Consider the following 144,179-nt stretch of genomic DNA (forward strand, 5'->3'; position numbering starts at 1 on the left):
CCACAGCCAACCCTGAGTCCATCCGTCCGAAAACTCCGAGCTTCCGAGCCGCCTCTCTGATACCGCCTCCCGAGTGCCATCCTCTGCCGAGCGCCTTCGACCTCTCCCCAGCCGCTGAAACACACAAAGCCGAGGATTTTGGGGCCTTCAGCTCTGGAGATTCCAGTTACCACACAGTAGCAGCAGCAGATTGGTGAGAAATGGAGTTGATCATGGGCTCATACCCCATCTCCAAGTTTCTTGGCCTCGAGCCGCACACTTCACTTGAATCTTCACCAAACCGTCTCAGTGACAGCAATCAATTGGCCTGAAAACATATGGCCAAAATGCAGAGCCCAGGCCCCGACAGTAGCAGAGCCACATTTGAAAGAAAACAAAGACATAAAAGAAGTGAAAGAGGTAGTTTTGTGAATTGTCTGGAGGACGTTGCCCTTGGTTGCTTTGTTCGCGAGTGCCAACTGAATACAGTGTTTACAAGGCATTTGAACAGGTACTTGGATAAGCATGGAGAAAAGGGACAATGGACAAATGGAATTAGCAAGCTAGGCTTCACGGTGATAATGGACAAATTGGGCCAAAGAGCCAGTTTTTGTGCTGTGCAAATCTGGCTTTTCCTGCAACAATCTCTCTCTCTCTCTCTCTCTCTCTCTCTCTCTTTCTCTCCTGACCAACAGCCTTCACTATTTTTGATTTTATGCTTTAATTAATGCAGCCTCTCACACTCATGCTTTGCTGAGTTACCAAATATACTTAAGACACAGGGTTTTGCGTTGCAGGGGATTTAAGGGCAATGTGGAAAAGGCAGGTGGGTGGAGCTGGGTCCATAGACAGATCAGCCATGATCTTACTGAATGGCGAGCGGGCGAGCAGGCGTGATGGGCCGGATGGCCAACTCCTGCTCCTATATCGTGTTTTTATGTTCCCTGTTCCCTGCTTCTCTCTCTCTGAAATTCTATCAGGATTTCGTATGACTGCTCTTTATTCACATCGGATGGGTGAAGAGATGGTGCTGGTGATCAATAGATGCATTCCATGGGCAGCAGAAAATTGTTCCAAAAACTCTTTTAAATATACATCTTTTGAATTACCCTCACTGCAATCTGCAGCATACAACTTTCCCATTAGGCAATGATTTTTCTCCCAGCAGGAAATTAATCTCGTGGTTGCATAGAGTGACATATACATGTACTTAAATAATAAAATATGCTTTGTACCTTGCTCCAAGACAGCAAGAAGCCAAGTGCAGTTGCATACCTGCTAGGCCACGTCCGTTCAGGTTGCAGAGTCCCCACGCTGGTAGAGAGAGAGCAACAATGACACGATGTAAGTGGAGGTCTTATTTGGGGTTATTTCTAACAGTCGCTGTCTTCCCCATTTGGTAGTCGTATCCTTTCCTCATTATCACTCGTGTATATTAGCTGTGCAGATCCCTTGGCTTGAATTTCTGCTGCCAGACTACAAACACTATCTGAACATTACTACTCCTACATCTGAACCTGGGTGTACATGGGTCAAGGACTTGTGGTGAAAGGAGGCTTAGATGAGGTATAATAATTACACTATGTAATAGTGGTAATCATAAATCTAGATTCTGATTACCACTTACAGAGCTGCAAGAGTAATATTGATATTTTAAAGACATCACTCTGGAGCTTAATAAATATTTTTACTAGTCCACAAATCAGGTTGTCTGCTCATTATTCATGGGAAGCAAAAATAAATGCTGGAAGAACCCAGTCAATCAAAAAGAACCTGTGGAAAGAGAACCCAGTTAACATTTCAAGTCAATGACCCTTCCTCAGAACTTGTTACATACGCTACTTGATTGACAATTCTTCCAACATTTCTGTCTTTATTTCACATCTCAGCACCAGCAATTTTTTTTGTTTTTCATGACTCACGGGATGCTGTAGTGTTCGACCTTAAATATACTTGTAAGAACTGAGAATACCATCAACAGTACTGGGCAAAAGTCTTATGCACCCTAGCTATACAGTACATATGCAGCGGCGGCACTAAGGTGGTGCTAGCTGGTGCTATAGCCCCAGCAGAAATTGCAATAGCACCAGTGAAGCACCACCAAGAAATTAACTGAAATTTTACATACAAATTGCAGCTGTTTTGCTTTCTCTGTATAGTTTTGAATACAGCTTGTTTCTCCAGTTGATCTAGTGAAACAGTGCCCCCAATTACCATAGCACCCACGCAGCAATAAAGTTATAAAGTCTGTCAGATCCACTCTACACTTCGTTCGTTGTCAATGTCTTGCTGTTGCTGTCCTTAGATCAGTTAAGCTGATCTAAGATCACTTAAGGTGGTGATGTCACTCACTGTCACTCAGGCAAGACTAATGGATGCCACACACACACAAACACTGCTTTTACAAGCTAGCATCGGCCTGGCACATGCATTATTTTGGCCGGCGTGAAAAAGGGATCGATTTTTAGTAAGAAAACGACCTCATCCAGAGGAATCAGTGGTGTCTCAGCCTGAGCCTGTCTTAATTGAAAGTGACATGCAGAAAGAAGTAAGTGGGGATGAAGACGACAGCAGTTCATCGAAGAAGTGTGAGGGCGAAGCAGAGGAACAAGAAATGGAGCGGGATTCGGATGAGAATGTGGATGAAGCTGCTCTTAGTGCTAGTGGGAATACTGTTAGCGATGTTAGCCAGCAGCCTGAGGAAGGACCCCATCGGCCAGCATTGAAAAAGTACCCTTCACTGCTCGCAACAGTTTGACAATCAACAAAGGAGTTTTATTCATGGCTGGTTTGACTGACTGGAATATTCAATCACGAAAGATACTACATTCTGCTTTGCATGCAGGCATTTCCTGTGTGGAGGACATGGGTTCCATTCTGAGTCTATCTTCACTGTCACTGGTTACCACAACTGGCGGAAAGCTACAGCAGCTTTCAAAACCCACCATGTAAGTGCAGCTCATAAGTTTGCTACGGGGGCATGGGCCGAATTCAGGCTGAGAAAACAAGACAGTTCAAGATTGGGAAATATGCTTGACAAAGGACATGCAAGGAATGTCCAAGAAAATCGTGAGTATATGAGAGCAGTGGTTGAGTCTCTAGCAAGGACAGACAGTGAATGACACAGTGGAGTTTCTAGCTCCAATGAGACCCTACCGCGATGCATTTATAGATTTATACAAACTAATCTGCATATCACTGATTCTACCTGTGACATCTGCCTCATGCAAACAGAGTTTCTCTTGCCTCAGACGCCTCAAAAACTGCCTAAGGAACAGCAGCGGCGATGCTCGGAACAGCAGCTTGGCCCTGTTGGCCATAAACAGCCGGAGGACCAAAGCACTTGACATCCAGAAAATCATTGATGCTTTCGCCACTCATCACAACAACAGACGGATTGTGCTTCTCTGAAAACATCAATGGTGAGTGCAGTTGATTTTTTTTTAAATTGGGGCCAAGACTAATGCTGATTATTATTATTATTTTGTGGTGGAAACCCCATAGTCCTTATGTTTCCTGCAAATCCTAAAATATTACATTTCCTGCTATTAAGCCTATTGGTTTTGCTTAGACTTCCAAGCGGTGATTCTGTTGATTTTTGCTTTAAATTCAGTAGCCGAATTAATTGAGGTATTGCATGGTCAGAGAACGATTTGTCCAATTCCTGGTAAAGCCTTGCATCTGTTGTTTGCCTCATTTGACTTTAATAACGGTGTATCTTTTGGCATTTTCTGTCTATGTAATGTGAATAGCAGTGGACATTGTGGGTTAGTGTTATGTTTTTCAGTTGAAAAGCACGCATTTGACGCTGATTGCGGGATTTGTGCGTGATTCACGTTGTGCACTGTGGTTCGGATGTTCTGTTGGTTTGTTTGTTTATGCTCCGTGTAGTCCGGGTTGTTTCCAATGCTGTTGACACTGTCACAGTTCACTTCTATATTAGATCTATCAATTGCTGTTGCTTGTGAATCAACAGAGGCATTTATAGTAGGCACATAACACTTGAAACTGACTTTTGAACACCACGCATCTGGCCTTGCAAGTGCATACTACCATAGCCTGCATCCCTCAGCACCATCACTGAATAATTCAGCCCCACTGTAGCACCAGCAAGAAAAAATCTCTGACGCCGCCACTGTATATATGTCCCTAAGACTTTTGCACAGTCCCATATCTGTCAACATGGAGCAGAGAGCGAGTTTCTAAATCTGGCAGGAGGAAAGGATGTTGGGAATGTTGAGGATGGAGCACCATGGGAGAGGGGTGGGACAGGCAGCAGAGAAGGAGTGCCGGGGTGGGAGTGTGACAAACCCATCCCTGAGACACCAAACATAGTCATCTCATTTCAAACAATTGGTTTATCGATCATTACAGAATGTCTCTCTGGTGCTTCCCACTCCCTCCTCTCTCCCTTCCCCTTTCCCCAACCATGATTCCCCTCTCCCTGCCCCCTTCCCACTCTCAGTCCATAATACAGACCCAAATTGGAATCAGCTTTACCATCACTCACATATGTCATGAAATCTGTTTTTTTTGTGAGAGCAGTACAGTGCAAGACATAAAATTACTGCAGTGATCTTATACAGTTCTGCACAGAAGTCTGCGGCACCTAGCATGTGCCTAACACTTTTGCACGGTACAGTATATGACTAGAATATATTATGCTACACGTCTGTGTTATCATGTGAATGCCTGCAGGAAAATGAATCTCAGGGTAGTATTTAGTGACATACACATAGTTTGATAATAAATTTATTCTGTGTTTTGTACTTTGTTTCAGCCTTCAGTAAAGTATAGAACAGCGAACAGTACAGCACAGGAGCCAGGCTCTTTGGCCCACAGTGTTGTACTGAACCAATTAAATTAGTACTGTAATCGAATGCAGGACTAAACTCATCCCTTGCACCTATACACGGCCCATATCCCTCTAATTTGTAATGACAAGTGTGTGCAAAAATTTTGTGCCATGCAATTTTTTGCTCAGTGACAACATGTGCACACTGAATAATTTCTCAATAAAAACACTATAAATAAGCCATTTCTAAAATCTGCAGACAGATCATCACAAACTCCACGTTGTCAGCACCGTGCGCGTCAGAAACCAGAAAAGGAAATATGATCGTGTATGATCGTGAAATATACTTAACGTACCAATGAGGTGCAGGGTGACAACCTTTTGTGCATAGTTTAAATTCCTTTGTGCACTAGTAACAAAAGATGTGTGTATGCACACAAGCGCACACCTTAGAGGGAATGTTGCAACCACCCCTGGCAGTGCATTCCAGCAACCACCACAGTCTGTATAAAAATAACCTGCCCCACACACCTCCCTCTCACCTTAAATGCATGCCCTCTGGTATTAGGCATTTCAACCCTGGGAAAAAAGATAATGATCATTTACTGTCTGTACCTTTCATGATTGTATAAACTTCTACAAAATCTACCAGTCCAGAGAAATCAGTCCAGGTTTGTCCAACCTTTCCTTATAGCGCATGCCCTCCAATCCAGCCACCATCTTGGTAAATCTTTTCTGCATCCCCTCAAAAGCCTTGGCATCCTTCCTATAATGGGGCAACCAGAACTGAATGCAGTACTCCAGATGTGGACTAACTCAAGCTTTATGACGCTGCAACATTACATTATGATTCTTGAACTCAATTCCTCAACTAATAAAGATGTTCTGCTCATATAGAAACATAGAAAACCTACAGCACAATACAGGCCCTTCAGCCCACAATGCTGTGCCAAACATGTAAATTACCTAGGGTTACCCATCACCCTCTATTTTTCTAAGCTCCATGTACCTGTCCAGGAGCCTCTTAAAAGACCCTATTGTATCTGCCCCCACCACAGTCGCCAGCAGCCCATTCCACGCACTCACCACTCTCTATGTAAAAACTTACCCCGACATCTCCTCTGTACCTACTTCCAAGCACGTTAAAACTGTGTCATCTCGTGTTAGCCATTTCAGCCCTGGGAAAAAGCCTCTGACTATCCACATGATCAATGCCTCTCATCATCTTATACACCTCTATCAGGTCACCTCTCATCCTCCGTTGCTCCAAGGAGAAAAGGCCAAGTTCGCTCAATCTATTCTCATAAAGCATACTCCCCAATCCAGGCAACATCCTTGTAAATCTCCTCTGCACCCTTTCTATAGTTTCCACATCCTTCCTGTAGTGAGGTGACCAGAACTGAGCACAGTACTCCAAGTGGGGTCTGACCAGGGTCCAGTATAGCTGCAACAGTACCTCTCGGCTCTTGAACTCAATCCCACGGTTGATGAAGGCCAATACATCGTATGCCTTCTTAACCACACAGTCAACCTGCACAGCAGCTTTGAGTGTCCTATGGACATGGACCCCAAGATCCCTCTGGTCCTTCAAACCGCCAAGAGTCTTACCATTAATACTATATTCTTCCATCATATTTGACCAAAATGAACCACCTCACACTTATCTGAGTTGAACTCTATCCACCACTTCTGTTTTTTTTTCTTTACGCAACCTGCAAACACAGGGACCTCACCAGATCCGTGCAGGTTCCTGAGCTGTTTAATCTCTATCAATTATAGGACAGCTGGTAGACCAGGGGTTGCATGTCAAGCAAGAACTAAACAACACTGACCCATGCACTGATGAGTTACAAGGAACTCCATCCTCAGAATCTCTTTAATACAGTAAAGATACTCCAAGGCACTTCATGTGAGCAACATCACATTAAAAATATTTGATGCCAGACATATGGAGCTATTAGGACCAAGGATCATAGCACTGGCATTCATTGATTGGCTTCAAGCACAAAATGAGAGCAGCAAAATAGAGAGCATGAGGAAATAAGAGCAAGAGAAGGCCACCTGGTCTCTAAAGCCTTCCCTAACACTTGACATAACTGTGGCTGATCTAAAATTCCCTAAGCTCCTCCGCGGGGTCAGGTGTCCAATCTTTTAAAAACATCTGTCTGCACTTAAAATCTCGGACTGAGTGAGCTCTAGCTGAAGGCAGGACCAGCAAGAGAGAAGCAATTTTATTCACTGCTCCTTGAAGACTGTGTGGGAGAGAAGTGATTCAACCTCTCGTTAAATGGGGAAATATGAGAAACTTCAATTCTATTCGGATGCTGATATTGCTCAGATTTATATCCATTTATAGCTTTACATTTCAGTAGAAAAACAACTCTGCACAGATTTTCTAGTTATTCAGTATTATTTGTATTATTCTTATTACATTACCTGTTTAGAAACTGAATTTGTTTTCTTTTCCTTCCAAGCACAGGCTGTTCCTTCAACAGGGAGACAGCCACCAGGTGACGGATTTCTGCTGAATTGTCTAAGTCAGCAAATTTATGCAGTATATGTACACTCGCTGGCCACTTTATTAGGTACACCCGCACACCTGCTTGTTGATGCAAACATCAAATCAGCCAATCATGTGGCACCAACTCAACCTATAAAAGCATGCAGACATGGTCAAGAGCTTCAGTTTCGGTTCAGACCAAGCATCAGAATGGGGGAGGAATGTAACCCAAGTGACTTTGACTCTGGAATGATCATTGGTGGCGGACGAAGTAGTTTGAGTACCTCAGAAACTGCTGATCATGCACAATTGTCTCTAGAGTTTACAGAGAATGGTGCCAAAAAGACAAAAAGGAAACACCCAGAGAGTGGCAGTTCTGTGGGCAAAAACACCTTGCTGATGAGAGAGGTCAGAGGAGAATGACCAGACAGGTTTAAGATGACAGGAAGGCAACAGTAACTCAAATAACCACGCACTACAACAGTGGCGTATCAAGGAGCATCTATTAATGCACAACATGTCGAAGCTTGGAATGTTATTCATTACACATTGGTTGTTGTCCATCCAGTTGGGTGTGTGTCTTTCATTAATTCTATTGTGTTTCTTGTATTTACTGTGAATGCCCACAAGAAAATGAATCTCAGGTGATATATATGTACTTCGATAATGAATTTACTTTGAATTTTGAATTTCAGTTCTACAATTGTTTTTTTTTATTCATCAAAGCTCTTCCAAGTGCCTTGATTGAAACAGACAAAATCAGCAGCCCAGATCCAAAACTGAGTGACATGCTTGTCCTTACTCCTGGACCCAGATCTTAGAAGATATCTTACCTTGGTTCTCATAATGCTGCTGTCTTTATGGATTTTGTTGAAAACCATTGGATGTCATCCAAAGTGCAGCAAGCTCTATCAGAAGATATATAAGATACCTCGGGGCACTGGGAAGCCAGTCTCCGGCATTCTGAGTGAACAGGAGACCCTGAGGAAAATCCAGAGCTGGCATCCCTAAGGCAGTCCTACAATTAGTTCAATGCTGACTGAAAACTCCTGAGACGCCGCTGGTCCCAAACAGTATCACCCTTCGCCTTTGGATTCTTCAGCTGCATGGAGAGTGGGAGCCTGCCCATGGGCAACAGCCTGCTCCCTGTAAAGTCCTGTCCTGGCTTGCATATTACGAAAGGACGCAGTATCCATGGTCAACCGCAACCAAAGGACAGGCTCAATGTGATGATGGTAATGGACATGACTGGCTAAGGGCCAGGGAGCAGCAGATCAGTTGGTATGTGGGAGATGGGCCCTGGTACTTGGGTTATCATGGATCAGGGCAATGCCAAATAGGTGGCAAGACTGATCACAGTTTAAGATTGGCTAGTGAAAGAGTCCAGAATCACCAGTCCTGGGGAGTGAGGAATTAAGGTGTGGGACTAACCCGACTGCAGGGTCAGGTTGGAGTTGAAGGATGAGGGGAGATTCTAGTCATGAAGGGATCAATACCCCCATGAGCATAATGTTTTAAACAGAAGGAGAATGGAATGTAATTACCCTTCCTGACAGCATTTCAAAGCACCTGAACTCATACATGCAGATATAAGATCAGACTTCTGGTGAGTCAACCTGTGGAAAGCATCTGCTTCGGATGGTGTCCCTGGCTGTGTCTTTATAACCTGTACCAATCAGCTAGCAGGGATATTTACAGCCATTTTTAATCTCACCCTGTTCAGTTTGAGGTTCCCACCTCCTTTAAGAAGATGACTATCATCCCAGTATCTAAGAAAAACAAGGTCCCGTGCCTTAATCAGGAGAAAATCTGCAGATGCTGGAAATCCGAGCAACACACACAAAGCGCTGGAGGAGCTCAGCAGGCCAGGCAGCATCTATGGAAAAAGTACAGTCGAAGTTTTGGGCTGAAACCCTTCAGCAGGACACTTTAATGGCTCCTACCCGGTGGCTCTGATATCCAACATCCTGCTGTGCTTCAAGAGGCTGATCATGGCACATGTCAACTCCAGCCTCACAGACAACCTCAACCCTCTGCTATTTGCTTACCACCAAAACATGTCTCTCTGGTGCTACATTCATCTCCGAAACATCTGGACTGCAAAGACACCTATGTTAGACTATTGTTTATTGACTACACTTATGCCTTCAAAACTATAATTCCAAACAATCTCATCTCCAAATTCCAAAACCTAGGACTCAACACCTTCCTTTGCAACTTAATTCGTGACCTCTTGAACAACAGACCACAATCTGTAAGGGTAGGCAGTAACACCTCAAACATGATTATTCTCAATATTGGTGGCACATAAGGCTATATCCTCAACCCCCTATCTAGTCCCTATCTAGTCTACATGGCCAGGTTCTGCCCTAACTCAATCTACAATTTTTCAGGTGGTTATCATTGTAGGCTGCATCTCAGATAATGATGAGTCAGAGATAAGGAACCGGATGTCATGTGAACAACCTTTTCCTCAATGTCAGCAAAACTAAAGAAGTAAAGAGCTAGTCATTGATTTCATGATAGGTGTCAGTTGTTTATATCAATAGTGCTGAAGTTGTGAGGGTTGAGAGATTCAACTTCATCACCAATAGCCTGTCCCTGTCCAACAAAGTCAATGCCACAGCCAAGAAAACTCAACAGCACCTCAGGAGGCTAGAAGAAATGGTCATGAACCCTCTGATACTCATCAATTTTAATCAATGCACCACAGAAAGCATCCTATCTGGGTGCATCATGGCTTAGTATGACAACTACTCTGCAAATAATCTGGAGAAACAGCAGCGTGGTGGAAAGAGCTCAGCACATCACAGAAACCAGCTTCCCCTCCATGGACTCTGTCTGTACATCTCACTGCCTCCATAAAGCAGACAACATCATCAAAGAATCCACCCACCCTGGACACCACAGCCTCTCTTTTTCTTTTTTCCACGGTTTCCACAGATGCTGCCTGACCTGCTTGAGTTCCTCCAGTGTGTTGTGCATGTTGCACTCTTTTCCTCCACTCCCCTTGGGCAGAAGATACAAAAGACTGAAGGCATGTAGTTCTATCCTGCTGTTATAAAACTACTGAATGGTTCACTAGTACAATAAGTAGGAGATCTCAACCTCACAATCTACCTTGTTATGACATTGTACCTTATTGTCTACCTCAGGGGTCCCCAACCTTTTTTGAAGTGCGGACCAGTTTCATGTTGACAATATTCTTGCGGACCGGCGGACCGGGGGGGGGGGGGGGTGGGGGTGGGGGGGGGGTGGAATGGTTGCCAACAGACAAGAGTAGCAGTCAAATACGTTGCGTTTACCCAGAGAAAGACTACAATGACCATGAAGCCTTGCGCGGGCACCAGTGCGCATGCGCGCTCCTGTCGATTATTTTTCTACAAATCGTTTTGGCGATTCTGTTCGGGGAGGGGGGGAGTGTGTTAATCACGACCGGAATATCGGTGATAAGTGGCTAATACACTCAATTTCATTTCTAAAAGGCTTTATCTAACGAATTTAATATTAAACACACAGCGCATTTTCCTCGCATGAATATAGCGATAAGTCAATTATCAGGGGAGGACAGGGGAGCTTGAAGTAAGTGTTGAATGAACTTCCAGTAGAAGTGTCAGAAGCAGGTTCGATATGATCATTTAAAGTTAAATTGGATAGGTATATGGACAGGAAAGTAATGGAGGGTTATGGGCTGAGTACCGGTCGGTGGGACGAGGTGAGAGTAGCGTTCGGCACGGACTAGAAGGGCAGAGATGGCCTGTTTCCGTGCTGTAATTGTTATATGGTTATATAAGTCAATAGCATCATAACATTTTAAGTAACGATTGGATATTAGACACAGCGCATATTTTCCCCGTATGAACTTATCAAATCATTGCAACGCACCAATATCGCTAAATCAGTGGGAGCCCTGGGCTTGCTTTCCTGCAACAAGATGGTCCTATCAAGGGGTGATGGGGCACAGCGATACTCGAATGGGGTTCCTTATGTCCAGTCTAATCCGTAATTTAGTTTTTGTTACATTCATCGCAGATATGTTGGAAATGGAAGCAACGTTTTCGGTGCTTCCGCGGCTATCTCAGGATATTGAGCCTTTACTTTGATCCAGAATGCCGGCAGAGATGTTATGTCAAACAGACTTTTCAGCCCGCCGTCTTTTGCAAGCTGGAGGAGTTGATTTCCTTCCCGCGCTGAAATGGATGACGCGCGGGTAATGGCTCAACAGTGCGTGACAGGGAATGAAGAAAGGTGCAGCTGACTCATATCGCCAAATCATATCGTTTCCTCGCGGCCCGGTAGTGCATGCTCTGCGGCCCGGTGGTTGGGGACCGCTGGTCTACCTGCTCTGAACTTTCTCTATAACTGGAAACTTCATTCTGCACTCTGTTATTGTTTTCCCTTGTACTACCTCAATCATGAATTGATCTGTACACAACCTAAGTTTTTTTCCATTGTATATCAATAAATATGATAATATTAAACCAATTTACTGATTAGGATAGGCTCTAAGGATGAAGATTACCTGGCAGATGACACAACCTTGCACTGGACTGAATGACAAGTTTACCTTTGGAGTTATCAACAATGGTCAGTCTCAGAACATTGACACCTGATAAAAAGAAATGAATTTTCTTGCACAAAACTTGTGTTACAGCACTAGTGAGAAGAGTTTTTCAAACTGCCTCAGTCGAAGGAAATATGGTAGTCTCAACTAAGACAGTTGAGTTAGTACTGAGACCCAATCTTACAGTTAACCAAACAGAAGAAGATGAGTGTGATCTACACAATGTTGTACTTTCTTCTGAATATGGCATACTACTTGAGCAAAGAAATAAACATATCAACATGATTATCTAATGCAGCCCTTTGCCAACCATACTTTCACTTATTTTCCATTTCCTGTGACGATTGAAGTGCTCCTGGTCTGTCTGAGGTGTCGTTCATAGTTTCTGAAAGCTCAGCTGAATCTGCATTTGTTTGGATTCCCTTCTGTTCTTCCGGAGATTTCAGATTCTTTTCTTTCAATGGGGAGCCAGTGTGACTAAGTTTCTCCTTTTCTAAGGCTTTTTCCATTTCAGTGTAGTAATCCAAAGCCTTGCGCACAGGGTCAATGATGTGTTGCTGCAAAAATAATTCCTTTTTAAGCCATTAATACTTAATATCAAATATTCCAGGACACTAAGTAACAGGTTCAGATAACTTTGAGTTAAGCAGTAAATTTAAGTTGCCACAAATCCTGTTTCTCTAATATCATTGCTATACATTATGAGGCACTGCTTAATGAATTTGTAAATGTTAATTCATAAAATATTCAGGTTGAGCACATGGCATTAAATCAGACTTTTGAAGAGATGGAACAAAAACTTTTAGCCAATACATTCTACATTCAAAGTCACTCAATTCCAGCAATCTGTTCACTTTCTAATCCTTCATCATGTTACTTACAAAGGTTGACTAATTCAAAATTTAGTTGCACAGGAAAACATTCCTAGTTATCAGGACTGGGCCCTAGAGGAAAAGACTAAATATAAATATTTGTCAAATAATTATTTCATTATTTTCATTTTTTTTTCTGTATTATTCATTGGTATCCTATATGATTGGGAGTTTTGTTAATTAAGTACTATTTGGTTCTATAATTACTCATGTTAAGTACAACAATGTATTCCCAATAACTTTGTACTATTATTATGTTATGTTTATATTTTATGAAAGATTGAAAAAGAAAGAATTATTTCTGAGGAAAATCCCATCTCAGACTTGCAAGTGGAAATTTAGAAGCTCAGGATTGTTGTTCCTCTCTGTGCCTTGTGGCACATTGGGCAGTAATCTTACCGTTTCCGTAGCATTTGTTTTTTATGAAGCTGAGTTGCTAGCTCAACATTCAACCCAGCACAGATGGAAAGCATGCAAGGTGCCAGCCGGATTCAAATCTGGAACTACTTGCCTCGAAGTCCAATACAGATGCCACTACACCAACAGCCAGCTAAAAGCTCTGGATGACAACCTTTCAAATATATGGTGTCAAATCACTTTACCATCAGAGGTATCATAAATAGCAAAGTATTTAGGGCATTTTCTTGGTAATTACTACATAATCAATACCCCTAGAGATCTTAAACATGAGAAATTCTGTAGGTGCTGGAAATCCAGAGCAGCACACACAAAATGCTGGAGGAACTTGGCAGGGCAGGCAGCATCTATGGAAATGAATAAACAGTTGAAGTTTCGGGCTGAGATCCTTCTTCAGGATTGAAAAGGAAGGGTGAAGACACCAGATTAAAAAGGTGGGGAGAGGGGAAAGGGATACCTTGGAAAGGAGAAGCTCATAGCCAGAAGGTGATAGGTGAAGCCAGGTGGGTGGGAAAGATAAAGGGCTAGTGAGAAAAGAATCTGATAGGAGAGAAGAGTGGATCATAGGAGAAAGGGAAGGAAGATGGGCACCAGGGAGAGGTGATTTGTAGGTGAGAAGAGGTAAGAGGCCAGAGTGGTGAATAGCAGAGGAGAGGGAAGGAAAAAAATTACCAGAAGGAGAAATCAATATTCAGCTTGGAGGATACCCGGACAGAATATGAGGTGTTGCTCCTCCACCCTTAGGGTGGTCTCACCGTGACACGAGAGGAGGCTATGGACCCGCATATTGGAACGGGAATGGGAATCAGAAATTAAATGTTTGGCCACCGGGAAGTTACACTTTTGGTGGATGGAGCAAAGGTGCCCTACAAAGCGGTTCCCTGATGTACGATGAGTCTCACCAATGTGGAAGAGGCCACATCTATACGAAAGATGCATATATAGAGGACTTTGCTGCTTAGAGCATGAGGTAGACCATCCACAATCGTTAAAATTGTGTACATACGGGCAAGTCACATGATATAATCATATGCTGAGAACTACTGAAAAGATTAATGACCTACCTCCAAATTAGGGAATAAGTTTGCAAGTTCAATGAACAAGGGCAACAACACAAAGCGGATGAAACCTGTTTGGGATGATGGTTTTGTCACTTTGTCCCTGTCCATGAATGGGGACACAGGTAGACCTTCTAGCTTCTCCATGTCACTCTACAACACAAAATTGAAAATACTCATGGTCACAAGTTAACGTGGGCTCTACCCAGCCTACATCATGAACTTGTTTGGTTATGGGCAACTCAAAAAGTACGTTGATCATTAGAGTTTCACAGAACACAAACTGCTTCAGTTTTCTTTCTTGTCTTGTGCGAACAATGCTCCCAAAGTTACCTAATTGCCTGTTTCCAATGTAATTCCTTCACTAGGCTTAAGCTGAATATGTTGCAGAGTAAAGCTGGATGAATGTAAATCAGACAGCTGACCTGCTTTTTGTGCCATTCCCACCAGGCAAGTTTTAGATTCTTTTCGTATAGATCAGGGGTTCCCAATGTTTTTTATGCTATGGAGCCTTACCCTTAACTGAGGGGTCTGAGGACGCAAGATTGGGAACCACTAGTTTGGGTAGTTCGTTCACTCAAATTTAAACATTAGCTTTAGGACTTAAGTTCAACCTTTCTGAATTACAAAATAGTGATTCATTCTGCTCAGGGTATGTGTGTCACCCGGGTTTGGAAATGGCCCAGGTGCGGAGTGAGAAACACTGAAGCGGGTCGATGTTTCACAGACTTTAATGCGAACAATGTTAAAGGGAAAAAGAAAACAATAAATGCTAGGCCAAATATGGTCATTGACTAAAACACTCAAATGGAAAACGAAGCCTACACTGCAGCTGAAAAGAACAACTAAGAATAAAATGAATACCGCTAGCCTTCAGAGTCAGTTGACTCGACGGTCCAATTTCTCAGGCAAAGCGGAATGCAGATAACAAAGCGTAGCTATGTCCAAGTCTCAACAAATACCGCGACAGAATGAATGGAGTTAAGTACTATCACAATGAAATAATAATTAGCTGACACGTGCATATTCACGGGCACAATTGCTGAATCTGATGCGCTGCCGAATCTGTGGTTGTGACAATGTGAGTATCAGGACATGCGGTGAAAAACATCAATATCATCTATTGATTGGAGGAAAGTATAAGGGGGGTGTCAAAGGTAAGTTCTTTTCACAGAGCTGGTGGGATGTTTAATGCCCCACCAGGGGTGTGCTAGGGGCTGATACATTAGGGGCATTTAGGAAACTCTTAGATTGTCACATGAATGATTGAAAAATGGAGGGTTATGTAGAACGAAAGGGTTAGTGTAGGTTAAAGGTCAGCACAACATCATGAGCTGAAGGGCTTGTAATGTGCTGTAATGTTCTATGTTCTATCCAAAATGACCAGAATCTCAGACTAGTTTTGAGTTCCAAATTATCATTTTATAAGATTGTGTCACTATAGGTAGATGCCAATTTTCAATGTAATTTCTAATACAATATTGAAATGAGTGGAGCTGAAAGGGCAATAAAATGTTCCGATGGTTGACCTCCTGTTATATCTCAGTACCATTTTCCAAGGAGTGATGATGTTTGAAAGAGCAGCCATAAAAGCAATAACAATTTCTACATCTAACCAGGCCCTAAAACATCTCAAGAGATCACCAAGACTCAGCACAGAACCAAAATCCTCAGTAAAAAAGAGAACATCCAAACAGTTAGCCTTTGACATTAAGTTAAATATAATAAAAGGGTGAGTACAGGACTGGAGGTGTAGTATCTGAATGCACACAGTATACGGATTAAGGGAGATGAACTTGCAGCACAGTTGCAGATTAGCAGGTACAATGTTGTAGGCATCACTGAATCATGGCTGAAAGATCCAATCATAGCTTGGACTTAATGCCCTGGATGTTACAATGTATTGAAAGGACAGGCAGAAAGGCAGAGGCGGGGAGTGTTGCTCTGTTGGTAAAAAAAAAGTAGGTGATATAGGGTCAGAAGGTGTTGAATCATTGTGGATAGGACTAAGGAACATCAGGGTAAAAAGACTCTGATGGGAGTTGTATACAGACCCCCAAACAGTAGTAAGGATGTGGCCTACAAATTACAATGGGAGATAGAAAATGGATGCCAAAAGGGCAATATTACAAAAGTCAGGGGGAACTTCAATATGCAGGTAGATTTGGAAAAGCAGGTCGATGCTGGATTCTGGGAGGGGGAATTTCTAGAATGCATATGAAATAGCTTTTTAGAGCACCTCATGGTTGAGCCCTCCGGGGATAAGCTATTCTGGATTGGGTGTTGTGCAATGAACCAGAATTGATTAGAGAGCTTAAGGTAAAAGAACCCTCAGAGGAAAGTGATCATCATATGATTGAATTCACCCTGAAATGTGAGAAGGAGAATCTAAAGTTAGACATATCAAAACTACTGTGGAATACAGAGGCATGAGAGAGGAATTAGCCAGAATTGATTGGAAAAGAACACTGGCAGGGATGATGGCAGAGCAGCAATGGCTGGAATTTCTGGAAGCAATTCAGAAGGCACAGGATATATACATTGCAAAGAAGAAGTAGTATTCCAAAGGAAAGATGACACAAGCAGTGGTAACAAGAGAAGTCAAAGTCAACATAAAAGCCAATGAGAGAGCAATATGTCTGGGTGTCAATATCTCTGAGGACCTAACCTGGATGCAACATATTGATGCAGCTATAAATGAGGCAAGACAGCAGCTAAGTTGTTGGTCATGGTGGATTTAAAATATGGAAGAAAACATCAAACTCGAATGGATCAAGGACATTGGAAGTAGACAAACCAATGTCTTTTTTCCTGCCTTAAGCTTGGAGATGGAGGCTATCAATTGTGAAACTATTTTATGTCCTCCATTTTGTGAGATGAAGTTGTTTTGCTTTCTGTGTTTTAAAGTAGACTCGATGATGTTTCAGGTAATCTGCTGGACTGAAGATCATTTCCAAACAAGAAGTTATTTGTGAGGTGTTGTTTGATATAACATAACATGCAAGTTTGTGAATGTTGGGGTTGGTGCCTGCCTGAAATGAGCTGATTACTGAAGAGAACAAAGAGTCATAGATAACCGACTGTCACTTGCTGGGAAGAGGGCAATACATGGATGCTGGCCTGGAGCAGAGCCAATAAATGGTGTTAAAGGTCAATCAGATGACCTATAGCCAATGACACTGGTATGGAATATTTGAATTGCTGAGGAATAAGTACAAAAGTGGACACTTTGAGTGTGTTATCAGCAATAACTCTCGCAAGAAACCCACCATGGCAAGGAAGAACTCCCATGCCAGGGGCTAGGTAAAGAAAGGATCAACCATCTGGCCAGTGAAGATCCCCTACTTCAGTGTTATAAATTGGACGGGAGGTCTGAGTGAGTATTGGTACAGACAGAACAGTAGAGTTCATGTTCTAAGCTGTTGGCCCAGAGTCAACATAGTTACGTTGTTGTTTGTACAGAGGTAATAAAGTATGAGCTTCGTAGTGAATTTCCTACCCTAGTTCCATTGACGAATGGTCAACAATATTTCATTAGGAGGTAGAAGACATTTGGTTTGTGGACTAAAACACTCGAAAATTTCTACAAATGCACCATGGAGAACATTCGGAATGGCTGCATCAGCATCTGGTATAGGGGGACTACTGCACAAGATCGAAATAAATTGCAGAAACTTGCAAAATTAGTCAGCTCCATTGTGGGCACCAGCCTTTGTAATATCAAAGATGTCTTAAAGGAACAGTGCCCTAGAAAGACTGCGTCCATCATTAAGGATAACCATCACCCAGGACATGCCCTCTTTGCACTGTTAATGTCAGTAAGGAAGTACAGAAACCTGAAGGAACACATATATGACCTATATATAAAAGAGCAAAAATTAGTGGGAAGTTACAGGATTGGGAAGCTTTTAAAAACCAGCAGAAGGTGACTAAAAAGTCATTAAAATATCCTCAGTTACTTCAGATACATAAAATTTAAAAGAGAAGTGAGAGTAAATATCAAACCACTGGAAAATGAGGCTGGAGAAGTAGTAGTGGTCAGTGAAATGGCAGACAAGCTGAATAAGTTGAAACGGCTCTTCTCGGGTCTCCAGTTGGGTATGATTATAACCAACGTTTCGATGACAAACTCTGCCATATTCTTCAGGGATAATGCCTGGACATGTTTAGTCCAGTGGTATTTATACCCCTATATACTATTCCTCCCGATTGGTTAGTCCTCATCCAATCAAGTTTCCACTCTTCCACCTTGTTTACCATCGAATTCTAGTTCTTACTTAGAGCAAGACATTCATCTTTGTTAAAATTCTTTTCCTCTAGTTTTACTTCAAACTTCAACGGCTTCCTTTACCAGGTGGTCCCAAAAGCTATTGGCGCAGCAAGGTAGTTTTGCGCCATCTAAGTCAATCCTATGGCCATTGCGAATGCAGTGTTCTGCTAGGTAACCCAAACAGATACATGTCCTGTGCTCTTCAATGCGGGTTTCCACTATATGTCCTGTCTGACCATACACGCTGCTCTGCATTCACAGGGAATCCTGTAAATACCAGCCGATTTGAGTCCCAAGTCATATTAGACCTGCATAAGCTGCAACCTGAGCTTCCTTATGGGCTTGTGGATAAAACTATTGAAATAAAACTAGAAGAAAAGAATTTTAACAAAGATGAATGCCTCGCTCTAAGTAAAAACTGGAATTCAATTGTAAACAAAGTGGGAGAGCGGAAACGTGATTGGATGAGGACTAACCAATCAGGAGGGATGGACTACATGGGCATAAATACCACCAGACCAGACATGCCCAGGTAGCATCCCTGAAGAAGATGGCAGAGTTTGCCATCGAAACGTCAGTTATAATCAATACCTGTACCCGGCTGGAAGCCCGAGAAGAGTTTATTTGCCATATACACCACGAAAGCACCAGATCCTTTTGAACTGAATAAGTATTCTGCATCATTCTTCACTGTAGAAGACACTCGTGGTATGATGGAAGTTCCAGGTGTCAGAGGTCATGAAATGTGTGAAGTTACAATAAATAGAGAGAAGGTTCTTGGGAAACTGAAAGGTCTAAGTCTCCTGGACCAGATGGTGTTCACCCCAGGGTTCTGAAAGAGGAGGCTGAAGAGATCATGGAGGCATTAGTAATGATATTTTGAGAATCAATAGATTCTGGAATGCTTCTGGAAGGCTGGAAAATTGCAAATGTCACTCTACTCTTCAAGAATGGAGGGTGGGAGAAAAATAGAAACTCTAGGCCAGTTAGTCTGACCTCAGTGGTTGGGAAGATGTTGGAGTCAATTATTAAGGATGAGGTCTCAGGATACTTGGAGGCACGTGATAAGCTGGGCCAAGGTCAGCATGGTTTCTCTAAGGGAAACCCTTGGCTGACAAATCTGTGAGATTTCTTTGAAGAAATAACAAGCAGGATAGACACAGGAGAAGCGTTTGAAGTTGTGTACTTGGGTTTTCAGAAGGCCTTTGTCAAAGTGCCACACGCGAGGCTGTTTAACAAGTTATGAGCCCATGGTATTACAGGAAAGATTCTCACATGGATAAAGCAGTGGCTGATTGGCAGGAGGCAAAAGGAGGGAATAAAGGGAGCCTTTTCTGGTTGGCTGCCAGTGACTAGTGGTGTTACACAGGGGTCTGTGTTGGGACTGATACTTTTTTCATTATATGTTAATAATTTGGATGATGGAATTGATGGCTTTGTTGCAAAGTTTTCAAACAATATGAAGATAGGTGGAGGGGCAGGTTGTTTTGAGGAAGAAGTGAGGCTACAGGAGGATTTAGACAGATTAGGAGAATGAGCAAAGAAATGATAGATGGAATGCAGTGTCAGGAAGTGTATGGTCATCCACTTTGGTAGAAGAAATGAAAGGGTTGGCTATTTTCTCAATGGAGAGAAAATCTGAGGCATAAGAGAAACTTGGGAGTCCTTATGCAGGATTCCCTAAAGGTTAATTTGCAGGTTGAGCCTGTAGTGAAAAAAGCAAATGTGATGTTAGCATTCATTTCAAGAGGACTAAAATATAAAAACAAGGATGTAACATTGAGACTTTGTAAAGAACTGGTCACTTGGAATATTGTGAGCAGTTTTGGGCCCCTTACCTTGGAGAGGATGTACTGAAACTGGAGAGGGTTCAAAGGAGGTTCATGAAAAAGATTCCAGGATTGAATGGCTTGTCATATGAAGATCATTAGATGGCTCTGAGCTCACCAGAATTTAGATATTTGTATATTAAATTGAGACGGTGAGGGAGTTTTTCTTTAAAAGTTGCTGGATTAAAAACATATTACAATTTCTTAAATATCTGTGAGGCAAACTCATCAAAGATACTCTCAGAAATGTTTGGTTATATCACCACTTTACACCTAATGGAGTAAGCAAGATCACCACCGTGATCACATGTTCAGTTCTTCAGAACACTATTTTTGGAGTGCCTATAATGGATACAAGTCCTTAAGCTTCTTTTCCCTGGTTCCAGGGCAACTTCACAGTTTCAAATTAAAAACTGGAGTGTTATCATGGAGCTTCTTACAATACTGATGATGATCATAGTTACATAACTTCACTGGAAATTTAAAAGAAAAATTCATCTGTGTGTATATCTTTATGACATTTGGAATTTTCCTCAGTCCTTGCCCAGCATTCTAAAGTGCACACCAGTGTCTGTGACAGTCAGACTAATGGAATAACGCCACCTACATCTTAGAGTGGCCCCAGAGAAGTCTGCTTCTCCAGTCTTAGAAAGTCCACTGTCTTGGTGTGAAAACCTTCACACTCAGCCCTAGTACTAAAAATTCCTGAAAAATTCTTCTACTATTTTACTAGTTATGGAATCATTATACTTCTTTCCACGAGAAAATGCTGGAAACATTTTACAGGTCAGGCAGTGGCAGTGGAAAAACAAACAACTATAGGGTCAAGGTAAGATCCCTCCATTGGGCCTGTCATTTATCACATTTCTTCCAAACAAATCGTTGGGAAATGAATGACACAATATGACTAATTCCCATCGGCCTTTGCAACAGACCTTATAAAGCACTGGTGAGGCCTCACTTGGAGTATTGTGAGCAGTTTTGGGCCCTTTATTAAAGAAAGGATATGCTGACATTGGAGAGGGTTCAAAGGAGGTTCACAAAAATGATGCCGGGATTGAATGACTTATCACATGAGGAGAGTTTGGCAGCCTTGGGCCTGTACTCACTGTAATTCAGAAGACTGGAGGGGGGAGGGGGGGTGGTGGGATCTCATTGAAGCCTATTAAATGTTGAAAGGCCTCAGGAGAGTAGATTTAGAGAGAATGTTTCCTAAGGGTGGGGAAGTCTAAGACCAGATGGGACTGCCTCAGAATTGAGTGCCATCCATTTAGAACGGAGATGAAGAGGAATTTTTTTAGCTAAAGAGTAGCAAATCTGTGGAATTTGTTACCACAGGTGGCTGTGGAGGCCAAGTCATTGGGTACATTTAAGGCAGAAGTTGATAGGTTCTTGATTAGTCATGGCATGAAGGGATACGGGAAGAAGGTGGGAGATTGGGGCTGAGAGGGAAATGGCAGAACAGGCTCGATGGACCAAATGGTCTAACTCTGCTCCTATACCTTATGGTCTTACTTAGAATGGTATTGAGTGAATCCTGAATACGCAATGCATATTCCAAAATATTTATTCTGCAAACCTCACTATTTACTCCAGCACTCCAATCTCATTCAAGTCAATTCAGAATTCCCCCATTGGGTAAAATAAAGCACAGTACCTGGTTGAAAAATTCTTGCAGTAAGCAATCCAGCCAAGGTTCAGCCACATCCATGGGACGTGCTTCATTAGAAATGTCACTGACTTTGATTATAATCATTGTAAGCTGGAAAGAAATGGTATTCAAGTCATCACGTGGCTTTAACCAATTCTCAAGTAGAAAATGTTTCGGCAACAAGGAATATTAATCACATTTGTGAGATCCCTGAAAATGAACTCGCCATTCATATGCAATTCTATTTTTAACAAATTCCAATGCACTAATATGGAGGTTCAGCTACCAGTTTGATATAACAAAGGACTACACAAATAATTTAAGGATTTAAATTCAGTTACCTTGCTGAAAACAAAAATTAGTAGCTAGTATTGGTAATGGTCAACACAAACCAAAATGCCCAGTCCATCATGGGCAAAGCCCTCCCCACCATTGAGCTCATCTACATGGAATACTGTCGCAGGAAGGAAGCATCCATCGTCAAGGACTCCCACTACCTAGGCCATGCTCTCTTCTCGCTGCTGCCATCAGGAAGGAGGTACAGGAGCCTCAGGACTCACACCACCAGGTTCAGGAACAGTTATTAGTCATCAGACTCATGAACCAGTGGGGATAATTTCCCAACCTCACTCACCCCATCACTAAACTGTTCCCACAACCTATGACTCACTTTGAAGGACTCTTCATCTCATGTTCTCAATATTAATTGCTTATGTATTTATTACTATTATTTCTTTTCTTGTGTATTTACACACTTTGTTGTCTTTTGCATGTTGGTCATTCATCTGTCCTGTTGAGTGTGGTCTTTCATTGATTCTATTGTATTTCTTGGATTTGGTGTGTATGCCCACAATTTTCAGTGTTGTATATGGTGACATATAGTACATATACTTTGATAATAAATTTACTTGGAACTTGGAACTTCAGGTTGTTGTAAAAGCCCATCCAGTTCACTCATGTCTTTACAGAAGGAAATCGGTTACCCAATCTGTTCTGCTTAATGGAACAAGATTCTCCTTCAGTGGGAGTTGGGCAAGGCACTCATTTGTAGGGCAATCAATGCTGCTCTCTATATTAGTTAATAAAGGTACACAGTGCAGCCTCGATATAATCTGGGTGTAGGCAGACTACTTTACATCCACATTATGAGTTACACATTGTTAGTGAAGCCCATATTTACCTAACTTTCAAATTTTCTGCATTTATTGAAAGATCTGCATTTTGGTTCCATTTCAAAGTCAAATTAAATTTATTACCAAAGGGCATATATATCACCATAGAATACCTTGAGATTCATTTATTGCAGACATTCACAGGAAAATGAAGAAATACAATGGCATTTATTAAAAACTACACATAAATAAGGACTGACAAATAACCAATGTGCAAAAGACAAATCGTGCGAATAATAAATAAATAAATAAAACTGAGAACATGAGTTGTAGAGTCCTTGAAGGTGAGTTGTGGAGTCACTTCGGTGCTGAGCTAAGAAGTTATCCACAATAGGAGCCTGATGTTTGTAGGGTAATAACTGTCCATCCCAATGCCACCACCCAGCGTAAATCTACGTCACTGACACTCAGCACCATTGCACACATTGGATGTGGAGACGTTGTATCCTATAGTGAGGGGGAGGGAAAGAGCCTTAGACCAGAAGGCACAGCCTCGGAGTAGAAGGATGTCCCTTTAGAACTGAGATAAGATAGAATTTCTATAGCCAGAGCTTGGTGCAGCTGTGCAAATCATTGCCACAGATGGATAAGGAGACCAAGTCTTGGGTATATTTAAAGTGGAAATATAATAAGTTCTTGATTAGTAGGATGTCAGACATTACAGGGAGAAGGCAGGAGAGAGGGATAATAAATCAGCCATGATGGACAGGGAGAGCAGACTTGATGGGATGAATGGCCTAATTCTTCTCAAATGTCTTAATGTCTCATACAAGCAGTTTGAATAGACCTCCCAACAGTCTCATCATTTTCTCGCCACTGCTGAACTTCACAGCAACAACTTCCCAGACAGATTCCCAGCAGTAGAAGGACCACCCCTTTCCAAAATCTACTGCTCTTTTCTTGACATATTGTTGATACCAGAGGGACTGTCTCTAAGGTGACTTATACTCCTCTGGGAATATTCCAGTTTAAGATGGTACTACCGAAGATATACGACAGCTGATTGGTAAATCATACGGTGAGCGAGTCAACTAAAAACATTCCTTATCACATCTTTCATGAAGCAAGTGGTGGTGACAGTGAGGAGGTAAGGCTGGTTCGGGGGATGAACCGTGCTGGGGCATTACAAGACGCAGCATGTTTGAGTTGCCTGGTTCATAGATGGAGCTTGTATCGCTCCCGGAGATGGAGTGAGTGATTTGGAGAAGAGGCTCGAAAAGTTTCGATGCCCGTCCACCTTACCGGGGTACAAGGTTGGATCACTCCAAGCACCGAACCAATTTGGTGAGATTGAGTGAAGCTTCAGGTGGGGTAACCCAGGCGTATCGGGGCACCAGGATCCAGGTCCTAGAACATGGCACTACTTGGTGCTTGGACTATTTAAGCACGGGCACAGATAGACTGGAAGCCTGAGAGTCGGATTTGACTGACTTTCCCATGAACGTCTATTCCTTTCTCTGTGGTGCCAAGGCTATAAACTGATTCGGCTGCTATGCGTTTCTGCCCCACTGGTGTGATAACTGGAGTCTGAGGCTTGGCTTGGGCCTACTCTGGCTACTCTGGGAGTGGATCTGAGGCTCAGACTGGCTCGAGATGCTGTGGGCTCGAATCTATTGTTAGCACGATCTGTTTTCTTCCTCTCTCTCTCTTTCTCTGCACAGTGCTTTTTGGTCTTTTTTCAAATTAGATTATTCAAGTTTCTTGCTTTGTTGCTGCCCACAAGCAGACAAATTTCAAGGTGTATAATTATACCTTCTTTGTTAATGAATGTGGTTTTAACCTTTTGAATATTGCTACCTCCCTGTTACATGAGATGCAGATGCCATAACATCCCATGTGCCTGTGCATGGCCAAACAAAGGTGCAACTGCACCAACTCTCTGTAGAGAAAGGGTTCCACCTATACATACTGTTTCTGAGGGGTGGATACCATGCACGGATTTCCCCAGGGGACGTGTCCACACATGCAAGCTCTTCTTTAGGAAGAGCTCCCGCACTCATCTTCTCTCCTAGAAGGTTGTGTCCCACACAAACTGATGGGACACATGACATCAATATCCGCATGGAAAAGCCCCACATACTGACTCTCACATGACATAATTTCTCCTTTGGTGATAGAACCCCACACATAAAATTTGTCTGGATAATGGTATTAGCATGCACTGATTCCCCTTTGGTGATGGACCCCACACGCACAGGCTCTCACGCAGAGACAGCTCCTACACACAGTGACTCTGATTGGGTACAATTACCCATATCCTCATTCTCACTGGGATTTGTGCCTCACAGATGCTGACTAATGGGCAAGACAGTTCTGAGGCAGCAGCTATATTAGCTCTGCCAGTGTGCAGCCCTAATATACCTCAAACTATCATGTAAATTACAGTTCAAATTTCTCCATTCTGAAAAAGTACTTAGATAAGGGGCCCAAAATGGAATTTACTCATTGCTGGAATCCTGCCAGTAAATCTCTTCTCCACCCCCTAGTGTTCAATCTTCCACGTGCAGTTTCAACATAAATTCTGACTTTGCACTCAGTTCTCTATTCAGGAATTCCAGTGTCACATATTTTTCTGCAATCACTCACTCGATATTTTCAATGCTTTGTGTACAGACCATAAGGCGTAGGAGCAGAATTCAGCCATTCAGCTCACCAAGTCCGCTCTGCCATTTCATTGTGGCTAATTTATTATCCATCTCAATCTCACTTTCATGCCTTCTCCCTGTAACCTTTGATGCCCTGTGTAATCAAGAACCTATCAATCTCCGCTTTAAATGTATCCAATAACTTAGCCTTTACAGCCATCTCTGCAATGAATTCCACAGATTCACTACCTTCTAGTTAAACAAGTCCCTCATATCTGTTCTAAATAGATGTCCCTATATTCTGAGGCTGTGCCCTCTGGTTCTAGATTCCATCACTATAGGAAACATCATCTCCACATCCACTCCATCTAAGATTCAATGAGATCCCCCTTCATTCTTCTGAACTCCATGAGTACAGGCCCAAAGCCATCAAATGTTCATCTGTTAACCCTTTCATTCCTGGATTAGTTGTCGTGAACTACCTCTGGATCCTCTCCAATGCCAGCACATTTTTTCTTAGATAAGGGGCTCAAAACTGTTCACAATACTCCAAGTGCAGTCTGACCAATGCCTTGTAAAGCCTCAGCAATACATCTTTGATTTTATATTATAATCCTCTCAAAATGAATGCCAACATAGCATTTGCCTTCCTTACTACCAACTCAACCTGTAGGTTAACCTTTAGGGAATCCTGAACCACTGATTTTTGAATTTTTCTCCCCATTTAGAAAATCATCAATGGCTTTATTCCTTCTACCAAAGTGCATGACCATACACATCACTGCGCTATATTCCATCAGCCACTTCATTGCCCACTCTCCTAATTTGTCTAAGTCCTTCTGCAGACTCCCTGCTTCCTCAATACTAGCTGCCCCTCCACCTATCTTCAGATCGAAAACAAAATTCACCATAAAGCCATCAATTCTGTTACCCAAACAGAAAAGAAGTGGTCTCAACACCAACCGCTATGGAACACCATTAGTCACAAGCAGGCAACCAGAAAAGGCCCTCTTTATTATGTCTCTTTACCTTCTGTCAGTCAGCCAATCTTCTATCCATGCTAGTATTCTTCCTGTAATACCATGGAGTCTTATCTTGTTAAGCAGCCTCATGTGGGACACTTCGTCAAAGGCCTTTTGAAAATCCAACTAAACAACATCCATTGACTCTCCTTTGTCTGTACTGCCCAATATTTCCTAAAGGATTCCAACAGATTTACCAGGCAAGATTTCCCCTCAAGGAACAATAACTTTGGCCTGTTTCATCATGTGCCTCCAGGTACCCAGAAATTTCATCTTTAGTAATAGATTCCAATATCTTCCCAACTACTGAAGTCAGGCTAACTGGCCTATAATTTCCTTGCTTCTTCCTCCTTCCCTTCGTAAGGAGTTAAAACATTTTAAATTTTCCAGTCCTTCAGCACCATTCCAGAATCCAGTGATTCTTGAAAGATCATTACTAATACCTCCACAAGCTCTTCAGCTACCACTTTCAGAACCCTGGGGTGTAGCCCATCTGGTCCAGGTGACCTTCAGACCTTTTAAGCACCTTCTCCTTAGTAATAGCAACTACACTCACTTCTGCCCCCTAATACTCTCAAATTTCTGGCATACTGCTAGTGTCTTTCATAGTGAAGTCAGACACAAAATACTTAGTCATCTGCCATTTCTTTGTCCCCCATTACTACCTCTCCAACTTCATTTTTCCAGCAGTCTGATATCCAGTCTCACCTCTCCTTTACTCTTTATATATCTGAAAAAATGTTTTGTATAATTGGCTAGCTTACCTTCATATTTCATCTTTTCTCTCCTTATGGCTTTTAGTTGCCTTCTGTTGGTGGTTAAAAGCGTCCCAATCCTCTAACTTCCCAGTAATTCTGCTTTATCATATGCCCTCTCTTTTGACTTAAGCTGACTTTGACTTCCTTCGTCAGCCACTGACATCATATTTCAGAAGATGCACGCGGACAGAAGATTGGCTGGCTGGCAGAAGGCAAAGAGTAGGAATAAAGGGGGCCTTTTCTGGTTGGTTGATGGTCCATGAGAGTCGGTGTAGAGTATGCTGCTTTTCATGTTACATGTTGATGATCTAGTTCACGGAATTGATGGCTTTGTGGTGAAGTTTGCGTAAAATACAAAGTAAGGTGCGGGAGCAGGTAGTGTTGAGGAAGCAGGGTGCCCGCAGAAGGACTTGGACAGATTAGGAGAATGGGCAATGAAGTGGCAGATGGAATACAGTGTAGCGAAGTGGATTGTCATGCTCTTTGGTTGAAGGAGACATAATGGACTGTTCAGACACTGAGTCCATTTGGGTAGAACTCCGAAATAGGAAGGGTGCAAACACACTGACTGGATGGAACTACAGATCCTCCAATCCTGGTCCTCCTGATGCAGGGATTCAATATCTCAATACCATCACGAATAATCCTTCTCCTCTTTGAGCAGTCATAGTTCAGAGATACTCTATAATCGATGATGGTGCACTATTTCAGGACACTTCAAACCTACCCTTGAATCTTTTTCTCTGACAAGCTGGTAATCCCTTCCTATGATAGAACTCAGGGAGAGCATCCATTCCAGTTCTGGTTGCCCCGCTACAGTTCTGGTCACCCCACTATAGGAAGGATGTTGAGACTTTGGAGAGGGTGCAGAAGAGGTTCAGAAGGATGCTGCCTGGTTAGAGGGCATGTGCTATAATGAGAGCTAGACAAACTTGGTTTGCTTTCTCTGCAGCAGCGGACGCAAAGGGAAGAACTGATAGAGCTTTTTAAGATTATGAGAGGCATAGATAGAGTAGACAGGTAGTATCTGTCTCCCATTGTTGAAATGTCTAATACTGGAGGGCATGCATTGAAGTTGAGGGGGGTAGGTTCAAAGAGGAAGTGAGTTTTTTTTTTAACTCAGAGAATGGTGGACTCCTGGAATGTGCTGCCTGGTATGGTGGTAGAGGCAAATACATTAGAGGCTTTTAAGAGACATTTAGATAGGCTCATAGATATAAGGAAGATGGAGGGATATGGACATGGTGTAGGTAAGAGGGATTAGTGTTTGGGTGTTTTTGATTTGCTTTTTAGCTGGTTCAGCACAACATTGTGGGCTAGAGGACCTGTTCCTGTGTTGTATTGTCCTATGTTCTTTGGCATAAATCATTTTCTGAATGGGGAGAAAATTCAAAAATCAGAGATACAAATGGTGTTCAGAGTCCTTGTGCTGGATTCCTGAGAAGTTAACTTGCAGGTTTAGTTGGTGGTAAGGAAGGCAAATGTAATGTTAACAGAGGATTAGAATATATATAAAAAAAGGATGTTATGCTGCGACTTCATAAGGCATTGGTCAGACCTCATTTGTAGCATTCCTTGCAACTTTGAGCCCCTGATCTGAGAAAGGATGTGCTGGCATTGGAAATGATTCAGAAAGGTTTGCAGAAGTGATCCTGGGAATGAAAGAGTTAATATATGAGGAGCGTTCTATAGCTCTGGGCCTGTAAAGTTTAGAAGATTGAGAAGAGGATCTTACTGAATATTGAAAGTCCTAGAAAGAGTGGATGTGGAGAGGATGTTTCCTATAGTAGGTGAGTCTAGGACCAGAGGGCCTCAGAATAGGACACGCCTTTAGAACAGAGATGAGGAGGAATTTCTGTAGCCAAAGAGTGCTGAATCTGTGGAATTCATTGCCACAGAAGGCTGTGGTGACCAAATCCTTGGGTATACTTAAACCGTAGCTTGCTAGGTTCCTGGTTAGTCGGGATGTCAAAGATTATGCAGAGAAAGCAGGAGAATGGGAAAATAAATCAGCCATGATCAAATGGTGGAGCAGGCTTAATAGACTGTAAGGCCTCATCCTGCTCCTTGGTCTTATCTCCCTCCGTTCCTTCACTTCAGTTTGTGCAACATCTCACGACTTTTCTCTGTCTCTCTGTTACCGCATTTAATGAGAAGAATCTGTCTTTTATTATTCCTCCTTTCTCTCCCCAATCTCAATGCTGATTGAGATCAAAGGATATGAATTTGTTATATAATATCAACAGAGTCAATGTTTTGCCTTTAAACCTTCATCCAAAGTCAAAACAACTGACTTTGTCTCTTTCTCTCGCACACATTCATAATTCAAAAAGCATGAGAAAAAGAAACTAAATTAAATAGTCTTCTATGTAACACATTACATTTATCTGTGATATTTTAATCAGCTCGTACGTAAAAACTCATGACGTATTTAGGAAACGGCAGATAGATTTACAGTTGCTATATTAAAATTCATTCATATATAAAGGCATCAGCAAGTAGGCTAATCAATAATTAAAGTAAGTCTTGAAAGCTTATCAATAGGCACTTAAAAACATTATGACGCAGCAAAACTCATTTATAGAGTTATATTAAGAATTATACTCATGAATGCTTGAGTATATTTGCTTCAAATGAGCGTTGATGTATTGTAATGTTCGGAATAACTCTCAGATGCCATCTCAATATAAAATACATGCCACTAAGTTTTGAAGCAAGGTCATTTTCTTTAGAGCATGAAGAGCAGGAATGCAGAATAATTCTTTAAAATAACATCAGAATCAATGGCTTGTATAGAAAGCCTGAAGATAAAGAGGATCCAAAATTGAGGGGGAAAACAATTCAGTTCCCTTTCAAAAGAAATTCGATGCCTTGCTTTGAAATTTTGGTGCAGCCATGCAAATTTATGTTCATTCTGAAGGAAAAACTTTGCATCAGATTACTGATCATTAGAGCCTTATGGAAGATGTTGTTTTGGTGAGATATCTATTAATGGTTTGCTGTCATTCCTTTTAATGCAGTTTCCCAGTTTTTCATTGCATTTGTAACAGATATAAGATTTAGTTTTGGGATTGAACTAAATCACTTTCCAATCTTATAATAAATTGTACCATATTAAGATCACTATTCCCTATCTGCTTCTTGTCTACCAGATTATTAAATAATCTTTTTTGCATTACACAACACAAAACCAAAAGTAACATGTTCCCCTTGTTCATTCCTCAATGTACTGATCTAGAAAATAATTCTTTAGAGACTCCATGAATTCTCCATGTTATTAGCACTTGTTTGTCTTGTTAAGTCTAAGGTATGATTATTCAATTACTCTTGTTACTCACACCTTGAATTTCTGGTTTATTCCACACCCCTGATTACTCTTGGAGGTTAGTGATCAATCTCCATCTCCCAATGTTTTCTTTCTACTCAAACTGATGCTACAAGTAATGATCTTGCTCTCATCTGCCTTTGCCCATCCTTTAGGTAGGTTCTTGATTGGTCAGTGCAGCAAAGGTTATGAGGATAAGCAGGAAAATGGTGTTGTGAAGGATAATTGATTAGCTGTGATGGAATGGCAGAGCAGACTCAATGGGCCAAGTGGCCTATGTCTCATGATCTTTGTTATAAGGCTGCCCATCCTCCTTGTCAATTTTACCTATCTCTTCTAAAAGTTAAGTATGCTCATTTATTCATTCTGTGTCTCGTTGGATAACTTGTGCAATCATAGCCTTGACCATGACTGCTCTTGGCAAATCTTCCCACAGAAGTGGTTTGCTATTACCTTCTGGGAAGTAGCTTTACAAGACGAGTGACCCCAGCCATTATCAATACTCTTCAGAGATTCACAACCATGAGAAAATCTGTAGATGCTGGAAATCCAAAGCAACACACACAAAATTCTGGAGGAACTCAGCAGGTCGGGCAGCATCAATGGAAAAGAGTAAATTGTTGGCATTTCGGGCCCAGACCCTTCATCAGTACAGAGCATTTTGTGTGCGTTGCTTTTTATAGACTGTTGGCCTAGCATCAGTGGTCACATAACCAGGACTTCCAATATGCACCAGCTGCTCATAAGACCATCCACCTGCTCTCATGATTTCACCTGAACCTGATCGTGGGGAAGGCTAAGTTACATCTTGCCTAAGAGTGACCTACAGGCTAGCAGAGGGAAGGAGCACCTTACATCTCCTTTGGTAGAGACGCATCCCCACCCTGCCACCCATAAATAAATATACTGAAATATTTCATTTTGAAACGATCCCACTAAAACAGATGTTGAATCAGATGCACTTTTTTCTAAAATAAGTCATCCATGGATAATATACTTCATGTATATTGTTGCTTGAAGTTAATTGGGGCACCACAGTAGCTTAGCGGTTAGCATGATTCTGTTACAGATCAGGGTAAATCAGAGTAAAATCAGGCACCATATGTAAGGAGTTTTTTTACATTCTCCCCATGATGGCATGTGTTCTCTCCTGGTGCTCTGGTTTCCTCCCACAATCTACAGTCGTACCAGTTAGTAAGTTAATAGAAACATAGAAAATAGGTGCAGGAGTAGGCCATTCGGCCCTTCGAGCCTGCATCGCCATTTATTATGATCATGGCTGATCATCCAACTCAGAACCCTGCACCAGCCTTCCCTCCATACCCCCTGATCCCCGTAGCCACAAGGGCCATATCTAACTCCCTCTTAAATATAGCCAATGAACTGGCCTCAACTGTTTCCTGTGGCAGAGAATTCCACAGATTCACCACTCTCTGTGTGAAGAAATTTTTCCTAATCTCAGTCCTAAAAGGCTTCCCCTTTATCCTCAAGCAGTGACCCCTCGTTCTGGACTTCCCCAACATCGGGAACAATCTTCCTGCATCTAGCCTGTCCAATCCCTTTAGGATTTTGTACGTTTCAATCAGATCCCCCCTCAATCTTCTAAATTCCAATGAGTACAAGCCCAGTTTATCCAGTCTTTCTTCATATGAAAGTCCTGCCATCCCAGGAATCAATCTGGTGAACCTTCTTTGTACTCCCTCTATGGCAAGGATGTCTTTCCTCAGATTAGGGGACCAAAACTGCACACAATACTCCAGGTGTGGTCTCACCAAGGCCTTGTACAACTGCAGTAGTACCTCCCTGCTCCTGTACTCGAATCCTCTCGCTATAAATGCCAGCATACCATTCGCCTTTTTCACCGCCTGCTGTACCTGCATGCCCACTTTCAATGACTGGTGTATAATGACACCCAGGTCTCGTTGCACCTCCCCTTTTCCTAATCGGCCACCATTCAGATAATAATCTGTTTTCCTATTTTTGCCACCAAAGTGGATAACTTCACATTTATCCACATTAAATTGCATCTGCCATGAATTTGCCAACTCACCCAACCTACCCAAGTCACTCTACATCCTCTTAGCATCCTCCTCACAGCTAACACTGCCGCCCAGCTTCGTGTCATCCGCAAACTTGGAGATGCTGCATTTAATTCCCTCATCCAAGTCATTAATATATATTGTAAACAACTGGGGTCCCAGCACTGAGCCTTGCGGTACCCCACTAGTCACTGCCTGCCATTCTGAAAAGGTCCCGTTTATTCCCACTCTTTGCTTCCTGTCTGCTAACCAATTCTCTGTCCACATCAATACCATACCCCCAATACCGTGTGCTTTAAGTTTGCACACTAATCTCCTGTGTGGGACCTTGTCAAAAGCCTTTTGAAAATCCAAATATACCACATCCACTGGTTCTCCCCTATCCACTCTACTAGTTACATCCTCAAAAAATTCTATGAGATTCGTCAGACATGATTTTCCTTTCACAAATCCATGCTGACTTTGTCCGATGATTTCACCGCTTTCCAAATGTGCTGTTATCACATCTTTGATAACTGACTCTAGCAGTTTCCCCACCACCGACGTTAGGCTAACCGGTCTATAATTTCCCGGTTTCTCTCTCCCTCCTTTTTTAAAAAGTGGGGTTACATTAGCCACCCTCCAATCCTCAGGAACTAGTCCAGAATCTAACGAGTTTTGAAAAATTATCACTAATGCATCCACTATTTCTTGGGCTACTTCCTTAAGCACTCTGGGATGCAGACCATCTGGCCCTGGGGATTTATCTGCCTTTAATCCCTTCAATTTACCTAACACCACTTCCCTACTAACACGTATTTCGCTCATTTCCTCCATCTCACTGGACCCTCTGTCCCCTACTATTTCTGGAAGATTATTTATGTCCTCCTTAGTGAAGACAGAACCAAAGTAATTATTCAATTGGTCTGCCATGTCCTTGCTCCCCATAATCAATTCACCTGTTTCTGTCTGTAGGGGACCTACATTTGTCTTTACCAGTCTTTTCCTTTTTACATATCTATAAAAGCTTTTACAGTCAGTTTTTATGTTCCCTGCCAGTTTTCTCTCATAATCTTTTTTCCTCTTCCTAATTAAGCCCTTTGTCCTCCTCTGCTGAACTTTGAATTTCTCCCAGTCCTCAGGTGAGCTACTTTTTCTGGCTAATTTGGTCATTGTAAATTGTCCTGTGATTAGGTTAGGGTTAAATAGATGGATTACTGGGTGATGTGTCTCGGAATGCGGGAAGGGCCTGTTCCATGTTGCCTCTCTAAATAAAAAGAATACATAAATAAATGTAATGGCTCTCCTATATGCGAATGACCCTCTTTAATATTATTAAAATCAAATATAATACTGTACAAAAGCCTTAGGCAAGGTGGCTAAAACTTTTGCACACTACTGTATTCATCATCGTGGAGTGGAGAGCGAGTTTGTAAACCTGATGGGAGCAAAGGATGTTGGGAATGACGAGGATGAAACAAGAGGTTGAAGGACAGTGGCAGAGAAGGTGGGTGGGGGAGAGGGAAGGATTCACAGGTGTAGTCCACACCCCCACCCCCACCCCCACCCCCCAAGACATCAGGTAAGCTCAGGTTGTTTGATTTATTCATCATTACAGAATGTCTCTCAGATCCTTCCCACTCCCTCCCCATGGCGTCAAAGGTTTTGGAGAGAAGGCAGGAGAATGGTGTTGAGAGGGATTATGAATCAGTCATGGTGAAATGACAGAGCAGACTCAATGGGCTGAGTGGCCAAATTCTGCTCCAATATCTTATGGTCCAATGGTCTTATTTGCATTACTACCATCAGGGAGGAGGTACAGGAGCCAGAAGAAGCACACTCTAAGTTTTAGGAACAGAGTATTCTCCTCCATCATCGGATTTCTGAGTGGACAGCATACCCATGAACACTACCTCATTATTTTGCCTTACTTCCATTGAATTATTTAGTCTACATTTCTTATTAAAAACCTATGGTATCTTTTATGTACTGCACTGTATTGTTGCCACAAAACAACAAAGTTCATAATATATGTCAGAGATAATAGACCTGATTATGATTCTGAGGTGCAAAAGACTATTTCCTATCCCAGTAATGACAAGTTCTGTAGTTGCTATGGGGTTCTGTGCCCCAGCTCTGGGAGATGGGGAAAACAACGGGCTGGCAGTAGACCTAGATATGGAGTGGATGTGGAGAGAAATATTTCCTATAGGGGAGGACAATGGGATGTAGTCTACCTGGTCCAGGTGATTTATCCACCTTCAGACCTTTCAGTTTCCCAAGCACCTTCTCCTTGGTAATAGTAATAGCAACCAATCTCACTTCTGCCCCCTCACACTCTCAGATTTTTGGCATGCTGCTAATCATCTTTGATGATTGATGCAAAATACTTATTAAGTTCATCCACCATTTCTTTATCCCCTTTACGACCTCTCCAGCATCATTTTCCAGTGGTCCAATATCCACACTCACCTCTCTATTACTCTTTATATACGTTTATATATGAAAACAACTTTTTGTATCCTCTTTGATATTATTGGCTAACTTACCTCTACATTTAATCTTTTCTCTCTTTTTAGTTGCCTTCTGTTGGTTTTAAAAGCTTCCTAATTCTTTATCTTCCCATTATTTTTTGCTCTATTATGTGCCCTCTCTTTTGCTTTTATACTGTCTTTGACTTTCCTTGTCACCCATGGTTGCCATTTTTTCCCTTTAGAATACATCTTCTAAAGGGAAGGTACATCTTTGGGATGTAGCTACCCTGCACCTTCTTAATTGCCTACGGAAGCTCTAGCCATTGCTGTTCTGCTGTCATCTCTGTTAGTGCCCCCTTCCAATGAAATTTGGCCAGCTCCTCTCTCATGCCTCTGTAGTTCCCTTTACTCCACTGTAATAATGATGTATCCAATTTTAGCTTCTCCCTCTCAAACTGTCTCCTAATGGTTCCTTTACCTTAGGCTCCCTAATTAAATCCAGTTCAATGCACAACATCCTATCAAGAATAGCTGATCCCCCGTGGGCTAAACCACAAGCTGCTCTAAAAAGCTACCTTATAGGCATTCTACAAATTCTCTCTGTTGGGATTCAGCCTGATTTTCCCTATCTACCTGTATATTGAAATCCCCATGACAATCATAACAGTGTCCTTTTGACACGCATTTTCTATATCCCACTGTAATTTGTAGCCCACATCCTAGCTACTGTTCAGAGGCCTGTGTAAAACTCCCATCGGGGCATTTTTACTCCTTCCATTCCTTAACTCAACCCACAAGAATTTTACATCTTCCGATCTATGTCACTTCTTTATAACAAATTGATTTATTTTTTATGAACAAAACCACCACGGCCCCTCTTCCTACTTGCCTGTCCTTTTGATACAATGTGTCTGCTTGGATGTTAGGCTCCCAACTATGGTCTTCTTTCAGCCATGACTCAGATGCCCACAATGTCATACCTGCCAATCTCTAACTGCGCTACAACATCATCTACGCTATTCTTTATAACTCACAAACTCCACACAAACAACATCAGAGGTTAGGATTGAAGCCGACACTTTGAGCTGTGAGAAAGCAATATTGTAATAGTGCATTTGCAGATTAGGCCATCCATGGATGGTACGATTTCCCAGAACATTGAAGAATCAGTGTGGGATATGAGGCATGGAAGCACCAAGAATCTGGGGCTAAAAGCACTTAGGTAGTAGATATGTCTAATAAACATGTTTTATTGAAGGGCAGATATCAATGAGGACACTCATTCTAAACATGAACTGTGTGGTTGGAGCATTACTAACATACATACACTGGCCGCTTTTTCAGTACATCTCCTCGTTGATGCAAACATCTAATGAGCCAATCATGTAGCAGCAACTCAAGGCATAAAAGCATGTAGATGTGGTCAAGAGGTTCAGCTGTTGTTCAGACCAAACATCAGAATGGGGAAGAAATGTATCTTAAGTAACTTTGACTGTGGAATAATTGTTGGTGCCAGAGGGGGTGGTTTGAATGCCTCAGAAACTGCTGACCTCCTGGAATCTTCATGCACAACAATCTCTGGAATTTACAGAGAATGACACAAAAAACAAGCAACATCCAGTGAATGAAAATATTGTGGATGAAAACACCTTGTTAATGAGAGAGGTCAGAAGAGAGTGGCCAGATTGCGTCAAACTGACAGGAAGGCAACAGTAACTGAAATAACAGTGCAGAAGAGCATCTCTGAATGCACAACACATTGAACCTTGAAGTGGATGGGCTACAGCAGCAGAAGACAGCAAACTCAGTTACAGGAGGTTTTTAATAAAGTGGCCACTGAGTGTATTTCAGCTGTACTATGGAATAGCCACTTCATTTAGATATTTTTAATTGTTTTTATGCCTTTCACTCTTAAATTAGGATTAAAAAATATTGTGGGAAATCAGCTCCCAAAGAGCAGCTTAAATTCATCAAAAAGGTCTGTCAGAAATAAATAACACAAGACATACATCATACTCTGCCTCTGAGAATGTATTCCACTGGAGTTTCAGAGGAATACTGAGAGCTGATGTTACTGTACAGCACACACAATTGCACAAAGTCATACAGCAGGGAGACAGGCCATTCAGTCCATAAGTCCATGCTAGCTATCAGAACCCATTTACACTAATACCATTTTGTTCTTACCACACTCCCATCAACTAACCCCTAGATTCTACTACTCATCTACACTTTAGAAGCAATCAAAAGTGGCCAATTAACCAATCAGTCTGCATCGCTTTGGGACGTAGAAAGAAACTGAAACTCAAGCCAACAGCGAGATTGAAGGGAGAGCTGCGCGGCCTCAGTTGTAGTGAGGACTCGGCCTCATGCCTCGGTGTTGCTTGTTGCAGCAGTCCAGGAGGGGAGACATTGGAGGCAATGTGGCATGGCATCCTTGCTGGGTTGGGGGCAGACCCCTCCCATTCGTGCTCACTCCCGGGAAGAGAAGCTCCATTGCAAGCATGTGCACGTGCGTACATTTGTCTGTGGACTTCTGTGAACTGCTTGTTCTTGCTGACAACACCCATACATCCTCAACTTATGGGGCATGTCACTCGGGGACTTGGGATATGTTCACTGCTATCTAATGTGCTACATGTGCTTTGTGCTGTGTATGACTGTTGGTATTATGTTTTGTATCTTGCTCCCAAATTAACACTGTTTAATTTAGCTGTATTCATGGGTATTCATATATGGTTAAATGATACCTGAACTAGAAATTGAAACAAAAAAAACATGCGCACTCCACGTAGTCAGCACTTAAGGTCAGAAATGAACCTGGGTCACTACTGTTGTGATGCAGCACCATTGTGGCACCTCTAGTTTCACTGACTTGTGATGAATATCTTAGTACCAGGTTGATTAGAGTCCATGATGTCATGGAATAAGGTGATGATACCACTTATGTCAACAAATATAACATCATTCTCTCAGCCAATATCATGCTTTCAGGTGATGGGATGGAGATATGTCTCTATCAAAGGAAGTGTAAGGTGCTCCTTCCCTCCACTAGTCTACAGATCACCTTTGGGCAAGGTGTAGCACCCCCAGCAGATCAGGGTCACATGAAGCCATGGGAGCAGGTGGTCGATGGTCGTATGAGCAGCTGGTGTATATCACTAGTCCTGGTTATGCGACCACTGACGACAGGCAGATAATCTCTGAAGAATATTGATAATGTCTTGAGTCACCCGTCTTGTAAAGACTCTGCCCAGAAGAAGGCAATGGCAAACCATTCCTGTAGAAGAGTTTGCCAAGAACAATTTTGGTCATGAGACCATGATCACCCATGTTATATGACACAACACATAATGATAATGATGAATTTTGTGTTTTATTGTCATGGGGATGGTGGGCCAATACAAGCGGTTTGGAGAGATACTCAAATTAAGTACAAAGTATTAACATCTGTATTACAGCTGCTCATCTTAAACATTGCATCAAACCTGGGAACCTAGTATGGGGCAGAACGAGGACTTGGACTCTTGGTTTAGGAATCAATTCTAGGAACTAAGAAAGTATCATTAAGTTATCAGCCCTCAAGTATCTTCAACTGAGGTCACTCATTTAACACTTGTACGTAGCAGCTCTGAGAGTGAGGATAAAGACTGTGGTACTCACAATATCCTTATGATCTTTGTTGTTAAAATCAAACACCGGCAAAATGGATCGGAACTGATTCAGAATCTCATTGTGGCGAGCCATATCTGTGGCCAGAACGCATCTAAAAAAAAAGCAATGTTGACAACTCATGGACATAAGCAACACACACAAAATACTGGAGGAACTCAGCAGGTCAGGCAGCATCTCTGGACATGAATAAACAGTCAACGTTTCAGCCCGGGACCCTTCTTCAGGACTGAGGAGGAAGAGGGAAGACATCAGAATAACAAGTAAGGGGGAGGGGAAGGTGACTAGCTGGAAGGTGATAGGTGAAGCCAGGTGGGTGAGAAAGATAAAAGGGCTGGAGAGGAAAGAATCTGATAGGAAAGAAGAGTGGACTATAAGAGAAAGGGAAGGAGGAGGGGACCCAGAGGGAAGTAACAGGCAGGTGAGAAGAGGTAAAAGGTCAGAGTGGGGAATAGAGAAAGGTGGGGGTGGAGATTTGTTTACTAGAAGGAGAAATAGATATTCGTGCCATCAAGTTGGAGGCTAACAGCAGTGATAACCTTCCTTCTTTATGTCAGGAGCAATTACCTAAGTACAGTAACAAATCTTGGTGACCTCAAGCAAAAGGTGTGACACCTACTGTATGACATGCTGATTTGCCTTGGGGACAGGCATGTTGATCATCACCAATGCTGATGTATACAGTGTAGTAAAAGGTAGTTTCTCATTCAAACATTTAGTGTCACAGAGCTATACTGTCATGCAGCATGGAAATGGGCCATTCACCCGCCACATCCATGCTGACCAGCAGGCGCCTACTTGTATGAAACCCCTCTTCCAGCACCTGGCCCATTGCCTTCTATGCCTTGTTTATTCAAGTGCTTATCTGGATAGATCTCAACTGCTGTCAGCAACTCTGTGTTCACCAATCTTGCAGCACTACATTCCATGCACTCACCACTCTGAATGAAAATGGTCTCCCTCAGATCCCCTCAATCTCTTACCACTTTTCCTAAACCTACGTCATTGTGTTTCATTCACCTCCAATACAGGGAAAGGTTTCCTGCACTCCGCCCTATCAACCCGAACTGTGTTCTTCTCTTGAGGACCTAGCTACGTATTATGTCATAAAGACCCCCTGGACACACATCAAAGATTCCTCCCTGTCTGAGGCTTTTTACGCTAAGACAATCCCAGTTAATATTTGGGAAATTGAAGTCCAATAGTACTATTAAACTCCTTTTATCATTCATTCTCTTTCTTATTTGCCTATATACAATACTGTGCAAAAGTCTTATGCACCCTGGCTCTGATGTCTTCCCTCTTCCTTCTCAGTCCTGAAGAAGGGTTCCTAAGACTTTTGCACAGAAATGTATTTGTCAACGTTAATCGGAGTGCAAGGTTGTAAGTATGGCAGGAACAAACGATGTTGGGAATGGTGAGGGTGGAGACCCATGAGAGGAGTGTGGGACAGGTGGCACAGCAGGAGTGCCAGGGGCAGGGGTAACGCAGGTGCAGACGCACCCAGCCCTGAGACACCGGGCAAGGTCACTTGATTCCAAACAATTGGTTTATTGATCATTACAGAATGTCTCTCCAGTGCTTCCCGCTCCCTCCCCTCTCCCTTCCTCTCTTCCCAACCATGATTCCCCTCTCCCTGCCCCCTTCCCACTCTCAGCCCACAATAGAGACCCATATCAGAATCAGGTTTATCATCACTCACATATGTCATGACTTCTTTGCAGCAGCAGCAGCAGTACGGTGCAAAACATAAAATTAATAAAGTATTGTGTAGGCTCCCTAGCTATATATGTATGCATAAGACTGCTGACTGTTCAGTGGTCTATAATACATCCCAACCAAAGTGATGCCTATCTTTTTATTTCCAATCTCTACCTATCTGACCTAATTTGAAGAACTTTCTAGGTTGTCTGCCCTCAATATTGCAGTAATATATTCTTGAACTAACAGTGTAACATCACCTCCTCTTTCACATCTCCCACTATCTCACCGGAAAATTCCAGACATCGGGTACTGAGTTGCCAGTCCTGTCTGTAATCCACCCACATCACAGTGTTGACAGTAAGTGGCTGTTAATCCCATGTGTTAATTAAAGTTTCCAGCTTATATATCTTACTAGTTATACTTCTTGCCTTAAAATAGATACAATTAGGGTTGTATTCTTTTCATTTGCATTTGCCCACTCTGCCAAGTGGACTTAATAACTTTACCTTCCATAGGTAACCATACCTCCAATCTTCACATCTCTTCTCAGCCCATTTCCCCAGTCAGCTCAATTTAATCCTTCCCCAGCAGCATTGACAAATGTCCCTAACTAAAACGTTGGTCCTGTTACAACTTAAGGGCAACCTGTCCCTCTTGTTCAGATCCCACCTTCCCCAGATATGATCCCAATGATTCACAATCTTCACAAGCTCATAATTGACATGCACTATCCTTTCAGTCACAGACTCATCTGACTTATCCTTCTGTTCTCATACTCATTGTCTTGTAGGACCAGAAGTAATTCAGAGATGGCAATCTTTGATGTCCTATTCTTTAAACAGCTACCTAACTCCCAAAATTCTTGTTGGCGGAATCACCTGTCTTTGGTACCAAACATACACAACTGCTGGCTGTTCATCCTCTTCTATCCATCACTGAAGGACATCACCAGCCGGCACATTCCCTCTTCTCATTACTGCCATAAAGTTGGTGGTACAAGAACCTGAAGACTAGCACTCAACACCTTGAAAACAGCTTCTTCCCCTCGGCTATCTGATTTCTGAACAGTCAATGAATACTTCCTCACTATTTGACCTCAACAGCACCACTTCCTCCTCTCAACCAACTACAAAATGGTCACTCCCAAGATGGCTATAAGACCATGAAACATAGGAGCAGAACTAGGCCACTCACCCTCAACTCTGCTTCGCTATTCCATCACGACTGATTTATTAATCCTCCCAACCCCATTCTCCTACCTTCTTCTGAAAATATTTGACACCTTGACTAACCAAAAACCCATTAATCTCTTTTTTAAATATACCCAATAACTTAGCCTCCACATCCAAAGATTCACGAGCCTCCAGTTAAAGAATTCCTCCTCATCTCCGTTCGAAAGGGACATTCTTGTATCCTTAGGCTGTGCCCTCAGGTCCTAGTCTCTCCCAGTACTGAAAACAATAATATCTATTCCCGCTCTAATTGGAACTTTTTACATCTTCAATAGATTCTGGAAGGAGTTACTAACTATTTATTTCATTAAAGCAGTGTTGGTGTATGTTAAGTTTCCATGCCTGGGAGTAGGCGCATTTTTTTTGTGAAGTGAAGCATTTTAGTTATTTCTCTGCACCTTTTCATCTGAATTATACAACAAAACCTCTGGATTATTATTCAGAGAAACTCCTCATGAAAGCTTACTATTTAATTTTCTTTAGAGAAGGGAGGGAATGCCAACTCAGACCATGAGAGGCCTGCGTCAGGCATTTTCATGCCTTACGAGGCACAGATTGGAAGTCTGTGTGGGGCGCCACTCCCCGCACAGACACTCGAGCAATGTGTGGTTAAGTGCCTTGCTCAAGGACAGAAAGATGCAGCCACAGCTGAGGCTTGAACTAGCAACCTTCAGATCACTAGACGAATGCCTTAACCACTTGGCCACATGCCCAACACAATCTGTAATCTCCTCTCATCTAGCCTACATGAGAATTCAGTTGCACCAATGCAGTTAGCCCTTAGCTGCCTCAGTTCAGGCGCAATTAGTCATGGGCAATAAATTAGCAGCAACATCCACATTCCATAAATTTAAAAAAACACGAATCTTGAGAGACAGATATGGACTTTGCATTAGAAATACTGTACCTGGTGCACAAACAAAATAAGTCATGATTTAGCGCAATTGGTTACCAATCAAATGAATTCTGCTACCATCAGGGAGGAGGTACAGGAGACTGAAGACACACACTCAATGTTTCAGGAACAGCTTCTTCTCCTCTGCTATCAGATTTCTGAATACACATTGAATCCATGAACACTACCTCAGTACTTCTTTGCACAACTTATTTAATTTAACTTTTTTTATATTATATATATACATACACACACTTCTTACTGTAATTCACTTTTTATTATTGTGTATTGTAATGTACTGTTGCCATGTAACAACAAAATTCATGACTTATGCCAATGATATTAAACCTGATTTGATTCTGATTCTGAATGCAACTAAACAACTTAACAATGCATACACAGATTGCAGTTCCTCCAGCCTATGAATCCTTTATTGTTCTATTTCAAATATAAAAATAAATGCCTCTGAAATTTGTACATCTAAGCAGGTACTGTCAAATCACACCAGACAGTATCTTATATCCGTTGATGCAGATTTTACTGGAACTGTGCAACTCTGTTGTGCTTTATTGAATTTGAACAGAAAATAATTGCTGAAATGGCAGAATGCCACATCTTGTGCAGCGCACAGGAACAGCCTTGCAAAGATTATACTTGCACTTAGTGATTATCAAGCTGCTTCTTCCTTGACTACAAAATACTGTTAGTCACTGAGAGACAGAGTGTGGAAACTGGCTCTTTGACGCATCAAGTCCATGCTGGACATCAATCTCATATTTACATTAAATGGCTTTATTCTCCCTACACTCTGATCAACACACGGTAGAGTAATGGTTAGCGCGACACTACTACAGCTCGGGGCATCTGTGTCCGGAGTTCAATTCCGACGTCATCTGTAAGGAGTCTGTATGTCCTCCCCATGCAGGGGTTCCCAACTTTTTTGAAATGCTCTGGAGCTCTGTCATTAACCAAGGAGTCCATAGACCCCAAGTTGGGGACACCTGTCCCCATGGAATGGGTGGGTTTCCTCCGGGTGCTCCAGTTTCCTCCCACAGTTGAAAGATGTACCGGATAGTAGGTTGATTGACCATTGTGAATTGTCCCATGATTAGGCTAAGGTCAAATTGGGGGTTACTGGGCAGTGCAGCTCGAAGGGCCAGAAGGTCCTATTCCACGCTGTGTTTCAATGGAATAAAGAAATTTACATTAATCTAACTTTGTTCTACCTACATTCTGATCAACTCCCTTCAGGTTCTACCACTCACAAAAGGACATTTACAGGGGCCAGCTAACCTGACAACTCACATATCTTTGGGATGTTGGAGGAAGTTAGACCACCCGGAGAAAACCCGCACAGGGAGAATGTGCAAACTCAAAGCAGATGTCACCCTAGGCTAGAATTGAACCCTGGTGCTTGGCACTGAGAGGCAGTTGCATACTGTCTCTATGTTATTGTGCTCAGTGCTAATCTTTATAACTGCAGAAACCTAAGGCTCCGGGCTGCGAGCTCAGTAACAATTTGCTCTACTTTGTGATGAACTGAGGCTGAAGCTATGGGCCTGCTCCGGACTTCGGGTCCAGACCTTTGTCTGAATGCTGTTGCTTCGGTTTACTGTTTGCATAATTTATTGTTTTTTCTCTCTGCATAGTGGGTGTTGGTTGTTTTTTAAATTGGGTTCTTTCGGGCTTCTTGTAGGCAGTCAAATTTCAAGGTTGTATAATTTATACATACTTAAATAATAAATGCATTTTGAACATTTTCCAGCTCTTCCCATTATAAATAAGTCAGATGAAGAATTAGAAAGGAATCTCAAAAGGAAATTCGGATTACTCACTTTATCATTCCTTCCCGAATTCTCTTGTACTGCTCAGTTGTTAGGTTTCGGAATATGTTGTTTTCAGGCTGAGGGTGTCAGGAAAAGTGAAAAGAAAATAAAAGCATCTGGATGTCTCCTGTGTTTCCTGATTATCAATCATGACTGAATTCACTAACACAAGGGTTCCCAACCTGGGGTCCACAGACACCTTGCTTAATGGTATTGGTCCGTGGCATTAAAAAAAGGTTGGGAACCCCTACTCTAAACGATTACTGACAAAGTGCATGATTTGTAGATATCATTAAAAAGTAAAGCAAATCACAGGACAGGAACTCCAAAATGCTAATAGATATGAATGGAGCACTAAGATCCACAAAATCTTCTTTTTAAACAATTTTAATGGATTACCATCCCAAAAGTTTGGTAAAAGTAGGTGAAATTATAAAATAAGGCCATCATAATTAATATATTTGAAGAAAACAATTCTCAAAATGAAAGTGAAAATCTTGAAATCTTATTCTTTGAAATTAAATTCAATTTTAGCTCAACCTGAACAGGAGGAATACTCTGAAATAAATGTTACCACTGTCAAGCAATCTAAAAGCTGGCTAAGTTGACCTGGATCATGCATTGTGTCATGATCCTACCCTCTGTGAATTTCTGTTCTTCGATGCACAATCTAGGTCATGATTTCACACGAGAAAAAAACATTATAACTGACACCATCAGATCATGACTTAAATAGCTACAAGCAATGATCTGTACAAGATGAAGGAAAACGGACAAGTTTACAGCTCCTTGTTGTTATTGTGTTTATTATTCAATACAATTCATTGTTTTATGAAATCACCCATCACCCAATCAAATATCTGTTTCTCGGAATCCTAAAGAAGGGTCAGATATTCCCCTCAGGAAGTAGATGTTGACACCGAACAGACTCTTCCTGCAGAGGATGATGAATCCCTGGAATTTTCTACACTGGTGATAATTAAAGAGGAAGTAGATATATATTTTTTAAGAATCACAGAACAGAGACTCCTGGGAACTTGCACAGAGGAGAACATGAGACATGGGGCAAGTAAACTAGAATCATCTTGAACAGCAAGCTTGAGGGGCCGAGTCATTTGTTCCTGCTCCTATTTTTTAAGTGTTCCCATAGTAAAATAATCAAAAAGTGGGTGGCGGGATGGAGAGACGTCTCTACCAAAGGAGGTACAAGGCACTCCTCTCCTCCGCTAGTCTGCAGGTCACCCTTGGGCAAGGTGTAGCATCTGCTTAGCCCCCCCACCACCACACTGGATCAAGGACACATGAAGCTATGGGAGCAGGTGGTTGATGGTTGTATGAACAGCTGGTGCATATCACAAGAACTGGTTATGCGACTACTGACGCAAGGCAGACAATCTCTGAAGAGTATTGATAATGGCTGGGGTCACCCATCTTGTAAAGACGCGGCTCAGAAGAAGGCAATGGCAAACCCCCTCTGTACAAAAATGTGCCCAGAGCAACAATGGTCATAGAAAGACCATGACCACCCATGTCACATGACAGGGCACATGATGATGATGAATAGTAAAAGAACAAACATGTTAAATCGAAGTGTAGGTCATTCAATTAGATAATAGAAGGTCTATGGATCAATACCCTTTACACTCTGAATTCCTTATCTCTAGTTATTTATATTTACCTAATCTGCTTAAGAATCTCAGAAGTTACAGGGAAATGTTCCAACTGTTGATTGTACTTTTATTCTATTTTATTTCTATTTCTAAATGGCACTTGCTTTTAATCTGAAGATTTTTTTATCTGAGCGCCACGTATCATAGTGATTGGTGTGACGTTATTATAGCTGGGGACATCCGAGTTCAATCTGTACGTCCTCCTCGTGTAGTCCATGGATTTCCTCCCACAGTCCAAGGACATACTGAGTAATAGGTTAACTGATCATTGTAAATTGTCCCGTCATTAAATAAGGGTAAATAGGGGTTGCTGGGTATCGAAGGGCCAGAAGGGCCGATTCTTTGCTGTATCTCCAAATAAAATAAATAAAAGATGGAATAAAGCAAAACAGTAAATGTCTCAGGAGTTTGTGAGCAGTAAACTACATGAGTGCAAGCTGCAAGACTTCCTCAATGAGTAGAAGCTGGAGGCATTGGCTTGAAGACACAACATTTCACTGGAGGCACAGGATCTGATATTTAAAGTGGAACAAAGTTAAAGCAACCATATCAAAGTCAGGGAGACTACGTTACGTGTATCTGCCATCTTGACACTAACCAAATGCTGAGGCATTTGAACACCTATCCAAAGACATTGGGCAGCTGCAGTTCTTTCTCTTCACTGAAGGTCACCAGAAGAAATCTGCAACCACATTAAACTGAGGGAAATAGATCTCGAAGGTGAAAGGTGTTCTAAAGTGAACACTGATGTTAGCTTAATGTGCACATTTCAATTTTAACCAATGTCATTCTCTGTGTTTATCACTGAAGTTACCTTTTCCAAGATCTTAAAGGCCACGGAGCAGTGGTGGTTCTCCAGTGGAGAGATGTCATTGTATCTCAGTGCCAGTTCTGTACGAGCATTGATCTAAATGGGAACAAGCAAGCAGATATTTAATACGGCATAAATCCTTTCATATTAATATCTGTTCAAAGAAAGAGGGAATTTTATTATCAGTAGATACTGAAGCCCCTCTGTTGGTTGGGATTGGCCATGGATGTTGTGTCCGGTTGTCTACATGATACACAAGCCAGAGAAATACAATACGGTGAGAAAGTTATTCAGTAGACGGTATTACTTAACTTTTCAACTTCACAGTCAGATTTTCACTTGAAAAATTCAAAACCACAATGATATTTAAGAGCGACACACACAAAACACTGGAGGAACTCAGCAGGTCAGGCAGCATCTATGAAAAAGAGTAAATAGTTGACATTTTGGGCCAAGACCCTTTTTCAGGACTTGACTTGAAATGTCGACTGTTTATTCATTTCCATAGATGCTGCTGGACCTGCTGAGTTTCTCCAGCATTTTCTGTGTGTTGCTTTGGATTTCCAGCATCTAAAGACTTTCTCATGTTAATGATATTTAACAGTAACTTTATTTTGCCCAAAGTCTGAGTCATTTTAAAGCTTTCTAGAGGTATAATAACTCAGTTGCAACATTTTCTGAATCATATGACTTTGGTATTTTAGACTGGCTGCTTGACAAATTAATAAAGCAGAGAATTTTGAAGTCTTGACATAATAATTAGTTACTCTAAAAAGATTATTATTAATGAATTGAACTCAAGCAGATTTTGACCCATAGCAACCAGTTTCCCTGCCTTTATACAGTGACAAAACCACTGGCAATTGCTCAGCTACCTAACATCTTACTCACAAGGTACAATAATCTGTGACAATGAGCGGACCTCAGGAACTCAAAGCCTGACAACTCACTGTTCTTTTTAAATATTTCTGATATTTAGAAATGGTTAGTTAACCATACTTAAGGTTTTTTTCTAGACTATTAAAATGAATAATAAATTTGGATAAAAACACTCTCAACTTGTTTAAAAGCAAATGTATAGTATAGTAGAACAAGGGGATCTGGGAATACAGGTGCATAATTTGTTGAAAGTAGCATCACATATAGATAGGGTTGTAAAGAAAGCTTTTGGCACATTGGCCTTCATAAATCAAAGCATTGACTACAGGAGATGGGATATTATGTTGAAGTTGTATAAGACATTGGTGAGGCCTAATTTGGAGTATTGTGTGCAGTTTTAGTCACCTAGCTCCAGGGAAGATGTAAATACGATTAAAAGAGTACAGAGAAAATTTACAAGGATGTTGCAAGGTCTGGAGGACCTGAGTTATAAGGAAAGATTGAATTAGTCAGGACTTTATTCCAAAAAATGTAGAAAATTAGGGGGAGAGGTTATAGAGGTATACAAAATTTAGAAGGTTATAGATAGGGTAGATGCAAGCAGCTTTTTCCATTGACCTCCAGTGGGACTGCAACCAGAGGTCATTGGTTAAGTGTGAAAGGTTAAAAGTTCAGGGGGAACATAAGGGAAACCTCTTCACTTAGAGGGTCATGAGAGTGGGGAATGAGCTGCCAGCACAATTGGTGCATGCAAGCTTGATTTCAATGTTTGAGAGAAGTTTGGATGGGTACATGGATGGTAGGCATATGGATAGCTATTGTCCTGGTGGAAGTCAATAGGAGTAAGCAGTTTAAATAGTTTGGCATGAACTAAATGGGCTGAAGGGCCTGCTTCTGAGCTTTATAATGTGAAATAAATAAAAATAATCAAGAAAAAGCTTAATAGAATCCATAGAGTTCTACAGCATTAAAACAACACCACTGGTCAAATGTACATGCTGAACAAGGTATTCAATCCAAGCTAATCCCCATTTGCTAGTGTTTGGACCCTGTCCTTCTAAACCTTCCCAATCCATGTACAAGTTGTACTGTCTTTTAGAAATTATTATACCTGCATCAACCACTTCTTCTGACAGCTTATTCCACATATATACTACCTTTTGTGTAAAACACTTGCGCTTCAAGTTCTTATTAAATCTTTCCCCTCTCACCGTAAACCTATGTCTTCCAGTTCTTGATTCTCTAGCACTGAGAAAAGATTGAATGCGTTCGTCCAATCAGTGCTCCTCAAGATTGTATATACCTCTCCAAAATCAGCCCTCAGTCTCCAGTGCTCTAAGGAATATCCTAACAGTTCAACCTCTTCCTTTAATTCAATCCCTCAGATCCTGCAACATCCTTGTAAGTCTTTTCTTCAGCTTCTAGTTTGATAACATCTTTTCTATAGCAGAGCAACCAAAATTGAATGCAATATTCCAGGTCCAGCCTCACTGATGATCTGCACAATGGTACCAATGACTCCCAAATTTATACCAGGTGCCCTATTTTTTCTTTTTAAATCCAGCATACCCATACCAAGAGCTTCTTCATCACCCTATTGATTTGTGACTCCACACTGAGTGAACTACTGTGTGTGTTTGTACTCTAGGTAGCGTGTACACTCCACCTCTGGCGGACCTGTAATCAGCAGGCACTAAACAGTGCACCCAGATGCCTTCCTCATCAGTGCAGAGGATCTCGACCAGGCCAGCTTGAAGAAGTCTCTGAACAACTAACATGAACATACCACCTGTGGAACCAGAGGAGCCAACACACTTGACCACCGTTACACCACCATCAAGAGCACTTCCCGTACCAGCTCACGCCCACACTTTGGAAAGTCTGATCACCCGGCTGTACTTCTACTCCCAGCATACAGGGAGAAACTAAAGATCGTAACAGCAGTGATGAGAACCAAGAAGGTATGGCCAAGGGAGGTGGAGGAGTGTTTACAGGACAGCTTTGACAGTTCAATATTCATCTTTGAATCTGAATGAAAATGCCACAGTGGTCACTGATTTCATCAAGACATGTGTGAATGAGTGTGAGCCTTAGGGGACATATCAGACATAAAAAGCCTTGGATGAACCAGGAGATTCGTAATCTGCTGAGGGCCAGATCTGTGGCATTCAAGACCGGTGAACAAGAACAGTACAAAAAAATCTGGTAACAACCTACAGAACGTTATTTTAAGAGCTAAAAAAAAATTCTCATTGAAGTTAGAGACGGAATCGGATGCACATCAACTCTGGCAGGGTTTGCAGACCATTACCTCCTCCAAGGCAAAACCTAACATCATGAATAGCTGTAAGGCTGCACTCCCAGATGAGCTCAATGCCTTTAGTGCATGCTTTGAAAGGGAGAATAAAATTACACCTGTGTGGATCCCTGTAGCATCTGGTGACCTTGTGATCTCTGTCTCGGAGTCCGATGTCAGAACATCTTCCAAGAGGGTGAGCCCTTGCAAGGTATCAGGCAGTGCTGGTGTCCTTGGCAGGCACTGGAAACCTGTGCTGACCAATTGGCGGGAATGTTCAAGGATATTTTCAATCTCTTACTGCTTCCCACCTGCTTCAAAAGGACAACAAACAAGCCAGGTGCCCAAGAACAGCAGAGAGAGCTGTGTCAATGACTGTTGCCCAGTGGCATTCACATCTACTGTGATGAATTGCTTTGAGAGGTAGTTCATGACTAGAATGAACTCCTGCCTAAGCAAGGGTCTGGACTTGCTGCAATTTGCCTATTGCCGCGATAGGTCTACAGCAGATGGAATCTCACTGGCTCTCCACTCAGCCTTGGATCACCTGGACAATACCAACATCAGGCTGCTGTTTATTGACTACAGCTCAGCATTCAACACAATCACATCCTCAGCTCTAATCAACAAGCTTCAAAACCTGAGCCTCTGCAAATGAATCCTTGACTTCCCTCACTGGGAGATCACGGTACGGCTCTGAAATAACATCTCCTCTTCGCTGGCAATCAACACTCGTGCACCTCAAGGATGCGTGCTTAGCCAACTGCTCTACTTTTTCTACACATGACAGTGTGACTAGGCACAGATCAAAAAATTGCTGCTGTCAGAATTTCAGGTGGTGATGAGGAGGTGGACAGAAGCAAGATAGATCAGATGTCTGAAAGTGGTGTCACAACAACCATCCACTCAGCATCAGTAAGATCAAGGAATTGACTGTGAACTTGAGGAAGGGGAAGTCGAGGGAACACACACCAGTCCTCGTCAAGGGATCAACAGTGGAACGGGTGTCAGCATCTATGAAGATCTATCCTGGCCCCAACATATTGTTGTGATTACAAAGAAAGCACAACAGCGGCTACATTTCATTTCTACAGATGTACTGCGGAGAGCATTCTAACTGGTTGCATCACTGTCTGGTATGGAGGGGCCACTGCACAGGATTGGAAAAAGCTAAAGAAAGTTGTAAACTCAGTCGGCTCCATCACAGGCACCAGCCTCCCAGCATCCAGGACACTTTCAAAAGGTGATGCCTCAAAGAAATACCATCCATCATTAAGGACCCCTATCACCCAGGACATGCCCTCTTCCCATTGTTCCCATCAAGGAGGAGGTAGAGGAGCCTGATGACATACACTCAATGTTTCAGGAACTCCTTCTTCCCCTCTGCCATCAGATTTCGAATGAACAATGAACCCATGTTCACTACCTCAGTATGTTTTTTCTTTCTTTTTTCACTCTCCTTTTGCACTACCTAATTTAATTTTCATATATATTTTATTATAATTTATAGCTTTTTATTATTTTGTATTGCACTGTACTGCCACTGCAAAACGACAAATTTCACAACATATGCCAGTGATATTAAACCTGATTCAGATTCTGAAGATCCCTCTGTTCCACAACACTCCCCACCGCCCTGCTGTTCACTGTGGAAGTCCTGCCCGCAAATTACTTTCCAAAAATACAACATCTTGCACTTACCCAAATTAAGACCACTTAGCCAGCCGATCAAGATCCTCCTTTTACTTTCAATAAGCTTCTTCATTGTCCATTCCAATCACCTATTAGATCAGGGTTCCCAACCTTTTTTATGCCATGATCCACTGCCATTGAGCAAGGGGTCCGTGGACCCTGGGTTGGGAACCCCTGTATTGGAGCACATAATCTTCTGTTCTTACTGTGAATAGTGATTTCCCTAATGAAGACTGATGCTACTTTTTGACAAAGGTTAAAGAACTGGGTGACTGTTTGTCAAAAAACTTTATTTGGTGTAATGGTAAAGGTCCTGAGGCAGAAGCATGTCTCATTGCTAGCTCAGTACAACATGGAAATGTCACTGGAATCCGTGGTGAATGCAGCAACAGAATGAAAGATTATCTGCTCTTATAACTGTTCATCAGCCTGTGTTCATCTGCAATTCTGCAATGCATTACACATCTGTGCAGGTTGAAGACATACTGACCTTCAGAGTGTAGAATGATAGTGGCTCTCTGCAGAATCATCACCTACATTACAGCCTGATCTAGCCCAACATTAACTTGCTTTAAAGTTTTCTGCTAGTCATAGTCATAGTCATAGTCATTGTAATAGTCATACTCTATTGATCCTGGGGGAAATTGCTTTTCGTTACAGTTGCACCATAAATAATTAAATAGTAATAAAACCATAAATAGTTAAATAGTAATATGTAAATTATGCCAGGAAATAAGTCCAGGACCAGCCTATTGGCTCAGGGTGTCTGACCCTCCAAGGGAGGAGTTGTAAAGTTTGTTGGCCACAGGCAGGAATGACTTCCTATGACGCTCTGTGTTGCATCTCGGTGAAATGAGTCTCTGGCTGAATGTACTCCTGTGCCCAACCAGTACATTATGTAGTGGATGGGAGACATTGTCCAAGATGGCATGCAACTTGGACAGCATCCTCTTTTCAGACACTACCATCAGAGAGTCCAGTTCCATTCCCACAACATCACTGGCCTTATGAATGAGTTTGTTGATTCTGTCGGTGTCTGCTACCCTCAGCCTGCTGCCCCAGCACACAACAGTAAACATGATCGCACTGGCCACCACAGACACATAACTTGTTCACTATTATGATGAGAATTTGGATAAATTTTGATTTATAATTTGAAGGTTAGAGGTTACTACAAAATATGATTCATCCAGTTTTAATATCTTGAAAAAACAAATGAAGAGAACTACCTCCATTATAAACACAGGAGGTACTGCAGATGCTGGAAACATACACACAATGTGCTGGAGGAGCTGAGCAGATCAGGCAGCATCTACGGATGGGAATAAACAGTCAATGCTTTGTCCTGGAACACCGACTGTTTATTCCCAGCCATTGATGTTGCCTGACCTGCTGAGGTCCTCCAGCACATTGTGTGTGTATACCTCCACTATAACACAAGCACATTCACACCATAACTGTACAAATGGTGTAGCCACTGCTGAACAGGGGAGGCAGACTCACTGAGATATCTGAAGCTGTAAAATAGATCAGAAGCATTACCTAAATTACATTAAAGTTTATTGTCTTTCAGATCACAAGTAAACTTGATACTTACAGTTATGAGATAATCATTAGATTAAATATACAGACAAAATTGTCACATCTGATGACTTCCCTTGTTGTGGATGTGCCAATCTAGGACAATTCCTCTTATTTTTATTCATAGAACATGGAGTCATGGAACACTGTGGTACAGAAACAGGCCTTTCAGCCCATCTAGTCTATGCTGAACCATTAGTCTGCCTAGTTCCATTGACCTGCACCTGGACCATAGCCCCCCAAACCCCTCCCATCCATGTACCTATCCAAATTTCTCTTAAATGTTGGAACTGACCCTACATCAATCACTTGCGCTGGCAGCTCATTCCACAATCTCACCACTCTCTGAGTCAAGAATTTCCCACCTCATGTTCCCTTTAAATATTTCACCTTTCACCCTTAGCCCATGACCTCACCAAGCCTCAGTCAAAAAAAGCATGCTTGCATTTACCCAATCTACAACCCTCATTTCTTCCTCATTTCTAAGAGATTATTCATGTGAGGCAGCTACGAAAAAGGAAAAGCTAAACCTAGGCTTGGCAGCAGCTTTCTTCCATTAAAATGTAAAATTTAGCTGTCCTTGGTTAGAGGACAGTCAGACAACTGCCAGGCCAGGTAACGTCAAGCTGCTCCTGTGTCATTTCTGAAGAGTCAATCTTCCTCTATGGAACTTGTGAATAAATCAGAATAAAGGTATGTCAAGGCAAATATTGAATTGATACAATGAAGATAGAGAAAAATATGCATTGGTAGTATTTATTGTATGAAGTATATATTTGAAATAAAAAATAGTCTTCCAGTTCAAGATCTCCACATGAGAATACTGCCAAATGGCATATTCCAAGGTACTGTAGTATATGCTGAGGGGTGCACTGGTCAGGCAGCCCTAGGTCCTATAAGGGTGAAAGGTAAAATGTTTAAGGAGAACTTGGGGAGGGACTTCGTCACTCAGAGGATGATGAGAGTGTGGAACAAGCTGCCAGCACAAGTGCTGGATATGGGGTCGATTTCAACATTTAAGAGAAGTTTGGATGGTTGGATGGGTGGGAGGGGTATGGAGGGATATGGTCCTGGTGCAGCTCTCTGCTCCACGTTGACAAATACAGTGCTGTGCAGCAGTCTCAGGCACTAGCTCTACATATGTACCTAAGACTTCTGTACAGTCCTGTAGATGTTTGAAAATATAAAGATGATCAATAATGAAGCAGGAGTCAACTGATAGCAACTTCAGCTGCCGCCTGGTGTTGTAATTAATGTAGCTAAGCCCCACTTGATGTGTAGAGCATCACCACAAAATCCTGAACACAAACAAGCCAGCACTACCTAACACCAAGCAGATGTTGTTACCTGGTATGCATTGTTATATCCTGGATGATCCAGATCGTGGCATATTGCGGACGTGAGCATGGTCAGGATATCAATGTCATCCATGCGACTTTGAAGATCTGTTAACCAGATCAACCCATACATCTGTAACATACCAAGAAGGAAACATTAGGAATTTTCCTTACTTAACTCTCCATCCAAGAAATGTCCATGTCCGAAACGTAACTACAGATGGAGCCTTGAAAGCACCTTGGATATGTTGTAGATTGGGTTTATGGTAAGCAACTGGCTTCGTAGTAAGTACTTGGGTTTATGGCAAGTACAATCTTAACAAATTCTCCAGTAAAGGAGTTTCTTTCTTAGAGTACACTCAGTTTCCACAAGTCCAGCTTGTCCAAATGTGATAAAGATTTGGCAATCATTACAATACTAATCCTTTACAGAATCCTATATTCCATATTTTCTAACAACATAGAAGAGACGTTCTTCAGCCATCAAGTCCATGTTAACTCAGTGATTTGTGTCCCCACCATTCTTATCAACTTCCCCTACCTATTAATTAACTGGCCTTCGGTCAATTAGTTAACTAACTCATCTTTGGGATGTAGGAGGAAACTGGAGCACCCAGGGGTGCCATGGAGCCTTACCGTTAACCGAGGGGTCCAGGGACCCCAGGTTAGGAACCCTGACCCAGAGGAAACCCACACAGTTACAGGATCACAGGCTACATACAGGGCTGCAGGGAGAACGTGCAACCTCCACACAGACTAGACACAAGGTCAGGGTGCCTGGAGGTGTAAAGCAGCACCTCTGTTAGATGTGCCACTATTCTACCCATCCTGAAATAAAGGGAGGAAAAAGAAAGATCAGTTATGAAGGGAACAATGAGTGGAAGTTTAATACTATGTGTCCACACATTTCAGAAGTAACTGTGCACCACATGATCATGTGGAAATTGCAATCCTATGGCGTTATTAACCTGCTAGCATGTCTTCTTGTGTCTCCATTTGATGACCAGTATAATATTAAGGCAAAATGGCAGAAAAGCTGCCAAACACTGAACCCACATTTCAGAGAGGCATTGAAGGCTGAATTTAAAGGTACACACAGAGATAGATGAGTATCAGAGCTTCTAAGTAATACTTGTGTTTGAAGACTGCCTATTAACATTTTTCCCGCCTTACCATGAACAAGCAAAAGCTTAGTTTCTCGGTGTCATGATTCCCGTCTGCACAGTAGGTGTGATAGCATTCCACAAAACAGAATCTTAGCCCACTTTCAATTACAGGTAAAAAACAGTGTTGCTGGTGGGTGATGGTGCAACAGAAGAATTAATGCTGGGTGTATGCTGAGCAGGAAAGCACACAAGTGGAGCAGCAAATTATAAACATGAGAAAATCTGCAGATGCTGGAAATCCAAATCAACACACACAAAGTACTGGAGACTCAGTAGCTCGGTCATTTGATCATCTCTCTAGTCTCTCTAGTTATCATCTACCACAGCAAAAACTCCCAGTCCTTATTAAGTATGAGGTGTATGTCCCATAATTATTATTAACAAAATGCATAGTAACAGCCTCAGAATAGGAGGATGCCCCTTTAGAACTGATTAGATCAAAGTCTGTCATGAGCCTTGTGGCCCATCAGGCCAGTGCTTATGCCAGTTTCCGTGGCATGAAGCGACTGAAAGTACGAGACTTCCCCTCCCCCGCCAATAGGACACCAGTCTATCGCGAGGTTAACCCCCAGCATTTTGCCAGTACCCATTCCCAGCTGGGTAGACCGGAGCATTGTGTGGTTAAATGCCTTGCTCAAGGACGCACACACTGCCCTGGCCGAGGCTCGAACCCACAACCTTCAGATCGCTAGTCCAATGCCCTAACCACTTGGCCACGCGCCACACCTTTAGAACTGAGATGAGGAGGTATTTCTTACGCCAGATGGCTGTGGAGGCCAAGTCATTAGATATATTTAAAGCAGAGATTATAGGTCCTTGGTGAGTCAGGGCAACAAAGGTTACACAGAGAAAGCAGGAGGATGAGGTTGAGAGGAATAATAAATCCGCTATGATGGGATGGCGGTGCAGACCCTATGGACTGAATGGCCTAATTCTGCTCCTATGTCTTATGGCCTTATCCATCAAGGAAATTAACCACAATCACGGCCACTTTTTATAGAAGAGAGCATGAAACACAGGAGGGAGAAGACAATTAATTGTGTGCTGAAACAAATGGTTCAGCTGGAGTTAAATTTAACAGCCACTTTCTCCTCAAGAGGAAGAAAAAGGAACTTGCATGCAGCTAATGGCACATATATGTGGAGTTCATTTCAGCATAGATGAACAAAGTCAAGTACCTTATGTTTCAATTCTCAGAGCTTGCTGCTTATAATCGACTTACCATCTGAGTGACACAAAAACAATGCTGAAAGTTGTGGAATGGAATGTTGTTATAATGGCGGTACACCTCAAAGAGGAACTGTTGCAGGACCTCCATTTCAATGTTGAATTTATTCATGAAACCCAGGTCAACGAACATCAGTTGAAGTAGAACCATTATTTCTGCATCCTCCCATTGCCTGATGTGCAAGGTAAAAAACACGTATCAAAAAGTACCGTATTTCTCAAGAAGCACAGCCAGCCATCAATCCAAGGCTTGATGTTCAAGTGAAGATTCTCATCAGGTTCAAACAAACTTACGTGGCCATACAGTCATAGAACACTAAAGCACAGAAACAGGCTTTTTGGCCCATCTGGTCTGTGCACTCCAAACCCTTCCCATCCCTGTACCTATCCAAATTTCTCTTAAATTTTTAAATTGACCCCGCATCCACCAATTCCACTGGCAGCTCATTCCACACTTGCACCACCTTCTGAGTGGAGAAGTTCCCCCTCATGCTGCCCTTAAACATTTCACCTTTCACTCTTAACCCATGACCTCTAGCCATAGTCTCACTGAGACCCAGGAGAAAAAAATCATAATTTTGTATACTTCCACCAAATCTCCCCTCAATCTTCTAAGTTCTAGGGAATAAAATCTTAACCTACTTAACCTTTCTCTATAACTCAGGTGAAGTCCTGGCAACATCCTTGTAAAGTTTCTCTGCACTCTTTCAGTCTCATTTACATCTTTTCTGCAGGTAGGTGACTAAAACTGCACACAATACTCCATATTAGGCCTCAACAATGTCATATACAATTTCAGCATAACATCCCAACTCCTGTATTCAATATATTGATTCATGAACCAACCAATTTTGGTGTCATTCGCAAATGTGCTGATCCAGCTTACCACATTATCAACCAGTTAATTGACATAGATGACAAACAACAAAGGACTCATCACTCATACCTGCAGCACAACACTAGTCACAGGCCTCCAGTCAGAGAGGCAAACATCTACTACCAGACTCCCACAAACCCAACGTCTAATCCAATTTACTACCCCATCTTGAATGCCAAGTGACTGAAACTTCCTCACCATCCTCCCATGCAGGTCCTTGTCAAAGACCATAAGATATAGGAGCAGAATTAAGCCATTTGGCCCATCGAGTCTGCCCCATCACTTTATCATGACTGATCAATTTTCTTCTCTCAGCCCCAATCTCCTGCCTTTTCTCCTTATCCCTTCATGCCCTGACCAATCAAGAAACTATCAACCATGGCTTTAAATATACATAAAAGACTTGGCTTCCACAGCTGCCTGTGACAAAGAATTCCACAAATTCACTATTCTCTCGCTAAAGAAATTCCTCTCATTTCTGTTTTAAAATGCCACCCCTCTATTCTGAGGCTGAGTCCTCTGGTCCTAGACTCTCCCTCCATAGGAAGCATCCCCTCTACATCCACCCTATCAAGGCCTTTCATTATTTGAAGGGTTTCAATAAGGTCACCCCCTTATTCTTCAGACTTCTGATGAGGCCAGAGCCATCTCACGCTCTTTATAGGACAAAACATTCAATCCTGGAATCATTTTCATAAACCTCTTTTGAAACCTCTCCAGTGTCAGCACATCCTTTCTAAGATACAGTGCCTATAAAAAGTATTCAACCCCTTGAAAGTTTTCATGTTTTATTGTTCTACAACATTGAATCACAATGGATTTACTTTGGCTTTTTTGACACTGATCAACAGAAAAATACCCTTTCGTGTCAAAGTGAAAACAGCTCTCTATAAAGTGATCTAAATTAATTAGAAATATAAAACACAAAATAGTTAATTGTGTAAGTACTCATCCCCTTCAAGTCAGTATTTAGTAGATGCGCTCTTGGCAGCAATTACAGCCTTGAGTCTGTGTGGATGAGTCTCTATCAGCTTTGCACATCTGGACACTACAATTTTTCCCCATTCTTCTTACAAAACTGCTCAAGCTCTGTCAGATTGCATGGGTATTGTGAGTGAACAGCCTTTTTCAAGTCCAGTGATAAATTCTCAATTGGATTGAGGTTTGGACTCTGACTTGACCACTCCAGGATATTAACTTTGTTGTTTTTAAGCCATTCCTGTGCAGCTTTGGCTTTATGTTGGGGTCGTTGTCTTGCTGGAAAACAAATCTCCCAAGCCACAGTTCTCTTGCAGACTGCTTCAGGTTTTCCTCCAGGATTTCACCGTATTTTGCTGCATTCATTTTACTCTCTACATTTACGAGCCTTCCAAGGCCTGTTGCAGTGAAGCATCCCCACAGAATGATGCAGCCATCACCGTGCTTCACAGTAGGGATGGTGTGATTTTGATGATGTGGTGCTTGGCTTACTCCAAACATAGCGTTTAGTCTGATGGCCAAAAAGCTCGATTTTGGTTTCATCAGACCATAGAACCTTCTTCCAGCTGACTTCAGAGTTTCCCACATGCCTTCTGGCAAACTCTAGCTGAAATGTCATGGGTATGTTTTTTAACAGAGGCCTTCTCTTTGCCGCTGTCACAGAAAGCTGCAGCTAGTGAAGCATCTGGGCAATAGTTGTTGTATGTGCAGTCTCTCCCATCTCAGCCACTGAAGCTTGTATCTCCTCCAGAGTTGTCATAGGTCTCTTGTTAGCCTCCCTCACTAATCTCCTTCCTGCACATTCACTCAGTTTTTGAGGACGGCCTGCTCTAGGCAGATTTACAGCTGTGCCATATTCTTTCCATTTCTTGATGATTGACTTAACTGTACTCCACAGGATATTCGGTACTTGGAAATTTTCTTACATCCAACTACTGACTTGTGCTTTTCAATAACCTTTTTGTGGAGCTGCTTGGAGCATTATTTTATCTTCATGGTGTAGGTTATGTCAAGATACTGACTCACCAGCAGTTGGAAGTTCCAGATACAGGAGTGTTTTTACTACAATCAACTGAAACACCCTGACTACACACGGTGATCCCCGTTTAACTAATTATGTGACTTCTAAAACCAATTATCTACACCAATGATGATTTGATGTGTCATATGAAAGGGGGTGAATACGTATGCAATCAATTATTTTGTGTTTTATATTTGTAATTAATTTAGATGACTTTGTAGAGATCTATGTTCACTTTGACATGGAAGAGTCTATTTCTATTGATCAGCATCAAAAAAGCCAAATTAAATCCACACTGATTCAATGTTGTAAAACAATAAAACATGAAAACTTCTGGGGAGTGAATATTTTTATAGGCACTGTAAGGGGCCTAAAACTGCTCTCAATACCCCAAGAGAGGCCTCAGCAGTGTTTTATAAAGACTCAACATTACATCTTTGCTTTTATATTCTAACCCCCTTGAACTGAATGCTAACATCACATTTGCCTTCCTCACCAGAGACTCAACCTTTGGGGAATTCTGCACAAGGAGACCCAAGTCCCTTTGTGCCTCAGATTTTTTGAAATGTTTCTTCATTTAGAAACTCTTCTACCTTTTTATTTCTTCTACCAAAGTGCATAACCATACACTTCCCAACAGTGCATTCCATCTGCCACTTATTTGCCCATTCTCCTAATCTGTCTAAGTCCTTCTGAAGACTCTCTACTTCCTCAAAACTGTCTGCCCATGGACCTATCTTCATATTATCCACAAACTTTGCACCAAAGTCATTAATTCCATCATCCAAGTCACTGAAATATCATGTTAAAAGAATCGTTTCCAACACAGACCCCTGTGAAACACCACTAGTCACCAGCTGCCAAACAGAAAAGGCTCCCTTTATTCCTACTCTTTCCCTCTTGTCAATCAGCCACTGCTTTATCCATGCTAATATCTTTCCTGTAATACCATGATCCCTTAACTTGTTAAGCAGCCTCATGTGTGGCACCTTGTCAAAGGCCTTCTGAAAATCCAAGTACATATCAACTGATTCTCTTTGCCTATACTGCTTGTTATTTCTTCAAAGAATTCCAACAGATTTGTCAGGCAAGATTTTCCCTTGAGGAAACCATGCTGACTACAGTCTATTTTATTCTGTGCCTCCAAGTATTCGAAAATCACATCCTTAATAATCAACTCCAATATCTTCCTTGTAAAGTTTCTCTGCACTCTTTCAGTCTCATTTACATCTTTTCTGCAGGTAGGTGACTAAAACTGCACACAATACTCCAAATTAGACCTCAACAGTGTCATATACACTTTCAACATAACATCCCAGCTCCTGTACTCAATATATTGATTCATGAATCAACTGCATGCATAGATTACCACTCTGACCTTCCAGAGAAACAATTTTGTCCCCTGTTATCCTTCTTCTCTTAATATACCTGTCGAAGCCTTTAGGATTGTCCTTCACCTTGTGTGCTAAAGCAATCTCATGTCTTCTTTTAGCTTCCTGATTTCCTTCTTAAGTGTTCTCTTCCATTTCTTGTATTCAAGTACATCATTTGTTCCTGCCTGCCTGTACCTGCTGTGCACCTCCTTCTTTTTTCTTAACCAGAGTCTCAATATCTCTCAAAAACCACGGTTCCATAACATATGAAGGCCAATTCTCCATATGCCTTCTTAACCACAGAGTCAACCTACGCAGCAGCTTTGGGTGTCCTATGGACTCGGACCCTAAGATCCCACTGATTCTCCACACTGCCAAGAGTCTTACCATTAATACTATATTCTGCCATCATATTTGACCTACCAAAATGAACCACCTCACACTTATCTGGGTTGAACTCCATCTGCCACTTCTCAGCCCAGTTTCGTATCCTATTAATGTCCCATTGTAACCTCTGACAGCCCTCCACACTGTCCACAACACCCCCAACCTTTGTGTCATCAGAAAATTTAATAACCCATCCTCCACTTCCTCATCCAGGTCATTTATAAAAATCACAAAGAGACGGGTTCCCAGAACAGATCCCTAAGGCACACGACTGGTCACCAACCTCCATGCAGAATATGACCCATCTACAACCACTCTTTGCCTTCTGTGGGAAAGTCAATTCTGGATCCACAAAGCAAGGACCCTTGGATCCCATGCCTCATTACTTTCTCAATAAGCCTTGCATGGGGTACCTTATTAAATGCCTTTCTGAAATCCATATACACTACATCAATGTGTTTAGTCACATCCTCAAAAATTCAATCAGGCGCATAAGGCACGACCTGCCTTTGACAAAGCCATGCTAACTATTCTTAATCATATTATGTCTCTCCAAATGTTCATAATTCCTGCCTCTCAGCATCTTCTCCATCAACTTACCAACCACTGAAGTAAGACTCGCTGGTTATAATTTCCTGGGCTAGTGATAATGATCACTCAATGCAAAGTGTTCCCCTACACAAACTTTTGTCACCTTCCCTGTCTTGTTCCCTAACAGGAGATTATAGTATTGTACACTCTCTGGCTGGTACTTCTATGTACTGATAGAGGAAGCACTTTCCCATACAACCCTTTTAAATTATGAGAGTCCCAAACAAAATGTGGAAAGTTGAAATCAGGATCAGTCGCTTCCAGCCCAATGAGCCACACAGTGCAGCAACCCCCAATTTAACACCAGCCTAGCCACAGGGCAATTTACTATGACCAATTAACCTACTAACCGGAATATGGGAGGAAACTGGAACACCTGGAGAAAACCCATGCCTCCACAGAAAGGATGTACAAGCTCATTACAGGCAGCACCGGAAATTAATTCCAAACTCTGATGCCCCGACTGTAATAGCAGTTACCGTGGCTACTCTACTATGGTACCTCAAACTTACTGTTACCAAACGTGTGGTGTAAAGGTTACATTGATTCGTCTATGCAGGGCTAAAGTAGGGATATTTTATGCAAGTGTTCAAATCCTCTTTACATTTGTTTTCAGTTTAATAATTTATTAGAAACTATTAGCATTGTGTGTCCTTGTTGATACCTTAAGCTTTGTTATCATGCTGTACAAAGAGAGTTTGGCTGGATAAGGGCCCTCCCTCCTAATGTTGCAGTCCTCATAAATATAAAGAGAAAGTCCCTCCTACACGTCTTTGATCACCTTGCAATTGCAGTAGGTCAATATCTACAAGCCGGCGCTATGTAGACATCATTTGTTACTTTGAATGAAAGTATATTTTCCTTGCATCTGTCGCTTGGGAGTGTTAATATGAATTATTAAAAGAGCATAACTACTTTCGTGCAACTTGTTGATTAGGAGTATGTATTTAAAAGTGAGAAAATGAAAATGTCGATAAAGGGCATGGATAATTATTCTTCAGAATATAATTGGTAAACAGGACCAAGGCAATAAACAATTATGCCATCTGATTTCCATAGTTTCATTCTCACTTGAGATTAATTATGCACCCCATGGTATTTTCCAGACCTAATTATAAAATACACTTTCAGCCTGTTTTGCAAACTATATCATTAAAGGCAGAGAGTTATACAACTGAGAAGCAGACTATTGTGTATAAAAGCAAGGATGTAATGTTGAGGCTTTATAAGGCTCTGGTGAGACTTCGGAGTATTCTATCTAGTTTTGGGCCCTTTATCTAAGAAAGGATACACTGACATTGGAAAGGGTTCAAAGGAGGTTGACGTAAATGATTCCGGGATTGAAAGGCTTATCGTGTGAGAGGCATTTGATGACTCTGGGCCTGTATTCACTGGAATCCAGAAGAATGAGGGGGGAACCTCACTGAACCTATTCAATGTTGAAAGGCCTCGATAGAATGGATGTGGAGGGGATGTTTCCTCCAGGTGGGTGAGTTTAAGACAAGAGGACACAGCCACAAAATAGAGGGATGTCCTTTTAGAATGGAGATGAGAAGGAATTTCTTTAGCCAAACAGTGGTAATTCTGTGGAATTTGTGGAAGCCAAGTCATTAGGAATATTTAAGGCAGAGGTTGATAGATCCTTGATTAGTCAAGACATGTGGTGGATCAGCGAGATCTTGGGATCCATGTCCATAGGACACTCAAAGCAGCTGTGCAGTTTGACAGTGTTGTTAAGAAGGCGTATGGTGTGTTGGCCTCCATCAACCATGGGATTGAGTTCAAGAGCCATGAGGTAATGTTACAGCTATATAAGACCTTAGTTAGCCCCCACTTGGAGTACTGTGGTCACCTCACTACAAGAAGGATGTGGATACTGTAGAGAGAGTGCAGAAGAGATTTACAAGGATGTTGCCTGGATTGGGAGCATGCCTCATGAGAATAGGTTGAGTGAACTTGGCCTTTTCTCCTTGGAGTGATGGTGGATGAGAGGTGACATGATAGAGGTGTATAAGATGATGAGAGGCATTGATCTGTGGATAGCCAGAGGCTTTTTCCTAGGGCTGAAATGGGCAACATGAGGGGGCATAGTTTTAAGCTGCTTGGTAGTAGGTACAAGGGGGATGTCAGAGGTAAGTTTTTCATGCAGAGAGTGGTGGGTGCATGAAATGCACTGCCAGCAAAGGTGGTAGAGGCAGATACAATAGGGTCTTTTAAGAGACTCTTAGATAGGTACATGGAGCTTAGAAAAATAGAAGGCTATGCTGTAGGGAAATTTTAGGCAGCTTCTATACAAGGTTACATAGTCAGCAAAACATTGTAGGCTGAAGGACCTGTAATGTGTAATAGATTTTCTACGTTCTATGTTCTATGTAGGGATACGGGAGAAGGAAGGAGAATAGGACCTAAGAGGGAAAATAGATCAGCCATGATGAAATGGGTAGGGTCGATAGGCCAAATGGTCTAATTCTGCTCCTATATCTTATGGTTTTTGTATGTATTGTGCATGTACTAACCCAAAAAGATGTCAGTAATTTCAGTTTATCTATTATGCACCCAGCATGACATGAAAATCACATGTAGCGTGGGTCAGCCAATAAAAGAATTTTCATACCCCAACTATCTGTCACGCTAACAGGGTTTCAACAGATGCTAAGGTATCAGTGGGAATAGCAGAAGTGAGACACATTGTCATCTTATACTCTGTATGTCAATTGTAAAAGAATTCATTCTTTATTCTCCTCACATCCCTTCCCACAGGTTCTGCCACTCATCTACAAACTAGGGACATATACAGGGGCCAATTAATTGTTCACCTTTCTATCTTTGGACATGGGAATGGAAATGGGTGCAGGAAGATGAAACCCATGTGTTTTTCTGAGTAGAGAGCAGTCTGTGGAAAAACCCTACACTAACAACGCACACAAAATGCTAGTGGAACTCTGCAGGTCAGGCAGCCTCTATGGAAATGAATAAACAGTTGACGTTTTGGGCTGAGACCCTTCCTCAGGACTTTTTCCACAAACACTTGAGGTCAACATTGAACCTAGGTCCCTGAAGTGATGCCCTACAACGCCCAATGCCGTGGCCTGTTTGGAGTATTAGTGCTCTGCTCTGTCGCATTAATGGGACTGTATTCACTTGTGGAACTTCGAAGTATTTCCTTTCAACTAACAATAAAGCACGCAGTGTTTACACATTAATAGCAGATTTCAACTAAAATAAAAGACAGGCATGCACAACGTGCACGTCACCTGTCTTCAGCGTTTCTATTGGTTGATGTAATTTTCAATATGAATGCAGCTGGTGCAAGCATTACCTCATTTGGTGTTGTAAATGCAAATTGGTGCACACTGCAACAAAGTGGAAGGGTTCTTGTCTTATGTTCAGAGTGCGCTTCATGAATTTCCTCTTTATCGGATCAGCTGCCAAATCACAACACTGAGTAACCTTGGAAAGTAACATTTTGTTAACGGAATCAGAATCAGGTTTAATATCACTGGCATATGCCGTGAAATTTGCTGTTTCGCGACAGCAGTACAATGCAATACAGGTTCCTGTACCTCCTCCTTGATGGTAACAATGAGAACAGAGTATGTCCTAAGTGATGGAAGTGCTTAATGATGGATGTCGCTTTTTTGAGGCATCAACTTCTGAAGATGTCTTTGATGCTGGGGAGGCTAGTGCCCATGATGGAGCTGGCTGAGTTTACAACTTTCTGCAACTTTTTCTGATCCTGTATAGTGGCCCCTCCATACTAAGCAGTGATACGGCCAGTTAGAATTTGCAAGTGTCTTTGGTGACTTACCAATTCTCCCCAAACTCTTAATGAAAGGTAGCCACTGCTGTGCCTTGTTTGTAACTGCATCAATATGTTGAGCCCAGAAAAGATCCTCAGAGATGTTGACAGCCAGGAACCTGAAACTGCTCACCCTTTCCACTTCTGATCCCTCAATGAAGACTGGTGTGTGTTTCCCCATCCTGAAGTCCTCAGTCAATTTCTTGGTCTTACGGATGTTGAGTTCAGGGTTGTTGCTGTGACACCACTCAACCACCTGACCTATCTCAGTCCTGTACACCTCCTTGTCACCATTGGAAATTCTGTCAACAATAGTTGTGTCATTTGCAAATTTATAGATGGTGTTTGAACTGTGCTGAGTCACACAATCGTGGGTGTACAGAGAGTAGTCACAGATAAAACAAAGTTTTTTGAACATATTCTTTACAAATGATTGGATGCGAAATGCAAACAATAAAATTTAAATTCGCATCTGTGCACTGACATGACAGGTGAGCAAATATTGATGTAGTTTATATGATATCCTGGAAAATTTGATAGGATTCCTTACAAGAAATATGGTAAAGCATGGTCCTTGGATAACATCCATGTGAATTTCAGAAGACACTTGAGAGCAACACAAGAAAACTGGAGTAAAAATAAGTCATTTGGTCCTTCAAACCTGCCCTATTATTCAATATACTCATGGGTGATCTGCCTCAAGCACATCCCTCCCTCAGTACGTTCCCCATAAGCTTCAATTCCCTGATCTTTCCCAAAGGACCATCTATTTTATCTTACAATACACCCAATAATCCAAACTCCACAAGCCTCTGCAAGAGAGATTTATTATTCTCACTAAGAAGAAGTTCTCACGCACTTCAGTTTAAAATAACCATGCCTTGTACCCATATCCCCTCATCTGAGACTCCGCTGCTGGTGGAAACATCTCAATATCTTCTCTGTCATGTTCCTGAGGATCTTATATGTTTTATGAAGTTCATCCCTCACTCCTCACAAATCCAAAGAAAATTATTTATTTTCACGTGGTTTAATGAAGTTTCCAAGCCAGGGTTATTAGAAATATGGCAATATATGGAACTGCATGCAAGTTAGTCCTGGGAGGTGGTAATTGACTGGGATAAAGGAAAATTCTTTGATCAGCAAGTGGTATTTCCCAAAGATCTAAACTGAAATATTACCATTACTTGGATGAAAATTTGCGGAATTTAAAGAGCAATGTTTGAATGACAGGGAAAAAAATCAGAGGAGACATAGAGAGACAAAGTGAACGGGCAAAATGTAGTTCGAGTTCAATCTGAGGAAGTGTAAGTTCATCCTAGATCTCAGAAAAATATGTAAGATTCCTTTCTTCTTGCAGAGAAAATGAGTTGTGAAAGAGCAAAGGAGCTCAGGATCCTGTGTGCATAAATAACACAGAGAATCTGGTGCATACATACTAAAGTTAATCACAAGTGTAATGTCAAACTTTATTGAGAGGGAATTCAACAAGTACTGAAGTTTCATTTTTCCAGCATCTTGGGTAGTTACCATCTGGAGAACTGTGGTTCAGCATCAAAAGTCAAGAAATATATTATGCATGGAAGAGGTTTAGACAAATTCCAAGTCCTTCAATTTTAAATTATATGGACAGTTAGGAAAAACATAGTTAAAGTCACCGCAGTTTGGGCACTAGAAGTATAATCCACTTGGAGTAGTTAACAAGCTGTATATGATGAATTCTTTATTTAAATCTAATTTTATGGCATAACTTTACACTTATAAAGGAAAAATCTTTCAAATATTTTCATAAAGGCAGCATCTTTTTAATAACTTTTGGATGTCTAGGTACCAAAGATGTAATTTAAATTTTACTATACAGTTTACAATAGAAAGTACTTGTGTCCATTGATAAGTAGTTCAAAATCCAGAGTTAAGGACTTCTCCTCAGGAGAAATCCATGTGGAACCAAGGAAAAGCATAAGACAAAGGATGTGCTGCTGGCCCAGTCCATCACCGGTAAAGTGAAACACTGTTGCAGGAAATCGGCATCCAACATCAGGGATCCCCACCACCCAGGATGTGCTCTCTTCTCACTGCTGCCATCAGGAAGAAGGTACAGGAGCCTCAGGACCCATATCACCAGGTTCAAGAACAGTTATTACCCCTTAATCATCAGACTCTTGAACCAAAGGAGATAACTACACTCAACTTCACTTGTTCCATCACTGAATTGTTCCCATTACCTATGGACTCACTTTCAAGGACTCTTCATCTCATGTTCTTGATATTTATCGTTTATTTAGTTAATACTATTATTTCTTTCTTTTTTTATTTGCACAGTTTGTTGTTTTTTTGCATACTGGTTTAATACCCTAGTTGGTGTGGTCTTTTACTGATCTGTAATTGAGTATGCCCACAAGAAAATGAATCTCAGAGTTGTATATGGTGATGTGTATGTACTTTGATAATACAATTACTTTAAACTTTGAATTTAAGAGGAATTCAAGCAGTTGGGTCCAAGTTAAAAAAGTATAAATGCAAAGATAACAATCTCTGGATTACTATCTAATGCATATGCAAATTGCATTGGGTAAATAAAATCAAGGAATTGAATCTGTAATACTGTACCCTGGTTAAGATTTCTACTGCTGTGCTGTGAGGCATCTTATTTCCTGTAAAAGCAATGCGTCCTGCTGGTGAGAGTGCTTTGGTTTCAGCTGAAGGTAAGGAGACACATTGTCCAATTTAGGAATGTTGTGTCAGCCAATTAGGATGGTGGGGTGGAGAGAAAGTTCTAGAGAGAGCTGGGCTGAGAGAGATTTCTGATGGACAGTAGTCAGGTTTGTAGTCTTTTGGTGGGAGGTGAGTAGAGGTGATGATCTGGGAAGACTCCAATCCAAAGTGGTCGCTCAATTTACAATGGATCTCAGCAAAGTAGAGGAGGCTGCCTTATATGTGTAACTGCAACTATAATAGGGAAGATGCAAAGAAAAAGATATAATTGAAGACCTGTTATCCTAATGTATGCAGCATTCATAACAAGATAAATGAATTAAGTGGCACAAGTGAAAATTAATAGGTATGATCTCATCAACGATAGAGAAATGTGGTTGCAAAGAGCCCAGGTTTGGAAATTAAATGTTCCAAGATATAGTAACAATAAAATAATCCACCATCTGATTATTTGGCAAGCTGGATGGTTTAGCATCTAGCCAAAGGGTTTGATTTCAGCACTCCATTTAACACCTCAGGGTTGTGGTTCCTGAACTCCCTTTAACACACTGCATCAGCCGGTCTTACTCTCCATTTAACACAACAGAAATCTATGTTCCATTAGCACCCCAGGACATCAGTTCCCATGCTCTCTTAAGTTTCCAGGTTCAATGGAAATTTTAATATACTGTTGTTTTGCAATTCAAAGAGGAAAATTAAAAGTTATATAGACTGGTTGCATCACAGCCTGGTATGGAAACACCAGTGCCCTTGAATGGAAATTCCCACAAAAAGTAGTATATATGGCCCAGTACATCATAAATAATGCCCTCCCCACTGTTGAGCACACCTACACGAAGCATTGTTCCAAGGAAGCAGCATCCCTCATCAAGGACCCCCACCACCCAGGCCATGTTCTCTTCTTGCTGCTGGCCAGGAACAGTTATTACCCCTCAACTATTAGACTATTGAACCATTTCACTCACCTCTCTCTTGATCCACCTCTGGACTGTTCCCACACTTTTGGACTCACTTTCAAGGTCTCTACAGCTCATTTTCTCAATATTTATTGTTTATTTGTTTATTATTGTTATTTGGGTTGTTTTCTCTCATTTTGTATTTGCACAGTTTTTTGTCTTGTCTTTGATTGTCAGTTTTGTTGGGTGCGGTCTTTCACTGATTCTATTGTGTTTCTTGTATTTACTGTGAATGCTTAATAAATCAAATCCTAGGGTTGTATATGGTGCCATATATGTACTTTGTTAAAAAAATTACTTTAAACTTATAAGTGTGTTGGAGTATGAGTTTTAATAATATCCAGTTGTTTGAAAAATATACCAGTCCAGCACTACCACAGTCATTGCAAGCTGGATGAGGAGTTTTACTGTATGCGACCTTTTAAAAAAGATAAGAAATTGCACTTTCTACTGTTTTCTTCCCTCCCCTCCGAGTTTTCATCATTTAACTTGTTTATCTTTAACTTTTCCCAGTTTGGAGTGGAATAGTAATGTCATGGTTAGCACAAGGCTTTACGGGACCAGCGACCCAGGTTAAATTCCTGCCTGCAACGAGTTTGTACATTTTCCCCTGACTGTGTGCGTTTTCTCTGGCTGCTCTGGTTTCCTCACACAATATAAGCTTGGTAGGTTAATTGGTCATTATAAATTGTCCCATGATCAGGCTAGGATTAAATCGGGGGATTGCCGGGCGGCACAGCTCAAAGGGCTGGGAGAGCTTATTCCAAACACTATATTAATAAGTAAATAAGTCACTGACCTGAAACACTAATTTTAGTTCAGGCTTCATGGATGCTGCCTGACCACCTGAACATTTCTAACATTTTCTGTTTCAGCAGAGAAATGGTGAGCTTGGATTCAATTACCTGGCATTTTAGATTGATCTCTGCTGATTCATCAACTAACAGCCCACAGTCGATGGGACTTAGTACATTTTTTCATATCGAGTTTGCCAATATTTGGAGTAAGTGCAAAATCTGCAGACTATCAAGATAACTTCAGTGAAGAGTAATACTGACCAAAATTAATTTAGAATCATTAATAGGCTTTCAATATGATAAACTATTTTCTCATTTTAAACAATTGAGAAGAAAGTAATTGACACTGAGCAAAATAATCAAAGGAGAGCTTGCATACCAGTTATCAAATGTCGGTGTCTTCAGGTACTGCCTAACTTCCTCTGTGACTTCCAAATTACTGCATTGAAAAAGAAGACAATAATCTTGTTGTGGTTCAATATTCACTCTGTTTCAAGCTTTTACAGCACAGCAGTTTTAAGCTCATTCCTCCAGTATTATTGAGCCTGATTTCTATTCAAGGCTTCAGTCCTCTTTAAAGTTCTATCTACTCTGAAATCAGTCTAAACTCTTCCCCCTCTCACAGCCCTCTATTTTTCTACCATCCAGGTGCCTATATACCACATTCTATTTCAGACCTCTAGTGTCTGCAGATTTTGATTTCAGAGAAGAAGGGTATTTGCATTAAAATCAGAGGTATCAAGCTGCTTGCTCTTTACATCCAAGCATTTCCTACAAGCCCATCATGTGTACAAATAGTGCGTAACAGTGTACACAAGTAGTGTGTAACAGCATGTACAGTTAGTGTGTAACAGTGTGCACAAGTAGTGTGTAACAGCGTGTACAGTTAGTGTGTAACAGTGTGCACAAGTAGTGTGTAACAGCGTGTACAGTTAGTGTGTAACAGTGTGCACAAGTAGTGTGTAACAGCATGTACAGTTAGTGTGTCTTCTCTTTGCCACTCCACTACTAGTCTGTGTGTGTCAGTCAAGGTGAAAAGAGGCTTGTTTTGCTGTTGGTGTCTTATTACTATTGTTGTGTTCTTGCCGGTGCTGCTCTGCTGAACCCCATGGGCATGCTGTGTTGGCGCCAGAGTGTGTAGTAACTCTTGCGGGCTGCCCCCAGCACATCCTGAAGTTATGTTGGTTGTTGACACAAACAACACATTTCACTGTACACTTTGATGTACATGTGATATATAGATGAATCTGAATCTAAAGGCTTTGTTCCTCTCATAAGAGATAAGACAAGCAAAATTTCTTACAATAAGAACATTTGCTTTGTTTCAAGTTTAGAGGTTTAGCCAACAGTATGCTTCTTCTGAAGCTTCTGCTGAGGAATTCCCCAAATGAGTGAAGGTATCTTGATCCAGACAGCAGTCAACACATTAACGGTGCAAAAACATCTCCTGTGATCGGCAATGCAAAAATTGCATGTATCATTCAAAACCTGTCAATATCCATTTACTTTCTTATTGATACTAAAAGAAATGGAAATAATTTACTACTTCAACCAGCCGTTATCAGACTACACTTTGGTGCTTCAACCAAAAAGAATTTAAATGTTGGAGACGCAAACACAAGGAATTCTGCAGATGCTGGAAATTCAAGCAACACACATCAAAGTTGCTGGTGAATGCAGCAGGCCAGGCAGCATCTCTAGGAAGAGATACAGTCGACGTTTCAGGCCGAGACCCTTCGTCAGGACTAACTGAAGGAAGAGTGAGTAAGGGATTTGAAAGTGGGAGGGGGAGGGGGAGATCCAAAATGATAGGAGAAGACAGGAGAGGGAGGGATAGAGCCAAGAGCTGGACAGGTGATTGGCAAAAGGGATATGAGAGGATATGGGACAGGAGGCCCAGGGAGAAGGAAAAGGGGGAGGGGGGGAAAAAGCCCAGAGGATGGGCAAGGGGTATAGTCAGAGGGACAGAGGGAGAAAAAGGAGAGAGAGAGAAAGAATGTGTGTTTATAAATAAATAACGGATGGGGTACGAGGGGGAGGTGGGGCATTAGCGGAAGTTAGAGAAGTCAACGTTCATGCCATCAGGTTGGAGGCTACCCAGACGGAATATAAGGTGTTGTTCCTCCAACCTGAGTGTGGCTTCATCTTTACAGTAGAGGAGGCCGTGGATAGACATATCAGAATGGGAATGGGATGTGGAATTAAAATGTGTGGCCACTGGGAGATCCTGCTTTCTCTGGCAGACAGAGCGTAGATGTTCAGCAAAGCGGTCTCCCAGTCTGTGTCAGGTCTCACCAATATATAGAAGGCCACATCGGGAGCACCGGACGCAGTATATCACCCCAGTCGACTCACAGGTGAAGTGTCGCCTCACCTGGAAGGACTGTTTGGGGCCCTGAATGGTGGTAAGGGAGGAAGTGTAAGGGCATGTGTAGCACTTGTTCTGCTTACAAAGATAAGTGCCAGGAGGGAGATCAGCGGGGAGGGATGGGGGGGAATGAATGGACAAGGGAGTCATGTAGGGAGCAATCCCTGCGGAAAGCGGGGGGGGGGGGGGGAGGGAAAGATGTGGTTAGTGGTGGGATCCCGTTGGAGGTGGCGGAAGTTACGGGGAATAATATGTTGGACCCGGAGGCTGATGGGGTGGTTGGTGAGGACCAGGGGAACCCTATTCCTAGTGGGGTGGCGGGAGGATGGAGTGAGAGCAGATGTGCATGAAATGGGAGAGATGCGTTTGAGAGCAGAGTTGATGATAGAGGAAGGGAAGCCCCTTTCTTTAAAAGAGGACGACATCTCCCTCATCCTGGAATGAAAAGCCTCATCCTGAGAGCAGATGCGGCGGAGACGGAGGAATTGCGAGAAGGGGATAGCATTTTTACAAGAGATAGGGTGAGAAGAGGAAGTCCGGATAGCTGTGAGAGTCAGTAGGCTTACGGTGGACAGTAAATGTTACATAGTAACAGTAAGTATAGTAAATGTTGGAGATGGTGTTTTGTGGACTGGAATTCTCAACATACTCAGAAACCCCTGCCGAAGGGTTTCGGCGGTACTCTTTTCCATAGATGCATCCTGGCCTGCTGAGTTGCTCCAGCATTTTGTGTGTGTAGCTCAGATTTCCAGCATCTGCAGATTTTCTCTGGTTTCTGACCGAAATTATTTGCCATTCTGGACAATGCCCTCAACAAGTTGTATCCAATTCATCGCTTCTGCTGACGGTAACCAATCTTAAATGTTAACTCAGGACTCTATCCACATACATGTCACCTGGTCACCTGAGGGTTTCCTTCATTTATATCCAATTCATCTGGTTGTCAAGGACCTGTCATTGCCGACAATAAGACCATAAGATATGGAAGTAGGCCATTCTGCCGTCGAGTCCGCTGTGCCATTCAATCATGGGATGATCCAATTCTTCCAATCATCCCCACTCCCCTGCTTTCACCCTATACCCTTTGATGCCTTGGCTAATCAAGAACCTATCTATCTCTGCCTTAAATACACTCAATGACTTGGCCTCCACAGCCGCTCGTGGCAACAAATTCCACAGATTTACCACTCTCTGAATAAAATAATTTCTCCACTTCTCTTTTCTAAATGGACATCCTGAAGTCACGTCCTCTTGTCCTAGAATCCCCCACCATAGGAAATAACTTTGCCATATCTAATCTGTTCAGGCCTTTTAACATTCGGAATGTTTCTATGAGATCCCCCTCATTCTCCTGAACGCCAGGGAATACAGCCCAAGAGCTGCCAGATGTTCCTCATACGGTAACCCTTTCATTCTTGGAATCATACTCGTGAATATTCTCTGAACTCTCTCCAATGTCAGTATATCCTTTCTAAAATAAGGAGCCCAAAACTGCACACAATACTCCAAGTGTGGTCTCAGGAGTGCCTTATAGAGCCTCAACATCACATCCCTGCTCTTAAATTCTATACCTCTAGAAATGAATGCCAACATTGCATTCATCTTCTTCACAACTGACTCAGCCTGGAGGTTAACCTTTAGGGTGTCTTGCACAGGGGCTCTCAAGGCCCTTTGCATCTCTGTATTTTTCATTCTCTCCCTATCTAAATAATAGTCTGCCCGTTTATTTCTTCCACCAAGGTGCATTGACCATACCATTTCCAACATTGTAATTCATTTGCTACTTTTTTGCCCATTCCCCTAAACTATTTAAGTCTCTCTGCAAGCTCTCTGTCTCCTCAACACTACCCGCTCCTCCACCTATCTTTGTATCATGGGCAAATTTATCCACAAATCCATTAATACCGTAGTCCAAATCATTGACATATGTAGTAAAAAGCAGCAGTCCCAACCCAATAAAATAAAACAACTAAACTAACTGGGCCCAGAACACACGCACTCTTACTACTCAACCACTTTGTGTTTTACTTGTGCACAAGGACAACAGCGTGGCCCCAGTCACCCACACTGTTCCGATGCCAGGACAGAAAATTGCTATTTTTATATAGGATTGCCCTATCGGTTACAGATATTGACCACTTGGTAAATTGTTTATGTTTCAATTTCTTACTTGCAAGATCAATTGTCATTCACAATAGAGGTGTTGAAAGTGAATCAAAACTTCAACCTGACAACTTTTTGAAGTTAGTAAGATATTTTGAAGTTAGTAAAACAATTGTCCCTTAGTTGATGGGTGTTTTACATCCTTCCGTTATTCCTATCTCGTCTGTCTCTGCATCCCCTATACTGTAAATGGAAGCTACAGTACTGTGCAAAAGTCTTTGCAAATATATATAGCTAGAGTGCCTAAGACTTTTGCACAGTACTGCAGTAATTTTATGTATTGCATTGTAGTGCTGCTGCTGCAAAAGAACAAATTTCATGTCATGTGTAAAGTGATGATAAACCTGATTCTGATATGGGTCTCTATTATGGACTGAGAGTGGGGAGGGGGCAGGGAGAGGGAAATCATAGTTGGGAAAAGGGGAAGGGAAAGGGGAGGAAGCGGGAAGCACCAGAGAGACATTCTGTAATGATCAATAAACCAATTATTTGGAATCAAATTACCTTGCCTGGTGTCTCAGGGCTTTGTGAGTTTTCACCCACACCATCCCCGACCCCTGGCACTCCTTCACTGCCACCTGTCCCATTCCTCTTCTGCAACATTCCACCCTCACCATTCCCAACATCCTTTGCTCCCACCAACTTTACAAACTCACTCTCCGCTCCATGTTGATAAATACAGTACTGTGCAAAGGTCTTAGGTATCCTAGCTATATACATGTGCCTAAGACTTTTGTGCAGTACTGTACGTCCTTCTAGGTCGATAACACACAGCTACCTGAGGTTATTATAGCCAGGGTGGTAATGGGGACAAGCTCCCACTACTTACTAAATGCTTTCAATGGCGTGCACCTCAAATATCCTCTGACAACCAAGTCTAGTTCCTGGCCTTTACATGTGACTTAGCGACTAAGCCTGGTAGAATCATGTCTACTGACAGGAGAAGGGGCAAAAGCGGGCTACTGACATCTTAAAACCAGCCACTTGAGACAGTTGGGGCTCATCAGCCGTGGTTGACAGCTCATCTAGGAGAAGGAAAACTCTGATCTCAAACCTCCGCTGCCTTGCAGCTATACCCACTCATGGGGATGGCTTTGGGAGTGAATCTCGAGGGAAAAATCCGGAGCTGGTATCCCTAAGGCAGTCCTGTGTTGAGTTCAGCACTGAATGACTACCCCTACAACACTGCTGGTACCAAACTGTATTGGCCTCTGTCGTTCCTATGGGTTCATAAGACGCATGGAAGGGGAGAGCCTACAACAGCTCTCCTACTGAAAGGTCTCAACCCGAAACGTTGACTGTTTACTCTTTTTCCATAGATGCTGCCTGGCCTGCTGAGTTCCTCCAGCACTCTGTGTGTGTTGTTTGGATTTCCAGCATCTGCAAATTTTCTCTTGCTTGAGCTTGCTCTCCTTGTCGTATTTCCCAGGCTTGCGTATCTGGAGAGCCAGGATGCAACATTCATGGTCGACCCTGACTGGTGGAGGCCTCACTCACACACTGTCACTGTCATTCTCACCTATCTGTCTGCAGTGGGCAAGTTGGCTCTGGTGGTTTCACTTCAAAGCTCTGCATTTATCTACACACTGCCAAAGTCATCCTCGCCTGGATGTTGTCTTTAATCCTTGCCTTATCACAACTTCCACAGGCCCTGGCAATGCACAAGCATTAGCTATAATTGTTTGCTGGACTAACAAATATACTAATTCATTGCTTGCAAAGAGTTCTGAGAGTCAACTAGACACTACATGTAAATTCACATGCCAATGGTGCCTTTTACCTTATCAACTGCTAATTGCGTTTAATAGCTAACAATTTCTTCACTACTATTTCTACTTCACTTGTCAAACTCATCATTCCACAACAGCAGAATAAAATTATATGCAGAAAAGCTAAATCAGCCAACACACACAAAATACTGGAGGAACTCAGCAGGTCAGACAGCATCTATAGAGAAGAATAAACAGTCGATGCTACAGACCTGATGAAGGGTCTCAGCCTGTATCGTCAATTCTTTGTTCCTCTCCATAGATGCTGCCTGACCTGCTGAGTTCCTCCGGCATTCTGTGTGTGTTGCTTCTAATCTCCAGCATCTTCAAAACATCTTGTGTCTAAGCTAGACAAAACTTTCATCACCAAAAATTTTAGCAGAAACACACAATACCTCATCTGTAAGTACTTTTCCATGACTTGCTGACATTCTTCCTTGCTCTTCCTTAGTGAGCGCTTGTGATAAAAAGGTGAAGGTTTGTTTGTCCACTCTGTCAAGTCTTTAAAGAGTCCAAGCCAGCTGAGATGTTCCACACTCTGTGGATGTTGAACAGTTTTAACAAGGATGAGACAATGCCCTAGATTTTCAGGACAGTGATGAACATGCCTACTATTGACTCTCTCAGACTTTTCAGACCTTTCATTGGGTTTTGCATTAGTGCTTGTAGTGATTGTGAATCAAGCATCTTCTCAAGAGATTTGTGATGTTTGGGAACAGAACAAGGGGCTACACATCATCCTAACCAGATTGAGGAATTGTGTAGATTTTGACAAAAAAAAGAGTTTTAAACAGAAAAAGCAATACAATCCCAGAGGCAGCCTGTACTGGGGTTGGTTACCTGTCTGTGAATGTGGGCAATCCCAGAGGCAGCCTGTCCAGAAGCTGAAGGCCTGTCAGTGTGGGTGTTTGGGCAATACAATTCCAGAGGTGTATGTGTGTGGGGGGGGGGGGAGATGGGTGGAGGTGGTGGAGGAGAAGGGGTTTGTTGTTATTGTTGCTAGTTGTATGTTGACCTGAATGTTGTTGTTCTGTGGCACATTGTGGGCATGCTGTGATGGCAATGGAATGTGTGGTGGCACTTGTGGGCTGCCCCCCTGCACATCTTCAGATTGTGTTGGTTGTTAATTGTCGGGGTGCCACAGTAGCGTAGTGGGTAATGCGACATTATTACAGCTCGAGGAGTCGTAGTTCAGAGTTCAATCCCAGCATCCTCTGTAAGGAGTCTCTGTACGTCCTCCTCATGGAATGCGTGGGTTTTCTCCGGGCCCTCCGGTTTTCTCCCACAGTCCAAAGACGTACCAGTTAGCAAGTTAATTGTTAATTGTCCTGTGATTAGGTTAGAGTTAATCGGGTGGTCGGAGGTTGCTGGGGCAGTGCAGGTTGAAGAGCCAAAAGAGCCTACTCACCATATCTCTAAAATAAATATTAATGCAAATTATGCCTTTCAGTGTATATTTTGACGTACGTATGATTAATAAATAAATAAATCTAATCTAAATAAATCTGAATGTGTATTAAAATATCATGTTTAGAAAGTGAAAGAGAGAAAGTGATATGTGTAATATTACTTGAAAATATTAACCCAATTCAAAGGATGACACAGGAGTTCAAAAAGTAAGTCTAACTTTGTGTTTACTTTAAGTCAGGTGCACGCTTCACATGATAGTGTGATGACATATGCAATTCATGAATAACCCAAAACAAATTATTTAAACGAACAAGAATGCTTAATCAACCAATGTATATACAAGATTACTCAAATATTATTGAAATAGTAAATACACAACAGTAGGACTTTTAGAAATAAAATTGAAATGTCTTACTTCAAGTTTCTCCCGAAAGGACTCCACATGATTTCTCATCTCATAAACGATGGATGGCATCGGCCCTGATTCAATTAGAAGCTTCTTCTCCAGCTCTTGTAGCCTGAGGGCAAAGAGTTTGTCTGCTTTTATAACTTGTTGCATGGACTACTTACGTGTCATTTCATTCGGATCAACTATCAGGTGAATGAAATTCGATCACTGACTCGGCAAATGAAAGAAGGCACACAGTTGGTCAGGCAGATTTCTTTTGGTAAGATAATCATAAGAGCTACAGAGACACAGTAAATGCAAGTTGTAGGCTGCCTTTTGCAATGGGAAACACAAACAATGTGCTGGAGGAACTTAGCAGGTCAGACAGCATCTGTGCAGAGGAATAAATGGTCAATATTTCAGGCTAAAACCCTTTATCAGGACTGGAAATGAGAGGGAAGATACCTGAATAAAATGATGGGTGTGTGGGATGGGGAAGGAGGGCAAGCTAGAATGTGATAGGTGAAGCCATGTGGGTGGGAAAGGTAAAGGGCGAGAGAAGAAGGAACTGATCGAAGAGGGGAGTGAACCAGGAAGAAGGAGAGGTGCTAGGCAGATGAAAAGAAGAGGTAACTATTTTTGAAATGGACTGTTTTTCTACCAAAATAGTTGATCTCAAATTTTCTACATTGTGCTCCTTTTCCTGTGTTCCTCCCCATTCACTTAACCTATCCATATGTTCATTAAATCTTTCTGTATCCTTCTCACAACTCAAGTTGCCACCCAGGTTTGCATCACACCGATTTTATTTTGTAAGTTTTGTTTTCATTGTGATGAAGGCTAACATGTCAATTTTTCACTGTATAAACTTTGCACTACTGAAGCATTTTGTTTCCATTTTCATGGGCAGCACAGTGGTGCAGCTGGAGGTGTTGCTGCCTCACAGGACCAGAGACCTGGGTTTAATCCTGGCCTCGGGTTCTCTCTGTGTGGAGTTTGCACATTCTCCCTGTGTCTTCACGTGCTTCGATTTCCTCCCACTTTGCGGGGCTGAGTTGTTTAACTGGCCGATACAGGTAGGGTACGGGTGTGTAGAATCTGGTGAAGTTAATGACACTTGGGGAGAAGAACAATAAGAGTTAACGTAGGAATTAGGCACAGTCTCAGTGGATCCAAGGGCTTGTGTGGCAGAAGGATCAGCAAAAGGGTTAGTGAACTAAGTATCTAACTTGCATTCAACCAACACACATCAAAGTTGCTGGTGAACGCAGCAGGCCAGGCAGCATCTGTAGGAAGAGGTGCAGTCGACATTTCAGGCCGAGACCCTTCATCAGGACTATATCCTGGCCTGCTGCGTTCACCAGCAACTTTGATGTGTGTTGCTTGAATTTCCAGCAACTGCAGAATTCCTGTTGTTTGCGTTTAAGCTAATTTGCATTTTTCTTTTTGAACTTTGTATCCCAGTAAACTTTGGTAACCCAGTGTTCTAAGTTTGGGCTTGCAAGCAGTCTTTCATAATCAGGATGCAGCACTGAGTGCAAATGGCCGAAAAGGGGAACATGCACTCATATGATTTAGTCACTGATCTCGTGCTATGGATGTACTTAGTTGCTCCTGTTACGTATGTATCTGCTTGTGTAACAGATCCACTTGCATGCCAGTATTTGCCTGTTCATCGGTACAAATATATGCCAAAATTACACTGTAACTCAGGGCCTTGCAGATTTCTACAAGCTCACTATGATTTCATGCTGAATAAAGGTATCACCACTTGAAGTCTGGTCTGCAGAGTTGCTTTTCTTCAACAGCTTGTTTCCATCCAAGTGATTGCATGACTCTATTTATCTCAGCAAAAATCTGTGGCACCTTAATTAAGGGTAAGTAAAGGATGGAGCACGATAAAAGAAACAATCATGATTGGAAAGAGAATTTGATCTACAGACCTTTTCTCCATGGCAGAGAGATCAAATCCCAATGCGGATGCCAATTCAGAACCTGTAAGCAGAAAGTAAGATACGTTATGGGCCTGTTTTCAATACCCCAATATACTAGCATCAAAATCTCTTGCAGGGCAGGGCAGGAATCTTCCAATCTCTTCACCCAACTCCTGCATTGGATCAGCAGAATATCTAGAGAAACAACATGAGTATCTATTTTATGCCTTCTATTGGACATTTTTGCCAAAATGTCTATTAAAAAGGACAAGAAAATCATACATATTTGTAATATGCCAAGCTGAATGTATTACCTATATCAATGTTTAGGATAAGGCTGGGATACAAACCTGGGAGCCAATGTGAGTAGTGAGAAGAATGCAGAAAGATTTGAAGAACATACAGTACTGGGCAGAAGTCTTGGACACATAGGGTGCCTGAGACTTTTCCACAGTACTGTATTCGTCAGTGGAGAGTGAGTTTGTAAACCTGGCAGGAGCAAGGGATGTTGGGAATGGCAAGTATGGAGTGACGCAGGAGGGGTGCGAGAAAGGTGGCAGAGAAGGAGTGCCAGGGGCATGGGTGGCATGGGGGCAGACACACCCAGTGCTGAGACACCAGGCAAGGTCATTTGATTCCAAACAATTGGTTTATTGCTCGTTATAGTGGGCCTCTCTGGTGCTTCCCACTCCCTCCCCTCTCCCTTCCTCTTTTCCCAACCATGATTCCCCTCTCCCTGCCCCCTTCCCACTCTTGGCCCACAATAGAGACCCATATCAGAATCAGGGTTATCATCACTCACATGTGTCATGAAATTTGCTTTTTGCAGCAGCAGTACAGAGCAAGTCATAAAATTACTACTGTACAATACAGAACTGTTTGGCTACCTAGCTAGATTTATGTACTGAAAGACTTTTGCACAGTACTGTATGGATAGATTAAGTGAATGGGCAGGGACATGATAGAGGGGGTACAATGTAGAAAAGTTAAGCTCAACTACTTTGGTAGATAAACAGCATGTTAACATTCTTTTTGATCCACAGCTGCTGGAAATCTGAAGTAAAAGCAGAAAGTGATGAAAAGTTTTCCTCTAAACTCTTTAATAGGAATTCAAGCAAAGGGTCTGGAATATGGAATGCTAGTAATGTTTCTCTCTCCATGGATGCTTGGTCACTGAAAACTGTGATTCTCCTGGCATCGGCACCATATGAAGGGTATTGCTAGGACCCGTTCTGGGATCAGTAGATCGGGATGTCCACGTGCTGTGTGGTACAAGTGGTGACATTGTAGCATAACACTTTACAGTCCCAACAATTCCTGCCACTGTCTATGAGGAGTTTGTACGTTCTCCCCATGGTCTCCGGGTGCCCTGGTTTCATTTCACATTCTTTACTAGGATTAGAGCTAGTAAATTGTGGGCATGCAATGTTGGCATGGCAACACTATGTGGGCTGCTCCGAGTACATATTCAGACTGTGTTGGTCATTGACACGAACTACGCATTTCACTGTATGTTTCAATGTTTTAGTGTACATACAATTAATAAATCTAATCTAATGTTTGTTGCCCTGGTGTGCAGCTGCAATGTTTCCATATACCCAAGATTGAGATAACATGATAGGTTAATTAATAGACTAATTCTTCCATCATGGTGTCCAATTAAATTTAGAGTTGTCCTGATACCATGGATTAAACCAAATGTTTCACTTTTTTTTCCAATGACCATATTCTTGTCCAGCGTGGAGTTCCTGTACACTGCATCAGACTGGGACTGATTGAGAGGAGTACAGAGATGGGAAGTGTGGGAGCAGGACACGGGTAGGACATGGGGGCACGTTATGCAGGGGGGGGATGAGGGGCAGTAGGGGGTATGGGAGGGAGTGACAAGCTGTAAGGGGTGTGGGAGGGGGACAAGTACAGGACAGGATAATATACAGTTTTATTATTCCACAGTGTATACTGTATATTGTGCTGAATTATGCTATGGCCTAGTATGGAAACATGTATGCCCTTGTATGGAAAATACTGCACAAGGTCATGGACACGGCCCAGTCCACCACGGGTAAAGCCCTCCCCACCACTGAACATTTCTACATGGAATGCTGTCACAGGAAAGCAGCATCCATCATCAAGGACCCCCACCACCAGGACATGCTCTCTTACCTCTCAACCATCAGACTCTTGAATCAGAGGAGACAAATCCTCTGTTTGAAGCCCATCATCGAAATATTCCCACAACCCATGGACTCCCTTTCAAAATACTTCATCTCATGTTCTCAATTTATTGCTTATTTATTTATTATTATTTTTAATTTTTTTCTCAGCTCAAGCTGGTAAAACCTGAAGTACAAGGATAGTCAAACATGCTCATTTCTCAATTGCTAGGAACTTTCTGGCTATTCTAGTGGCGTTCAGTATTATGGCTATCTGAAGATTTACATTAAGTATATAATGCTGTGTAGGCCTAATGGTTTAAAGTTACTGTGTGATGACTTTGGGATGGTACCAGTTGTAGATGTTACTATTGATACAATGTGTACCTTGTTCATATTCCATTGTCTTTCAGTTTCCTTGTTTAATTCAGCATATTTCTGGTGTTTTTCACTTATTGATTTCTGTATGTTCTGTGTATTTGGAATGGCTACATCTATTAAATAAGTTGTTCTTGCTTGTTTATTCTGTAATATTATACCCAGATGGATATTACAGATTGTCCTATCTGTAATAATAGATTATTATTATTACTGCTTCTCAGTTTGTATTTGCACGGTTTGTTGTCTTTTGCACATTGGTTGTTTGTTTGTCCTGTTGGGAGCATCCTTTTATTGATTCAAAAATTCAAAGATTCAAAGCACATTTATTGTCAAAGGATGTATAAATTATAAACCTTGAGATTTGTCTGCTTACAGGCATCCACATATTTCTATTGAGTTTCTTGGATTTACGGTGAATGACCACAAGGAAATAATTCTCAGTGTTGTGTATGGTGATGTATTTGTACTTTGATAATAAATTTACTTTGAACTTTGAATTGTTCTCTATTGCCAATAATAAGAAGAATAAGTACCGTGAACCGCTTTATCATATCATACTGAATAGTGCTGTACTCTCCAGGTTGTTCTGAAATGAATTACTGAATGTCCCATACAGTACCGTACTGTCCTGCTCTGCATAAGCTAGACTGTCATGTGATGCAGTATTACAGCGTAATGATTCTTACCCAAGGAATCAGTCTTAAAGTCAGCAGCAACAACTTCCAGTTTGTATTGGGTTTGTCGAGTATTAGATTCTAGCTTTGGTGAAATGTTTATAATGCTGCCTTTTACGTTGTACAATTTCAGGATATCATGGGGACCAGCCTCGGCAGCAGCTCGGAATATATCTGAAATAAATGAAACACAAGTCATGCAAATGCAGATTTCAGAATACTACTGATGTCATAATTCTAAAATAAAAATAGAAAATGTTGTAAATATTCAGCAGGTCAGGCCGATTCAGTGGGATGAGATTAGAGCTAATCTTTCCAGTGCAGGCTATGGTCTGCAACTGATGGGCTTCTGTGAACTTACCTTCATGAACTTCAGTTCTGAGTGCTATTTGCTTACTTTTATTGTTTGCGTGATTTGTATTTTTTTTCTCTGCACATTGGATGATCAACAGCCTTCTTTTGTTTTAATGGGTTTTATTTTGTGGCTAAATGTAAGGTGAGTCCCAAAGTTGTATAAAGTATACGTACTTTAATAATGAGTATACTTCGAACTTTGAAAAACAAACCTTGGCTTCCCTCCTACTATAATGAACAAAGCCCTTGAACACTTCTGATCTATCTCTGGGTCTTTGTTCCCACCACGCACCTATATTAGGGCTAATTAATTGCAGCAAATTAGCTACAAACAACCACCGCTGTATTTGAGATGTGAGAGGAAAGCCAAGCTGTTACAGGGGGAGAAAATATGCAAACTCCATGTGGACAAATGCCAGAGGTCAGGATCAAATGGGGGTTACTGAAACTGTGAGGCAGCTACATCACCCACAGTGTTTCTATATTCAAGAAGATTAGAATTTCAGAATCAGAATTAGGTTCAATATCACCAGCAAATGTCATGAGGTTTGTTGTTATGCAGCGATAGTACTTTGCAACATATAAGAATAAAAACTGTTAATTACAGTAAGAAGTATATAGGTATATTTAAAAAGTTAAGTTAAAAAAGTAGTGCAAAAAGAGGAAAAAATAGTTGTGAGGTAATGTGCATAGGTTCAATGTCCATTCAGAAATCTGATGGTAGAGGGGAGGAAGCTGTTCCTGAATTGCTGAGTGTGTGACTTCAGGCTTCTGTATCTCCTCCTTGATGGTAGCAATGACAAGAGGGCTTGTCCTGGTGATGGGAGTCCTTAATGATGGATGCCACCTTATTAAGGCATCGCTCCTTGAAGATGTCCTTGACACTGGGGAGGCTACTGCCCATGATGGGGCTGATTGAGTTTACAGTTCTCTGCAGCTTATAAAAGCAAGGATGTAATCCTAAAGTATTAGTCAGACTGCACTTGGAGTATTGTGAGACGTTTTGGGCCAGGAGGCACAGCCTCAGGATATAAGGACTATTCTTTAGAACAGACATTAGGAGGAATCCCTTTAGCCAGAGGGTGGTGAGTTTATTTCCACAACCAGCTGTGGAGGCCAAGTGGTTGGGTATACTTAAATCAGATATTGATGGTTTCTTGATTAATCAGGAGATCAAAGGTTACAGGGAGAAGGCAAGAAAATAGTTTTGAGGGAGATAATAGATCAGCCATGACTGAGTGGCAGACCAGACTTGATGGGCCAAGTGGTCTGATTCTGCCCCTATGTCTTATGGTCATATTGCATATTTTGTTAGTTTATATTTCAATAGACCAACATGGGAAGGCTATGTATCAGGGGCCCTTACATTGAATTATTAAGCCAAAGTCAGATCTGGCTGTTCAGGGGAAGAGAAAGATCCTGTACCAAAGTGCAAGAAGGATAAAGAGCTCTGGTGTTTCCGCTATTATTCTTCCCTCCATTATTCAAATGAAAGAAAGCTCACATGCTAAAAATCTATCCTTAGTTGCTCTAAAAGGTGGAATTTCCCAGTGGCCATTTTAATTCCACTTCCCATTCCCGTTCCAGCATGTCGGTCCACGCCCCCTCTGCTGCCACGATGAAGCCACACTCGAGTTGGAGCAGCAACACCTCATTTCATTTGGGAATGAGCAGCAATTCCATTTGGATAGCCACAAATCTGATGGCATGAACATCAACTTCTCTAACTTCCAGAAGGAGGACTCTCAACTCATGCTCTCACTAATTTTGTTCGCACAGTTTGGCTTCTTCTGCACATTGGTTGTTTGTCAGTCTTCTGCATAGTTTTTTTTTAATAACACCATTGTATTTCTTTATCTTCCTATAAATGCCTGCAAGAAAATGAGTCTCAAGGTACTACATGGTGACACATGGTTTATGTACTTTGATAATAAATTTATTTTGACTTTGACTTGGTTCTTGGCCCAAACATGTTGCACTGATTCATCAATAATCTTCCTTCCATCAGAAAACCGGGAATGATACTGCCCTTACTCACAGAACGTTCAACTCGAGAAAAAGCAGACATTAAATTTCTATCACTATCATCACAGACATCTTACAGAAGGATCTTATTGTTCAATGGACTCACTAAAGAGTTAATACAATATTCACAGTTAAATTTCCCTGACCTCAATCAGGAATGGTGCTTTTAGAACATTTTCCTCATTATCATTCAGCGTTAACTACATATTCCATGTCTCAGAATCAGGAACAAGTCAGGTTCATCTGCTTTGCTGTAATAAGCAATAAGTGGCTACTTGGAAATCATAATAGCCCCTTCCAAATGGTTCAGCAAGGTTTCATTCATGGCAATTTCTGTGTCAATCAGAAACTCTGATACAAAAGATATCCACTTCTGCTATTGGATCTGATTCTTGCCTTGTCATTAACCGTACTCTGAATCCTGGCATGCAAATCTCACTGCTAATGTGAATATTTTAATTAGTGGCTGCTGACCTACTAAGGAAATCAAGCAAAATGATCATCTCAGTGGGGCTGATTGTATAGGCCAGTGCCTCCAATACAAAAACATCTTCTTCAGAGGGCTGAATATACATGGACAGCAGATAATAAGCAAAAATGAAATAAACTATCCACTTGCAGCTCTGTGCAAAAGTCTAGGGTGCCCAACACTTTTGCACACTACTGTATTTGTTAACGTGGAGTGGGGAGCGTGTTTGTAAATCCGGTGGGAGCAAAGGATGTTGGGAATGGCGAGGGTGGAATGCCGTGGGAGGAGTGTGGAACAAGTAGCGGAGAAGGAATGCCAGGGATGTGGGATGATACAGGTGCAGACACACACAGTCCTGAGACACCAGGCAAGGGCATTTGATTCTAAACAATTGGATTATTGATACTCTGTCTCTCTGGTACTTCCCACTCCCTCCCCACTCCCTTCCCCTTTCCCCAACCATGATTCCCCTCACCCTGCCCCCTTCACTCTCTCAATCCACAAAAGAGACCCAGATCAAAATCAGGTTTATCACTCACATATGTCATAAAATTTGTTTCTTGTGACTGTGTAAAAGTCTTAGGCACCCTAGCTATAAATATGTGCAAAAGACTTCTGCACAGTACTGTATGTTTAATGTAATCAAAGATTCAAAGTACACTTATTATCAAAGTATGAATGCTGTATACAACCCAGAGATTTGTCTTCCCACAGACAGTCACAGAACAAAGAAGCACCATGGAACCCATTTAAAGAAAACCATCAAACCCTCAATGTGCAAAAAAAACACAATTCATACAAATGGCAAAAAAAACAAGCAAAAAATACAGAATACAAAACACAAAATCACAAAAACATTAAAGAGTCCAGGCATATTAAGTTCAGGCATATGTATTAAATAATTTTGGAAAAGAAATTGAAGACCAGTATTAAACCCCTGCACATGTGTTGCCTACCAGCTATACACTACTCTCCACTTTCAATGCAATGAAAATTTTGTACAGACCTCAAAAAATCAGCACTCAAATTTCATATTTATGATTAGTGCTGACATTCAAAGACTATTTCATTTATATTTGGTTTATTGTAATTATACTTCTGTTACAATTACAAATGTACATGATGCTGCTGTGATGAAGATTTTCACTGGACCTGTGTACACCTGCATGTAAATAAACGCGACTTTGACTTTTGTTCCAACTCCTAACACAATAACTATTGCTCCCCGTAATGACCAGGAAGTGTTTGTGTTGAATCTACGTGCTCTCCACACTGTCCTGTAGATGAATAAATTACTGCTCAAATCAAATGTTCTCTGTTTCCCAAATAACAGTCACTTAATTGTCACTAACAAAGGAAAACAATATACAAAAAAGACTATTTATATCATTGTTCCTTGGCCAAACTATCAGACCAACTCCGATTCCAGCTCATTTTAAGATTACATAAGATTAAAGAGACACCAAATGTGTAATGGATGTTGCCCGGTATATAACTAAATTCTTCCAATGGCTAATATTTCCAGTCTACTATGGATTTTACAATTTATTCACAGGATGTAAACATTGACAGTAAGGTCCAATTCTGGTTTCCCATTGACATGGGGTGCTGAGCTGCCATTTTGAATCATTGCAGCTGTTACGATGAAGGGATTGCTGCACTTAGATAGGGGATTCTATGAACTTTTCCAGTGATAATGAAGAATCAGGGACACATGCCCAAGACAAAAAGGTGTGCAGCTGGGAAAGAATGTCCAGTTGATGGTGTTCCCACCCAGCATCTGGCCTTTGTCTTTCAAAGTGATGCCTGTTGTGGGTTTAGAAGCTGCAGCCACAATGCATCAGAAGTAAAGTGAATGAATGACAAGCCAAGCAAGAACAAGGAGCTAATTATTGACTTCAGGAGAATAAAATCAAAGGTCCATGGGCCAGCTGTCATTGGAGGATCAGAAGTAGAGAGGCTCAGCACTTTAAATTCCTCAGTGTTATTTTGGAGGACCTGTCCTGGGCCCAGCAGGTAAGTGTAATTATGAAGAAAACACGGCAGTGCCTCCACTTCCTTTGGAGTTTGTGAAGATTCGGCATGACATCTAATACTTTTGCAAACTTCTACAGATGTGTAGTGTTGAGTATATTGACTGGCTGCATCACAGACATGAACAAGTCTGCAGATGCTAGAAATCCAAAGCAACACATACAAAGCACATTCTGCCTGCTGAGTTCCTCCAGAGTTTTGTGTACGTGCTTTGGCTGCATCACAGCCTGGTATAGAAACACCACTTCTCTTCAACAGAAAATCCTACAAAACATAGTAGATATGGTTTTACCACCACAGGTAAAGCCCCCCCCCCAACCACTGGGCACATCTATCTGAAACACCATTGCAGCAAAGCAGCATCCTTCATCAGCGACCCCCACCATCCAGGACGTGTTCTTTTCTCCCTGCTGTCATTAGAAAACTACAGGAGCTTCAGAACTCACACCACCAGATTCAGGAAGATATTACCCCTCAGCCATCAGGCTCTTGAATCAAAGGGGATAATTTCACACTTGCCCCATCTTTGATATGTTCCCACAACCAATGGACTCACTTTCAAGGACTCTTCATCTCATGGTCTTGATATTTATTGCTTATTTATTTATTGTTATTATTTCTTTCTTTTTGTATTCGCACAGCTTGTGCCTTCTTACTCTAGTTGAACGCCCAAGTTGGGTGGTCCTTCATTGATTCTGTTATAGATATTATTTTATAGATTTATTGAGTATGCCCACAAGAAAATGAATCTCAGGGTTGCATATGGTGGCATATATGTACGTTGATAATAAATTTACTTCGAACTTTGAAGTGGCTTACTTAAGTGTTATTGGAGCAGAAATATAATTATAGACTGTTCCATTCTGAATTTATGGCTTGTAGGTGATGGAACCACTCTGGGGAGTCTTGAAGTGAGTTACTTTCCACAGAAAACTGACCATATTTATTTGATTGGACCAATACCCCACGTACAGTACATTTATGGTGATGGCATTGTTGTTGACTATAGATACTAGGATGAATTCTTACATTTAGTAGGTAGGAATACGAATTTGAATACAGTCATATAAGATGCTTATATTGAATGAGAGAGTCGGCTGGGAGAGTTGTTCAGCTCGGACAACTTTCCTGCCTCTTGTAAAGGCAGTGCAGTGCTTCCAGATAATTCCATTTTTGCTACGTTCTCCATTTCTTACTCATGACCTCATGAAGTGGGACTGGGTAAGAGGGGAGTTTCTTTGAGAGCTCTATCAATCTAAAGTAGTAATGGAATTTGTCTGATGAAACTTAATGGAGAGGAGAATATATTGGGAGGTACTGTGCTACTGTGGAACACAATTATGAGGCTGAAACCAGTGCACTAAGTATTTTGTGACCCTCTTATTTTGAAATGGACTTTCCTACAGTCATGAGTATAAAGTGAGTAAAGCAGGAGTCTAAGCACACAGCTTTGTGGCGCACCTGTGCTGGAGATTATGGAGGAGATATTGTTGCCAATCTGAATTGACTGTGGTTTCCAAGTGAGGAAACCCAGGATCCAATTGCACAAGGTGGTATTGAAGCCAGGTAGTTGAAGCTTATTGATTAGTTTTGAGGGGATGATAGTTTTGTAAAGCCAAGCTGAGATCAATAAAGAGCATCCTGATATATGCATCTTTGCTCTTCAGATGCTCCAGGCTGAGTAAAGAGCCAATGAAATGACATCTGCTGTGGGCCTGTTGTGACAGTAGGCAAATTGGAGCAGATCCAATTCACTTCTTATCCGTTTCATCACCAACCTCGCAAGACATTTGATCAGATTGAATGCAGTGGCGTATCTAAGGTATGGCAGGTATGGCACGTGCCCTGGGCGCCGCTTGAAGGGGGGAGCTCCACTGAGCAGTTTCTATTAAAGTCAGACAAGCCATCCTTGGATAGTGAAAAAAGCATTTTCTTCAGATGTATGATCTGTCTTTGATTATCATGGGTGAGAAGCACTAGGATGGCCTTATTTCAGAGCATTGTGTAAGAGGACCATGAAACGTTTCCTCACGAAGAAGAAGGAGAGTGGAGCTGAAGGACAGAAGAGACCAAAATTGGAGGCGGAGGAAGCCAAGAAGTCAAGCAAGTTCTTCATGCCCTTCTTTGAAAAGCCCGAAACAAGTAGTTTGACATGTTCCATGGAGTCGCCTGCACCTGCTATAAGTTTGTTAGGACCCGAAGGTGGATCAAGTACAAATGCATCACAAGCCGAGGAGGAAGTCAAGTCAGATAAATCCGAGTATGACATTAAGAGTGAGGCTGCCACAGAGAATGTGGACATGACAGGAGGGAAAGACGATGGTGGTGGTGGTGATGTTGAGTTTATTGACGAGATTTTACCTGACGAGATTGAACCTGACGACGCTGAACCTAGTGAACTGGATTGTGTCAAAGGGCCTCGAACTGTCATACCATAAGTGATTGAACAGCATGACATTGGACTTCTGAAGTTCGACAAGGATACTAGAGAAGCAATTCTGCCTGACGCGTTGAGAACAGAAATAATAAAGCTGTGTTCAAAGTATTTCGAGAACAGTCAGGGGCCTTTCCTACCAACAAATAACCGCTCAATGAACAAAACTTGGTTCAAGAGAAAATTGGGAAATGGTCATGGTGAGGGACCATTTTGAAGGACAGCAGCTATATGAAGAAATTTTGGATTGCAGAATGTTGCTATCAAGGCGGGTCAACATGAAAATATCAAGACCTGAAGAGCTTCTTGAATTTATTGTTCAGTATGGAGATGAGAGCGTCTTCCCCAATCTTCGCATTGATACTCAGATAATGCTACCCATCGCAGTTTCCATCGCCAGCTGTGAGAGATCATTCAGCAAGTTAATACTAATACTTTCATATTTGAGAGCCTCCATGGGTCAAGGCAGACTCTGTGATCTTGCTCTGCTGAGTGTAGAAAGAAAAGAAACTGAAAAAACTGACTTTGATCACATCATAGACCAATTTGCATCAGTGAAAGCAAGGAAGGTGCAGTTATAATTTTCGTGTCGTGCCATAATTTGTTAATTAAAAGATTAATGAGCTTGACTTGTATTTTTGAGCTGATATTATGGTAAAGTTATCTAAAAGATGGGTATCAGATGTTTGGACAGGGGTGCAATTTCAGTGCTTGCCATAGGCGCTATTTTCTGTAGATACGACCCTAAGTGAATGTAAGTGCTACTAGATGATAGTCATTGAGACACCAGTATAATTGAAGCCTGCTTGAAGCAAGTGGGTACCTCAGACTGCCGAAGCAAGAGTTTAAAGATATCACTGAACACTGCAGCCAGTTGATTGGCACAGGTTTTTAGTATTCAGCGGGGGTGCCACGGTAGCGTAGTGGTTAGTGCGACACTATTACGGCTCGGGGAGTCGCAGTTCAGAATTCAATCCTGGCATCCTCTGTAAGGAGTCTCTGTACATCCTCCCCATGGAATGCGTGGGTTTTCTGTGGGTCCACCGGTTTCCTCCCATAGTCCAGAGGTGTATCAGGCAGGTTAATTGTTCATTGTAAATAGTCCCGTGATTGGGTTAGGGTTAAGTCGGGGTTGTCGGGGTTTGCTGGGCAGCATGATTCGAAGAGCCCGAAGGACCTATTCCATGCTGTAACTCTAGCTAAGTAAATAAAGTTCCCCATCTGAGTTGGACGCTTTCCATGGTTTCACCCTCCAGAAGGATGCTCTCACGTCAGCTTCAGAAACTGAAATCATCAGGGTCGGTGGGAGTTCATGAATGTTCCTCCATGTCTTGACAATCAAAGTGAGCATTGAGCTCATTTAGAAGCGAAGTCCTGCTGTTGCCTGTGTCACTCACATTTACCTTAATGACAAGCTTTGAGAGTTTGGTCAGGGCTGGACTTAACTCCTGCCTGAGCAAGGATCTGAGCCCACTCCATTTTGCCTACAGCCACAACTTAGTTATTTTGTAATTTATAGAAATGCCTTTGCACTGTACTGCTGCCAATAAATTTCACATCGTATAAGGCAGTGATGATAAACCTAATTTTGGTCTAGTCTACAAAGCCACCTATTTTAGTATCACCTGCAAACTTATTAACAATGCCTTGTACATTCTCATCCAAGTCATTTCCATAAATAATGAACAACGAAGATCCCTATAATACACCACTAGACACAGGCTTCCAGTCGAAAACAACCTTCACCTTCTGCATCCTGCCATCAAGCCAATTAAGAACCAGTTAGCTGGTTCCTTTGCAATCTAAGTTTTCCGTCTAGCCAACCATGTGGGACCTAGTGAAAAGTATTTTATATTTGGAGATGCAACACAGCACCCACTTGCCTCCTCTCCCAATTACACCTATGTGACCAATTAACCTCCTAATCCATATGTCTTTTGAATGTGAGAGGGAAGTGGAGCACTCAAAGGAAACCCATGGAGTTACAGGGAGAATGTATAGACGCCCGACAGGCAGTGGCGGGAATTGAACCCAGGTGGTGTGGCACTGTAATAGTGTTACACTAGCCGCTATGCTACTGTGCTGCCTGCCTTCGCGATGTAGCAGAATCTTCAGAATTAAAAATGCCATTCAATGTCAGTTTTACAATTTGGTATAGAGCAGTGGAAAAGTCTGGATAAAAGGATATTTGAAAGAAGAGATATTTACGTCACTGTGAAAAACTCAGGGAACCAGAATCTTGTGCATTATTTCTAATATGCTGGTCAATCTGTTCATGTCAAATCCCCATCTGTAATATTTTAACAAAGCTAGCATGAATTTGATGAAATATTAACTATTTCATGAAATTGAAATTCAGCCCAAATTTATTTTAAATAAAGATCTCATAATGGAAAGCATCCTGGTTTGAACAAAAGCAGTGCTTAATTAAAAGACGCATTTATAAATGAAATTTTCTCAAAAAAAAACTTTTATAAGTGATTCCAACCCACTCAATTTTATACTACTAAAGAATGAAAATTGCTGTCACCAATTCTGAGAACTGAACAGAAGTGTGCTGTAATTTTCCTGCTTAGTGGGAAAAGAAATCTATCTCCATGATTGTTAAAACCAGCAATTTCAGTTCTAATTGCCAGCAGCAGATGCTTTTGTGAAGCCGTCTGAGGTTTGGGCAGATGATATTTCCCATCAAAGGAACTTAAGAATGGTGGTTTTAATCTTATACAGTGAAAGTATAAACATAGAATAATACATTCTGACCTTGGGATAAAGAGGGGAACATTTCCACAGAGACTGTAACTATAGGGGGTCTGCTTGATTCAATGTGCGAGCAGCGTTTTTATCAAACATCCATTCATGTTCTAGCAGCTGGAAACAAGCAGCTTGGAGGAAATTTGTCCTCTTGTTTTCAAAGATAAGACAACCAGTGTCTTTGTACTTGAGCCTGAGAGTACGAGAAAATAACAGTTGGAAAAGAGGCCAACTATCAGCATGCACTTCGACAATTCTTTTTCAGATTTCTAGATTGGTTTTAATTAACCCAGTGGGTGTTTTGGTTATTATTGAACCTCTATTTTGTTAAAGTAAAGAAAATAAGACTGACTAGCACCTACTGCTTTCCAAAGTAAATTCATTTGGAAGAACTGTCACTATTTTTGGAAAACATGAAAATCCACTAACACTGTTCCAGGACTACAAAGATTCTTCCAGTTTCTTTGTTCTGTTGTAAGTTATTTTCTCAGCTCAAATAAGATTCACTTCAAGGACTTCTTTCAAACTGGAATTGAAACACTGTCTACCATATCAGTTTCTTCCTTTAGTCCACCAGACCAAACTTCTAATATCCCCTGGCCCCAGTTCCTGTTCCAATCTAGTTTCTCTTGCATCACCTATCTCAGCTTTTATGAACCATTCTTATTCAGAAATCCTTTCTCCTATTTTCTCAACCTTATTTCACCAAACACACCAGGTCATTATGCTGACTGATAGCATTTATATTGCTGCACCTTGATTCCACTCTCAATTCCAGGTCTTACCCTGATTTAATTACTCTAACATTGGTGACCTTCTTAAGACACCAGAATTCTCTCAAACAACTCCTCTATCTCTCTTTCTCCTCTCCTTAGTTTGTACTTAGGATCATCTCTTTAACCTGGCCTTTGGTGATCTATCCTGACATTTGCTCAGTTTTGTTTTATTCTGTTGAAATTGAACATGCAGCGGTACCCACAGAGCAGACACTTGAACCCACAACGTTAAGTTGACTTTTTAACCTTCTCTAAGATCAGCCTAGCCCTTTCCTACCACAGAGCCTTCCAGTTTTCTTTCATGTGCCTATCAAAGAGTCTCTTAAATGTCTAATGCACCTGCCTCTCCCACCACCTTGCAGAGCATTCCATTCACTCTCCACTCTCTGTGTAATAAACCCACCTCTGACATCTCCAATCATGTTGAAATTATGCCCTCTCATATTAGTCATTGCCACTCTGGAAAGAAGTTGCTGACTGTTCACTTTCTCTATGCCTCTTATCATCTTATACACATCTACCAAGTCACCTCTCATCCTCCAGTGCGTAGTCTGCTCAAACTTTTCTCACCAGACATGCTCTTTAATCCAGACAGCATCCTGGTAAATCTCCACTGTACCCTCTCTCAAGCTTCCATGTCCTTCCTATAATGAACTGAACAGAATATTCCAATGGTGGCCTAACCAGGGCTTTGTAGAGCTACAATTGTACCTTGCAGCTCTTGAATTCAAACCCCAACAAATGAAAGCCAACACACCATTTGCATTCTTAACCACCTTATCAACATGTGTGGCAACTTTGAGTGATCTGTGAACGTGGACCCCAAGATCTATCTGTTCCTGGACGCTGCTAAGAATTCTGCAATTAACCTTGTACTCTCCCTTCAAGTTTGACCTTCAAAAGTGGATCACTTCACACTTTTCTGGATTGAACTTCATCAGCCATTTCTCAGCCCAGCTCTGCATCCTATCAGTGTCCAGTAGTAACCTACGATAGCCTTCTACACTATCCATGACACCACCAACCTTTGTGCCATCTGCAGACTTACTAACCCACTCTTCCACTTCCTCATCCAAGTCGTTTGTTAAAAATCGCAAAGAGCAGGAGTCCCAAAACAGAACACTGTGGAACACCACAGGTCAGCAACCTGCAGGCAGAATACATTCCATCTACAACCACCCTCTGCCTTCTGTGGGCAAGCCTATTCTGAATCCATGGAGCCAAGTTTCCCAACATCCTTTGCCTCCTGACTTTCTGAATGAAATGTTCATAAATGCCAGAGACCAGACTGACTATTTAAACAACCTGATAACAATTTTGTTTTTTTTATTTTTGCGGTATCCTGAAGGATTCAGCGAATGGATTCTCAAGAATGCAGGTGTGGCTGTGGTGGCCATTGCTGGAGTGGGCTTGGGGTTGGATTGAAACTTTGGGTTGGATTGAAGTGGCAGGGCCTGGACCAAGAGCGGAAAATGAACCAACATACGGCTGATTTAATCAACTACCCAGATTACAAAGAACAAGGTGTCAAGGCCGAGGACAAAGGATGAAGTGATGTTCAGCTCACTACTTGGAGAGGCTTTACTTGCCTCGGCGTACAGCTAGCTCTGTGGCTGTAGCCTGCAGCCATCGGACTCCTCGACCAGTTGTGGCAATGAATTGTCTCTGTGACTGTGGACTCACTTTCAAGGACTCTGCTGTTCATGTTCTCTGTGTTATATGTTAATTTCTTTTTTAATTGTTTCCTTGGTTTGTTCTTTTTTTTTTGCACGCTGAGTGTTTGACAGTCATGAGCTTAGAAAAATAGAGGGCTATTTGGGAATTCCCAGTAGGGAAATTCTAGGCAGTTTCTAGAGTGAGTTGCATGGTCGGCATAACATTGTGGGCCGAAGGGCCTGAAATGTGCTGTAGATTTCTATGCTTCTATGCTTGTCATGTTTTTTTTAAAGTGGGTTCTGTTGTGTTTCTTTGTTTTGTGGCTACCTGCAAGAAGATGAATCTCAAGGTTGTACATGGCATGTATTATCATCATTATGTGCCATGTCATAAGATCATGGTCTTCCATCTGTCATGACCATAATTGTTCTTGGCAGGTTTTTCTACAGAAGTGGTTTGCCATTGTCTTCTTCTGGACAGTATCTTTATAAGACAGGTGACCCCCGCCATATTCAATACTCTTCAGAGATTGTCTGCCTGGTCTCAGTGGTCACATAACCAGGACCTGTGATGTACAGCAGCTGCTCATACGACCATCCACCACCTGCTCCCATGGCTTCACGTGACCCTGATCCGGATGGTAAAGGGGGAGCTAAGTAGGTACTACCCTTTGACCAAGGGTGACCTCCTGGCTAGCAGACGGAAAGAAGCACGTTACACCTCCTTTGGAAGGGACATATCTTCGCCCTCCACCCTATGGTAAACATATTTTGATAATAAATGTGCTTTGAACCAACACAAAAACCAGGGATATTCCCTCTGAAACCCATAGGATTCAATTAAGATGTTCTAGGCAGTGTGTTTGTTGTTTTCATGTACTTGACCTATAAGTAGCATTTTTCCTTCCTCTCTCAATGCATGCTCTCTCCCTCCTTAAATTTTTCAAAACAATGTGTGGTTTTATCTTCTTTTTTACAGTTTCTCCAACAATAATACTGAATTTTGCAGCAGTTAAATCAAATTCCAAATGGGACTTGCAAAAAAGCTCAATTTCTATCATCAAGCTTTTAATAAAACTGGAAGCAATTTGGTCACATCTCTTTCTAATGAGGGTCTAGAGCCTGCTGTTTGCATCATATTACATCTGTTTTTGATGCTGATACAAAGCACCCTTTGTTTTTCAAATTGGACCATCCCTGGGTGAGATTTGAGAGTCAGCACTTCAAGGCCTTTACTTTCTTTCAAGAGAGGAGATGAAACAAAGGGCACGTGTTATTAACATGGTTGCCATGCAGCACAAGCACTAAGTGAATATTCCAGTGCTGGGGGATCACAAGTGTGCTTGAAAGCCTAAGAAAAATCAAAGCCTATATTACAACTCTATAACTAGACAGAAGCATAGATGTGTACATTTAGAACACATCAATCCTCACAAAACCAGGCGTCGGTGAGCCAAAGTGCTGCACCTGGCCATTCACCTCCTCCCTCACCTCCATTCAGGGTCCCAAACATTCCTTCCAGGTGAGGCAACACTGCACCAGCAAATCTGCTGGGGTCGTCTATTGTATCCTGTGCCCCTGATGCGGCCTCCTCGACTCTGGTGATACACATCGTAAATTGGGGGACCGCTTCGTCGAACACCTCCGCTCCATCCGCCAAAAGTGGTATTTCCTGGTGGCCAACCATTTCAATTCCTATTCCTGTTCCTGTCTGGACATGCTGGGCCATGGCCTCTTGTGCCTCAAGGTGGAGGAGCAGCACTTCATATTTCACCTGTGCAGCCTCCAACCTGGTGGCATGAATATCGATTTCTCCAAAAATTCCTTACTTCTATTCTCATCTCTGGCCTCTTTCATTTTCTCACCTACTTATCACCTCCCCCTAGGTCCCTTCCCCTGTCCTTTCTCCGATGGCCCACTCCCTTCTCCTATCAGATTCTTTCCTCTCCAGACCTTTACCTGTCCAACCCACCTGGCTTCACCTATCCCCTTCCCCTCCCCCCACCTTCTTATTCTGTCTTCTTCTCCCTTCCTTTCCAGCCCTGAGGAAGTGCCTCAACTTGAAATGTTGACTGTTTATTCATTTCCATTTATGCTGCCTGGCTTACAGAGTCCCTCCAGAATTTTGCGGGTGTTGCATCTGTAAGCATACATGGGCATTAGGAAGCCATACAAATGAATTCCACTATAATCTGTAAGAAAGTGGCTGGATATATAGCTCCTTCTGCAGTTACCATTAATCAGGATGGTAAGATATACTATATATCGGTAGATGACAGACCTGAACAGTTGGGACTGTATTTGGTTGCGGAAAAAGAGTCTGGTTCACAAATGCTAAACTACAAAAGATTTAAAAGGGATTACTCTCAAGGTTGAATTCTTAGTTATAAAATGGTCTACACATTAACATCGAACAATAGAACACAGTACAGGCCATTCAGCCCACAATGTTGAGCTGACCATTTGAATAATCCTTCCCCCCCACATAGCCCTTAATTTCTCTTTTATCCGTGTGCCTATCGAAGAGTCTCTTAAATGACCCTGAAGTATCTGTCTCCATCACCACCCTGACAGCACATTTCACACACCCACCACTTCGTGTGTAATACACCTACCTCTGACATCCACCCCCCAATCCCCACTCCCTGCTCTCATTAAAGTTATGTCTCCTCATATTAGCCATTTTTGCCCTGGGAAAAAGTCTCTTGCTATCCACTTGACCTGTCTCTTATCTCATCTTATATACCTCTATCAAGTCATCTCTCATCCTCCTCCTCTGTAATCCATGAGTTCCAAACTCTTTGATGCCCTGGACCAATAGCATTCAGAAAGGGGTCCACGGACCCCCGGTTGAGAACTCCTGATCAAAAGAGAAAAGACATATCTCACTCAATCTATCCTCATAAAATTTGATCTCTAATCCAGGCAATATCCTGGCAAACCTCCTCTGCACACTCTCTAAAGCTTCCACATCCTCCCTATAATGAGGCATCCAGAAATGAACGAAATGACATTGGAGACAGATGGATTGTTAAAGCGGCAGGCAACTGGAAACTGAGGGTCAAGACTGAACTTAGGTATGCTAAAACCTCAAAAAATGGTGGCTTGGAAAACCTTTCAGCACATGGACGATGGCACATGGCTCCTGAAACGGATTTTGATTACAGAATTTACCAGTAAATTAAGGGAGCATTACATTTTCTTCTGAAATAAAACACAGCAGGATAAGGGATCTTTTGTAACTATTACATATCATATACTGTATATTTTGGTAAAAGTTGAGGTGTATAGAGTGTCCAGGGAGGGGCAGCACCTCTGATGAAGGGACTTGTCCTGTCCATTCTGAGGCAGCTTGCTCACCTTTGGTCCCCACTGGACACTCAGCTCTCACCTGCGGCTTCAAGTAGCTGTTTGCATGCAACAGCGGTCGCATCCCACTACACCGCTTCAACAGGTGAGCTAAAGCAGGTGAGAATTGCCAATGGGCCTCATATCCCAGTGAGAGAGGGTCATGCCTGTCTTAACATGTGAAGTCAGCTCTGGCAAGAGTGGGCAGATGAGATCTGCAGTGAGATCCAATGGCCAGGAAGGTGGTACTGCAACTGCCTGCGGAGAGGGAAGGGCACGACAAGGCGCAGAAATATCATGGTCGTTCACTGCAACCAAGGAAGACCCCAGTTTGTGACACTTGATCATACCACTGGGGCTGGATTTCTGAGGTCAAGAGAGTGGATCTGCCCCAATGTAACAATTTTTTCAGTTCTTCATATCATCGGACGTGACAGACAACCAACAGGTAAAAGATAACAATTGTTTGCTCTTGGTGACTCATGTATTGACACAAAATAAGCAAAAAATAGCCTAATTAACAGCAAACAACAGGAATTCTGCAGGTGCTGGAAATTCAAGCAACACACATAAAAGTTGCTGGTGAACACAGCAGGCCAGGCAGCATCTCTAGGAAGAGGTGCAGGACCTGACGAAGGGTCTCAGCCTGAAACGTTGACTGCACCTCTTCCTAGAGATACTGCCTGGCCTAATTAACAGCAACTTATTTTAATTGCACATTATCAGCAATCTTATTCTGATTAACAGCCATCCAAATATTTAGAAATTTGAAGAGTGTAATTCTGAACTGCCACTTGTTTCCTCTGTAGTCCAGAGTTTGTTTATTTATTTATTGAGATGCAACGTAGAATAAGCCCTTCTGGCCCTTCAAGTTACGCCGCCCAGCAACCCCCAATTTTCAATGAACAATTAATCTACCAACTGGTACATCAACCAATTAATGACCAATTAATCTGCCAACTGGTACAATGAACAATTAATGTACCAACTTTGGACTGTGGGATGAAACCGGAGCACCTGGAACAAATCAACTCAGTCATGGGAGAACGTACAAGCTCCTTACAGGCAGCAGTGGGAATTGAACCCAGGTCACTGGAACTGTAAAGCGTTGTGCTGACCACTACACTACCATGCCACACAAGGAGCATAGTGCTTGGCACAACATAAATGTTAGCACAGTGGTGAATGATTTCCCCCATTATAACAACTGTTTTGTTTAGCACATTGGTACTTATATGAATACCAATCAAAACCTATCAGGACTGACCAATTCATTCCTTTATTGATAGATTAGCACTATCGTTGAACTTTCCAGTACAAGTCTCGATCCTGTCTCTATTTACAGAAACTTATCACATTTTCTCCTATCATTCGTATATACAGTAATTACTGTGAAGATTCTGTAATGTGTTAAACTAATGCTATACACCTCCAGTTTATCATAAACTCATCATACTGTACAATATAATCCAAATCAGAATGACCTTTCCTCACTGATAAGCATTATTCATCATAAAATTGTGAAGTTCATCTATTGAAAATACTCCTATAACTGAGTTTCTGAAATTGAAAACTGATAACAACTAATAATAGTAAAACCAGAAATAGCTTTGTGGAAGAACATAACTATGATCTTAAAGCTCACAATTATGCCAGTGCCTAGAGACTTCAGTGGATCCTAAAGACAGTGTGCTCAAGTAATATTAATGCAGCAGATAAAGAGTTAATTGTTTATTGATGACGACATTAAAATTTAGTTGTAACAAAGTCCTGGAGCCTCCTTTGACACAGTCTGAATCTTGTACAACAGGGGCCCCCAACCTTCTTTTGCACCGCAGACCGGTTTAATATTGACAATATTCTTACGGACCGGCCGACTGGGGTGGGGGGGTGTTCAAGTTCAACAGTTTGTGTGAAAGGTGCAGATGACACATATCATTTCATATCGCCAAATCATATCGTTTCCTCGCAGCCCAGTAGCACATGCTTTGCGGCCCGGTGGCTGGGGGCCACTGTTGTACAGTACTGTATTTGTCAATGTGGATCAGAGAGTGAGTTCGTAAGTCTGGTGGGAGCAAACGATGTTGGGAACGGCAAGGGGTGGAGCACTGCAGGAGGGGTGTGGGACAGGTGACAGAGAAGTGCCAGGAGTGGGGGGTTGGCATAAGTGCAGATTCACCCAACTCTGAGACACCAGGCAAGGTCATTTGATTCTAAACAATTGGTTTGATGATCAGACCCATATCAGAATCTGGTATATCGTCACTCACGTATGTCATGAAATTTGTTTTCTTTTGTGGCAGTAGTACAGCGCTATACATAAAATTGCTACAGCACTGAGCAAAAGCCTTAGGCACCCCAGCTGTACATTTTCTGCCAAAGACTTTTGCACAGTACTGTACATTCACACACTCCAAAATATCCCAGCAATCCCCCTTTCCTGTAGCAGGGCTCTGAATCCACTTAGTCATATCAGTCATGCTGGTTACTTCTGATGGTGAGGGCATACCTTCAGTGCAACACACACAAAATGCTGGAGGAACTCAGCAGGTCCGGCAGCATCTACGGGAAAAAAATAAAGAGACTACATTTTGGGACGAGAGTCTTCTTCGTGACCAAATGCCTTCAGTTTGTCTTCTTTGTGAGGGAGGAGGGGGGAATCATTGGGGAGATTGGGCTTGGCACACTGGGACAAAGACGTGGTATCATTCGAGCACTTGGGTGATGAAAAAGAGGATATCAGGCTAGAATTTGGAAGGTACAACAGCACCACCAGCAGAGATAGCTGGGATCATGGCTGAACGCCTGGGAGTGGTGGGTGGGGAAAGGATAGCAGCAGATTCTAGATGGGAGTAGTATCAATATATGATGTGATAGAAGCTCGTAGCAACACTAAGGACTGCTTCATGGTGCTTGAGGCCACAGATCGGATGGGTGCTGGAGTGTGAAGGTTACTCAGGACAGAGGTGTGTCCATTTAAAACAGATGTGGAGAAATTTCTTTAGTTAGAGGGTAGTGACTTTGTGGAATTTATTACCAGAAGCAGCTGTGGAGCAGGTCATTGGGTGTATTTAAGGCAGAGATTGGACACAGCATCAAAGGTTACGGGGAGAAGGCTGGGGAGTGGGGCTGAGGAGGGGAAAACAGGATCAGCCATGGTGGAGCAGGCTCGATGGCCAAATGGCCTAATTCTGCTCCCATGTCTTATGGTCTTATCATATCTCCAGCTTCTAGGTAAGATTTTTGCTTGTGTACAAGTGTTAAGGAATTTTGATCACACTGTCCTGTAAATGCCCAGTGGCAGTTGCTCACTGGACAACCTGGTCCAATTTCCTCCACAATGATCCAAAAGCAGAAATGTGGGTCTTAAGGGTGAGATTCCACAGAAGGCGTCCAGTTGAAATACCCTACTGGCATGTTTTAACCTAGAAGTGATTGCAAAACCAACATGTTTTTTTTTCCCGTGATCGCAAGATCCTGTTGGACATTGGCAACACATGGAATACTGCAAGCCCGGTTCACTGGTTTACTGGTGAGACTGATGGCCTCGACAGCAACAAGGACTGGGCCTCGTGTCATGTTGTCGCTTGTTGCTGCTGCCAGGAGGGGAAAGATCAGAGGCAGCATGGTACTGGGGCTGGTCCTTCCCATCAGTGCTACCCTCCGGTGTTCGCTCGGTGAAAGACACGCTGGATTGTGTGCGCGTGTTCATCTGCGGACTGCTGAGAGCTTGTACTTGCCGACAACATGCATGCTCCATCAATCTATGGGACATGTCACTTAAGGACTTCAGCTATATTATGTTTATTGTGTGACTGTATGTTCACAACTATCTTATACTTGTGCTGTGTGTGACTGTTGGTATTGTGTTTTGCACCTTGATCCCAGAGTAACACTGTTTCATTTGGCTGTATTCATGGGTATTCATGTATGGTTGAATGACAATTAAACTTGAATTTGAACTTACTTCAGGTTAAGCCAAAGTTCATTTCCACAGTTCTGAAAGCAAAAGCACTGCTTGATCATGCATCTGGGCTCTAGTTTTTGGAAAGTATACATCTCACTTTTGGAGTGAAATATATCAGACAATTAACCTGAACTCACTCTCACGTACTAACCTCACAACTGGCCTTGAACTTGTTTGCCCAGCCATGCATTTTTTATACAGTATAATTGCAATGCAGTCATCAATACTCCAATGATACCAAATTCACTAAACTGTGGAATACAGGCAGTTTGCAATCTGGGTCACCTGGCTTTCCACTTTAACAAAATAGGAAATGTCCTGGGCACCATCTTAGTGCATTCTAAGAAAGAGAACAAGTCCACCTGTGCAGATGATGGCTGAGGTGTTGGATTTCTGATTTAATTCTGGATTTGTCGACTGGATTTATTCAACAGGATAATATAATCCTTGTGAATAGCTACAGAGGAAGAGGAACATCACCAATAGCCTGTCCCAGCCCAGCCACAGCCACAAAAGTTCAGCAACTCCACTACTACATCCTGGATAGAACTGATGTGGAGAGTATGTTTCCTATGGTGGGGGAGTCTAGAACCAGAGGCCACAGCCTCAGAATAGAGGGACATCTACTTAGAACAGAGATGAAGAGGAATCTCTTTAGCCAGAGAGTGTTGAATCTGTGGAATTCATTGCCACAGATGTGGAGGCCAAGTTAATATTTAAAGTGGAGTTCAAGAGATTTTTGATTAGTTAGGATGTCAAGGGCTACGGGGAGAAGGCAGGAGAATGGGTTGAGAAGGATAATAAATCAGCCATGATGGAATGGCAGAGACTTGATGGGCCAAATGGCCTAATTCTACTCCTACTGTATGGTCACTACAAAAGGAGGGTAGAGAAATTTGGAATGTTCCTTTCAACCCTAACCAACATTTTACAACGCACCACAGAAAGCATCTATATGCATAATAGTTTGGCACGGCAACTGCTCTGCACATGACCACAAGAAAATGCAGAGTTGTCATTAAAGTTCAGCATGTCATAGAAACCAGCCTCCCCTCCATGGACTATACTTTTCACTGCCTCAGTAAAGCAGCCAGCATAAACTAAGACCCCATCCACCCTAAACATTCTCTCTTCTCCCCTCTCCCACTGGGAAGAAGATACAAAACCCTGAAAACATGTACTACCAGACTTAAGAACAGCTTCTACCCCACTCAGATGAGACTACCGAATGTTTCCAAGGCATGATAAAATTGACTTTTAATCTCAAAATCATGATCTTGCCCTTTATTTTACCTGCACCTTCTCTGCACCTGTTTGCATTCTTTTATCATCTTGCCTTGTTTTATTTCAATGCACTGTGTAATGATTTGATCTGTATGAACAGTACGCAAGATAAGCTTTACACTATATCTCAGTACCTGACAATAATAAACCAATACCATTCCAATTGCCAATGAATTTTTTGAAGTTTTCCCCCTTACAAATTCTTCTGAATAGATTCAGAAAAGCTGAACTCTTACACAATAGCCTCCATATAAAAATTTACAGAGCAAGTATTCTTCTGTGTTGGTAACCTGTTTGTTTTTCAAAGTTCAAAGCAAATTTATTATCAAAGTTCATAAATGTAACTGAATATGCTTTTATCGAACTAGTTCACAATAGAATTCTCCTCATTGAAGTTACAATGAATGGGAGTATTCCAAAATATATGAGGCTCATTTTTCCAATCTGATACCATAGAGTGAGAGGAAAAATTTGACTCAAAAATATAAAGTAGTTTACTATTTTAAAAAATCTAAAAGCCAATCAGAAATGAAAAGCTTCAGAATCAGAATCAGATTTAATATCACTGGCACAAGTTGTTAAATTTGTTGTTTTGCAGCAGCAGTACTTTTCAATACATTATGATAAAATATATAAAAGTATATATTATTCATTCATTATGTGTCATGTCATATGATGTGGGCAATCATGGTGTTTCCATAACCATGATTGTTCTTGGCAAACTTCTATTGCCTCCTTCTGGGCAGTGTCTTTACAAGACAGGTGACCCCAGCCATGATCAATACTCTTCAGAGATTGTCTGCCTGGCATCAGAGGTCACATAACTCGTACTTGTGATATGCACCAGCTGCTCATATGACCATCCACCTCCTGCTCACATGGCTTCATGTGACCCTGATCGGGGGACTAAGCAAAAGCTACACCTTGCCCAAGGGTGACCTGCAGGCTATCAGAGGGGAGGAGTGTCTCACACCTCATTTGGTAGAGACACTTCACCATCTCACCACTCTATATCATAATTAAATTAAATAAATGCAGAAAAAGAGGGAAAGATACTGGAGTAATGTTCATGGGTTCATTGTCCATTCAGAAATCTGATGGCAGAGGGGAAGAACCTCCTGAAGCATTGAGCACCTCAATCTCTATCCCTGAAACTAACTACTCAGGGCTCCTCTCCCTCCAAAAAGACCAAGTGTGAAGCATAAGGAAAAAAAAGGAGTTGAAGGATAGAGATGCAACAGAGAAGGGGAATCAGTAAAAAATCAAGCTAGAGAGAATTAACCATGTCAGTGAAATTAGACAAATGTGTGACCACATTCTCCACCTTATGTTCAGTGTCACAAAAGATTGACTGATTTATTTTTAAAATCCAGAACATTTTCATACTTTTCACATTAGAATTAGACAGCTAATTCTTATGATTTTTCTAAACCATGACTTAAATCTTTTGCTGACAAGATGTTGCACAATGTCTGCCTTTCAAACTGACAAAATAATTACTAAGCCATTAAGAATGACAAAGGACCAAAGTGTTCTGTCACTGATTTTTTTTAAATGTTACATGTCTCTACAATTGTGCTGCTTCATTATTTCTCCTGAATACTGAAGTACAGATCCACGAAACAATATACACAAAGGAAAGTGTAGGAGTTTAAGTCAATCTGGTGAGCAGAAAATTACAAAGTATTCAATCCTCAACATTAGCATCTTCTGAATGATAATAAGGAGATGAAACAATAATTAATTCACTTCTTCTGTGTCCAGTGGCAGTGATCTGTGGTAAAAGCAGCACCCTTGATGTCATCCTGAACTCGGTCAGTTAATTCATCATGGTTCAGGATTTAAATCTGGGATGATTCTGATTTGTGTAACTCCACAATTATTTATAGTATTGTAAAACTTTATGGAAACTTTACCTTCTTCCACATCTACTTCAAACTCTCATCCTGGCGCTTTTTTACATGTTATCAGTTGTTTTTTTTTAATTCTACTGCATCTTCCTGTCAGTTTCTGTGTGTTTTTTTAACCAAACATCATCCGATTGGAATTCCTCATGGCCCCTCATGCTCCCGAGATTGAGACTTCACCAAGTCTGATCCATGTGATCATGATCTAATTTTTGACCATGGCTTATCAAAATAATCCAATCTTGGCCAATCTTCACAGAATACTTTCTGCATCACACCACTTAGTGATCATGCTTACCTTTGGCCCTTCAGCTGATTTTTGTTTGTTCTGTGTTTCTATATCATTATTCTTGGAAACCTTATCCTGTTGTTCACTTAACTGGTAATTTAATTGCTCACGCTTCATAAGTGCGATTGTCAGAAATATTTCTACCTATAAACACAAGAGATTCTGCAGATGATGGAAATCCAGAGCAACACACACAAAATGCTGGAAGAACCCAGCAAGTCAGGCAGCATCTATGGCAATGAATAAGCAGTCCCTGTTTCAGGCTAAGACCCTTCTTCAGGACTGGAAAGGAAGAGGGAAGAAGACAGAATAAAAATGTGGTGTGGCTGGAGGATATCTGGAAGGTGATAGCTGAAGCCAGGTGTGTGAGAAAGTTAAAGGGCTGGAGAAGAAGGAATCTTGTAGGAGAGGAGAGGACCATGAGAGAAAAGGAAGAAGGAGGGGCACACGGGGTGGGGTTGGTGGCTGGGAGGGTGATAGGCAGGTGAGGAGAAGAGGTAAGTGGACAAAGTGGAGAATAGAAGAGGGAAGAGGGAGGGGAAAAAGAGAAAATTATCAGATGTTGGAGAAATCAGTGGTCATGCCATCACGTTGGAAGCTACCTAGATGGAATACAGGTGTTGCTCCTCCACCCTGAGAGTGGCTCATTGTGGCAAAAGAGGAGGCCATGGACTTGCATGCCTAAATGGGAATAGGGATAGGAATTTTATAAATCACTACAAATCAGGAATAAGATGCAAAACAAATACAAGTGAAGATACTGGAATTTGAAACAAAAACTAAAATGCTGGAAGAGCTCAGCCAGACAAGCAGCATCTGCACTTAGAGAAACACCAGTCAACAAAATGGGTCAGCAACTCTTCTTCAGATCTGGAGGATGATTCTGGAATATAGTGCAAGAGCTTTTACTTCATGAAACTGACTAACCAGCAGTATGCAGTTTGGTTGGGTACATAGATAGGCAATATAGGTGTCCATTATGGACCTGTGCTGGGGTTGCATCTAATCACTATTATGAAGTGAAATTAAAATGTTGGACCAACAATTGAGCAAATGGGTAAAACTGTGCCAAATGGATTTCAATAGAAGCAAGAATCAAGTAATACACTTCAGACCTAAAAACAGTACAGCAAAGTATTTTCTAAATAATGAAGAGGTCTTTTGTATTAATATTATTTTATTTTTATTGTAAGTTGCAGCAATATTTTTATCTGTTACACTGTATCCCTGTCATAAAAGAACAATTTCATGACACATGGAAGTGATAATGAACCTGATTCTGATTCTGAATCTGGTTTAATATCATTGAAACATGTCATGAAATTTTTTGTTATGCAGCACAGTACATAGCAATGCATAATTTAAAAAAATGTAAATTGCAGTGAGAAGATAATATATATTTAAAAAGTTAAATTAAATTAGTGCAAAAACATAAATAAATAAGTAGTGAGGAGCTCATGGATTCAATGTCCATTCAGAAATCTGACAGCAGAGGGGAAGAATCTATTCCTGAATTGTTGAGTGTGTAAATTCAGGCTCCCTTACCTCCTTCTTGATGGTAGCAATGAAAAGAGGGTAGCCCTGAGTGGTGGAGGCCCTTAAGGATGGATGGCACCTTTTTGAGGCATCATTCCTTGAAGATGTCCTGTATGCTGAAGAGGCTAGTGCCCATGATGGAGGTAACAGAGTTCACAAATTTCTGCAGCTTAGTTCGACCCTGTGCAGTGCCTCCCCATACCAGATGGTGATGCAACCAGTTAGAATGCTCTCCATGGCACATCCATAGAAATTTGTGAGAGTCTTTGGTGACGTACCAAATCTCCTCAATAGTGAGGGTCTAAGAAGGTCTAAGGATTCTAGGAGATCATAATTGAAGTGGCATGGACTGAAAAAGAATTCAATAAAGATGCTTGAAGGCTGTCTTATTTTTAAAGGCTTGGAATACATGGGTGTAGTTTTATAATAGGTATGAAAAACCCTAGTCTGATCACACCTGAAATACTATAAATGCACACAAAGGATTGGGATGAACCTGGAGAAAACTTCTCTTCATACGCAATTGTATGGATTCTCAACTCTCATGAAGATGACAACTGGTGTTAGATCAGTCACTAATTTTATAACTGAGGATGCTATTTATTGAGATACAGCACGGAATAAGCTCTTTCAACCCTTTGAGCCACACCACCCAGCAAGCCACCGATTTAATCCTAGCCTAAACATGGGACAATTTACAATGACTAGTTCACCTACCAACTGTTACATCTTTGGGCTGTGGGATGAAACCAGAGCACCCAGAGGAAACTCACACAGTCATGGGGAGAATGAACAAATTCCTTGCAGGCAGTGGCGGGAGTTGAAACCAAGTTGCCTGTACTGTAATGCTTTGTGTGAACCACTACACTACCATGCTGCCTTTTTTGAAAGACAAACCATGAAAGAACAAAGAAAAAGGCAAGATTCTGTTGCTGAGAACAGATCTCATTGGAAGGCAGAACAGGCTAAATAGCAAGCTCGTATTCCAATGTCCTGATGTGATTCATCATAAAATAACAACTTTCTATTAGTTAAGGACTGCTCAGAAAGCAATGGTTGAGTTGAACTGCTAAATGTAGCTATCCGATTAACCAATCCCAATTTTTTTTTTCCAAATTCAAAGTTGAGTGGTGCCACAACAACAACCTCTTACTCAACATCAGCAAAACTAAAGAGCTGATTGTTGACTTTGGGAAGGGGAAGGAAGGAAAATATGCACCAGCTTACACTGGGCAAGGGGTGGTGGAGAGAGTCAGCAGCTTTAAACTCCTGGGCACTAACGTATTGCATGAGCTGTCCTGCTCCAAGCCCATGGAGGCAATCACAAGGAAAGAGTGTCACCACTTCTGCTTCCTTAGGAGAGTAAGGGTATTCGGCTCATCACTGAACACTCTTTACAAATTCCTACAGATGTACTGTTGGAAGTATCCTGACTGGTTGCATCGTGGTCTGATAAAGAATTTTGATGCACAGGATCACAAGAAGCTGCAGAGAATGGTGAACTTGGCCCAATACATCATGGGCACATCTGTCCCCACCATTGAAGAGAAGGAACTACCTCAAGAAGACAACATCTATCATCCAAGATTCCCACCATCCAGGTCGCAGTTTCTTTTCTCAGCCAACATCAAACCAAAGGTACAAAAGCCTGAAATCCCACACCACCAGATTCAGAAACAACTCCAGCTCTTCAAACTTTTATTTTATATAAACAAAGTTTATTCAATAACTACTATATCACAACAAAAACTACTATATCACAACAAAAACCTATACACAACACTCAAGACTGCATAAAGCATACCATTTACGGTTTCAAATTAAAATAACATTATTATCATCTTACAACACACCCATGCCCCTGAGAGGCCGACCATTCCCAGAAATCTTCTTTGTACCTGAGAATACTACATGCTTCTCCTTTAGGGACACCCAGGGAAGGGAAGGAAAAGGAAGAGAGCTAAGACAAATGCAAGAAATTTTATTGGTGAAAACATATGAAAAAAATAGGCAGATGAAGCCAGGTGGAAGACGGAGAGAAGGAATGTTAGGCTGGCAGATGACAGGTGAAACCAGATGATAGGTTGATGCAACGAGGTGGTTGAGTGGTCAAGACAAGTGAGCCAAGGTAGAGAAAGGCAAGTAGTTCAGCATGTGTGATGGGCAGATGAATCTAAGTGAGGAAGTGTGATGAGCATGGGTAACAAGGGAGGTGGCTAAGAGGGAGGGGGCTGGAAAGAGTGAACTAAGGGTGAGTATGAAGGAAATAATTTGTACCTAGTTAAGTTTGGAATGCAAGAAGAAAGTGATCATTTCAGAACCCTGGTTCCCCCTTCATTTGATGATTTAACACCTTCCTTGCCTTGGTTAGAAATTAATCATTGTTGATCAACAACATCATTCACAAAATGCTGGAGGAACTCAGCAGGTCAGGCAGTATCTACCGAAATGAATAAACAGTTGACATTCCTGGCCAAGATCCTTCTTCTGCCCTAGAAAGGCAGGGGGAAGACACCAAAATAAGAAGTGGGGGGGGGGGGATGAAGACAAGCTAGAAGGTGATAGGTGACTGTTTATTCATTTCCATAGATGCTGCCTGACCTGCCAAGCTCCTCCAGCATTTTGTGTGTGTTGCTTTAGATTTCCAGCATCTACAGAATCTCTTGCCTTTATTGTTCATCAGCAGCCCGTTTATTTATCATTGTAGTGACCAACTACCGAGATAGTAGGTCAATGAGATGTTTTCACTCTTTCATTGCGTTTTGCGGTTCCTATCTAGTCTATACGCTATGACTTTTTTCAATATACAATCTTGAGAGTTCACAAAATAGTTACCTGCCGGATATTGTTGGTGCCTCCGTTGTCCCGACACTGCGTATAAAGCATTAATAGTGTGTGTACCATGTCAACAAAATGTAAAACCCTTCTCCCCCCCCACCCCGAAAAAAAAGAACGGTCTGCTCGCGGGACCTAATGTGAACTTCACCGAATCGTATATGGTTCATATTGCTTCCCCTAACCTGGACTGTCGACAGCTTTCTTATCAGGGTGCCAAGAGAGCTAATAATCTTACTTTTTTATTTTAAATTAAACATAGAAAGTGTTTAAAAATGTTTTTAAAATAATGTTGCCGGGAACAATTTGAGAAGATTTACTGAATTATTCCTCGTGCACTGTTTCTCGTCCTGGGGTCATAACTTTCCCACAGTTTAATAAGCTCTATTTTATCGGCTAATTCCTCCGCTGCTTTAGCGAACGGAGATTTCAGTCTCGGCGAAAGGCAACTTTCCCACATCACCCAAGTACCAAATTCAAGTTGTATCCAAGTCAAACCTCTCCTACCTTTCACATCCTGTGCCGGGCAGTCGCTGGGAAACTCCGCTTGTTCGGGTCTGCCATCAACAACGAAGTAAATGGTTTTTATTGTGGTCATTGTCAGCGAGAGACGAGGAAAGTCGCTCACGGTGCAGTACAGAGCGGCAGGGTGCTCGCTACTGGGTACAAACGTCAGTCAGTCTGTAAAGGCGGGAAGTGAATGGTGATCCTAACCCTCGACACTCGGAGTGGGATTGTTAACGAAACATTCCAACGATCAAGGACAGGTTGTGGGTTGTGCCCATTGTAATTGGGATGTGCGCACAGCCTGTTCTGGGAAACAAATCTGTTCTCATGATGGAAATCTATAACAAAGCCTGAAAGACTCAGCAGATTAGGTAACATATTACCTGTGTTGGGTTTTTTTTTTGCAGCATTTTTAAAAATTCTTTTGTGAAAATGAGACGCCGAGAGTGCAGGGCAGGACGAGCAATGGGCGGGAACATAACCTATCCCACTGAATGGACAGGTTATCGGGAATAACGTTGATTTAACGGATCAAACACTCTTCCTATTACTGTGGATCTTGTGTGAAATTATATCAAATAAATGAAGAGGGGGAAAGGAAATATAACACAGGACCTGTCGTGTTTGTGGAATTTCTGGCCATTTTCCCCTCAAAGTAGCAACACATCAGCTCATTCAAAAAATTTAAAAGCCGGGTGTGTTTTAAGCTGATTTTATTTATCCAAAGTCATACAGTCATAGAGCACTAAAGCACAGAAGCAGGTCCTTCAGCCCATATACAGTACTGTGCAAAAGTATTAGGCACATACAGCTGGGGGGCGTAAGACTTTGGCACACTATTGTATTTGTCAACGTGCAACGGAGAGCGAGTTTGTAAATCTGGTGGGAGTAAAGGATGTAGGGAATGGCGAAAGAGGAGCGCAGCGGGTGGGGTGTGGGACAGATGGCAGAGAAGAAATGCCATAGTTTGGGGGGAGGGGTGCAGATACGCCCAGCCCTCAGACACCCGGAAAGGTCATTTGATTCCAAACTATTGGTTTACTGATCTTTACAGGCTGACTCTTTGGTGCTTCCCACTCCCTCCCCCTTTTAAAGTCATAGAGAAGTACAGTACATAAACAAACCCTTCGGCCCATCTGATCCATGCCGAAACCATTTAGACTGCCTACTCCCATCGACTTGCCCTGGGGCCATAGCCCTCCACGCCCCTACTATTCATGTACCTATCCAAACTTTTCTTAAACGTTGAAATCGAGCTTGCATGCACCACTGTGCTGGCAGCTCATGCTACACTCTCCTGACCCTCCGAGTGAAGAAATTTCCCAACCATGATTCCCTTCTCTGAAACAAAACATCTCCAACTTTCCTGATTCAGATCTGGATACGTAGCCTCCCTGTCCACTTTCAATAACTACTGAACTTTTCCTCGGTATTAGCTTTACCTAGGAATTCCTCATGTCCCTAACCACTAGAATGAAACTTGGGATGAAGGCCACTGCGATGACTCCCACTCTTATCATGCATTATATTCATGCCAGCTCTTTGTACAAGCAGTTTTAAATTGCAGTTAGTCCACAATGGATGGAAGCAGAATGTTCAATCTCATTGGAGAAGCATCCAGACAAGAACTTGGATCACCAAAGCAGTGACGAGCACGGTCCCTGTGCTGGTAAATGGATTAATATAGGTGAGTATAGTTGAAATGGACATGGTGAGTCAAAGGTCATGTTTATAACATTAGTCCTACATTTAATAGTTCACAACTTAAATCCATTTCCTGCACGGTTTAGTTCAACATCCTCCTCAAATCCTTAGTTACAAAACTCACTGGATTACAAAAACAATAAAACATAGAAGCATAATTAGGCCATTCGGCTCATTAAGTCTTCTCTACCATTACATCATGGCTGATTTATTATCTCTCTCAAACCCATTCTCCTGTCTTTTCCCCATATCCTTTGACGCCCTTACTAATCAAGACCCTATCAACCTCCATCTTATATATACTCAGAAACATGGCCTGTGCAGTGAATTCCACAGATTCACAACCCTCTGGCTGAAGAAAATTTTACTCATGTCTGTACTAAATGGATGTCCCCCTGTTCTGAGGCTGTGCTCTGTGGTCATAGACTCACCGACTGTAGGAAACATCCCCCCCATATTCACTCCATATAAGCATTTCAATATTCCATAGGTTTCAATGAGATCCCCCCTTATTCTCCTATACTCCAGAGAGTACAGGCCAGAGCCATCAAACACTCCTCATATGATAATCCTTCCATTCCTGGGATCGTTCTTGTGAACTTCCTTTGGGCTCTCTCCAGTGCCAGCACATCTTTTCATAGATAAGAAGCCCAAAGCTGCTCACAATACTCCAAGTGCAGTACCACCAATCCCTTATAAAGCCTCAGCATTATATCCTTGCTTTTATATTCTAGTCCTCTAGAATTGAATGCTAACATTGCATTTACCTTCCTTACCACCAAATCAATCAGCAGTTAACCTTAGGGAATCCTTCTCAGGGAATCCCAAGTCCCTTTCACCTCCAATTTTTGAATTTTCTCCCCATTTAGAAAATAGTCCACGCCTTTATTCTTTCTACTGAAGTGCATCACCAATCATTTACCTACACTGTATTCCATCTGCCACATCTTTGCCCATTCTCTTCAACAGCAGGCTCCTGCTTCCTCAACACACCCACCCCTCCACCTATCTTCTTATCATCCACAAACTTGGTCACAATGCCATTAATTCTTTCATCTAAATCATTGACATATAACATGAAAAGAATCGGTCCCAACGCCAACCCTTGTGGAACATCACTAGTTACTGGCACCCAACCAGAAAAGGCCCCCTTTGTTCCTACTCTTTGCCTCCTGCCATTCAGCCAATCTTCTATGCATGCTAGTAACTTCCCTGTAATACCATGGGCTCTTATCTTGTTAAGCAGCCTCATGTGCAGCACATTGTCAAAGGCCTTCTGAAAATCCAAGTATACAACATCCACTGACTCTCCTTTGTCTATCCTGCTTGTTATTTCCTCAAAGAATTCCAATAGCTTTGTTGGGCAAGGTTTCCCCTTAAAGAAACCATGCTGACTTTGTCCTATTTTATTGTGTGCCTCCAAGTGCCCTGAAACCTCATCCTTAATAATGGAATCCAACATCTTTCCAACACCGAATTGAGGCTAATTGGCCTATAATGTCCTTTCTTCTGCCTCCCTCTCTTCTTGAAAAGTGGAGTGATATTTGCAATTTTCTAGTCCTCCAGAACCATTCCAGAATCTAATGATTCTTGAAAGATCATTACCGTCCACTACTACCTCTTTCAGAACCCTGAGGTGTAGTCTATCTGCTCTAGGTGACTAACCTACCTTCAGACTTTTCAGTTTCTCAACCATCTTCTCCTTAGTAATAGCTACTACACTCATTTATGCTCCCTGATGTGCTCACATTTCTGGCATGCTCCTCAAGTCTTCCACAGTGAAGACTGACACAAAATACTTATTAAGTTCATCCACCATTTCTTTGTCCCCCATAACTACCTCTCCAGCATTATTTTCCAGTAGTCCAATATCGACTCTCGTCTCTTATATTTTTATATATATTTCAGGCATTACCAATTTTTGTTCCAAAATCTTTTTTTGATAAAGTTGACTCCAAAATTTCTTCATTTATTTGGCAAAATAAAAACCCGAGACTGGGTAAAATACATTTACAGAAAGCTAAGAGAGATGGAGGCTTAGCATTACCTAACTTTAGATTTTATTATTGGGCAATTAATATTCGACATATGAAATTTTGGTACTTGACCAGGATATACTATCCATTCCTAAATGGGTAGCATTGGAATTACAATCTGTTCAGGGCTATACACTTGGTTCTATTTTAGGTTCCTCTCTTCCTTTTGAATTGAAACGCCTTAAACAGGTGTCTAACCCGATAGTTAAATATACCTTACGTATTTGGTTTCAATTCAGAAAATTTTTTGATCTTAACCAATTTGGGCTAGCGATTCCTATTTTAGGTAACATATTTTTTCCTCCCTCTTTTACGGATCGTGCTTTTCAAATTTGGAAGACTAAGGGTATTTCACGGTTTTTGGATTTATTTTTAGATGGTTCCCTTATGTCTTTTGAACAATTATCTAATAAATATAATTTATCAAGAATACATTTTTTTAGATATCTACAAGTTAGAAATTTCCTAAGTACTATACTTTCTTCCTTTCCAATGCTTCCTCCTACATACATTTTAGATACTATAATTGACCTTAATCCATGTCAGAAAGGTGCATCGGCTATTATTTATAATATTATTATGAAACTTAGGAAAGCTCCATTTGATAAGATTAGGTCAGATTGGGAACAAGAATTGGGATCTATTATTTCCGTGGATGACTGGGGGCAGATTTTACAATTAGTCAATACTTCCTCTATCTCTGCTAAACATTCCCTAATTCAATTTAAAGTTGTTCATAGAGCACATATGTCCAAAGATAAATTAGCTCGCTTTTATTCTCATATTAATCCTTTTTGTGATAGATGTCCGGGGCAGATAGCCTCTTTAACTCATATGTTTTGGTCTTGCCCTACTCTGGAAACTTTTTGGAGAGACATTTTTAATATTATCTCCAAGGTATTGAATATAGATATCTCTCCTCACCCTATTACTGCTATCTTTGGACTACCTAAAGTTTCCAGTAATCTTTCTCCTTCAGCCCGTAGAATGATTGCATTTCTTACTTTAATGGCGAAAATATGTATTTTACAACATTGGAAAGAGCTTAATGCTCCAACTACCTTTTTTTGGTTTTCTCAGACGATATTATGCTTGAATTTGGAGAAAATTAGAAGCAATCTTTATGACTCTTCATTTAAATTTGAACAGACCTGGAGATCTTTTATTCAATATTTTCATTTAATGTAATATATACCCTTCTTGTTTTTTTTTACTGTTTTTAATGGAGGTCGGGATTGAGGACGTGATTTTAAGTTTTTTAACTCTGTTTGGTTTCAAGTTAGCCCATTGCTTTGCTTTGCTTTTAGTTAGTTGCGCAGTGGGTTTTTTTGGGTTTTTTTTTTCCCTTTTCTCTATTGATATATATAAAAATTAGTATACTATTATGTTACCTTGGTACATTATGTTTAAATTACATTGTTTGTATTTTTTTTGTATTAATATCTCCTGTAATTTTATTATATTCTAACAGTGTATTAGTGCCTATATGGCTTACCTTTTTGTATACTTATTCAATAAAAAGATTTAAAAAGAAAGAACAATATCAACTCTCGTCTCTTATTTATTCTTCACATATCTAAAAAAACTTTTTGTATCAACTTTTATTTAAGTGGCTAGCTGAAATAAAAGCTTCATATTTCTTTTTTTCATACTAGAGTCAACTCAGTTCAGGTATGGATCATCAACACAAAATAATCTGCAGATGCTGGGGTCAAAGCAACACTCACAACACGCTCCGCAAGTCATGGTGTAATTTATAAACCTATTGATCATGCCTCCCACATTAATATCCAGGTTCTACTTCATAATTTGGCATCTAACTCCTCACAATATCTATGCAGAACCTTTTTCTTTCTCTTGCCTGCATCACTGCTACTTATTTTTTACTCCTCCACCTTTGCATTCTTAGATCCTCACCAGCCCAGAGTGGATATCCTTCCTACAGACAACAACACAGCTGCCTGGACACTTGCTCTTTGCTGCAAATAAGTGTCAATGCCCCTCAATTCAGTCCCACCAAAGGGTCTTGGCCTGGAACATCGACTGTACTGTTTTCTATAGATGCTGCTTGGCTTGCTGAGTTTCTTTAACATTTTGTGTGTATTGCTTGGATTTCCAGCATCTGCAGATTTTCACTTGTTTGTGATTGGACCGCTCACTTTATTGTGCCCTACTCCTGCTACATTCCTGTTTTCTCCCCTGCATTCTAGGTCATCTTGTCTGCTTCATTTGTAGCCACACTCCTCTAACCTTGAACACTGACCAAATTTGATCATCCTACACTATTACAAAGAATCCAGGTAACTTGCCCCTTCCTGATGTGTCAACCTCTCCTTCAGTGATACTGATTTGAACCTCCTTGGGCCACAAACATTTACAGCAGATGTGTTTGTCTGGAGGTCCCAAATACAGGAGCCATGACGCTGTTGACTGGCTGTTGACTTATTTTCATTTTTATGTATTTCTATTAAAATTTTTGAAATCGAGATAAAGAAGCTGAGAAAATGGAATATGGTATCCTTATAAGAGACAAGGTGAAAGGACATGGATGTATGTGAGAAGGGACTGAACCAGGTGACAAGACTGAGTCAAGGTAGGAAAAAATATGTTTGGTCAGGCAAGGGCAGATTGAAACTCTGGTATAACAGAGCAGAATTGTTTGTGGATCTTGGATAAAGTTAGAAGGGGGCAGTGCAGGGCTGGAGCAACCACATTGGAAGACCTCGAGATGAAATGAGATCTCTCACAGTCTAGGAGATACTAATCCGGTGGAGGTTGGTCATGGTGTAACTATGGTTCAGAAATCAATGCCCTTTCATCACCATCTGCCATCAGAAAGGTCTGAGAGCCCTTTATTTCTTCCTGAGTGGAGGATTGAGAAGGAGAGTTAAAATGGACAGATTGCAAGTGCTACATGAAATAGATGTCTTAATCTGTAGTTGTTTTCATCAATGAAGAGGAGGGTACATCACAAGCAACGAATGCAGTAGACCACATTAGAAGTGGTCTAGGTGAATTATATTACAACTCATCATATAGGATGGGGTAATTTAAGAGACAAGATATTACACTTCCTACACTCCAAGACATTAAAATATATATATATAGTTCTGGACACTTTTCTTCTCCTTTTCTGGGCTTTTCTCTCTGGATCTACTTCAATCCTTGCTTCTCTCCTGGTTCTGGCTTCTTTCTCTCTCATTATCCCACTCTTGATCCCTTTCTCAGTCACATTCCCTTTCCTTAACCTTGGTTATCTCACGATCCCTATCACTGTCTCACTCTCAGTCCTGATCTTTCTTATGCTCTTATTCCCACTTGTCCTCATGTGTTCACTCTTTTTCTTTCTCTTTATCTCTTCTCTCCATTTTAACTTCCTGTCTTTCTTTTTCTTGCCTTCTCTTTTCTTGTGAGTCTTTGCATCTACTTTTACAAGCAGCATTTTGTCTCCCACTTGAAGTTCATGCAATAACAATGCACGCAGAGTAGATTCTGGTTCTTTTTACGCACAAAGGCCAAAAGTTTGCAGCTTTCTTGAAGCTCCTTGAACTCTCTTCCAGCTTAAAATCAAGCTACATTTCATAAGTAACTGTGTGATTAACATATCAGAAGTTTTCTCGGGTATGTTGCCTACAAAAACTGCTGTAGTTGAACCACTACTTTCATCATTTTCACAATTCTTCTGATCTGTGTCATCCTTCCTTGGTCCAATATGCTTTCCAACCAGAGACACTGTTTGCCCTCTGTTAGGCAACAGTTCATGGTGTACAGCATGGAGATAGTTGTGGTTTCATCCGGTAGCTTTCTTAATTTACTTTCAGTTGACCCTGTTACAGAGGATGTGGCATGCAAAAAGTGGATGAATCTCCAATCTAGTTGTAGTTGTCTCAGCCACCCACAGCCCACAATGCTGGCCTTCCTGTTTTTACCACATACAAGCCCAAATGTTTCGCTCTTACAAATGTCATTCCCATAGGAGTGATCTTTCCTCCAGTATAGGTTCTTAGACACCTGCAGGCTGCAGTTCAATATACTTGAAATGTCTTTCAAACTCATTTTGTGAAAAAACTGAAACAGCTGAACTAGTGTCCATTTTAATTAATTTGCCATTCATTTCTGGTGTAAGCCATATTACTTGTCTGTTGTTAGATTTTACAATGTAATTCTCAAGGCTATCCACTCTCACTCATTATTATCAGATTTTTCATCAACAGCATGCAGATTAGTGCTGTTTTTGAAACTGGAAATTGACTTTCTATCTTTTTCTCTTTCCTGCGCAGTACATTTACTTTTGTCTGCCCAACATGCTCTTTGTATGTGCTCTACTTTGTTGTACTTTCTGCAAGTTTCACTTTTAAACCTGCATTGGTCTAGTGTATGTGAGCCCATGCCACAACGGTATCACAATTTGTTTGGCCAGGCTGGTTTCTGTTTAGGCGATGCAATTTTGTTCATGCTCACTTTCATTCCTGACTACAACTCAGTTGCATCTCTGTTTACTGTTTCCATTGATACAGCAATTTCTACTGCTCTTTTAAATGTAAGTTGTGCTTCAATTAGGAGTCATTTTTGAATGGTTTCTTGGAATATTTCATAAACTAAATGATCTCTCAGTGATCATTAAGCCCATCACTGAACTGACAATACTTAGACAGTCTCTCCAATTCAGCCATGTATGCTGAAATGGACTTCCCTTCCTCTGATTCTGTTTATGAAACCTGAAGCATTCCGCAATCAACAATGGTTTTGGTTCTAAATGTCTAAATGTTCCTGTATTATTTTCACAATATCAGCAAAGCCCTTTTCAGCTGGTTTGATTGGAGGAGTTAAACTTCAAACAAAACTGTATGACTTTAAACCCAATGCACTCAGCAAAACTGGTATGTGTTCTCATTGGCTATTTCATTTGCTTTAAAATACTGCTCAATCCACTCCAAATAAAATATCCAGTCATCTGATCTGTAATCAAATGTATCTATTTTTACAATGTAGCCAGCCATTTCTGCTCTTTGTTATGATTATTATCACTCAGTACTCACTGTATATGAACCCATGAATTCATGCACTTTCTGCCTTTTTTTAACTCAACTGTGTCTCTCCATTCCAGAAGAAATCACGTGCTGCACTGTTTTTTTACTTGATCGTTTCTCACTGTGCTTTTTTTTTAACTTGAACATCTCGCTGCACTTCAACAGGTAGGTAGTCAGCTCGGATTCATTTAAAACTTCCTCATTGCCACTGTTATATTTTGTAACTCCAAAACATAAAAGAACTTATTGAAATGAAAATAGGGAGCCAGGAAGTAATTTGTATACATTCATTTTTACATTAAACAAGGCACGTGCATATATTACAGTGATGTGATGACTTTGCCATTCACGTACTTTGTACATATAACCATAAAGAATTATTTAAACAACAACGAATGCTTATTCAAACAATATTATTCAAATATTACTGATATATTAAATACATAATGACAGTTACAGGGGGAAGTGCCAGGGAACGGGGATGGGTGTGTGAGGAGGGATGAGTGGAGTCCAGGACTGCCAATGAGTGTGTGTAGAGAAGAAAGGGTAGGTTTGGGGGTAGAGGGGATGATAGGCTCGCAGTGGGATCATGATGAAGGTGGCGGAAATGGGGGAGGATAAAGTTTTGAATGCAGAGACTGGTGGGATGAGAAAGGTGAGGACCAAGGGAACTCTACTGTGTGGTGACCACGGTGAGGGGTGGTCAGCGCTGACATGCTGAAAATGGAGGAAATATGTTTGAGCATTCCAAAAGCTCTGGCAGAAAAGGATTCAGCTTGAAGTGGTAGAGATGGAGAAAGAGAAGTGTCAGTGATGGTCCAAGTGAATTTGAGAGATGGGTAGTAATTCTGCTTTCTTAGAATTTTGCATAGATTTGGCACATTACCAAAAACTTTGACAAACTTCTATAGATGCACAATGGAGAATATCATAACTGGTGCATCACAGCTACAGAATGTAGCAGATACAGCCCAGTCCACCACAGGCAATGCCTTCATTTAGTATATTTACATGGAGAAATGCCACAAGAAAGCAGCATCCATCGTTAATGACTCCAACATCCAGGCCATGCTCTCTTCTGACAACTATCATTGGGCAGTATTTACAGAAATCTTGGGTCCCATACCACCAGGTTCAGGAACAGTTATTATCCTTCAACCATCAGGCTCCTGAACAGGCATGGATAACTTCATTCACCACAACTCTGAACTGATTCTACAACCTTCCGATTAATTTTCAAATTAATTTACAATTCATATTCTCAGCTTTGTTTTTATTTTCACAGTTTGTCTTTTGCACATTAGTGTTTGTCGATCTTCGTCTACTTATGTATAGTGTTTCATGAAATAAAATCGTATTTCTTTTTTCTCTGTAAATGCCTGCTGCAGGAAGTGGTATATGGTAACATACTGTGTAAGTATTTTGATAATAAATGTACTTTAAACTTTGATTTGTACAACTAAAAGACAGCCATAGTTAGGGATCAAGTGCCCATGGCTACACATTTGATATATAAACCACTTTTTGTTCATCCCTCTCGTTCCATTGTTCAAATCATTTTACTGAAACCTGAAAAATCCACCACTGCCACTAGAGGACATACTTGGACAATAAGAAAGTAAAGTTATTTCCGGGCACAATATGTTTCGAGTAACACTGTTATACACACACACACACACACACACATATATATATATACACACACACAAGAACCACATATAGAAAAATGTAACAATCAATTCATCAGTAAGCATCTACTTACTAATATGCAAATAGAAGTTTTAAGAATCAACATAATAAAACGGCACAGAGATTTCAGCTGAGTTGTCCAATGTTTTTAATCAAAAACCAATCCACCTCAGATATCCCATATTGTAACTCGTGGCAAATTTATTGGACAACAAAGTGGATATAAATTCTGTTGGACATGTAACCTAATGCACACCCACAGCCTGCATCAGCATTCAATTTAAGAATGTACATGCATAGCTTGAAACGGTTAAAAAGCTTGAAAATGGATTTGATAGCTGAACGTGATCCCTGACCTACCATTCCCCCACCACCCAGCCACATCCCCCAAATTAAATGACGACTCCTTGAGTAAAATATGTGAGGTAACATCTGTCTGTTTTCTGTGGTCTCCTTACATTTCAATTCTCAGGCCTCCCTCGCTCTGTCCTCACCCTCCAACACTGACAAAGTGCAGTTCAATCAAAGCTCAAGGAACACCAGTCTTACAGACTGCCACACTCAAGTTCAACAATTTCAACACTCCCACCATTTATTTCTTTATTGGTTTCAGTTCCATCTCCTTTGGTCTTAGTTTTGTCATTCACTCTCCCCCTCCAGCAGATACCACAGCGGTACAGCTTGGTAGAGTTGCCAGTACCAGAGATCTGGCTCTGGCTGAGTGCTCCTTTCGATCGTATTGGTTTCTCTTCATACACCAAAGATAGAAGGGTGGCTGGTTATTTTGCTGTTGTAAACTACCCATAGTGGAAAGGTGAATGGTATTTAGGGACAATAAAATAGGGCTAGTGTAGATGGGTACTTAATGGTTGATGAGCTGCTTTTATAGGTCATTGGTGTCACTCTATGACTTGTCTACCATAAGACCATAAGACATAGGAGCAGGATTATGCCATTCAGCTCATCGAGTCCGCTCTGCTATTCCATCATGGCCGATCCCATATCCCATTCAACCCCATATACCTGCCCTCTCACCATATTCCTTGATGCCCCAACGAATCAGGAATCTATCAACTTCAGCTTTAAATACTCCCACAGAATTGGCCTCAAATGCAGTCTTTGGCAGCGCATTCCACAGATTCACCACTCCTTGGCTAAAAAAATTTCTCCTTACTTCTGATCTAAAAGGTCACCCCTCAATTGTGAGGCTGTGCCCTCTAGTTCTGGATACTCCCACCAGAGGGAACATCCCCTCCACATCCACCTTATCTGGTCTTTTCAACATTCAGCAGGTTTCAATGAGATCCCCCCACCCCCACATTCTTCTAAATTCCATTGAGTACAGGCCCAAAGTTGTCAAATGCTCCTCATACGTTAACTCCTCCATTCCCAAATCATTCTCGTGAATCTCCTCTAGACTCTCTCCAATGACAATACATCCTTTCTGTGATATGGGGCCCAAAACTGTTAACAATACTCCAAGTGTGGCCTGACTAGAGTCTTATAAAGCTTCAGCATTATCTCCTTGTTTTTATATTCTATCCTCCTTGAAATAAATGCCAATTTTGCATTTCCCTTCTTTACCAGACTTTTAACAAGAGAGCCACACCACCGCCTATATCATCCTGCCCATCCTTTTGATACAAAGTATATTCTTTGATGTCAAACTCCCAACTATGACCTTCTTTCAGCCACAACTCAGTGATGCCCACAATCTCATACCAATCATCACTAACTGCACCACGAGTTTCTCCACCTTATTCCAAATGCTATTGTTACGTACCCCGTAACTGGGTTGCCAAACCAGCTGAAATGGACCACTTAGTTGGAGTCTGGATTACTGGAACTAAGAAAGTTTTATTAAAGAAATAAGTAACACAGTACTCTAAACGTAAGGATATAAATGCAACGGGTTAGCAATGATAAAACACACATGTACACAGAACTAGGATAATAGGATCAATCAAGCTCTATCGCAGTCTAGGGGTAAAATGATCAGTCTCAAGTGACACAGAGTTCATTTCAGTTTCAGTTCGCAGTAATCGCTGTTGTGCTGTTGGGGGAGAGAGAAAGAGCGAATGCTGATATTCAAATCGGATTCAATAGACCGACCTTCGGTCTTCACAGTTAGCTATCGGCGCGAGCTCTTTTTAATGTCCTCTGATGTCACCGACTGTGACCCCCCCGTTCCGGATACAATCATTCTTCTGCAGTGAACCCGGCACCCAGGCAAGAGTGGACACACACACCAGGTTCCTGCCGATCGTACCTTCTCACCCTGTGTGCCTATGGTTGGTCCCGCGATCAAACCTCCAAAACTCCTACCAACTTGTGGGGGCACACCGCTTTTCCAGGGTCTCGTTATCTCGTGGTGTCCCTTGCCTTAGCGAACCTGTTCCTTTTATTCCCCTGCTGGGGTATCGCCTGTCCACCAAACTTCAAATAGTTCAGGTTCAAAGCAACCGGTCTCTGACAATACTCGGAACTGTGTCTCCTTTTCGTTAATCCCTCTCGTCTCTCTCTTATTAGCATTTTGAATGCTTCCCCCATTTGTCCCTCTCTTATCTCTCTTATCGGCATCAATCTTCTGATAACTTGGTCACACCCCTACCCTTCAAAGGATTTTTACCGGGGTAAAAATTATAGGCATGAATGCATTATTAGATACACACAAATATACATGTTCATCAGCTATTGGCTAATACAGAGAACTTTAAGTTGTCAACACCTTGACAGACAGTCAGCAATCAGATTTTCCGTTCCTTTTACATGTGTTATTTTAATATCAAATTCCTGAAGCACCAGGCTCCAACTTTCATAGTGGCCAAAAACACTAATGGGTTGTGGTCAGTGTAAATTACTAGTGGTTTCCGTGCTGGGCAAATATAAACCTCAAAATGTTGCAATGCTAGTATGATGGCCAGTAACTCTTTCATAATTCTGTCGACTGTCTTCCTCACCCCAAAATGTCCACCGAGGGGTACCTTGTGGGCCAGGTTAAAAATCTCGCCCCTATAAATTTTCGGCACTACCACCTGGTGTACAACTCCCCATTCCTCATCTGCGGGCATGGTACAGGGTCTCCATTTCCTCATTAGTACTCCCCCCTTCACATAATAGCCCACTGGCTCCCTTTTTAATTCTGCTTCGGAGAGAGCTGTCTCCGCCAAAACCATCAGCTCTAGCAAACCTGCCCACAAGGATATTTGTTCCCCTCAGATTCAAGTGCAACCCGTCTCTTTTGTATAGGTCGCAACTTGGTATTGAAACTATAAATAAATTCACTGTTTCTTTTATCAGTTCAGATGCAAGGTTATTGAGTTGAAATATCAATTGTTCCTTTTTCCTGAATCTGCCTTTTATCGCAGCTATGGATTGCAGGCAAAGCTGGTGGAATTAGAGAACTGTGGTCAACAAAGGATATTGAGGAAAGGAGGCATGCGTCAGGTTCAGGCTGCTGAGATGAAGTAAACCCCTTGAGGAATATCAGGGATGCTGACTTAGGAGGGAAATCAGGTGGGTAGAAAGAGCGCATGACATAACTCTGACAAACAGGGTGAAGGATCTCTATACTAAAAGCAAATGGGTAACTGGGCAGAGAACAGGTCCCGATGGTGATTAATATATCTGTAGCAGCAAGAGGTGAGTGAGGTGTTAAATTAATATTTTCTATCCGTATTTACCATGCAGAATGGTCATGGAAGCTAGAAAATTCAGGGAAGAGAATAGTGATGTCCTAAACATATCTATGTTATAAAAGAGGGGCTGGATAAATAAATAAAGATGGATAAATAAATAAAGGTGGATAAATCCACAGGATCACACCAAGTGTATCCTAGATCATTCTGGGAAGCCAGGAAAGAAATTGCTGAGGGCTCGGCAAAAATATTTCAACCATTGTTAGCTACAGGCAAAGTACCAGAAGGCTGAAGTATGGCTTTATTTAAGAAGGACTGCAAGGTCAAGCTAGGCCAGAGAACCTAATGTCTGTGATTGAAGCATTACTGGAGAGGATTCTAAGACACAGAATCTACTGGCTTTTGGAAAAGCAAGAACCAATTAGAGGTAGTCAGCATGGCTTTGTGTGTGCATGGAAAATTCTGTCTCAGAAGTCTGACTTTTGAAGAAGTGATCAAAAGGATTAATGGGGTCAAGGCAGTAGATGTGATCTACATGGACTTTAGCAAGCCCATTATCAAGATCCAGCACGGTAAGCTAGTCCAGGTTGGAACATGCAGGATCCAGAGTGAACTGGCCAGTTGAATACAAAATTGGTTTTGTGGCTGGCATCAGAAGGTGATAGTGAAGAGATGTTCTTCAAATTGGGAGACCTGTGACTAGCGGTGTGCTACTGAGATTTGTGCTCAGTCCCCTGGTGTGTGTCATCTTTATTAATTATTTCAATAAGAATGTCAATTAGATAAGAATGTGATTTGCATGGTAGCACAAAATGCTGGAGCAACTCAGCAGATCGGGCAGCATCCATGGAAAGCAATAAACAGTTGGCATTTTGGGCTGAGACCCTTCATCAAGACTTGATGAAGGGTCTCGGCCTGAGATATTGACTGTTCATTTCCACAGATGCAGCCTGATCCGCTGAGTTCCTCCAGTATTTTGTGGGTGATGCTCTGGATTTCCAGCATCTGCAAAATCACTCGCATGGTAAATTTATGGATGACACCAAAATCAGTGTTATAGTGGACAATGAAGTAAGTTATCCAAAATTAAAACAGAAAAGTTCAAAGTTTAAAGTAAAATTTTTTATCAGAGTACATACATGTTACCACGTACAATCCTGAGATTCTTTTTCTGCAGGTATACTTTGCAAACTTGTACAACAGAAACTGTAAACTGTAAATATCGGTGTTAACTGTAAACAAACTCTGTAAATGCAGTCATAAATAAATAGCAATAAGTAACGAGCATGAAGTAACAATATAACAGAGTCCTTAAATGAGTGTACCTATCCTCTTTTGTTCAAGAGCCTGATGGTTGAGGGGTAGTAACTGTTCTTGAACCTGGTGGTCCTGAGGCACCTGTACCTTCCACCTGATGGCAGCAGCGAGAAAAGAGCACCGCCTGGGTGGTGAAGATCCTAGATGATGGATGTTGTTTTTCTACAGTAAAATTTCATGTAGATGTGCTCAATGGTTGGGTGGGCCAAATCCACTACCTTTGTAGGATTTTCTGTTCAAAGGCATTGGTGTTCCCATTCCAGGCCGTAATGTAGCCAGTCACACCACCACACATCTATAGAAGTTTGCCAAGGTTTGCCAAGGTTTTCGATGACATGCCGACCTCCGCAGACTCCTGAGGACGTAGAGGCACTGTCATGCTTTCTTCGCAATAATACTTACATGATGGGTGCAGGACGGGTCTCTGAGATAATGACTGCCAGGAATTTAAAGTCACTGACCCTCTCCACATCTGATCTTCCTATGATTACTGGCTCATGGACCTCTGGTTTCCCTCTCCTGAAGTCTACAATCAGTTCCTTGATCCTATTGACATTGAGTGAGAGGTTGTTGTTATTACACCACTCAGCCAAGTTTTCAACATCCCTCCTATATGCTGATTCAATCACCATCTTTGATACGGCCCACGACAGTGGTGTTGTCAGCAAACTTGTATATGGTGTTGGAGCTGTACTTAGCCACACAGTCATAGGTGTAAAGCAAGTAGAGCAGAATCCAGATCAATAGGGGAAGTGGACCAAGGAAAGGCCAATAGAATTTAATTTGGACAAGTACTACATCCTGGTAGTTAAACCAAGACAGGGTTTATACAGTAAATGGCAATCCCCTTGAGTGTTGTCAAGTAGAGGCCTAGGGTATCAACACAACCTGAAAGCAGCATTTTGGTAATCAGTTTATCATTGTCACAGGAATAGCAGGGGAGCAGTTAGCTCAACATCCATAGCTTGCCAACTGTAAGATCAGGGTTCAATTGGCACCACCGTCTGTTGGGAGTTCGTCCGTATTCCTCGTGACTGTGTGGGTTTCCTCAGGGTGCTCCAGCTTCCACCACTGTCTGTAAGGAGTTTGTCCATCCCTCCTGTGACTGTGTGGGTTTCCTCCAGGTGCTCTGGTTTCCTCCCACCGTCCAAAGACATACTGTTTGGTAGGTTAATTGTAAATTGTCCTGTGATTAGGCTAGGATTAAATTGGGGGAGTGCTGGGCAGTACGGCTCGAAGGGCTAGAAGGGATTCTGCACTCTAACTCAATAAATAAATTCCAAAGGTGTCCGAACAACAGTGAGGTTATTGTGGGCTTTCTGTTAGTACCAGAAGTGTGGCAACACTGCCGAGCTGCCCCCAGCACGTCCCTGACACGAGCGACACATTCCACAGTATACTTGGATATTTCAATCTGCCTGTGACAAATAAAGCTACTCCTTAAAGACGAATAATCAATCTTTTTACTAATACTAAACAGCACATACATTTCAGGAGAGAAGGGAAAGATTTAAAGGGGTAAATTTTTCACATCCAGGATGGTGCCTATGATGCAAAGATCTGCAAGAGTAGGTAGTAGAGGCAGTTACAATTGTAACTTTCATGCTCTTTGCTCACTGCTGCCATCAGGTAGAAGGTACAAGAGCCTCAGGACTCGCAACACCAGGTTCAAAAACAATTACTATCCCTCAACTATCAGGTTCTAGGACAAAAGGGGATAACTACATTCATCTATTGAGATGTTCCCTCAACCAATGATCTCACTTTAAGGACCCTTTATCTCATGTGCTCCTTATTTATTGCTATTTATTTATGTTTGCATTTGCACAATTTGTTGTCTTTATTGTTGGCTGATCTTTCATTGATCGTGTTATTGTTACTATAAGAGTATGCTCACAGGCAAATGGTGACAAATATGTACTTTGATCGGAAGGGTTTATGTGCCTAACGCAGGAAAATGGGACTGTGGCCGTCACGAATGAACAGCCTGCTTCCATGCTGTGTAACTTGGAGACTGTTGCAGCCGGGTTTGAGTGTGAGGTACTCTGCAGATGTTTGGTGCTGTGTGAGTGTGAGGCGCTGTGAGTTCCTCCAGTCCGGCAGGGGGCGCGCTGACGATGCGGCCAACAAGTTGTGGCTGCTGCCCTCTTGTTCCGTGTGGCAATCTTCAGGCATCCCTCCGCGTGGGTTAGCGGGAGCAACGCGACTTTGGCCGTCCGGGACCCCACCGGCCGATCAGAACCATGGCTGAGGAGACGAATGAGGCCACCGGCCGTCGGCGCGCCCAGCAGTTGCTGTCGCTCGAGCCCAAGCTGCAGAAAGAGTTTCAGCAGAAGTTGCACGGGATGAAGACGCAACGGAAGGTGAGGGAGTTTCAGACTCAGGAAGGGTCGCCTGTGGTGGAGACGTTAGACGGGTATACAGTCTCCCGAATGAGCGTGAGTTGCGTCGTTGCTTTACCGGATTTACAAATCAGCCGGCTGAGGGGGATGATGAGCCTGTACGTCTCGTTAGCCACGACGCAGACGGTCAGACCGGCTTCGGGTCCGCAGTGCGTGCGCGATGACGTCACTGGCCGCGCGCCCCCCTCCCCCGAGTTGCCGCGTGAAGGGTCTCGGCCCGCAATGTCGACTCTGTTCCGTTCCGTTCCGTAAACGCTGAGTTCTTCCAGCATTTTGTGTGTGTCACCACATGTATTGATAGGGCTGGAACTGCAAAACCAACTAACAACAGAACATGCAGCACTCACAACACACTGGAGGAACTCAGCAGGTCGGGCAGCATCCGTGGAAACGTTGACGGATCTGCCCGACCTGCTGAGTTCCTCCAGCGTGTTGTGAGTGTTGCTTTGACCCCAGCATCTGCAGAGTATTTTGTGTTAACAGAACATGCAGATCAGCTTTGAAAAAGCAGGAGTTAACTGGGGTTTCCAACTTTTTAAATAAGCCTTACTGTTAACAGAGGGGTCCGTGGACCCCAGATTGGAAACCCCATGTCACAATAACTTTCCTTCCACAGATGCTGCTTGGAGTCGTAGAACATTACAGCACAGAAAGGGGTCATTAAGCCCAACTAGTCCATGCCAAACTATTAATCTGACCAGTCCCATCAACCTGCACCCTGACCATAGCCCTCCATATCCCTCACATCAATGTACCTATCCAAATTTCTCTTAAACATTGAAAATAACAGCACATCCACCAGTTCTGCTGACAGCTCGTTCGACACGCTCGCGCCCCTCTGAAGTTCACCTTAAACTTTTCATCTTTCATCCTTAACCCTTGATCTTTCATTTCAGTCTCACCCAACCTCAGTGGAAAAAGCCTGCTTGCATTTACCCTACCTGAGCCCCTCATAATTTTGTATACCTCTCTCAAATTTCCCCTCAATCTTGTATGTTCTAGGGAGTAAAGTCCTAACTTGACCTATTCAAACTTTCCATATGACTCAGGTCCTCAACATTCTGTTTGACCCTCTGAGTTCCTCTAGCACAGGGGTTCCCAACCTTCTATATGCCATGGACCTCTACCATTAACCAAGGGGTCCTTAGACCCCCAAGTTGGGAACCCCTGCTAGCAGATTTCTGTTGCTCCAAATTTCAGCATTCACAGTTTCTTGTGCCTGACGATTTTGAAATTGACTTGAAATGTTACCTGAAAAGTCCCAGGCCTGATGCAGGGTCTCAACCCCAAATTTTGACCATTCCTACCCCACCCCCAGATGCTGCCTGATAAGGGTTTCTCCAGCGGTTTGTTCAGCTTTGCCTCAGAGTCCAGTCTCTCTCGTGACCCCAGTTCCAGACCTGAAATCCACCGATACTGTCTAACCTGCTGAGATTTACCAACATTATCTGCTGTTATTTCCTCATTAGGTCTTCACTGAACGTAGAACAGTACAACACAGGATTAGGCCCTTTGGTGCCAACTGTCTCAAACTCTACAGTGTGCAGGGACTTCTCTTTCCACCAGTGTTGCTGACCTGAGTTTTGTAGTGTTGTCTGTTTTTATTGTACGATATGATCGTGCCTGATTATCCAGATTCGATACTCTATTTGTGTTTTCTCCATTTCCTGTATTTCTTTGATGTTTAGAATTGTATCTCACTCCCTCAATACAGTAAAATTCCATTACTCTATTACACTTTGAGGTGCCAGGCCAGCAGATTTTCTGGATCATCATATTATTCTCTTTATACCACAACACACTTTTAGTTTACTTTTTTAAAAAAAAAAAGAGGCCACACAGTAAAGTTGTTATGTACCTGTTACGTTTCAAGGGAGGGTGGCCAACATAGGAATCACAACCCTGGATAGTGGTCAGAGAGCACAGGATCAACGCTCAGGCAAATGAAAGTGAGTGTAGGAATTGGGAACCCATGGATCAGAGGGGAGCATGGAAACTTTGAGACCCCTTGAGTGGAAAGTACAAACGTCGCCTGGTGAGCCAGGTGCCAAATCATTGGGATTTCCAAATGGTTGGTTAGTGGATTATCAGAATTATACTGTATGAGTAGCTGGTGCATATTACAAGTCGTGGTTATGCAACCACTGATGCTCGGCAGACGATCTCTGAGGGTATTGATAATGGCTGGCACTGGTCTTGTAAAGACACTGCACAGAAGAAGGCAATAGCAAGCCACTTCTGTAAAAACATTTGCCAAGAGCAATCATGCTCATGAGACCTCAATCGTCTACGTCACACGACACTGCACATAATGATGACAACGACAGGCGGGTCTTCCTACCGTCTTCTCCCTGGAAAGTTATCCCCCAGGATCCCCTTTAACTAACATCTCCCAATTGACTGGAGTTAACCCCCAAATCACAGTGTGCATTCTGTCTCTCTGGAGCCTAGGGACACGGTGCACATGGTTTTCTTTGAATAATAACTCCACGAAAAATGTAGAGAGCAGCACAAACCTCTGTGAATGGCCTTCTTCCATTAATAGGGACTGAAATGCCCTCCCTACATTTGGCTGCACACTCAAATTAGTCTCCTTTCTTTGTTACCTTCACAAGGGCACATAGTCATGATAAGAAGGCAAGCCATGAATAAAAGGATCTCAACCAAACCAGTCTCAGTGAAAACAGTCAAACAAGGCTGCGTCTTCGACCCAGCATTTTTCATAAATGCTCTTGCCACATTATTGTTACACCTCATCTTCAACAAACATCCCATAGGAGTTTAGCTGATCTTGCGAACAAATAGAAAAGTGTTCAATTTGTTGTGATCACACTCAAGAAACAAGATCAACCAAACCTCAGTGTCCATTGCAGTGTTGTCTTTACTATGAGTAAAACATTAACAGCTAGGGAGAGAGGCACTTGAAACAATTATTTCCAGTTTCCAGTGTCCAGAGGGAGGGGGGAGTAGAGAATGAGACTATAGAGTTGATAGGTTGAATGGCTGTAAAGGTGAAAGGTTCTTTTATTTTGCCTTTCACTGTGGCCAATAACAAGGTGAGAGCTACCAAATAACACCCTTTAAAGATCAAAGTTCATCTATTATCGAAGTATGTGCAAACCCCATTTCCAGAAAAGTTGGGATATTTTCCAAAATGCAATAAAAAACAAAAATCTGGTATGTTAATTCACGTGAACCTTTACTTAACTGACAAAAGTACAAAGAAAAGATTTTCAATAGTTCTACTGACCAACTTAATTGTATTTTGTAAATATACACAAATTTAGAATTTGATGGCTGCAACACACTCAACAAAAGTTGGGACAGAGTTAAAATAAGATTGAAAAGTGCACAGAATATTCAAATAAAGCCGGTTTGGAAGACTCCACATAAAGCAGGCTAATTGGTAGCAGGTGAGGTATCATGACTGGGTATAAAAGTAGCGTCCATCAAAGGCTCAGTCTTTGCAAGCAAGGATGGGTCGTGGCTCCCCCTTTGTGCCAAAATTTGTGAGAGAATTGTTAGTCAGTTCAAAAGGAACATTTCTCAATGCAAGATTGCAGAGAATTTAGGTCTTTCAACATCTACAGTACATAATATTGTGAAAAGATTCAGAGAATTCAGAGACATCTCAGTGCGTTAAGGGCAAGGTCGGAAACCACTGTTGAATGCGCGTGATCTTTGAGCCCTCAGGCGGCACTGCCTAAGAAACCGTCATGCTACTGTGACAATTATAGCCACCTGGGCTCGGGAGTACTTGGGAAAACCATTGTCAACACAGTCCGTTGCTGCATCCAGAAATGCAACTTGAAACCATATTACGCAAGGAGGAAGCCATACATCAACTCTATGCAGAAACGTTGGCGAGTTCTCTGGGACTGAGCTCATCTCAGATGAACCGAAAGACTGTGGAACCGTGTGCTGTGGTCAGATGAGTCCACATTTCAGCTAGTTTTCGGAAAAAACGGGCGTCGGGTTCTCCGTGCCAAAGATGAAAACAACCATCCAGATTGTTATCAGCGAAAGGTGCAAAAGCCAGCATCTGTGATGGTATGGGGGTGCATCAGTGCCCACAGCATGGGTGAGTTGCATGTTTGTGAAGGTACCATTGACTCTGAGACGTATATTAGGATTTTAGAGAGACATATGTTGCCATCAAGGCGACGTCTCTTCCCGGGACGTCCATGCTTATTTCAGCAGGACAATGCCAGACCACATTTTGCACGGGCTACAACAGCATGGCTTTGTAGACACAGAGTGTGTGTGCTTGACTGGCCCACTGCCAGTCCAGATCTATCTCCTATTGAAAATGTATGGCGCCTCATGAAGAGGAGAATCAGACAACGGAGACCACGGACTGTTGAGCAGCTGAAGTCTTATATCAAGCAAGAATGGACAAAATTTCCAATTGCAAATCTACTACAGTTAGTATCCTCAGTTCCAAAACGATTAAAAAGTAAAGGTGATGTAACACAATGGTAAACATGCCTCTGTCCCAACTTTTTTGAGTGTGTTGCAGCTGGCAAATTCTAAATTTGTGTATGTTTACAAAATACAATTAAGTTGGTCAGTAAAACTATTGAAAATCTTTTCTTTGTACTTTTGTCAGTTAAATAAAGGTTCACGTGAATTAACATATCACAGATTTTTGTTTTTATTGCATTTTGGAAAATATCCCAACTTTTCTGGAAATGGGGTTTGTATATCATATACATCCTTGAGTTTTGTCTTCTGGCACAAAACAAAGAAACAATAGAATCCACAAAAACGTATCCTCATAGCAAAGACCATCAAACACTCAATGTGCAGAGAAAAAGAACAAATCATGTAAACAATAAAAGACACAGAACATGTACCACAGAATCCCGGAAAATAAGTCCACAGCTACGGAGCCAGTACAGCACTGAGGCAAGTGCAGCCAGTCCAGGAATCCAGTGGCTGCAGGCCACAGCTGCTGGGCCAGTTCAACGCTGAGGCGAATGAAGCCAGTCAAAAAGCCCCATGGCTACAGGTCACAGCGCAGAGGCGAGTAAGACACGGAGTCGGTAATCAACCCTTAGTGAACAGCTGAGTTGATACAAAACATCAAATGCCACACCACATCACAAGATGCACACTATTCTTAAAAGTGCATTCACGTTTGTACGTAGTACATCTAATAAAATAATTTCCAGTTCTGATGAAAGTTGTCTTTGAAATATTAAGTCTTCTCTTCATGGAAGTTCAGCCTTACTTATAGAATATTTCCCTTTTTATATTGGATTTTTAGTATCCTCTTTTTTTTGTCCATTTTGATTCTTGTTGCTAATTAAAGTGTTACTGTATTTTGTAGTCTGCTTGATTCTGCAAAAATATAATTTCCCCGTCATGCAGTTCCTCATTCGCCAAGAGGTTATAGAATCACGTTGTTTTAGATATTGATGTGGAGTCTTTAGCAATAACCAGAGATTGGGAGAATTTTACTATCAGCAGCTTGATATGACCTCTGTATAACACTGGATTGTCAAAATAGGTCATGAGCTTAAGTGTACCACCAACAAGTGCAAAGTTGAGAATGCTGCTTTGTTTTAGACTGGTAATCTTATCTGCTGACTCCTTTGCGTCAAAGTAATCAAGTTATTGAAGCGTCATTGGCACCAGGCACAGCTAGAGTGCAGTGACTATGGTAACAAAGCATCAGGTAACCATATTTATTCAAGGAAAAAGAACTGAATGTGATTGTCAGATCTGAAAGAAGTGTTTTTAAATTCAATTTTCATTTAGATTTCCCTTGACGCTTGCAATCACCGGTGTGACTGGGAGCAATTAAATATTAACTGCTTCTGTAATACTTGCTTAAAAACATGTGGAAGATACAAGGTGAAATTTAAATATTCCCTTTAATGCAAGAAAGTAAGTTTACCTGGCATCAGTTTGACAGTTTCAAAGATTTCCATTTCCTTCTGGAAAGCAAATGTTGAAGCTGTTATGGAACTCAGATCAACTGCGCTTTTATCATTTTGCGTGTGCAGTGTTTGGTGATTTATTAGTGCATCAGACTGAAAAGTTCTCACTCCCCAGTGGCTGTCTACCACACTTTTTCACCTGGGATTTTAGCCATTCTTGTCGACATTCTTCAAAAAGAATTTAATGGGAAATAGTGCTGCTGCATCTTAATAGTGTTTTGTGTATGATTTGTTCATTCTACAAGTATGATCTGAAAATTAATGTGAATGTGCATGGATCTAATGTACATTTTTTTTCCTTCCCTCTCAGCAGGCAAAGCTGACATCAGGTGTAATTTACTTGGGCCATGTACCCAATGGATTCTTTGAACCACAGATCAGGAAATACTTCTCCCAATTTGGAACAGTTCTAAGACTTCGTCTTTCACGAAGCAAAAAGGTAATGAGCAGGTATAACAGAACGTATCCCAAACCTTTATTTCAATTTTGTTTGTACAAAATCCAGATACACAAACAAATCTAAGCTAATGACTACTGAACATCTACTGGTAAGCATATCAGCAAGAAACATTGCTCATTTTTCAGATTCCAGCACAGATAAAGCAGTTGCTGACTGGCAGGAGGCAAAGAGTGGGAATAAAGGGGGTCTTTTCTGGTTGGCTGCCAGTGACTAGTGGTCTTCCACAGGGGTCTGTGTTGGGACAGATTCTTTTTATGTTATAGGTCAATGATTTGGATGATGGAATTGATGGCTTTGTTGCAAAGTTTGCAGATGATATGAAGATAAGTGAAGGGGGAGGTAGTTTTGAGGAAGTAGAGAGGCTACAGAACAACTTAGACAGGATGCGAGCGAAGAAATGGCAGATGGAATATCATGGCAGGAAGTGTATAATCATGCACTTTGCTAGAAGAAATGAAAGGGTTGACTATTTTCTAAATGGAGAGAAAATACAAAAACTGGGGTGCAAAGGGACTTTGGAGTCCTTATGCAGAATTCCCTGAAGGTTAATCTGCAGGTTGAGTCTGTGGTGAGGAAGGCAAATGCAATGTTAGCATTTATTTCAAGAGGACAGAATATAAAAGCAAGGGTTTAATGTTGAGACATTTTAAAGCACTGGTAAAGCCTCACTTGGAGTATTATGATGTGCTGAAACTGGAGAGATTTGCAAAAAAGATTCCTGGATTGAATATGGTTTGTCATATGACGAGCATTTGATGGTGCTGGGCCTGTATTCACTGGAATTCAGAAGAATGAGGGGTGGAACCTCATTGAAATCTATCGAATGGTGAAAAGCATTGATAAAGTGGATGTGGAGAGCTTCCTGTGATAGGAGAGTGTAAGACAAGACAGCACAGCCTCAGAATAAAAGAGTATCCTTTTAGAACGGAGATGAGGAATCACTTTAGCCAGAGAGTACTGATTCCGTAGAATTCATTGCCACAGGTAGCTCTGGAAGCTAAGTCCTTAAGTATATTTAAGGCAGAGGTTGATAGATTCTTGAATGGACAGGGCATCAAGGGATATGGGGAGAAGATAGGAGATTGGGGCTGAAAGGAAAATTGAATCGACTATGATGAAATGGCAGAACAGACTCAAAGGGCCAAATGGCCTAATTCTGCTCCTATATCTTACGGTTTTATTTTTCATTGTTCACATTGCTGTGAAATCATTTTGAAAGTGTAACGATATTGATGTTATTATCCAAAAATACCTAGACAAGAATATCCAAAGTAAACCATTGAGAATCAGATGTTTCCCTAGCAGAATTCATATCTTTGAAATATATTGGAATTTAAACATTTATGGATTTTGGATTCATTGTGATAATTTTCTTGTAAAACTACATTATCTCTCAGTTGTGCAATTTTAACACGATCACTGAAGTTTCAAATTAGACGGGATTCTTATTTTGATTACTTAATCATGTTGGTTTTTGATGTTACAGTCAGAAAGGGGTGCTCTATTTTGATTTGGCAGAACAGCAACTTGTAATTATCTCACATCTTCTAAGGCTTCAAAATAAGCTCAGAGCTTTGTTACCATGCAAACAAGATAGGTGTCAGACCGTATAGTGGAATTAGGCAGATGACCGCAAGCTTGGTCAAAGAAACACAATTTGAGAGCCTGTCACGTATCCCGTGAGGGGAAATAAAGAACCAGCAGAGATGGAAAACACTTTGGAGTTCAGTATTGCTATTAACTAATGGTATTTATTAGTAACTACACAACACAGTAATATAAATATAGATAAATCAAATAGGTTAGCAATGATTTTATATATATATATATATATATATATAGTAAGTATATCAGTAAATGTGGAAATACATATGATAAACCAAGCTTCTTTAAGTATAGGGGTCTTACGATGTTGAGTAAAGTTCAGTTCATGGTATTGAGTTTAGTAGTGATGGAGAGAGGGAGAGATTTGAGTCTTCAGGTGAGCTGACCCCGTCAATCTTCTCATTGTCCTCTGATATCCTTTAAAAGTCACCGACTATGACCATAACAAAGGGGACCGGTTTTCTGAGGTGGAGCTATCACCCAGGCAAGGGTGGACATGTGGACAACTCCCCACCTGTCAACCCCTTTTCACTGCAAGAGCCACTGATCGATCCTCCAAAAACTCACTTTTTCTGCGGGCACAACAAATATCATTCAGTGTACAAAACGTGTCTGAGGTCCATGTCATCTATTTTATCTTACCATACTGGATACTAGCTGTCATTCAAATAACTCCTCCTTCTCTGTGTAAGAAAATCACAAGCAGGCGAATGTCCTTGGGAAGTATCAACACGCTGCCGGAAAATCATAACATCGAGTGTCCATCAAATAACGCCACCTTCGGTCACCACAGCAACTTACAAGCTGCTCGGTGCTGTCTCCAACTCAGCAGAAATCTAAAAGTTAGCCAGTTCTTTCTTGTGCCTTAAAGTGACAGTCCAAAAGTTAGTCTTTGTCTCTCTCTCTTTTCAAGACAAGATATCAGTGTTAAATAACTCTCTCTCTTTTCAAAAGCACAGTTCATAGGGGTAATTCAGGACCCCGTCACAGAGCCAAAAAAAAAAATAGACTTTTGGGGAAGGAACAAAGGCAAGACTTTAAACTTGAAGTTTACTTCATTTAAGATCCATTATTATATTTTGTATGATTTAGAAAAAAGACTTTTGGATGTCTTTAAACCTGTTCTGGTAGTGTGCATATGAGGCCAACAGCCATTAATGCAGACAGATTGGAACTGTACTCCATTTTTACTGCATTTGTGTGCTAATGCAAAAATATGAATATCTCAAAATGTACGGGTACATATTTGAAGACATCTTAATCAAGATTTGGCTTGTCGCTGTTGGGGTAAATTTAAACTTTGTGTTGTGTCCAGTGAAAAATCTGCATGTACCTGATTAGAAAAAGAAAATCTGCAAGAAATTTCATTAATGAATAGCAAACAGTACAAATTTGACTTTTCCATGGATAATTATTGACACCCAGAGAGTTGGTAATAGTAGGAACAACTGCATGGACACATTTCCAAAGTAATACTGTCGTCCGTTGGATTAGACAGAGAGACTCTGCACATTCAGAAATTATTATTTTAAAATAATAAGTTCTTAATACTATCAGGAAGGAGGTACAGAAGCCTGAAGGCACACAGTCAACGATTCAGGAACAGCTTCTCTGCCATCCGATTTCTGAATGGACATTGAACCCATCAACAGAACCTCCCTACTTTTTAATTTCTATTTTTGCACTACCTATTAAATTTAACTATATATGTAATTAAGTTTTTTTTTCTACTATTACAAATGGCGTTGTGCTGCTGCTGCAAAGTCAACAAATTTCATGCCAGTGATATTCTGATCCTGATTCTATCTAGTTTCTATGGGTTGAAATCTACGCTGAGCAAATATTATAGTTAGATATTTCGTAACAATTAATTTAGATGCCAACCGTTGAATGTTATGAGCTGTATTTGAATTTAATCAAAAAATAATTGTATCTCCTGCTTTGTAATGTTTAAATATTGGTCTTCATTGCAGGAGGATTTGAATACAAAAGAAAGGATATCTTGCTCTAATTATATAGGGTACCGTTCAGACCATGCAAGTATTGTGTCTAACTTGATCTTCTAACCTAGGAGAAGGCCTACAGGAGGTTCATGAGGATGATCTCGGGAATGAAAGGGTTAGCGTATAAAGAACATTTGATGGGTCTGTGCTTGTACTCACTGGAGTTTAGAAGAATGAGGGGGAATCTCATTGAAACCTATCAAATATTGAAAAGGCCTAGACTAGAAGGACGTCCATTTAGAACAGAGATGAGGAGGAACTTCCTTGGTCAGAGGATGGTGAATCTGTGAAATTCATTGCCACAGATGGGTGTGGAGGCCAAGTCATTGTGTATATTTAAAACAGAGGATGATAGATTCTTGATAAAACAAGAGTGTCAAAAGGTACGGGGAGAAGGCAAGAGAATGGGGTTGAGAGAGATAATATATCCTGTCATGATGGAATGGCCTAATTTTACTCCAATATTTTATGATCTAACGGATGTACTTGTCATGGACAGAATGCATCAAAGATTTATCAAGTTGGTTCTAGGGAAGGAAAGTGATTGCGTTATGACATGAGATTTAGTAGACTAGAACTAAAGAATGAGCAAATTTCATTGAATCTTATAAACCTCTTAAAGAGCCTGACGGTAGAAACAAAAAAGATGTTTTATATGGCTTAAGTGTCTATATCTGGGGGGGAATCTGTTTCAGAATAAGGAATTTACAAGTAAGATGAGGAGGGATTTAATCACTCAAAGTATGGTGGACTTTTGGAATTCTCTTTCCCAGTAGGCTGTGGACTCAATGACTAATTTCATTCACAATACAATCCAATAGATTTCCACATAGTCAGAGAAGAGGGAAATATGGGAATGGTGTAGAAAAATGGCACTGAGGTAGATAGTCATGATCATAATAACCGGTGTCATAGCCTTGAAAGGCCCAAGGGTCTCTTCTCCTATTTTATGTGTTTGTACATAGATCTTTTTACACCATAAAGTCAGTATGGCTGATGATTGTCCAGTTTTAATTTGACTTGCAACTTCTCTGTTGATAAAGTGAAATAGATCCAATCGGAAAGTTGGATTATGTTTTTTGATGGCTAGTGGCAGGCATATTTTGTACAAATTACATGCTGAAATTTGAATTGAACAGCAGATGGCAGCATTATTTATTAACGCCCCTGAATATTCTTTCTGGTAGGAATCCAGTGTTTGTAGTCTGTAAAGCTAGTGCTTATGAATAGAGGAACAGGAGTCAGTTACTCTCCTTCAAGTCTGCCATTTAATAAAATTCTGATTTTAACCTCAATTCGGAATTCTCATCTATGGACAGTTCCCATTTGTGCATTTGCTTATCAAAAATTGTACACTAATCCTCTTAAGTGTATTCAAAGGCTCTGCTTTCACTGCTCTCTGGGGAAGATTCCAAAGACTCAGGATCCTATGAAAGAAAAGAAGTGCCTCATCTCTGTCATGACTAGACAACTGTTCATTTATAAAGCTGTGGCGTCCATTTTTAGATTTTCCTCTTTATATTCATACCATCAATGAGCTTCAGAATCTTGCACGTCCAACCTTTCCTTATAAGATAGCCCACCCATTTCGGGAATAAATCTAATAAACTTTTTTCTAAATTGGTTCCCATTTGCATTCTTTTTTTCAAATGAGACCAATACTGTTCAGAGTACTTGTGATGTGGGTTTGTCAATGCCAGATATAAAGAAGAATTGAAGAGTAAGATAGGAAGCTTACTCTTCAATTCTTCTTAAAATAAAAGCCCATCAGCTTCTTAATTAATTGCTGTACTTGCATGAGTCTTTCACAATTCATGCAGTGGCATACATGGATTCTCTACATCACAGAGCTCTGTAATCCCTCATTGTTTTGGTAAGAGGTGTTTTATTTTTTCTGTCAAAATAGACATCTTTATTTTCCCATGTAATTCACCATCTGTTACACCTTTACTTACTCACTTTACTTACCTGTATCCCTTTATAGCCTCCTACTTCACTTTGTGTCTTCAGCAAATTTAACGGACATATCTTTGGTGCTTTCATCCAAATCATTTATAAAAAATGTGTACTAGTTGTTTCTCCAAAAGCAACATTTTTAAGGTGCTTAAAATCGCTGCAGAAGATAGTATCTGTGAAGACGTGAGAAAGGTTGGGAATGAAGCAAGTTTTGAGCTAAAGGATAAGAAGGAATGAAGGAAAGATCGGAAAAGCTGATAGAGTGGTGATCACGGGAGACTGAATGACACCTGATAGCATTGAATGAAATAATTTGTTTCCAATTTCCATATGTTGGGTCTTTTGTCAACATACACTCAATGACCACTTTAATTAGTACAGGATGTGCTTAATAAAGTGGCCACTGAGTGTATATTCATGGTCTTCTGCTGCTATAGCCCATCCACTTAGGTTCAATGTATTGTGTGTTCGGAGTTGCTCTTTTGCACACCATTGGTTTTTTGAGTTACCCTCACCTTCCTGTCAGCTTGAAGCAGTCTGGCCATTCTCCTGACCTCACTCATTAACAAGGCATTTTTGCCCACGGAACTGCCACTCACTGGCTGTTTTTTTGGTTCTCACATTATTCTCTGTAAACTCTAGAGATGGTTGTGTGTGAAAATCCCAGGTGATCAGAAGTTTCAGAGATACTCAAACAACCTGTCAGGCACCAACAATCATTCCACAGTCAAAGTCACCTTAGATCACCTTCCTTTCCCGTTCTGATATTTGGTCTGAATAATAACTGAACCTCTTGACCATGTCTGCAAGTTTTTATGCATTGTGTGATTGGCTGATTAGATATTTGCATTAATGAGTGGGTGTACAGCTGTACCTAATGAAGTGGTCTTGAGTATATAAATGATTGAAATTATTTTTGGAATAAACTGATAATACATGTGTAAACCTCTCACCGGGGCTCGCATACAGGCTTGCCTTGTTAGCTAACAGCCACATGACTCAGCGGTGAGAAAGCCACCTTTCATAATCAATGTACCTCTAAGGTTGGTATGATTTGTAGTTCAACCAAACAGGAATGTTGTGATGTTCCGATTAGAGGAACCTCGATTTGAGCGAATGCTGTGTAAACTCCGCCCAAACTTGGTCATCGCTAGCCCAGAAATGACAGATCGTGCACCAGCATAAAATTATAATGAAAGTGTATTTACCAAATTTGCAACTCTAACAGTTACAGAAACAGAAAAACAATAAAAAGGCCTATTACAGTTAAATTAGTCTAGTGTGCACATATCATTGGAGCTCATACTGGACTATTGTATTTCTTTACACACGCATTGGACCCACAGTCTGCATGAAAAGCACCCGCCACATTCCGAACTCCCCTCAAAGACCATCTCAAACGAACTGGCTCAGGAATATTGGCCCTTCCGCCTTAGAGCCATTCATCTGTACAAAGTACTTCTTGCAATGGGACTTCTCCTTCCAAGGTAATTCTTCAGCGTCTTCCCTCGTGCCCCGCTCCGCAGCTCCCTCCAAACCAGACTACTGTCTTTCAGAAAACTCTTCCCGAGAATCATGGTTGACTGTCACACATTCTTAAGGTGGACAACAAATGCTCCTTATCTTAGCCAAAGCCAAAACTCATTTTCCAGCATGGCATACTGCTTTTACAGAAAACTGCTAATATTAACTATCTCACAGCATAGCAGTAGAAATCTTAACCAGGGCATTACCCATTCTATCAAATAATTTTATAATAAGCATTTGATACAGCTTCTAATTAATACGATGGATACTTTGTGCAAATTCTTTAGAAGTTTTGTCTTCTCATTTGCTTATTTTTATTTTAAATCTAGACCGGGCACAGTAAAGGATATGCATTTGTGGAGTTTGAGTGCGATGAAGTTGCCAAAATTGTTGCAGAAACCATGAACAACTATTTATTCGGTGAACGGCTGTTGAAGTGTGAGTATTAAGATTAAGATTATTGTGCATCTCCTGCAAACTAAACACCTGCCAGTTGTTTATTTATAAGTTAATTTTGTTTTGAATACCAGCACCAACTAGAATTAGATTTTCAGTCCTTGCATATCTTTCTGGCATTGATTTGTGTTTGGGGACAATCCTAGAGGCATAAATTCAGTACTAGAAGGTCATTGCCTGAGACCTCAACAATTCCTGCAGATGAATTGTATTTCGTGATGGGGGATGT

At 41.5% G+C, this 144,179-nt stretch overlaps 2 protein-coding genes across 2 annotated transcripts in view; one reads left to right on the forward strand and one right to left on the reverse strand.

The window, feature by feature from the left end:
* Window positions 1–12,155: 12,155 nt before the first annotated feature.
* On the reverse strand, window positions 12,156–111,744 carry LOC140198399 (high affinity cGMP-specific 3',5'-cyclic phosphodiesterase 9A). Its single transcript, XM_072259492.1, has 16 exons — window positions 111,676–111,744; window positions 107,314–107,448; window positions 98,791–98,848; window positions 84,024–84,185; window positions 80,813–80,864; window positions 78,897–78,999; window positions 77,467–77,609; window positions 71,151–71,210; window positions 57,273–57,450; window positions 54,895–55,017; window positions 47,103–47,195; window positions 44,628–44,695; window positions 38,953–39,055; window positions 21,942–22,046; window positions 14,192–14,338; window positions 12,156–12,395 (listed from the first exon to the last, which is right to left on the reverse strand). The coding sequence occupies exons 1-16, from the start codon at window positions 111,742–111,744 to the stop codon at window positions 12,156–12,158; spliced, it is 1,839 nt and encodes a 612-aa protein (XP_072115593.1).
* A 17,981-nt stretch (window positions 111,745–129,725) lies between these two features.
* nifk (nucleolar protein interacting with the FHA domain of MKI67) overlaps window positions 129,726–144,179 on the forward strand; it is a 26,008-nt gene continuing 11,554 nt past the window's right edge. The window contains exons 1-3 of the mRNA XM_072258679.1: window positions 129,726–129,959; window positions 136,254–136,382; window positions 143,824–143,932. Of these exons, the coding sequence (XP_072114780.1) occupies window positions 129,840–129,959; window positions 136,254–136,382; window positions 143,824–143,932 (358 nt within the window). The 5' untranslated portion in view covers window positions 129,726–129,839. The remainder of the gene's footprint in view (window positions 129,960–136,253; window positions 136,383–143,823; window positions 143,933–144,179) is intronic.

The sequence above is a fragment of the Mobula birostris genome, chromosome 5, assembly GCF_030028105.1.
Source record: "Mobula birostris isolate sMobBir1 chromosome 5, sMobBir1.hap1, whole genome shotgun sequence".
NCBI lineage: Eukaryota > Metazoa > Chordata > Chondrichthyes > Myliobatiformes > Myliobatidae > Mobula > Mobula birostris.

Excerpts from the sequence above, each read along its gene's own strand:
- LOC140198399 (XM_072259492.1), bottom strand. The coding sequence starts at position 111,744 with ATGGTACACACACTATTAATGCTTTATACGCAGTGTCGGGACAACGGA. Across the intron at positions 71,211-77,466 it reads GAAAAGTACTTACAGATGAG|TAATTTGGAAGTCACAGAGG; the intron begins GTATTGTGTGTT and ends TTTTCAATGCAG. Across the intron at positions 55,018-57,272 it reads GTTTTTGTGTCACTCAGATG|ATGTATGGGTTGATCTGGTT; the intron begins GTAAGTCGATTA and ends GGTATGTTACAG.